The following is a 144,179-nucleotide window of genomic DNA, read 5'->3' as shown; positions in this document are numbered from 1 at the left end:
TATCAACATTTATCCACATCTATGAACATCTGTGAACATCTTTCAACATCTGTCCACAATCTATCCACATCTATGAACATCTATGAACATCTATCAATATCTATCCACACAGACTAATGGGGTTATACAGACAACTAGGCTGGGTAAGGTAGGGTAGGGAAAGATAGGGTGGGTAGAGTAGAGTATAGGGTAGGGTAGGGTTGGGTAGGGTCGGGGTAGGATTATGGGGGACAGTAGTGTATGGGGTAAGATAAGGTGTAGGGTAAGGTTTGGTAGGGTAGGATTATTGGGGACAGTAGTTTATGGGGTAAAATAGGGTATAGGGTAGGGTTGGGTAGGATAGTGGAGGCAGAGATTGCGTGTGCCTGGTATCCAAACATGCATGCTTTTAGATATGGTCACCGGTCAAATGTGTGTAGCAAGCTACCTAGTTTAAATATCAACAGTACTGCCACAGCAGCTGCAGCAAAACATTTGATTTACACTTGATACTACTTTATTTATATGGTCAATATTGGGTCTGGCTGCCTGCTAGCTTACGACTCTCTATGACTCTCCGACCAAACTCAATCCCTTTCTTCAGTCAGGAGATGCACTTGTGTCACGACAGCATCAACACAGGTAGTCTACACTCTAGCTAACCACCATACACTACAATATCCACACAAGCCACTAGCCAGCCAGCCATATACTGTATCATCAAATCAAATCAAAGTGTATTTGTCACGTGCGCTGAATACAACAGGTGTAGACCTTACAGTGAAATGCTTACTTACAGGCTCTAACTAATAGTGTAAAAAAGGTATTAGGTGAACAATAGGTGCGTAAAGAAATACAAGACAACAGTAAAAAGACAGTGAAAACCAGTAGCGAGGCTACATACAGACACCGGTTAGTCACGCTGATTGAGGTAGTATGTACATGTACAGTCGTGGCCAAAAGTTTTGGGAATGACACAAATATACATTTTCACAAAGTTTGCTGCTTCAGTGTCTTTAGATATTTTTGTCAGATGTTACTATGGAATACTGAAGTATAATTACAAGCATTTCATAAGTGTCAAAGGCTTTTATTGACAATTACATGAAGTTGATGCAAAGAGTCAATATTTGCAGTGTTGAACTTTCTTTTTCAAGACCTCTGCAATCCGCCCTGGCATGCTGTCAATTAACTTCTGCGCCACATCCTGACTGATGGCAGCCCATTCTTGCATAATCAATGCTTGGAGTTTGTCAGAATTTGTGGGGTTTTGTTTGTTCATCTGCCTTGAGGATTGACCACAAGTTCTCAATGGGATTAATTAAGATCTGGGGAGTTTCCTGGCCATGGACCCAAAATATCGATGTTTTGTTCCCCGAGTCACTTAGTTATCACTTTTGTCTCATGGCAAGGTGCTCCATCATACATGAAAAGGCATTGCTCGTCACCAAACTGTTCCTGGATGGTTGGGAGAAGATGCTCTCGGAGGATGTGTTGGTACCATTCTTTATTCATGGCTGTGTTCTTAGGCAAAATTGTGAGTGAGCCCAATCCCTTGGCTAAGAATCTACCCCACACATGAATGGTCTGAGGATGCTTTACTGTTGGCATGACACAGGACTGATGGTAGCACTCACCTTGTCTTCTCCGGACAAGCTTTTTTCCGGATGCCCCAAACAATCAGAAAGGAGATTCATCAGATAAAATTACTTTACCCCAGTCCTCAGCAGTCCAATCCCTGTACCTTTTGCAGAATATCAGTCTGTCCCTGATGTTTTTCCTGGAGAGAAGTGGCTTCTTTGCTGCCCTTCTCGACACCAGGCCATCCTCCAAAAGTCTTTGCCTCACTGTGCATGCAGATGCACTCACACCTGCCTACTGCCATTCCTGAGCAAGCTCTGTACTGGTGGTGCCCCGATCCCTCAGCTGAATCAACTTTAGGAGATGGTCCTGGCGCTTGCTGGATTTTCTTGGGTACCCTGAATCCTTCTTCACAACAATTGAACCGCTCTCCTTGAAGTTCTTGATGATCTGATAAATGGTTGATTTAGGTGCAATCTTACTGGCAGCAATATCCTTGCCTGTGAAGCCCTTTTTGTGCAAAGCAATGATGACGGCACGTGTTTCCTTGCAGTTAACCATGATTGACAGAGGAAGAACAATGATTCCAAGCACCACCTTCCTTTTGAAGCTTCCAGTCTGTTATTCGAACACAATCAGCCTGACAGAGGGATCTCCAGCCTTGTCCTCGTCAACACTCACACCTGTGTTAACGAGAGAATCACTGACATGATGTCAGCTGGTCCTTTAGTGGCAGGGCTGAAATGCAGTGGAAGTGTTTTTGGGGGATTCAGTTCATTTGCATGGCAAAGAGGGACTTTGCAATTAATTGCAATTCATCTGATCACTCTTCATAACATTCTGGAGTATTTGCAAATTGCCGTCATACAAACTGAGGCAGCAGACTTTGTGAAAATTAATATTTGTATCATTCTCAAAACTTTTGGCCACAACTGTAGATGTGGTTAAAGTGACTATGCATATATGATGAACAGAGAGTAGCAGTAGCGTAAAGAGGGGTTGGTGGGTGGTGGGACACAATGCAGATAGCCCGGTTAGCCAATGTGCGGGAACACTGGTTGGTCGGGCCAATTGAGGTAGTATGTACATATGTACATGAATGTAGAGTTGAAGTGTATGCATATATGTTAAACAGAGTGTAGCAGCAGCGTAAAAGAGGGGTTGGGGGGTCACACAATGCAAATTGTCCGGGTAGCCATTTGGTTACCTGTTCAGGAGTCTTATGGCTTGGGGGTAAAAACTGTTGAGAAGGAGGGGACTGAGCACACACCCCTGGGGGGCTCCAGTGTTGAGGATCAGCGTGGCAGATGTGTTGCTACCTACCCTTACCACCTGGGGGTGGCCTGTCATGAAGTACAGGATCCAGTTGCAGAGGGAGGTGTTTAGTCCCAGGATCCTTAGCTTAGTGATGAGCTTTGAGGGTACTATGGTGTTGAACACTGAGCTGTAGTCAATGAATAGCATTCTCACGTAAGTGTTCCTTTTGTCCAGGTGGGAAGGCGCAGTGTGGAGTGCAATAGAGATTGCATCATCTGTGGATCTGTTTGGGCGGTATGCAAATTGGAGTGGGTCTAGGGTTTCTGGGATAATGGGTTAGAAGATTATGAATAATAACTTATGAAGTTGTTTTTTTTTTAGCATTGAAGATAAATCACAATCAGTCAAAAAAAAATAAAGTTAGCTATCCAGCTATCTAGTCATCAACATAAAAAATAAAAACAAATATCGCTACAGAGTGTGTTATGAATTTCAAGATATGAATAATGAACTTTTTTTTTTCAGATCAAGTGTGCCTGCAGGTGCCCTTTCATTTTGAGCATTTCCCCCTGATAGGTCTGATACAAATTTTAAGGCCAACCCGAACCATACAGGGCTTGATTGGATATTTTCTGTTCGCACAACCTGGACTCAGAGCATTTCGTTTTATTCTGTATGTAAATCCGAGACGCTCCATTTAGTGTTATATGTTACGTTTTGTATGATATGCATTAATTTGTGGATCTTCATCATCTTCGTATTATAAGTTATGATTTACAATTAGTATATGTTTATGAATTGCAATTATTACAATGTGTTACGAATTGACAAAACATGCAATATGTTTTATGATTTTGATAAACATATTATATATTACGAATTCCAATTTGTTGTTGGAAAGGTGGCTAACGTTAGCTAGCTGGTTAAACATTAGCTAGGCTAGGGGCTAGGGTTAGGGCTTAGGGTTAAGGTTCAGAGTTAGGTTAAAGGGTTAAGGTTAGGGTTAGGATTGGGTTAGGGGAAGGGGAAGGGATAGCTAAAAGGATTTAGGTTATTATTGGGTTAGGGGAAGGGATAGCTAACCCTTCCCCTAACCCAATCCTAACCTTAATCCTTTTAGCTAACCCTTCCCCTAACCCAATCCTAACCTTAATCCTTTTAGCTATCCCTTCCCCTAACCCAATCCTAACCTTAATCCTTTTAGCTATCCCTTCCCCTAACCCAATCCTAACCTTAATCCTTTTAGCTATCCCTTCCCCTTCCCCTAACCCAATCCTAACCTTAATCCTTTTAGCTATCCCTTCCCCTAACCCAATCCTAACCTTAATCCTTTTAGCTATCCCTTCCCCTAACCCAATCCTAACCTTAATCCTTTTAGCTAAAATGATTAAGGTTAGGATTGGGTTAGGGGAAGGGGAAGGGATAGCTAAAATGATTACGGTTAGGATTGGGTTAGGGGAAGGGATAGCTAACATGCCAAATATTTGGAACATAGTATGTCTAGTCTATGAGAGCAGGCTGGTTCACGTTGTCCTTTACGCCATTATTTGTCATTCTTGTTCTCAGTCTTTTTAGTTAGTAAGACAATTTGTTTTCAGCACTTTAGTTTCCATGACTGATCCAAACTTGCTGTCGCATTGGCTCTCTCTTGTCCCTCTGCAGCAGACATATGGTGAGAAGTATGTTTGAATCGCAAAAAAAAATGTATTTCCGAATCGCAATACATATAGAATCGTGAGAATCTCAGTACATATCATATTGGCACCTAAGTATTGTGATAATATCGCATTGTGAGGTCCCTGGCAATTCCCAGCCCTAGCTAACTGCTAATCATACAAACACAGTCTGGAACATGCTAAACCCCATTAGCTAGTGTTTTGCCTGATGTTCCCCAAGGCTAATAAGCTCAAGTTGAGTTTCGAAAGCATGAGCTAATTTAGGACACGTCTGAAGAGACTATGTGACTGGCTACAGCTCTTGGTCACTGGAGGGCCCTTCGCAGCTGCCACTGTGTGTGCATGTAAGCGTGAAATGCATATTTGCTGCAGGAGGACTCTAGAATACTAATCATAAATTCAGCCCGTCAGAAGAAAGGAGGGTAACTCCTCTGTGCCTCAACGGGAAAGTACAGCCTGTGTTCAGAAGGAAACAATCTGAAGACAGAGAACATGAAATGTTACTCTGATACTGATAAATGGGTTATGTAACTGTGATATAGTGATCGAAGAAAGGGAATCCTTATGCATGTGCATGTATTTCACACACACACACACACACACACACACACACACACACACACACACACACACACATACACACACACACACACACACACACTGGCAGGTAGACTAGCGGTTACCGAAAGGTTTCTAATTCGAATCCCCAAGCCGACAAGGTGAAACATCTGTCGATGTGTCCTTGTGCAAGGCTCTTAACCCTAATTACTCCAGGTCGCCGTTGATAATGGCAGACCCACTCTCTAAGGCTGTCTCAGGGAAAGTTGGGATATGTAACAACAACAAAAACATTTCCAGTTCAAACATGAATAAAAACAACACTTGCACATGTGTGAAATGGGACCAATGTTATCACCCATCAAATTATTATGATTTGCATACACACATTCACTTTGATTGAGCCATGGTATACAATTAGCTCCAAAGGTATTGGGACAGTGACACATTTTTTGTTGTTTTGGCTGAGTACTCAAGCACTTTGGATTTGAAATCACATAATAACTAAAGCAGACTTTAATTTGAGGGTATTTTCATCCATCAAACCCGTGTGCATTCATGCCACATCGTGTCAATCATTCTAATTTACCCTGATTGGCTCATGAAAGGCCTAATCAGGAAAATATGTTTGAATGTGCGAGCAGCATCAGTGTGTCTGTAGTGATTCCTGAATAAGTTTCAAATGATGGTCTTATCCTCTATGGGTTCGGTGCGTTCGTATAATGCATGTAGCTCAGTCGGTCGGTGCCGTTCAATTCATGTGGTGTTGAAAGCTAATGAGGAAGAGAGCGCGCGGTGCCCCCACCGTGGAAGGAGCAAGATATTCCCTCACCCCCTTCACGGGTGTCGCTTGCTGTCATTTACCACCGGGCACCGGCTTTTCCGGCATGTAGGAAACTGTTGCGCTAATAAAAGCAAACCGCGGGACTATAGAGGAGGAAAAGTGGGGGGGAAGGGGAAAAGACGACAGGGGGGTGTATAGGCTACGAAACAGGCGGTCTCTCCTCTCTAGCCTACAAAAGCAAATTGACCATAAATCTAATTCTCTGTTGCGAGGGCGGGTGGAGAGAGAGAGACAGAGAGCGAGAGAGAGAGAGAGAGAGAGAGAGAGAGAGAGAGAGAGAGAGAGAGAGAGAGAGAGAGAGAAAGAGAGACATAGAGCGAGAGAGAGAGAGTATACGGGAAGGAAAAAGCAAATAGCAAAGCGATGCCAATTAGACCGGCAAAACCGTCCCGGAGCAGTGGAGAGCATAGCCACTGCACTACTTCTGCGTCGTTGGTTTCATAAAGTCACAATTTCGAAGATATTATTTTCTCTGTTGGCTTCAATGCTGGTGGCACGAATGGAATTTTCTTATTAACGTCACTGACGGCCACAGCAGTTGGACTGCATTTTAAATCTGTGTGCTGTCTCGCTCTCAGCGAATTGAACGGACGTTCCCTGTACCTGCTGCGAAGGAATAGGGGGATTTCAGCACCCTGGACAACGACTAGCAGTTTACGTAAACCGGTTCGCTAAACTCACCAAATACTGGTAAATATTCAAATGTTGTTTTTTGCGTAATGTTTTAGCACAGTTATAAGGGGAAAAGTACATTGTGAAATGTGAATGAGACCTGTCAAAACATTGGCATAACTTGAATAAATTCGAGAAGGGTGAGATATCCTTCACAAAGGCGATAATTGGGTTTAGGGGGAGTTAGGTCAGTTTGTCATATCTCCAGAAGGATGCCGAAGCTGTGTGCTCTGTTTGAATATGGACGCTGCAGCAGCCCGCTTTCCTCGCAAGGTTATTAGGCTTGGGGCAATTCCACGGTACCACAATGACGCCAGTCTCTGTTTTATTTTCACTTTAAAAGTATGCCAGACAAAAACCGTTGATTGCAAAGTTAAACAAACCATACAACTCTATGCACAATGGCTACTTTGAACAATTTCCAATGAACATTTTCTAGAAGAACAGTGCAGATGTAAAGATAGGTAACAGAATTACAGTAAACCCTTCCTTCGTTTTTTATGTGAACAGTTTTCCAAAAGCTGTTAAGTAAATACTCGGGAATTAAGAGTCAAAGACCTGTGCAGAAATAATGGGGTGTCAGCTATGACAGGACACCTTGAGTTTGAAAAACATCTCTTTTGGTTATTGAACTACAGTAAGTGAAGTGGATTAACACCCAGTAACATGATGATGCTAACAGAATGATCAAATCAAATTGTATTTGTCACATACACATGGTTAGCAGATGTTAATGCGAGTGTAGCGAAATGTTTGTGCTTCTAGTTGCAACAATGCAGTAATAACAAACGAGTAATCTAGCTAACAATTTCACAACTACCTTATACACACAAGTGTAAAGGGATGAAGAATATGTACATAAAGATATATGAATGGGTGATGGTACAGAACGGCATAGGCAAGATGCAGTAGATGGTATCGAGTACAGTATATACATATGAGATGAGTAATGTAGGGTATGTAAACATTATATTAAGTGGCATTGTTTAAAGTGGCTAGTGGTACATGTATTACATAAAGATGCAGTAGATGATATAGAGTACAGTATATACATATGAGATGAGTAGGGTATGTAAACATTATATTAAGTGGCATTGTTTAAAGTGGCTAGTGATACATTTTTACATAAATCTTTCCATTATTAAAGTGGCTGGAGTTGAGTCAGTATGTTGGCAGCAGCCACTCAATGTTAGTGGTGGCTGTTTAACAGTCTGATGGCCTTGAGATAGAAGCTGTTTTTCAGTCTCTTGGTCCCTGCTTTGATGCACCTGTACTAACCTCGCCTTCTGGATGATAGCGGGGTGAACAGGCAGTGGCTCGGGTGGTTGTTGTCCTTGATGATCTTTATGGCCTTCCTGTGACATTGGGTGGTGTAGGTGTCCTGGAGGGCAGGTAGTTTGCCCCCAGTGATGCGTTGTGCAGACCTCACTACCCTCTGGAGAGCCTTACGGTTATTTTCCTGACACCACACTCCGAGGTCCCTCACCTCCTCCCTGTAGGCCGTCTCGTCGTTGTTGGTAATCAAGCCTACCACTGTAGTGTCGTCTGCAAACTGGATGATTAAGTTGGAGGCGTGCAAGGCCACGCAGTCGTGGGTGAACAGGGAGTACAGGAGAGGGCTCAGAACGCACCCTTGTGGGGCTCCAGTGTTGAGTATCAGCGGGGTGGAGATGTTGTTACATACCCTCACCACCTGGGGGGCGACCCAGGGTCTCGAAATTGATGACGAGTTTGGAGGGTACTATGGTATTAAATGCTGAGCTGTAGTTGATGAACAGCATTCTCACGTAGGTATTCCTCTTGTCCAGATGGGTTAGGGCAGTGTGCAGTGTGGTTTCGATTGCGTCGTCCGTGTACCTATTCGGGTGGTAAGAAAATTGGAGTGGGTCTAGGGTGTCAGGTAGGGTGGAGGTGATATGGTCCTTGACTAGTCTCTCAAAGCACTTCATGATGACGGAAGTGAGTGCTACGGGGCGGTAGTCGATTAGCTCAGTTACCTTAGCTTTCTTGGGAACAGGAACAATGGTGGCCCTCTTGAAGCATGTGGGAACAGTAGACTGGGATAAGGATTGATTGAATATATCCGTAAACACACCAGCCAGCTGGTCTGCGCATGCTCTGAGGACGCGGCTGGGGATGCCATCTGGGCCTGCAGCCTTGCGAGGGTTAACACGTTTAAGCGTTTTACTCACGTCGGCTGCAGTCCACAGGTTTTGGTAGCGGGCCGTGTCAGTGGCACTGTATTGTCCTCAAAGCGAGGAAAAAAGTGATTTAGTCTGTCTGGGAACAAGACATCCTGGTCCGCGACGGAGCTGGTTTTCTTTTTGTAATCCGTGATTGACTGTAGACCCTGCCACATACCTCTTGTGTCTGAGCTGTTGAATTGCAACTCTACTTTGTCTCTATACTGACGCTTAGCTTCTTTGATTGCCTTGCGGAGAGAATAGCTACACTGTTTGTATTCAGTCATGTTTCCGGTCACCTTGCCCTGGTTAAAAGCAGTGTTTCGCGCTTTCAGATTTGTGCGAATGCTGCCATCAATCCACGGTTTCTGGTTTGGGAATGTTTTAATAGTTGCTGTAGGTACGACATCGCCGATGCACTTTCTAATGAACTCGCTCACCGAATCAGCGTATTCGTCAATGTTGTTGTTTGACGCAATGCGGAACATATCCCAATCCACGTGATCGAAGCAATCTTGAAGCGTGGAATCAGATTGGTCGGACCAGCGTTGAACAGACCTGAGCGCGGGAGCGTCCTGTTTTTGTCTCTGTCTATAGGCTGGGAGCAACAAAATGGAGTTGTGGTCAGCTTTTCCAAAAGGAGGGCAGGGGAGGGCCTTATATGCATCGCGGAAGTTTGAATAACAATGATCCAGGGTTTTACCAGCCCTGGTAGCACAATCGATATGCTGATAGAATTTAGGGAGTCTTGTTTTCAGATTAGCCTTGTTAAAATCCCCAGCTACAATGAATGCAGCCTCAGGATATGTCGTTTCCAGTTTACATAGAGTCAGATAAAGTTCGTTCAGGGCTATCAATGTTTCTGCTTGGTGGAGAATATATGTGGCTGTGATTATAATCGAAGAGAAATCCCTTGGTAGATAATGCAGTCGACATTTGATTGTGAGGAATTCAAGTTAGGTGAGGAAGTTAGGTGAACAGAAGGACTTGAGTTCCTGTATGTTGTTATGATCACACCACGTCTCGTTAATCATAAGGCATACCCCACCGCCCCTCTTCTTACCAGAAAGATGCTTGTTTCTGTCGGCGCGATGCGTGAAGAAACCTGCTGGCTGTACCTACTCCGTTAGGGTGTCTCGAGTGAGCCATGTTTCCGTGAAGCAAAGAACGTTAGCCTCTTATGTCTCTCTGGAATGCTACCCTTGCTCGGATTTCATCAACCTTGTTGTCAAGAGACTGGACATTGGCAAATAGTATGCTCGGGAGCGGTACGCGATGTGCCCGTCTCCGGAGCCTGACCAGAAGAACGCTTCGTCTGCCCCTTTTACAGCGACGTTGTTTTGGTTCCCCGGCTGGGATCCGATCCATTGTCCTGGGTTGAGGGCAGAACACAGGATCCGCTTCGGGAAAGTAGTATTCCTGGTCGTAATGATGGTGAGTTGACGTTGCTCTAATATCCAGTAGTGCCTCCCGACTGTATGTAATAAAACCTAAGATTACCTGGGGAACCATTGTGAGAAATAACATGTAAAAAAAAAAATACTGCATAGTTTCCTAGGAACGCGAAGCGAGGCGGTCATCTCTGTCTGCGCAGGAATGATGCTAACATAATGATGCTAACATAATGACCCTGATCTGTAATATACAGAAATGCATAATTATGCGTGGCATTCTCTTCATGGTGATGTATCCTGAATAGGTACACAAAGGTAGAAAAATGTAATGTCCTCCTTTGCATGTTTGGGTGTTATTCTACACACTGGCCATGTCTGAAAACCCTTACTGGCGTACTAAATAGTATGTGATTTTCAAAGAAAAAAAAGTACTCCGAATGCACAATTTATCTGATTATCAGCTGTTGTCAGACACGTGAGTCGGAAAAGACGAGTAAAATCTAGTGCTGTTGATCAAACACCAAAGTTAGTATTCAATTGAAGCGTTACCTATACCAGCGTATGTAATACACTAGTATGGATGTTCGGAAACGCCCACTGGTTATTATTCTAATGAGCTATGCTCTCAAACAAGACCAAATTGTGTTGGTCTGGACAGTACCAAATCTGTACCAATCATAGACATCTATGTTTCACAAGTTTGGATATCACAGCACAGCACAGTAGAGCACAATATATTACAGCCAGTAGGGCACAGCAGAATCGAGTAGAATAGAGTTCAGTACATTACAGTAGAATAGAGTTCAGTACATTACAGTACAGTAGAGTAGAATAGAGTTCAGTACATTACAGTACAGTACAGTAGAGTAGAATAGAGTTCAGTACATTACAGTAGAATAGATTTCAGTATATTACAGTAGAGTAGAATAGAGTTCAGTACATTACAGTAGAGTAGAATAGAGTTCAGTACATTACAGTAGAATAGAGTTCAGTATATTACATTACAGTAGAGTAGAGTTCAGTATATTACATTACAGTAGAATAGAGTTCAGTACATTACAGTAGAATAGAGTTCAGTACATTACAGTAGAATAGAGTTCAGTACATTACAGTACAGTACAGTAGAGTAGAATAGAGTTCAGTACATTACAGTAGAATAGAGTTCAGTATATTACAGTAGAGTAGAATAGAGTTCAGTACATTACAGTAGAGTAGAATAGAGTTCAGTACATTACAGTAGAATAGAGTTCAGTATATTACATTACAGTAGAGTAGAGTTCAGTACATTACAGTAGAATAGAGTTCAGTACATTACAGTAGAATAGAGTTCAGTACATTACAGTACAGTACAGTAGAGTAGAATAGAGTTCAGTACATTACAGTAGAATAGAGTTCAGTATATTACAGTAGAGTAGAATAGAGTTCAGTACATTACAGTAGAGTAGAATAAAGTTCAGTACATTACATTACAGTAGAGTAGAATAGAGTTCAGTACATTACAGTACAGTAGAGTAGAATAGAGTTCAGTACGCTACAGTACAGTAGAGTAGAATAGAGTTCAGTACATTACAGTAGAATAGAGTTCAGTATATTACAGTAAAATAGAGTTCAGTACATTACAGTAGAGTAAAATAGAGTTCAGTACATTACAGTAGAGTAGAATAGAGTTCAGTATATTACAGTAGAATAGAGTTCAGTACATTACAGTAGAGTAAAATAGAGTTCAGTACATTACATTACATTAGAATAGAGTTCAGTACATTACAGTAGAATAGAGTTCAGTACATTACAGTAAAATAGAGTTCAGCACATTACAGTATCGAATAGTACAGTACAGTACAGTAGAGTAGAATAGAGTTCAGTGAATTACAGTACAGTAAAGTTCAGTAGAGTAGAGTTCAGTAGAGTAGAGTTCAATACAGTATAGTACAGAAGAGTAAAGTTCAGTACAGTAAATTATACTACTGTATTGTACTCTACTGTACTTTACTATGGTGTCCAAACCTGTGAAACAGACATCTATGATTGGTTCAGATTTGGACTGACTAAATTTCTTTTCTAAACTACTTTTCAATGTCCATGTACCTCCGGTGTTGGGTGAGAGGTCTGTTTACAGTAAATGGAAAGAGAAGGAGCTCATGGGTAGGTGTCAGTAAGAGGTGACATTAACTGCTGAGAGAGAAGAGAGACAGGGAGAGAGAGAGGGATGGGTTGTCCAGACTGTTTTCACTCTTGCTTTAACCACCAGACAACAGAAAGAGAAAAAAATCTGTCCTAAACTGAACATAACAGTATACCAGTGAAAGGTAGGACAGTAGCCGATGACCCAACTGTGGTTTCTGACTATTATGAGTTACCATTGTAGCCAATTCAGTTCGAGTCATTCTGTTACAGATATTTTGGTAATTCTGTTGGCGATTTAGTAACGAAATTGTTTTAAGTATAAAAACACTAAGCTAATTGGTTGGTCTACCCTTACTTGTTACTTCTGTGAACTTTCATTATCCTTGCTCGTCCTGAGGGAGAGAAATTAGAAAATAACTGAAAGATACAGTATGTGAGTTTTTTGGTAACAGAATGACAAGACACTAGACAATATTTCTTAAACTTACAGAAGGTAAAACTAAATATGTGTGTTGATAGTAGTTGGCAGGGGTGTTTACGTCAACATTATAGTGTTTTGATGGATTTTTAATACCTTTCCAAAAATGTCCGATATAAGTTTTCTAAGGCCAGCTTTCCATCTGTTCAATCACAAATCAAAACCTTTGAATTTATGGGATTAAATATATTTGTTTATGTATATATACCTTTATTTCTCAAAAATATAGACTCTTCGATTTTTCCATGGAAATGCCCCAAGGCTACATGACATGAGACATCCATCCAGGTAAGCAGGAAGTCAGGAGACTACTTCAAAACAAGCCACTAGGGGCAATGGTGAGCACTATTACCATAGACATTCCAATAATAAACAACATTCATCAATCTGACTCCATTATTATGTGAATAAATGCAACAGGCCATGTGCGTCTCTAGAGGAATCTAGTCAAGGTAGCAAATCTTTGCATCACGTCTCAGTATGACTATAATGAACGTGTCCAGCTTGCACCAATATGCAATTATTAAGAGGCTAGATACAAATAGCTTATCCTGGCGACCAATGTTGTAGCATTCATTTATTGGGTCAAGTAGACCAATGCTGTAGCATTCATTTATTGGGTCAAGTAGACCAATGTTGTAGCATTCATTTATTGGGTCAAGTAGACCAATGTTGTAGCATTCATTTATTGGGTCAAGTAGACCAATGTTGTAGCATTCATTTATTGGGTCAAGTAGACCAATGTTGTAGCATTCATTTATTGGGTCAAGTAGACCAATGTTGTAGCATTCATTTATTGGGTCAAGTAGACCAATGTTGTAGCATTCATTTATTGGGTCAAGTAGACCAATGTTGTAGCATTCATTTATTGGGTCAAGTAGACCAATGTTGCAGCATTCATTTATTGGGTCAAGTAGACCAATGTTGTAGCATTCATTTATTGGGTCAAGTAGACCAATGTTGTAGCATTCATTTATTGGGTCAAGTAGACCAATGTTGTAGCATTTATTTATTGGGTCAAGTAGACCAATGTTGTAGCATTCATTTATTGGGTCAAGTAGACCAATGTTGTAGCATTCATTTATTGGGTCAAGTAGACCAATGTTGTAGCATTCATTTATTGGGTCAAGTAGACCAATGTTGTAGCATTCATTTATTGGGTCAAGTAGACCAATGTTGTAGCATTCATTTATTGGGTCAAGTAGACCATGTTGTAGCATTCATTTATTGGGTCAAGTAGACCAATGTTGTAGCATTCATTTATTGGGTCAAGTAGACCAATGTTGTAGCATTCATTTATTGGGTCAAGTAGACCAATGTTGTAGCATTCATTTATTGGGTCAAGTAGACCAATGTTGTAGCATTCATTTATTGGGTCAAGTAGACCATGTTGTAGCATTCATTTATTGGGTCAAGTAGACCAATGTTGTAGCATTCATTTATTGGGTCAAGTAGACCAATGTTGTAGCATTCATTTATTGGGTCAAGTAGACCAATGTTGTAGCATTCATTTATTGGGTCAAGTAGACCAATGTTGTAGCATTCATTTATTGGGTCAAGTAGACAAATGTTGTAGCATTCATTTATTGGGTCAAGTAGACCAATGTTGTAGCATTCATTTATTGGGTCAAGTAGACCAATGTTGTAGCATTCATTTATTGGGTCAAGTAGACCTATGTTGTAGCATTCATTTATTGGGTCAAGTAGACCAATGTTGTAGCATTCATTTATTGGGTCAAGTAGACCAATGTTGTAGCATTCATTTATTGGGTCAAGTAGACAAATGTTGTAGCATTCATTTATTGGGTCAAGTAGACCAATGTTGTAGCATTCATTTATTGGGTCAAGTAGACCAATGTTGTAGCATTCATTTATTGGTTCAAGTAGACCAATGTTGTAGCATTCATTTATTGGGTCAAGTAGACCGGGGATGTCAAGATGGAACCCAAGCATGTACTATGTGTAATATAGTATTGTAGTGTATTAATACTGTAATATAGTATTAGTGTTAGAATATTTACCAATAGACGTTCTAAATTCTGAACGTATGTTCAATCGAAGAATTATCTGTAAAATGAGGTATGCATTTACTCAATTCAACCCATAGGATTTATTAGTCATGAAATAATGAAAAGTCAAACAATTAGAGTGTACAGAGTGAATGAGTAGGAACTAAATGAGATGTGGTTACACCTGTCTTCAGTTCAGAATGAACTCTATGAGATCTAAAAACGCTGTGTCTGATGGAGCTTGGTAGCAAGTTCTCTAGTTCTCTAGTTCTCTAGTATGAGTAAATTCACTGCCCTTTTAACCAAATTCAAGCGTAAATTCAGCCCCAACACGAATTCACAAGTCTTTCCACTTTGCTAGTGAAATGAAAAGGCAGAAACAACAGATTCTAATCTAATCAACTCAGTTTGAAAGTTATGACCGGACGACAGGAATGTGCCTGATAACCAGTCAACCCAAAATGCAACTTCAACCCAGTCACTTTAAAAAAAACATCAACCAGAAAGCATACAATGCAATAAGACATATCAACATTCACAGATCTTTATAAACTCTTGAAAAAAAATCTAAAACTACAGTTTCATTCACAAAATAACATGAATTTAGTCTAGTCACGTTTCGTCAGTCTTCACACCTCCAATGGTGTCTATGCTCCCAGGGTTCTATGGGAATGTCCCGTCCTGGAAAAGCAACATATAAGATGTGTTTGACCCTTGTAACAGCCCACAGATGGTCAGCCATTCAAACAATGTCATAAATCGTGATTAAGACATCACGCTGTACTGCCAGCCAGTCACCAGTCGAGAGTATCATCTTCTCTAATGTTTCCACTACACCATTGAGAGCATGTTGACTGGTCTGCATCACAGTTTGGTATGACAACTGCTTGGCATCCGACAGCAAGGTCCTACAGAGGATAGTGTGTATGGCCCTGTACATCACTGGGGCTGAGATCCCTGCCATCCAGGAACTCTGTACCAGGTGGTGTGAAAGAAAGGCCCGGGAATATTGTTAAAGACTCCAGCAACCCAAGTCATAGACTGTTTTCTCTGCTACCACACAGCAACCGGGACCGATGCATCAAGTCTGGAACCAACAGGACTCTTCTACCCCCAAGCCATAAGACTGCCATAAAAAGTTAACCAAATTGTTACCCAATCTATCTGCATTGACCAATTTTGCACTAACTCTTTTGAATCATCACATATTCCTACTACTACTGTTTATTATTTATCCTGTTCCTCTGTCCCCCCTTCCTCTGTCCTCCCTTCCTCTGTCCTCCCTTCCTCTGTCCTCCCTTCCTCTGTCCTCCCTTCCTCTGTCCTCCCTTCCTCTGTCCTCCCTTCCTTTGTCCCCCCTTCCTCTGTCCTCCCTTCCTTTGTCCCCCCTTCCTCTGTCCTCCCTTCCTTTGTCCCCCCTTCCTCTGTCCCCCCTTCCTCTGTCCTCCCTTCCTCTGTCCTCCCTTCCTCTGTCCTCCCTTCCTCTGTCCTCCCTTCCTTTGTCCCCCCTTCCTCTGTCCTCCCTTCCTCTGTCCTCCCTTCCTCTGTCCTCCCTTCCTCTAAGGATATTTTTCCCATTCTGGAGCGAGTGCATATATTAAGTGACAATTTGATTAATTTTGGAGTATAGGCTAGACCGATTATGTGCCAAAGATATCTTCAATCTGTTTTTTTTTTGTTATGTTTTTCTGCTGTGTGCAATATGCGGTAGGCTATGTATTGTATAATTGAACAATCCTTATTTCATTTCAGGGTTGTTTGTTTTGGGCTTGGGCTCATAGATAGGCCTATGTGTAGGCATCAGCTTTATGTGTATGGGTGTTTTAAATGAATCATCACCTTAGAAAGCGCTGTCCATTTCATTGTGTTAGGCTGTGAAACAACATCCACAACAACCATGTTTTCCACTTAGTTTCAACTTGTTGAACTTATTTTTTCAAATTGATCAATCACAGTGAGGTGAATTTTAAAAACTCGACACTGTTTTGGTAATAAGTGTTTGATGTGATTTGCATTTGCATGGATGCCAGAGTGGCAATACAAACCTGAGGGACAATAGAGCCCTGAGTACCAGGCCATTATGACCTGATGGTCATTAGTGAGGGTACTACCATGCCTGTCCATAGTGTGTAAAAGGAGAACCCCCCCTCTCTTCTAAGTATGCACCTATTCAGATGAGAGGAACTGTTTCAGATGCAGTTTCTGATAGGCCTTTTGCTGTTTGAAATTTTCCATAATAGTGAATATTAAAATAAATCTCCTTCCTAATGAAGCCATAACAATAAAGACATTGTCCTTCACACTGTGTGAGTAAAAATAGTGTTAGTTGTTAAGTAGGGGTCCCAGACAGACATGAGGAGGACCAACTTACAGAAATAACATAATTCCAGAAGACTACACTCTGGCGTCCTTGACGCCTGAAGAAAGGCACAGCACCGAAGTAGGAGTTGTGGGTTATGAAGCCTGTGGTGCTATTTTCTGTAAAGGCTTAGTTCTCTTTAGTCAGGGGCGCAACTTCGGTTTTATAAGTGGAGGGGACATCATTTTCTTTTAAATACACTCCAAACAGCCTACTCGACAGCTCGGAGGCATCCGCATGGTCCTAAAGCACACCATTGCCTCTTTTTGTGTCACAATCCAATGATAAAATTGTGGGGGACAAAAATACAATTTCAGAATGTGTGGGGGGGTGGGGGGGGCATGTTGAAAGTTGCGCCCCTGTCTTTACTATGTGAACCAACAACAAGTCAATATGTCATGTTGAATTGATTGGAGATTTCTTTGGGCCTGCGTTTTTGAATGTGAATAGCCTCCTCACAGACACAGCCACCTCTTATTTATTCTAAACTGTTTTTTTTTTGTCAACTAGTAAATGTGCAGCATACCCAGAGGGCACAGTAGACTTGCTAGGTGTGTTTATGTGTGTGTGTGTGTGTGTGTGTGTGTGTGTGTGTGTGTGTGTGTGTGTGTGTGTGTGTGTGTGTGTGTCTCCTTGCATTCTTTCAGTAGTGCAGTGAGGAGAGGAGCGGTGCTGTCTCAAGTGACACAGCCTGTTATACACATCTCATCTCCTTGTGGGTCCTCATCTCCTTGTGGGTCCTCATCTCCTTGTGGGTACTCATCTCCTTGTGGGTCCTCATCTCCTTGTGGGTCCTCATCTCCTTGTGGGTACTCATCTCCTTGTGGGTACTCATCTCCTTGTGGGTACTCATCTCCTTGTGGGTCCTCATCTCCTTGTGGGTACTCATCTCCTTGTGGGTACTCATCTCCTTGTGGGTACTCATCTCCTTGTGGGTCCTCATCTCCTTGTGGGTACTCATCTCCTTGTGGGTACTCGTCTCCTTGTGGGTCCTCGTCTCCTTGTGGGTCCTCGTCTCCTTGTGGGTACTCGTCTCCTTGTGGGTCCTCGTCTCCTTGTGGGTACTCGTCTCCTTGTGGGTACTCGTCTCCTTGTGGGTCCTCGTCTCCTTGTGGGTCCTCGTCTCCTTGTGGGTCCTCGTCTCCTTGTGGGTACTCGTCTCCTTGTGGGTCCTCGTCTCCTTGTGGGTCCTCGTCTCCTTGTGGGTCCTCGTCTCCTTGTGGGTCCTCGTCTCCTTGTGGGTACTCATCTCCTTGTGGGTACTCATCTCCTTGTGGGTCCTCGTCTCCTTGTGGGTACTCATCTCCTTGTGGGTCCTCATCTCCTTGTGGGTACTCATCTCCTTGTGGGTACTCATCTCCTTGTGGGTATTCATCTCCTTGTAGGTCCTCATCTCCTTGTGGGTCCTCATCTCCTTGTGGGTCCTCATCTCCTTGTGGGTACTCATCTCCTTGTGGCTCCTCATCTCCTTGTGGGTCCTCATCTCCTTGTGGGTACTCATCTCCTTGTGGGTACTCATCTCCTTGTGGCTCCTCATCTCATTGTGGGTCCTCATCTCCTTGTGGGTACTCATCTCCTTGTGGGTACTCATCTCCTTGTGGGTACTCATCTCCTTGTGGGTACCAGTGGGGACATTTTTCCGCTCCCCACAAGGAAGAATGCTATTTTAGGCTGAGGGATTAGGTTTAAGGTTATGGTTACAATTAAATCTAATCTAATTTTATTAGTCACATGCAACAAATACAGCAGGTGCAGACCTTACAGTGAAATGCTTACTTACGAGCCCCTAACCAACAGGTGTAGACCTTACAGTGAAATGCTTACTTACGAGCCCCTAACCAACAGGTGTAGACCTTACAGTGAAATGCTTACTTACGAGCCCCTAACCAACAGGTGTAGACCTTACAGTGAAATGCTTACTTACGAGCCCCTAACCAACAGGTGTAGACCTTACAGTGAAATGCTTACTTACGAGCCCCTAACCAACAGGTGTAGACCTTACAGTGAAATGCTTACTTACGAGCCCCTAACCAACAGGTGTAGACCTTACAGTGAAATGCTTACTTACGAGCCCCTAACCAACAATGCAGTTGAAAAAAATACAGATAAGAATAAGAGATAAAAGTAACAAGTAATTAAAGAGCAGCAGTGAAATTACAATCGTAAGACTGTATACAGGGGAGTACCGATACAGAGTCAATGTGCGGGAGCACCAGTTATTTGAGGTAGTATTAAAGTGATTATGCATAGATGACAACAGAGAGTAGCAGTGGTGTAAAGGGTGGGTGAGGGGAGGCACTGCAAATAGTCTGGGTAGCCGTTTGACTAGATGTTCAGGAGTCTTATGGCTTGGGGAAGAGGCTGTTTAGAAGCATCTTGGACCTAGACTTGGCACTCCAGTACCGCTTGCCGTGCGGTAGTAGAGAGAACAGTCTATGACTATGGTGGCTGGAGTCTGACAATTTTTAGGGCCTTCCTCTGACACCGCCTGGTATAGAGGTCCTGGATGGCAGGAAGCTTGGCCCCAGTGATGTACTGGGCCGTTCGCACTACCCTCTGTAGAGCCTTGCGGTTGGAGGACGAGCAGTTGCCATACCAGGCAGTGATACAACCAGTCAGGATGCTCTCAACGGTGCAACTCCAGAACCTTTTCTACTCCAGAACCCATGCCAAATCTATTCAGTCTCCTGAGGGGAATAGGTTTTGTCGGGCCCTCTTCATGACTGTCTTGATGTGTTGTTACCTACAACTACCACCAGGGGGCGGCCCGTCAGGAAGTCCAAGATCCAGTTGCAGAGGGAGGTGTTTAGTCCCAGGATCCTTAGCTTAGTGATGGGCTTTGAGGGCACTATGGTGTTGAACGCTGAGCCATAGTCAATGAATAGCGTTCTCATATGGGTGTTCCTTTTGTCCAGGTGGGAAAGGGCAGTGTGTGGATCTGTTTGGGCAGTATGGAAATTGGAGTGGGTCTAGGGTTTCTGGGATTATGGTGATGATGTGAGCCATGACCAGTCTTTCAAGGTACTTCATGGCTACAGACGTGAGTGCTACGGGTCGGTAGTCATTTAGGCAGGTTACCTTAGTGTTCTTGGGCACAGGGACTATGGTGGTCTGCTTTAAACATGTTGGTATTACAGACTCGGACAGGGCAGTGAAGACACTTGCCAGTTGGTCAGTGCATGCTCACAGTACACATCCTGGTAATCCGTCTGGCCCTGCGGCCTTGTGAATGTTGACCTGTTTAAAGGTCTTACTCACATCGGCTGCGGAGAGCGTGATCACACAGTCTTCCAGGAACAGCTGGTGCTCTCATACATGTTTCAGTGTTATTTGCCTCAAAGCGAGCATAGACGTATTTTAGCTCATCTGGTAGGCTCGTGTCACTGGGCAGCTCTTGGCTGTGCTTCCCCTTGTAGTCTGTAATGGTTTGCAAGCCCTGCGACATCCGACGAGCATCAGAGCCAGTGTAGTACGATTCGATCTTAGTCCTGTATTGACGCTTTGCCTGTTTGATGGTTCATCGGAGGGCATAACGGGATTTCTTATAAGTTTCCGGGTTAGAGTCCCGCTCCTTGAAAGCGGCAGCTATAGCCTTTAGCTCAGTGCGAATGTTGCCTGTTATCCATGGCTTCTGGTTGGGGTATGTACGTACAGTCACTGTGGGGATGATGTCATCGATGCACTTATTGATAAAGCCAGTGACGGATGTGGTGTCCTCCTCAATGCCGTCCGAGGAATCCTGGAACATATTCCATTCTGTGATAACAAAACAGTCCTGTAGCTTAGCATCTGCTTCATCTGACCACTTTTTAAAATGAATCTAGTCACTGGTACTTCCTGATTTAATTTTAGCTTGCAATCAGGAATCAGGAGGATATAAATATGGTCAGATTTGCCAAATGGAAGGCGATATAGAGCTTTGTATGCATCTCTGTGTGTGGAGTAAAGGTGGTCCAGAGTTATGTTTCCTCTGGTTGCACATTTAACATGCTGATAGAAATTTGGTAAAATATATTACATTTTCCCTGCATTAAAGTCCCCGGCTGCTAGGAGCGCCGCCTCTGGGTGAGCATTTTCTTGTTTGCTTATGGCAGAATACAGCTCATTCAATGTTGTCTTAGTGCCAGTCTCTGACTGTGGTGGTATGTAACAGCTACAAAGAATACAGATGAAAACTCTCGGTAGGTAGTGTGGTCTACAGCTTATCATGAGAAACTCTACCTCAGGCGAGCAATAGCTCAAGACTTCCTTAGATATCATGCACCAGCTGCTGTTTACAAAAATACATAGATTGCCGCCCCTTGTCTTACCAGGCGCCACTGTTCTATCCTGCCGGTACATCGTATAACCAGCCAGCTGTATGTTGTTGTCATCGATCAGCCACAACTCCGTGAAGCATAAGATGTTACAGTTTTTAATGTCCTGCTGGAAGTTTAATCTTTGGATTGTATCGTCCAAAGATTGCACGTTTGCTAGCAGAATGGAGAGAAGTGGTGATTTATTCGGTCGCCTGCAAATTCTCATAAGGCAGCCGGACCTTCGGCCCCTCTTTCTCTGCCTCCTCTTCACTCAGATCACGGGGATCGGGGCCTGTTCCCGGGGAAGCAGCGTGTCCTTTGTACTGGGCTCGTCAGAATTGTGAAAGGAAAAAGATGATTCTGCTAGTCCGTGGTGAGTAATCACAGTCCTGATGTCTAGAAGTCATTTTGGTAGATGGTAGCGGCAACATTATGTACAAAATAAGTTTAAAAAATAAGTTGCAAATAAAAAAATATAATTGACTGGGGGCACGTCTGTCATCTTAATGTTAGGGGTTAAGGGGTTAAGGTTAGAGTTAAGATTAGGGTTAGGCTATGGGAAAATAGAATGTTGAATGGAATACATTTTTTGGGCACCCACAAGGATGTGTGTGTGTGTGTGTGTGTGTGTGTGTGTGTGTGTGTGTGTGTGTGTGTGTGTGTGTGTGTGTGTGTGTGTGTGTGTGTGTGTGTGTGTGTGTGTGTGTGTGTGTGTGTGTCTCCTTGCATTCTTTCAGTAGTGCAGAGAGGAGAGGAGTGGTGCTGTCTCAGGTGACACAGCCTGTTATACACATCTCATCTCACAAACAGGAACCCAATATGACTGGCTGATAGCTTGATAAGTGTGTTCACTGGGGTTTCTCCATAATCTAGATTGCAGGCCAGTGCATTTTCATGAGCGTGCATGCTGACTGTACTGTGCCCCGAATCACATTTATGAGTCTCTTTAAATTCAAGGCCAGCTACAGTAGACTGATGTCATTAAATCTAACACTGCTATAAATACATAGCAGGTCATTCTGAACATGCAGAAAGCCGACTGATGTAGACAGACACACACACACATCACACAAACACAACCACACACAGAGTCACACACAGGCATGCATGCACACACAAACACCCACACACACAGAATTTATACACACACACACACATTCACTTTATGCACACATAAACACACACACACACACACACACACACACACACACACACACACACACACACACACACACACACACACACACACACACAAACACACACACACACACACACACACACACACACACACACACACACACACACACACACACACACACACACAAACCCCTCAAACCTCCCCCTTTCCTCACCTGTCGTCAATTGTTGGAATTTTGAATGATCAGCCCAAGCCAATTTCAGTGGCGCTAGATGTGTCTATCTGAGAGAGTGTTAGCCTGCAATGAGCCTCACCAATAAGGGATGTGTTCAGAATACAGAATGTGCTAACTCACTCCGCTGGGCACTTTGAATGTCAGCCTTTTCCCCAGTACAGAAAGAGAGCTGCATGGGTGGATGTATTCTGGAGCACTGTGCTGGGCTGTTGTTTACATTCTAATCCTGGGCTATGCTGTGAGGGCTATGCTGTGAGGGCTATGCTGTGCTGTGTTGGACTTAGCTGTGCTGGCCTGGGCTATGCTATGCTGGGCTGGGCTGGGCTGGGCTATGCTGGGCTGGGCTGTGCTTTGCTTGGCTATGTTAGGCTGGGCTGGGCTATGCTGTGGTGGGCTATGCTGTGCTGGGCTATGTTAGGCTGGGTTATGCTGTGCTGGGCTATGCTGGACTGGGCTATGCTGTGCTGGGCTATACTGGGCTGGACTATGCTGGGCTATGCTGTGCTGGCCTGGGCTATGCTGTGGTTGGCTGAGCTATCCTGGGCTGGGCTATGCTGTGCTGGGCTATGCTGTGCTGGGCTATGCTGTGCTGGGCTATACTGTGCTGGGCTATGCTGCACGACGCAATGTGGAGTGCCTGGATACAGCCCTTAGCTGTGGTATATTGGCCATATATCACAAACCCCCGAGGTGCCTTATTGCTATCATAAACTGGTTCCCAATGTAATTAGAGCAGTAAAAATACATGTTTTGTCATTCTGATATACCACGGCTATCAGCCAATCAGCTTTCAGGGCTCGTACCATCCAGTCTAAAATCTCACTGTCATAATGGGATCTGCTCCAATCAATAGCCAAACGGCAGCAGGAAACAATAGGCCTAGCTATTGTGATGTACAAAACATGGAGCTCAAGGCTATTCCAGTTCAACATTGGGACTCTAATAAAAAGTTGTATTTAATTATAAATCAACATCACAATAATGAGCCATGTAATTATACATTGATGTGTCATTGTGTTTATTATGACATTGAAAAATAAATCAAACATTTTGCTCCCAAATCCCCCCATTCTTCACACACATACTCACGAGTGCATAAACACACACACGCACATGCACAAACACACATTTCCATGCACACGCAGAAACACACATCATGCACACACACACACACACACGCACATACTTTTGCACAAACACACACACACACTCACACACTGGAAACAGAGGTTGGCTGCTGCACGGGCAGGGGAGGAGAGGCGATGTCGGGAAAAATAGTAGAGACCTTGCAGCCCTCCAGGCATGCAGTTATCAGAGATACAGGGCTGATGGGAAATCAATCAGTTCAAGTGGTGTGCCCTGCCCTGTCCTGGAGGAGAGGAGAGGAGAGGAGAGGAGAGGAGAGGAGAGGAGAGGAGAGGAGAGGAGAGGAGAGGAGAGGAGAGGAGAGGAGAGGAGAGGAGAGGAGAGGAGAGGAGAGGAGAGGAGAGGAGAGGAGAGGAGAGGAGAGGAGAGGAGAGGAGAGGAGAGGAGAGGAGAGGAGAGGAGAGGAGTCACTCAACCAACCACTGCTTTGTGCCTGATCAATGACAACTGTATGACTGTTCTATATATGCTACAGTAGATGACTAATCTATGCAGTGCCACCTCTGCCTATATGCAGACTACGTGCTGGGAGGATAGAGGAATGGAGGACAGATGAAAGAGGACAGAAGAGAGGACAGAGGAATGGAGGACAGAGGAAAAAGGACAGAGGAAAGAGGACAGAGGGAGGGAGGACAGAGGAAAGAGGACAGAGGAAAAAGGACAGAGGGAGGGAGGACAGAGGAAAGAGGACAGAGGAAAGAGGACAGAGGAAGAGAGGACAGAGGAAAGAGGACAGAGGAAGAGAGGACAGAGGAAGAGAGGACAGAGGAAAGAGGACAGAGGAAAGAGGACAGAGGAAAGAGGACAGAGGAAGAGAGGACAGAGGAGGAAGGACAAAGGAAGGGAGGACAGAAGAAGGGAGGACAGAGGAGCTGAGGACAGAGGAACGAGGACAGAGGGAGTTCAGAGGAAGGAATATAGAGGAAGGTAGGACAAAGGAAATAGGACAGAAGGAGGAGGACAGAGGCTGTATGGAAAGCTGATTTGGACAAGCCTGGGGACGGTGCAGGGACAGTGAGTCAGAGGCAATGGTGGCTGTAGTACAAGTGGCCATAAACATTAATAAGGCATGTAATCCCAGAGAGATTGTTTATTTTACAATCCATTAAATATAAACTCATTTTCACCAGGCCATAGATGGCTATCCTCTTAGTGGGAGTGACCGTATGCATAGGTGTGTATGTGTGTGTGTGTGTGTGTTTGTGTGTGTGTGTGTGTGTGTGTGTGTGTGTGTGTGTGTGTGTGTGTGTGTGTGTGTGTGTGTGTGTGTGTGTGTGTGTGTGTGTGTGTGTGTGTGTGTGAGAGAGAGAGAGAGAGAGAGAGAGAGAGAGAGAGAGAGAGAGAGCAGGGCAGATTAGAGCGGGTGAACAGGGACTGTGCTCAGGGCTCAGGGGATGAATAGGAGGCTAGGACGTCTGGTGCCTCTGGCAGTACGCCGTTTAAAACGGAAGATGAATGGAGGTCATCTCAGAGCGTGACCATGTGTAAATCAGGCATTAGGCACGCCCAGTTTAACGGCTTTGTGAACATCAAGAGTTCCGTGTACACACGTGTATTTATGTGTACTGTACAGATGGAGTCTAGCTTGTGTTCTGGTGCAGCTGTGCAGAGCGACAGAGGCGACCCTAACGAAGCTGATCGTGAAAAGCTCCATTCGCTGCACTGTGAAATGAAAAAGAGAATGTTAAGGTTGGTGTGGTTGTTACTCTTGTTTTTTGAACATGACAGATTGTGTTGTGGTTTGCTGTTGTGTAACAGTAGGAGATTGGCATGTAGAAACACTGTAGGCTCTAAGCCTGGATGTGTAGTAGGGGACATTGATTAACATTTGACTGCATTCTATTTTTATGAGTTCTTCTTTTTTATTTCATTACATCAGTTTATTTTAATAAATACTTTCTCAACACTTATTTTTCTTAAAACTGCATTGTTGACTAAGGGTTGGTAAGTAAGCATTTCACTGTATGGTCTACTACACCTGTTGTATTCGGCACATGTGACAAATAAAATGTGATTTGATTTGAACTACAGAGAAGCGTTATCCCAACTCTGCTTGAACGTGTCTATTGATCATCGCTGACTGAAACCGGTCCATGTTCCGAGCATGTTGTGGGAATCACATTGGAACATGCCTTGTAACTATGTCCCTCCACAAAATGAAATGATGCTCTCTCATTACTTTACAGCCTATTAAACCGGATTCTCTGGTGGGAATGTCTGTTTTTTTGCTGGCAGGACAGCATCTTCCGATGTGCGACCAGACTAGCACGTCGACCAGACTAGCACGTCGACCAGACTAGCACGTCGACCAGACTAGCACGTCGACCAGACTAGCACGTCGACCAGACTAGCACGTCGACCAGACTAGCACGTCGACCAGACTAGCACGTCGACCAGACTAGCACGTCGACCAGACTAGCACGTCGACCAGACTAGCACGTCGGCCAGACTAGCACGTCGGCCAGACTAGCACGTCGGCCAGACTAGCACGTCGACCAGACTAGCACGTCGGCCAGACTAGCACGTCGACCAGACTAGCACGTCGACCAGACTAGCACGTCCACCAGACTAGCACGTCCACCAGACTAGCACGTCCACCAGACTAGCACGTCGACCAGACTAGCACGTCGACCAGACTAGCACGTCGACCAGACTAGCACGTCGACCAGACCAGCACGTCGACCAGACTAGCACGTCGACCAGACTAGCACGTCGACCAGACTAGCACGTCGACCAGACCAGCACGTCGACCAGACTAGCACGTCGACCAGACTAGCACGTCGACCAGACTAGCACGTGTGATGGGTCCTCACTCAAAAAGATGTTGCAGAACGCTTACTTTATTTCTGTATTTATTTTTTGTTTTCACTGCATCAGAGAGAATGTACACAGACGTCCAGGCTGGAACGCCCCCTGATTCAGCCAGTGTTCGCTGTGCTGATGCAATTACATTGTTGTGGTTTTCCTCTGGGTGTAATTTATTCAGGTCCAGTGGGTCAGCAACCAGGCTGGTGTCCCTAAGGTCCTCTGGAGTCTCTCCTGAACATAAGGACCTGGTTGATTCAATTATAACACACACATGGGCATACGTGCTCACAGACACATGTACATGGGCGCACACGTACACACACGTACACACACGTACACACACGTACACACACGTACACACACACGTACACACACGTACACACACGTACACACACGTACACACACGTACACACACACGTACACACACGTACACTCACGTACACACACGTACACTCACGTACACTCACGTACACACACGTACACTCAAACGTACACACACGTACACTCACGTACACACACGTACACACACGTACACTCACGTACACACACGTACACACACGTACACTCACGTACACTCACGTACACACACGTACACACACGTACACACACGTACACTCACGTACACACACGTACACACACGTACACACATGTACACTCACGTACACTCACGTACACACACGTACACTCAAACGTACACACACATACACTCACGTACACACACGTACACACACGTACACTCACGTACACACACGTACACACACGTACACTCACGTACCCACACGTACACTCACGTACCCACACGTACACACACGTACACACACGTACACTCACGTACACTCACGTACACACACGTACACTCAAACGTACACACACGTACACTCACGTACACACACGTACACACACGTACACTCACGTACACTCACGTACACACACGTACACTCAAACGTACACACACGTACACTCACGTACACACACGTACACACACGTACACTCACGTACACACACGTACACACACGTACACTCACGTACACTCACGTACACACACGTACACACACGTACACACACGTACACTCACGTACACACACGTACACACACGTACACTCACGTACCCACACGTACACTCACGTACCCACACGTACACACACGTACACACACGTACACACACGTACACACACGTACTCACACGTACACACACGTACACACACGTACACTCACGTACACTCACGTACCCACACGTACACACACGTACACTCACTTACACACACGTACACACACGTACACACACACGTACACTCACACGTACACTCACACGTACACTCACACGTACACTCACGTACACTCACGTACACACACGTACACTCACGTACACACACGTACACACACGTACACACACACGTACACTCACACGTACACTCACGTACACTCACGTACACTCACGTACACACACGTACACACACGTACACTCACGTACACTCACGTACACACACGTACACACACGTACACTCACGTACACACACGTACACACACGTACACTCACGTACACACACGTACACACACGTACACTCACGTACACACACGTACACTCACGTACACTCACGTACACTCACGTACACACACGTACACACACGTACACTCACGTACACACACGTACACACACGTACACTCACGTACACACACGTACACACACGTACACTCACGTACACACACGTACACACACGTACACACGCGTACACTCACAAGCACACAAACACAGAAAGAGAGAGACACAAAGGCACAAGCAAATGCGCACAATCATACACACACACACACACAAATACAAACAGAAGCACACACACACACACACCCAAACACACACACACCGTGACAAGTCAAGAGGCCACGCCACATAACACACTTCACCCCCCCCCACCCCCCCCCCCCCCCACCCCCCCCACCCCAGATTGTCACCTGCTACAAGCCCTCACAGCTCAGGGAATTAACCCTGGTGTCTGGGACTCTGTGAGCTGCTTGTCGGACATTATTTCCTGTGTGGTGGTGCGGCTGGCACCATGGATCTGTACAGCAGCAGTAGCAGGCCTGGGTGAGTCAATCTTTCTTCGTACCAAGCTGTGGTTGTCATAGACAGGGGGCTGCCTTAAAATGAACACTATAGAAATGACTAAATTTGTGTCAGTAAACAATGTTAGGGACCGGTTAACAATACCTTAGGGATCGCAAACCACAGGTTGAGCAACACTGTCTAAGGCTAGCTGGTGTATAGGGCTAAGCAGTTTGTCTGGCTGGTCTGAACTGGTTTGGCTTGTTTACAGGCTAGGGGAAATCAGTGTACTTGACTGTGGTTTATTAGCTTCAGCAGCTGGCTGCTGTGGCTGTGGCTGTGTCACTGTCTCTGGGCTTGGGGCTGTGGCTGTGGCTGTGGCTGTGTCATTGTATCTGGGCTCGGGGCTGTGGCTGTGTCATTTCCTCTCTCCCACAGCTGCACTTACACCATGCCCAAACCAGATGCATGTTTGTCCGCGTGCGCCATTGTGCGCAAATTGATTTTGACCCACCACACCAAACGCGATCACGACACGCATGTTGAAATATCAAAACAAACTCCGAACCAATTCTATTAATTTGGGGACAGGTCGAAAAGCATTCAACATTTATGGCAATTTAGCTACATTGCAGTTGCTAGTTAATTTGTCCTATTTAGCTAGCTTGCTGTTGCTAGCTAATATATCCTGTGATATATACACTGAGTTGTTATTTTACCTGAAATGCACAAGGTCCTCTACTCCGACAATTAATCCACAGATAAAACTGTCAACCGAATCGTTTCCAGTCATCTGGATTGGCATCTAACTTTCATAATAAGGTGTATTACCACAACCGACCTCAGTTTATCTTTCAATCACCCACGTGAGTATAACCAAAGAGGAGATGGGACATGGTATAGGCTTATAAAAGCCAATGAGGAGATGGGAGACTTCTAGGAGACAGGAGACTTCTAGGAGATGGGAGACTTCTAGGTGATGGGAGACTTCTAGGAGACGGGAGACTTCTAGGAGATGGGAGACTTCTAGGAGATGGGAGAACTCTCGGAGATGGGAGAACTCTAGGAGATGGGAGACTTCTAGGAGATGGGAGACTTCTAGGAGACGGGAGACTTCTAGGAGATGGGAGACTTCTAGGAGATGGGAGACTTCTAGGAGATGGGAGAACTCTCGGAGATGGGAGACTTCTAGGAGATGGGAGACTTCTAGGAGACGGGAGACTTCTAGGAGATGGGAGACTTCTAGGAGATGGGAGACTTCTAGGAGATGGGAGAACTCTAGGAGATGGGAGACTTCTAGGACATGGGAGACTTCTAGGAGATGGGAGACTTCTAGGAGATGGGAGACTTCTAGGAGATGGGAGAACTCTAGGAGATGGGAGACTTCTAGGAGATGGGAGAACTCTAGGAGATGGGAGAGCTCTAGGAGATGGGAGACTTCTAGGAGATGGGAGACTTCTAGGAGATGAGAGAACTCTAGGTGATGAGATAGGCAGGACTTGCAATGCGTTCTGTGCCACAAAATAGAATCAACTTCTATTTTAGAGCCTGGCAACGCAGACACTCATTGGCGAGCAGTGTGGTTGAAATTATTGAATAACATGTATGTGTACATTTATTTTGCAACACTCGCGTACGCGACACAAATTAGCTAGCAACAACACGACTGGTGTGGTCAGCATGTTCGTCTCAATGCACTACTGAAAGAATGCAAGGAAACACACACACACAAACAAATACACACACACACAAACAAATACACACAAACACACACACACAAACAAATACACACAAACAGACAAACACACAAACACAAATACACACAAACAGACAAACACACAAACACAAATACACAAATACACACACACACAAATACACACACACACACACACACAAACAAATACACATACACATACACATTCACATACACACATTCACACACACAAGTACAGGCTGCCGCCACTGTAGTGCTGTATGCTCACATGTTCCCGCCTGGTTTTGAGTGTGCACTCTCAGGGAGATAGGGAGGTTGTGCGTGTGTGTGTGTGTGTGTGTGTGTGTGTGTGTGTGTGTGTGTGTGTGTGTGTGTGTGTGTGTGTGTGTGTGTGTGTGTGTGTGTGTGTGTGTGTGTGTGTGTGTGTGTGTGTCGGTATCTGTGTGTGTCTTTCCCAGTTCAGTGATTAGCGTGTTCTCTCTAGTTGTTCCATTGTCTTTGTCTTTCTCCAACACAGCCAAATATTAACAGGCATTCTGAGAGCAGCTGAAGGAGAAGATAGAAAACAGGTACATAAACAGAGATGAAACACTCCACGCCTCGCCAACCACTAAGCCTTCATTTGGCCATTGAGCGCTATCATCATTACAATTACACATTTCCCATTTCCACAGGTGTAAGCTTATTCACTAATACCATAGCTACAAACAACCCGACTCACTCTGGCCTTGAAAGACATCAAAACATCTAAATATCTAACAAACGTATACCAGCATGTTCCAATGAGGAATAAAACCCATGTAGCTGTTTATAAAACAGGTTTTGGTGCCAAATAGGTTCTGTTAGTTGTTTTGTGTGGATAGTTGGATCTTGGACACATCCACATCCACAGCTCTCTGGCCAACTGCAGGAGCTTCCCAGTGTTAGTGCCCACAGTTTCATGTGAGAGCCAGACAGAGGGAGAGAGATGGCTACAGCATCCCTGGTTGAAAGCCTCCATCATCAGGCAGACAGAGGGAGAGAGATGGCTACAGCATCCCTGGTTGAAAGCCTCCATCATCAGGCAGACAGAGGGAGAGATATGGCTGCAGCATCCCTGGTTGAAAGCCTCCATCATCAGGCAGACAGAGGGAGAGAGATGGCTACAGCATCCCTGGTTGAAAGCCTCCATCATCAGGCAGACAGAGGGAGAGATATGGCTGCAGCATCCCTGGTTGAAAGCCCCCATCATCAGGCAGACAGAGGGAGAGAGATGGCTACAGCATCCCTGGTTGAAAGCCTCCATCATCAGGCAGACAGAGGGAGAGAGATGGCTACAGCATCCCTGGTTGAAAGCCTCCATCATCAGGCAGACAGAGGGAGAGAGATGGCTACAGCATCCCTGGTTGAAAGCCCCCATCATCAGGCAGACAGAGGGAGAGAGATGGCTACAGCATCCCTGGTTGAAAGCCTCCATCATCAGGCAGACAGAGGGAGAGAGATGGCTACAGCATCCCTGGTTGAAAGCCTCCATCATCAGGCAGACAGAGGGAGAGAGATGGCTACAGCATCCCTGGTTGAAAGCCTCCATCATCAGGCAGACAGAGGGAGAGAGATGGCTACAGCATCCCTGGTTGAAAGCCCCCATCATCAGGCAGACAGAGGGAGAGAGATGGCTACAGCATCCCTGGTTGAAAGCCCCCATCATCAGGCAGACAGAGGGAGAGAGATGGCTACAGCATCCCTGGTTGAAAGCCCCCATCATCAGGCAGACAGAGGGAGAGAGATGGCTACAGCATCCCTGGTTGAAAGCCCCCATCATCAGGCAGACAGAGGGAGAGAGATGGCTACAGCATCCCTGGTTGAAAGCCTCCATCATCAGGCAGACAGAGAGAGAGAGATGGCTACAGCATCCCTGGTTGAAAGCCTCCATCATCAGGCAGACAGAGGGAGAGAGATGGCTACAGCATCCCTGGTTGAAAGCCTCCATCATCAGGCAGACAGACAGAGGGATAGAGATGGCTACAGCATCCCTGGTTGAAAGCCTCCATCATCAGGCAGACAGAGGGAGAGATATGGCTAGAGCATCCCTGGTTGAAAGCCTCCATCATCAGGCAGACAGAGGGAGAGAGATGGCTACAGCATCCCTGGTTGAAAGCCCCCATCATCAGGCAGACAGAGGGAGAGAGATGGCTACAGCATCCCTGGTTGAAAGCCTCCATCATCAGGCAGACAGAGGGAGAGAGATGGCTACAGCATCCCTGGTTGGAGGCCTCCATCATCAGGCAAACCCATCCATTTCCAGCCCTCCAGCCACAGTGCATGTTGGGTAAAAGAGAGATGGCTGTATATGAAAAATTGGTAGCTCTCTTTTTTCTGCTCTAAAATGTTTTACTTGTGAGTTCACCATGATAATTGATGAGTTCACCATGATAATTGATGAGTTCACCATGAGAATTGATGAGTTCACCATGATAATTGATGAGTTAACCATGAGAATTGATGAGTTCACCATGATAATTGATGAGTTCACCATGATAATTGAGAAGTATGATTCTAGTGGTTTCATCCTGCAGCATACAGTGTCTCTCCAAGATGGAGTAGCAGTCAGGTGTCTTTTGTCTTTGTCTTGTTGTGTCCCGTGTATATATCTTTATATATAGCTGGCTAGCTTCTGTTAGGGGTTCCGGTTCTAAAGTAAAGAAAATAGCAGTTCCATACCACATTGGGCGAGGCAGGTTGCAGGAGAGTATGTTGAAGTTGGGGTTTAGAAAAATATAAAAAATATATGCGAAGAAAAAAATAGATAAAAAGATATATATAAAGATATATATACACGGGACACGGCGTGGCTGAGGGGGAGGCTTAGGACCTTGAGCGTGGCTGAGGTGCACCCATGACCAGCTCTGAAACCAGATTGCATAGCAGAGAAGGTATGGTGAGATTCAAAATGGTCGGTAATCTGTTTGTTGACTTGGCTTTCGAAGACCTTAGAAAGGCATGGTAGGATAGGTATAGGTCTGTAGCAGTTTGGGTCAAGAGTGTCCCCCCCTTTGAAGAGGGGGATGACCACAGCTGCTTTCCAATCTTTGGGAATCTCAGACAACACGAAAGAGAGGTTGAACAGGCTAGTAATAGAGGTGGCAACAAGTTTCTCAAATGACTGCCTTGCCTGGTTCACCAACTACTTCTCAGACAGAGTTCAGTGTGTCAAATCGGAGGGCCTGTTGTCCAGACCTCTGACAGTCTCTTTGGGGGTGCCACAGGGTTCAGTTCTCGGGCCGACTCTTTTCTCTGTATTTATAAATGATGTTGCTCTTGCTGCTAGTGATCTGATCCACCTCTACGCAGATGACACCATTCTGTACACTCCTGGCCCTTCTTTGGACACCTCCAGACGAGCTTCAATGCCATACAACTCTCCTTCTGTGGCCTCCAACTGCTCTTAAATGCAAGTAAAACTAAATGCATGCTCTTCAACCGATCGCTGCCCGCACCTGCCTGCCCATCCAGCATCACTACTCTGGATGGTTCTGACTTAGAATATGTGGACAACTACAAATACATAGGTGTCTGGTTAGACTGTAAACTCTCCTTCCAGACTCACATTAAGCATCTCCAATCCAAAATGAAATCTAGAATCGGCTTCCTATTTCACAACAAAGCCTCCTTCACTCATGCTGCCCAACATAACCTCATAAAATTAACTATCCTGCTGATCCTTGACTTCGACAATGTAATTGACAAAATAGCCTCCAACACTCTACTCAGGAAATTGGATGCAGTCTATCACAGTGCCATCCGTTTTGTCACCAAAGTGCCATATACTACCCACTACTGCGACCTGTACGCTCTCGTTGGCTGGCCCTCGCTTCATATTCGGTGCCAAACCCACTGGCTCCAGGTCATCTATAAGTATTTTACTAGGTAAACCCCCGCCTTATCTCAGCTCACTGGTCACCATAGCAGCACCCACCCATAGCACGCACTCCAGCAGGTATATTTCACTGGTCACCCCCAAAGCCAATTCCTCCTTTGGCCGCCTTTCCTTCCAGTTCTCTGCTGCCAATGACTGGAACGAATTGCAAAAATCACTGAAGCTGGAGACTCATATCTCCCTCACTAACTTTCAGCACCAGCTGTCAGAGCATCTCACAGATCACTGCAAAGGTACATAACTCATCTGTAAATAGCCCATCCAACTACCTCATCCCCATACTGTTATTTTTTATTTTTTTGCTCCTTTGCACCCCAGCATCTCTATTTTCACTTTCATCTTCTGCACATCTATCACTCCGGTGTTTAATTGCTAAATTGTAATTATTTCGCCAAAATGGCCTTTTTCTGCCTTTACCTCCCTTATCTCACCTCATTTGCTCACATCGTACATTTCTACTGTACTATTGACTGTATGTTTGTTTTACTCCATGTGTAACTCTGGGTTGTTGTTTGTGTCACACTGCTTTGCTTTATCTTGGCCAGGTCGCAGTTGTAAATGAGAACTTGTTCTCCACTACCCTACCTGGTTAAATAAAGGTGAAATAAAATACAATAAAAAAAGTATAACCAACCTGGTAAAGCTTATATTCAGACCTAGCAGATATTCTGTTGGGTACAGAATCACTGTAACAGGCTGACTGATGTTGTTGGATTTGAAGACTGGAGACATATTTTCTTATCGATACATCAAAGTGTAAGGTGTGTGTAAGGTATGGGAGCTGTGGAGCCAGCATATATAATCTATTGATCAAAACAGGAGTGGAAATATGTTGCTGCAATATTGATATATTATATATTATTATATATATTGCCGGGTAGACCTACAAACCATCCCCAAACGCATCTCATCATATATATTTCATATGTAACGATGCAAGTGAGCAGAGCGAACTATAGGACTGCCAAGAGAAGTCCAAAACTAACCACTAACAGACAGATAAGCTTTCATCCTAATAAACATATTTAGAGTGTTAGTCTGGTGTCTGAAATGGGTTTATATCTTCTAAATATGTTCAGCATTTGATTCTGTTTGTCTGGAGTGCCAGATTTCTTCTGGAATGGTTCCATTGCTTCCAGATCACCAGACAAGCTCAATCAATCCCAGCTAAATTATCTGAAAGAAAACAAACAGTAACAAAGGTCTGTCTGGTGGTGGTATTCTGTCAGAAGCCTCAGTGTTAAAGTTGCAATATGTAGAAATAGCTCCACAATTTCCCAGTTTTCTAAAATGTTTGCCTGATTTCAATTTATGTGACATTGCAAGCAATGTAGAAAATCATTATACCATCTAAACTCCTGTGAAATATATTTTCAATAATCAAAAATATAGTATTTTCAGCTGTTTGAATCTGTACAAAACAGAAACTAAAAACAAGCCAAAACTAAACCTACGGATGAGACACATGGAAATAGTATAGCACATCGACTGATCTACTGCTTATCAAAGCTGTTTTCGATGAGATTGACAGATCGTTAACTAGCATTTCTATCTGAAATCTGTCTGCTGGTTCACAAAATGACTTAATGGAGCTTTGAAGAGATGTATCATGATGAGCCGGATAAATGCGGTGTCAATTAGCCTGGGGATGAGGTGAATCATAAGGTGACTCTGTATAGCTGGTTCCCTGCTTCATTAGATTAGCATGATGTCCACCTCTCACTTCATAGCACCAAGTGTCCCAAATGGAACCCTATTCCCTATCTAGTGCACTACTTTTGACCAAGCCCAAGGCACCAATGTCTGACTGTGTGTATGATAGGTGGAGAGAGCCGAATGGAGCAGTCAAAAGTAGTGCACTATATAGGGAAAAGGCTGGGATTTGGGACGCAGATTGTGTCTGCAGCTTACCTGATCAATGTTCCAATGTCCTCTTCACCATTCCACATTATTAATGACGTTCCTGCGTGTTCTCATCATGGATTTAATACAAAGGTCACAGTGGTTCCATTCATTTTGCAACACGTTATGAAAAGGTCTCGTTGTTCATTAATTTAATGATGCAGGGTTTCTATTTCTGTAAAGATAACTGTCTCTCTCTCTGGGTGACAAAGCTGCTGTATGCAGGCTGACGTGTCAGACTATGTGCTCTGTGTGACCCCCCCCCCCCCCCCCCCCACTCACATACACACACAACTATACCCCTGCCTGGCACCTTCTTTCCAAATTCATCAAACTCACTTTCTCCAGCTTTGTTCCAGAACACATTACCACTATGAACATACAGGAAAACTATGTGTCACTATGAACATACAGGAAAACTATGTGTCACTATAAACATACAGGAAAACCAGCAGCGTCAGCAGTCAGGACTCCAGTGGTCACAATTAGGGAACCCTTGGGCAGTTGTGCATCATTTATTATAACTTCTACTACACACTGGTGCTAATTTGTAACCTCCCAACCGTTTAAATGCCTCGAACACGTGTCCACAGCGGGCCTGGCATCAGTATTAATAATCAATTATTATAAATTATTATTATGAAGCAGGTTGTGTCTACACAATTTTCTCCTCGTGAACATGAAAGTTCATCCTATCCTAACGTGGAACTACTGTACTTGGCCAGTGAGAGACTAAAATGCAGAATTCAAGAGGCATATCTAAAGTCCTATTTGAACAACGTTTTGATAGGTCACTAGTTCGTATCAGGAAGGACTGTGGAAAAGAGGGTTTTTGTACAGCAGCGGATAGACCTAGTAATTTAACAGTAGATGTTTGATATGAATTGGACGTTGGACGGTAGGATGTAGCGTGTAACGGCCATCGGTAGGATGTAGCGTGTAACAGCCATCGGTAGGATGTAGCGTGTAACAGCCATCGGTAGGATGTAGCGTGTAACAGCCATCGGTAGGATGTAGCGTGTAACAGCCATCGGTAGGATGTAGCGTGTAACAGCCATCGGTAGGATGCAGTGTGTAACAGCCATATAAGAATATTCCAAAAGGGCTCAGAGTGGATTGCCAGAGCTGGACCTCCACCGGAGTGGTAGTGTTAAATCTGAAAATAGTTTGAATTGCAGGAGCAATCCACAGACAGACACTGAAGGCGGCAGCATGTATTGCCTTGAGATAAGCTTCCTCCCACAGTTGAACTTAAAGCTACACCCTTGGTAGGAGCCACACGGAGAAGTACTGAGGTCAGCCCTCTCAGTCAGACCCAGTCTCATAATGCTGGGCTGGATGCTTAAGTCAAAAAGAGAGAGAGATAAAAAGTGGGGAGAAAGAGGAAGAGAGGAGAGAGAGACAGAAAAAGACAGACAGTGACAGAGAAAGAGCGATCGAGAGAGAGAGAGGGGGGGGGGGGGGGGGAGGAGACAGAGACAAAAAGATACAAATGGCTGAGATTAAGGTGAATCCCACCTTCTCACCCAGCACGTCTTCCTGTCCAGACCCAAGCAGGCCCAACCCCTCCCCTCCTCTCTCCTCCTCTCCCCTGCCTCACCTCTTCTCCCCTCCCTGGCTCCCCTCCTCTCTCCCTCCCACCCCTCCCCTCCTCTCCTCTCTCCCCTCCTCTCCCCTCCGGTGCCACCTCTCTCCCCTCCCTGCCCTCCTCTCTCCTCCCCTCTAACATCTATCTCTTCCTCTCCTCACCTCCTTTCTCCCCTCCTCTCTTTCCTCTTCTCTCTCCTATCTCTACTCATCTATCCTCCTCTATATCTCATCCTCTCCCCTTTTCTCCTCCTCTCCCCTCCTCTTTCTCCTCCTCTTCTCTCCTCTTCTTACCTCCTTTCACACCTCCTCTCTCTCTGCATCACTCTACCTCACTCCTCCTCACTCATCCTCTCTCCCCTCCTCTCTCTTCCTCTCCCCTCCTTTCTCTCCTCTCCCCTCCTCTCGCTCTCTGCTTCTCTCCTCTTCTCTCCTCTTCTCTCTTCTCTCATCCTCTCTCTCATCTCTCTCCTCACTCTCTGCCAATCTACTCTCTCCTCCCCTTCCTCTCTCCCTTCCCCTCTCTCCTCCTCTCTCTTCCTCTCCCCTCCTTTCTCTCCTCTCCCCTCTCTCTCCCTCTCCCCTCCTTTCTCTCCTCTCTCATCCTTTCTCCCGTCCTCTCTCTCCCCCTCTCTCTCCTCCTCTCTCTCCTCGTCGCTCTCCTATTTTCTCTCTCCTCTCTCCTCTCTCCCCCTCTCTCTCCTCCTCTCTCTCCTCGTCGCTCTCCTATTTTCTCTCTCCTCTCTCCTCTCTCCCCCTCTCTCTCCTCCTCTCTCTCCTCGTCGCTCTCCTATTTTCTTTCTTCTCTCTCCTCCTTTCCCCTCCCTGCCTTTACTCCCTCTGTGATCTTTACTAAAAAGCCAGGAGGGAATTAGATAGAGACTGTGTGTGTCTGTGTCTGTGTGTGTGTTGATTAATAAAGATATTATATGTGTATTCCTGAATATGTGTGTGAATGCTAGTGCGTGTTTAAATGCCTGCTTTTGTGTCCGTGTGTGTGAACGTATGTTACACATTGTCCGTGTGTGTGTGACTGATAGTGTGTGTGTGACTGATAGTGTGTGTGTGTGTGTGTGTGTGTGTGTGTGTGTGTGTGTGTGTGTGTGTGTGTGTGTGTGTGTGTGTGTGTGTGTGTGTGTGTGTATGTGTTGTTCATCTCACCGCTCACGGCTGTGGTTAATTATTAATTATTCACCGGGGCTGTGCTGCAGAGAAGAACTGAGAGGCCAAGGGATAAAGCCACTGGAGGAGGAAGATGAAATTATTAAATCCTAATGATGGAATGCTGGCTGCATGGTAATATCTTCAGTTGATTCTGAAGAGGTGCACAGAAATTGTGGGCAGTACACAGGAGATAGACTGAAGTTCCCTAGCCCCATCTTTCTATCTCTATATTTCTCTCTCGTTACCTCATTGGCTGTCTCTCTCTCTCTCTCTCTCTCTCTCTCTCTCTCTCTCTCTCTCTCTCTCGCTCTCTCTCTCAAGCCATCTCAGTATTTAGCTCTCTCTCTCTCTCTCCACCTCTCTCTCTCTCTCAAGCCATCTCAGTATTCATCTCTCTCTCTCTCTCTCAAGCCGTCTCAGTATTTAGCTCTCTCTCTCTCAATTCAATTCAATTCAAGGGCTTTATTGGCATGGTTAACATTGCCAAAGCAAGTGAGGTAGACAACATACAAAGTGAATATATAAAGTGAAAAACAACAAATATTTACAGTAAACATTACACATATTATATATACATATACAGTGTTTTAACAATGTACAAATGGTTAAAGGACACAAGATAAAATAAATAAGCATAAATATGGGTTGTATTTACAATGGTGTTTGTTCTTCACTGGTTGCCCTTTTCTCATGGCAACAGGTCACAAATCTTGCTGCTGTGATGGCACACTGTGGAATTTCACCCAGTAGATATGGGAGTTTTTCAAAATTGGATTTGTTTTCGAATTCTTTGTGGATCTGTGTAATCTGAGGGAAATATGTCTCTCTAATATGGTCATACATTGGGCAGGAGTTTAGGAAGTGCAGCTCAGTTTCCACCTCATTTTGTGGGCAGTGAGCACATAGCCTGTCTTCTCTTGAGAGCCATGTCTGCCTACGGCAGCCTTTCTCAATAGCAAGGCTATGCTCACTGAGTCTGTACATAGTCAAAGCTTTCCTTAATTTTGGGTCAGTCACAGTGGTCAGGTATTCTGCCGCTGTGTACTCTCTGTGTAGGGCCAAATAGCATTCTAGTTTGCTCAGTTTTTTTGTTAATTCTTTCCAATGTGTCAAGTAATTATCTTTTTGTTTTCTCATGATTTGGTTGGGTCTAATTGTGCTGTTGTCCTGGGGCTCTGTAGGGTGTGTTTGTGTTTGTGAACAGAGCCCCAGGACCAGCTTGCTTAGGGGACTCTTCTCCAGGTTCATCTCTCTGTAGGTGATGGCTTTGTTATGGAAGGTTTGTGAATCGCTTCCTTTTAGGTGGTTATAGAATTTAACGGCTCTTTTCTGGATTTTGATAATTAGTGGGTATCGGCCTAATTCTACGTTGTGTTCTACGTTGTACACGGAGGATATTTTTGCTGAATTCTGCGTGCAGAGTCTCAATTTGGTGTTTGTCCCATTTTGTGAAGTCTTGGTTGGTGAGCGGACCCCAGACCTCACAACCATAAAGGGCAATGGGCTCTATGACTGATTCAAGTATTTTTTGCCAAATCCTAATTGGTATGTTGAAATTTATGTTCCTTTTGATGGCATAGAATGCCCTTGTCTTGTCTCTCAGATCGTTCACAGCTTTGTGGAAGTTACCTGTGGCGCTGATGTTTTGGCCAAGGTATGTATAGTTTTTTGTGTGCTCTAGGGCAACAGTGTCTAGATGGAATTTGTATTCGTGGTCCTGGTGACTGGATCTTTTTTGGAACACCATTATTTTTGTCTTACTGAGATTTACTGTCAGGGCCCAGGTCTGACAGAATCTGTGCATAAGATCTAGGTGCTGCTATAGGCCCTCCTTGGTTGGTGACAGAAGCACCAGATCATCAGCAAACAGCAGACATTTGACTTCGGATTCTAGCAGGGGGAGGCCGGGTGCTGCATACCTTTCTAGTGCCCGCGCCAATTCGTTGATACATATGTTGAAGAGGGTGGGGCTTAAGCTGCATCCCTGTCTAACCCCACGACCCTGTGTGAAGAAATGTGTGTTTTTTTGCCAATTTTAACCGCACACTTGTTGTTTGTGTACATGGATTTTATAATGTCGTATGTTTTACCCCCAACACCACTTTCCATCAGTTTGTATAGCAGACCCTCATGCCAAATTGAGTCGAAGGCTTTTTTGAAATCAACAAAGCATGAGAAGACTTTGCCTTTGTTTTGGTTTGTTTGGTTGTCAATTAGGGTGTGCAGGGTGAATACATGGTCTGTTGTACAGTAATTTGGTAAAAAGCCAATTTGACATTTGCTCAGTACATTGTTTTCATTGAGGAAATGTACGAGTCTGCTGTTAATAATAATGCAGAGGATTTTCCCAAGGTTACTGTTGACACATATTCCACGGTAGTCATTGGGGTCAAATTTGTCTCCACTTTTGTGGATTGGGGTGATCAGTCCTTGGTTCCAAATATTGGGGAAGTATGATGTTAAAGAGTTTTAGTATAGCCAATTGGAATTTGTTGTCTGTATATTTGATCATTTCATTGAGGATACCATCAACACCACAGGCCTTTTTGGGTTGGAGGGTTTTTATTTTGTCCTGTAACTCATTCAATGTAATTGGAGAATCCAGTGGGTTCTGGTAGTCTTTAATAGTTGATTCTAAGATCTGTATTTGATCATGTATATGTTTTTGCTCTTTATTCTTTGTTATAGAGCCAAAAAGATTGGAGAAGTGGTTTACCCATACATCTCCATTTTGGATAGATAATTCTTCGTGTTGTTGTTTGTTTAGTGTTTTCCAATTTTCCCAGAAGTGGTTAGAGTCTATGGATTCTTCAATTGCATTGAGCTGATTTCTGACATGCTGTTCCTTTTTCCGTAGTGTATTTCTGTATTGTTTTAGTGATTCACCATAGTGAAGGCGTAGACTCAGGTTTTCCGGGTCTCTATGTTTTTGGTTGGACAGGTTTCTCAATTTCTTTCTTAGATTTTTGCATTCTTCATCAAACCATTTGTCATTACTGTTCATTTACTTCAGTTTTCTGTTTGAGATTTTTAGATTTGATAGGGAAGCTGAGAGGTCAAATATACTGTTAAGATTTTCTAATGCCAAGTTTACACCTTCACTATTACAGTGGAACGTTTTACCCAGGAAATTGTCTAAAAGGGATTGAATTTGTTGCCTAATTGTTTTTTGGTAGGTTTCCAAACTGCAATCCTTCCATCTATAGCATTTCTTAATGTTACTCAGTTCCTTTGGCTTTGATGCCTCATGATTGAGTATTGCTCTGTTTAAGTAGACTGTGATTTTGCTGTGGTCTGATAGGGGTGTCAGTGGGCTGACTGTGAACGCTCTGAGAGACTCTGGGTTGAGGTCAGTGATAAAGTAGTCTACAGTACTACTGCCAAGAGATGAGCTATGGGTGTACCTACCATAGGAGTCCCCTCGAAGCCTACTGTTGACTATGTACATACCCAGCGTGCGACAGAGCTGCAGGAGTTGTGACCCATTTTTGTTGGTTATGTTGTCATAGTTGTGCCTAGGGGGGCATATGTGGGAGGGAATACTGTCACCTCCAGGCAGGTGTTTGTCCCCCTGTGTGCTGAGGGTGTCAGGTTCTTGTCCGGTTCTGGCATTTAGGTCGCCACAGACTAGTACATGTCCCTGGGCCTGGAAATGATTGATTTCCCCCTCCAGGATGGAGAAGCTGTCTTCATTAAAATATGGGGATTCTAGTGGGGGGATATAGGTAGCACACAGGAGGACATTTTTCTCTGTTAGGATAATTTCCTTTTGAATTTCTAGCCAAATGTAGAATGTTCCTGTTTTGATTAATTTAATGGAGTGAGTTAGGTCTGCTCTATACCAAATTAGCATACCCCCTGAGTCCCTTCCCTGTTTCACACCTGGTAGTTTGGTGGATGGGACTACCAGCTCTCTGTAACCTAGAGGGCAACCAGTGGGTCCGTCTCCTCTATACCAGGTTTCTTGCAGGATGACAATGTCTGTATTACCGATTTCTTTGGTGAAGTCCGGGTTTCTGCTCTTTAGGCCAAAGGCAGATGACCTCAGGCCTTGGATATTCCAGGATAATATAGTGAAGGCTTTTTGTTCCATAGAGTGTCCAATGTTGTTGGTCGTGGTTTGGCCTCAGGCCAGTAAGTGTGAGCAGAGCCTGCTGAGCATCTGGTACATGCCATTGGCTTGGGCGAGTGTGAGAGTGGGGGTTGGGACTGTTTGCCCGCTCACTACCTGGGCGTATGTGTGGCTTCCATGTTGAGGCCCTCTTTGCGGGGGTGGGGTGCATGGGGTGGGCAGGAGTGGCATAGGTCTGATCTGAGGGGGCCTAAATGGAGTGTGGGCATGGTTGACGTGGGGGGGTGTTGATTGGTTGGGGTGGGGGTGTGGATGTGTCTGGGTGTACTGTGGTCTGGATGTAATTCCTCTTGGCGTGGGTCCTCTATGTGTAGGTCCAGGGGGGGGTCCTGCAGATCTGGGAGGGTGTCTCGCTGGTCTGGGTGGGGTGTCTATTGATCTGTTGCTCCTGTGTGAAGTGTTGGGGATACGTCTGAGAGAGAGCGAGGGAGAAAGATAAAGCTAGAGGGCCTCAACAACAGAGAGAGTCTCTCTCTCTCTCTCTCTCTCTCTCAAGCCATCTCAGTATTTAGTTCTCTGTCAATTCAATTCAATTCAATTCAAGGGCTTTATTGGCATGGGAAACATGTGTTAACATTGCCAAAGCAAGTGAGGTAGACAACATACAAAGTGAATATATAAAGTGAAAAACAACAAAAATGAACAGTAAACATTACACATACAGAAGTTTCTCTCTCTCTCAAGCCATCTCAGTATTTAGCTCTCTCTCTCTCTCTCTCTTTCTTGCTGGCTGTCTCTCTGTGACAATGTTTCTCTCTCTCTCTCTCTCTCTCTCTCTCTCTCTCTCTCTCTCTCTCTCTCTCACTCTCAAGCCATCTCAGTATTTAGCTCTCTCTCTCTCTCGCTCTCTCTCTCTCTCTCTCTCTCTCTCTCTCTCTCTCTCTCTCTCTCTCTTTCTTTCTTGCTGGCTGTCTCTCTGTGACAATGTTTCTCTCTTTCTCTCTGTATGTCTCTCTCTGTCTCTCTCTCCATCTCTCCTCCCTACCTAGCTTTATCTTTCTTCCTCTCTCTCTCTCTCTCTCTCTCTCTCTCTCTCTCTCTCTCTCTCTCTCTCTCTTTCAAGCCATCTCAGTATTTAGCTCTCTCTCTCTCTCTCTCTCTCTCTCTCTCTCTCTCTCTCTCTCTCTCTCTCTCTCTCTCTCTCTCTCTTTCTTTCTTGCTGGCTGTCTCTCTGTGACAATGTTTCTCTCTTTCTCTCTGTATGTCTCTCTCTGTCTCTCTCTCCATCTCTACCTAGCTTTATCTTTCTCCCTCGCTCTCTCTCTCCACCCTCATTCCCACTCACCTTCATCGCTATCACATTCCTCACCTTCCGTCCTCCCACCTTCCTTCCTATCTCAATCTCCAGCCCACTCTCCCTCTCTCCAGCCCACTATCTCTCTCTCCAGCCCACTCTCCCTCTCTCCAGCCCACTATCTCTCTCTCCAGCCCACTCTCCCTCTCTCCAGCCCACTATCCCTCTCTCCAGCCCACTCTCCCTCTCTCCAGCCCACTATTTCTCTCTCTAGCCCACACTCTCTCTAGCCCACTCTCCCTCTCCAGCCCACTCTCTCTCTCTCCAGCCCACTATCTCTCTCCAGCCCACACTCTCTCTAGCCCACTCTCCCTTTCCAGCCCACACTCTCTCTCTCTCCAGCCCACTATTTCTCTCTCCAGCCCACACTCCCTCTCCAGTCCACTATCTCTCTCTCCAGCCCACTCTCCCTCTCCAGCCCACTCTCCAGCCCACTCTCTCCCTCTCCATCTCCTCCTCTTCCTCTCACTCTCCACCGCTTCATCTCCCCTCTCTTCCTCTCCCTGTCCCTCCATCTCCCCTCTCTTCCTCTCCCTGTCCCTCCATCTCCACTCTCTTCCTCTCCCTGTCCCTCCATCTCCCCTCTCTTCCTCTCCCTGTCCCTCCATCTCTCCTCTCTTCATGTCCCTCCATCTCCCCTCTCTTCCTCTCCCTGTCCCTCCATCTCCCCTCTTTTCATGTCCCTCCATCTCCCCTCTCTTCCTCTCCCTGTCCCTCCATCTCCCCTCTCTTCATGTCCCTCCATCTCCCCTCTCTTCTTCTTCATGTCCCTCCATCTCCCCTCTCTTCCTCTCCCTGTCCCTCCATCTCCCCTCTCTTCCTGTCCCTGTCCCTCCATATCCCCTCTCTTCCTCTCCCTGTCCCTCCATCTCCTGTCTCTTCCTCTCCCTGTCCCTCCATCTCCCCTCTCTTCCTCTCCCAATTACTCCATTTCCCCTCATTCCCTGTCCCTCCATCTCCCCTCTCTTCATGTCCCTCCATCTCCCCTCTCTTCATGTCCCTCCATCTCCCCTCTCTCCCTGTCCCTCCATCTCCCCTCTCTCCCTGTCCCTCCATCTCCCCTCTCTTCATGTCCCTCCATCTCCCCTCTCTCCCTGTCCCTCCATCTCCCCTCTCTCCCTGTCCCTCCATCTCCCCTCTCTTCCTCTCCCTGTCCCTCCATCTCCCCTCTCTTCCTCTCCCTGTCCCTCCATCTCCCCTCTCTTCCTCTCCCTGCTGCATGCTGATTGTGGGTGATAAGGCCATTAATTAGGTGCTGTGATTGGGGCTCTGGAGTCGTTAGCTAGTGGTAGGGCCAGAAGGAGAGGGAACGGGGGAGAGGAGACAGAGACACTGCCAGAGCATCGCTCTCAGCAATTAGAGACATATCTGTTATCAGCCTCTGTGTCCCAGGCAGGGAGAGGGAGGGAGGAAGGGTGGGAGGGAGAGAAATAGAGAGAGCGAAAGAGAGAGACAGAGCGAGATAGAGGAGAGAGAGCGAGCGAGTGAGCGTGAGAGAGAGAGAGTGAGAGAGAGAGTGAGAGAGGTTTTTTATTTGATTTTTTTATAATCTTTATTGGGTCTGGGAGCCCACAACACAATAAATACTCATACAAAACCATGGTTACACATCAATTAAAAACACAACTCCAATTCCTCCTCCACAGCAACTAAACACAACAACCTCTGAAAACCCCATATACTCATAAACAGATCAATATTGTTGACAAGTTTATAATAGGCAAACTCAACCCTTAGTCTCGCTGCCAACATTCCCTCCAGCATTCCCACCACATCCACAGACCCCTGTCCCCGAATACTGTTCTTTCGGGTCTTCCATATCGCTAATTTTGCTGCCACTAACACAAATTAAGCAACACAACTACACCATTTTGACTATACCTGTACCTTGGCCCAAATATATACAGTTGGGAAGAGAAAACCTCTCCCAATGCTGAGAACCAATTAGTGATCAGGTCAATCATCCCGACCAACCTGGGACACAGTAAAAACAGATGTGCCAGAGATTCAGACTCAGCACAGAATGGACACCCCTCCCCAACAGTAGGATCCAGGTGTACCAGATGCATGTTGGTGGCTATAGCTCCATGTATTATCCTCCATTGGAGGTCAGCTGTCCTCTTATCAATAGGCAGTTTGTATAATGATCGCCAACAGTCTTTTGGGGAGGCACCTGGACCAAGCACACCCGCCCACCTCGTCGATTTGACCCCTTCCAGGGAAGAGGCATGGGACACCTTTACACATATTCTGTACATGGCCTTCTTTCCCACCTCCTTGAACTCCCCCAGCTCCGGGGTATGGAAGGAAAGCAGCATCCCCACGTCCTCCTCAAATGCCCCCATCGCAGCACTAACAATCAGTGCAGGGAAAACATAATCCAGACCCTCCTTCCACTGATCAGATTTGGAAGTGTCAGTCACATAATGCAGATGAAGCACTGGCAAGGAGTCACAGACCTCAGCAACGACCTTGCTCAGTAGGCGAGATGATCGGATCCCCGCTCTTTCCCCCAGCTCCTCTTTCCCCCAATGATCTGCTCCTGCTCCGCATCAGATGACCCAGCTTGGTACACCCCACGCCTGGCAGACATGAACGCAGGCTGGCTGAACCCAGAACACGGGACTGGATGGCAAATAAAAAAAGAGGCTCTTCAAAAAGCCACATCCCTGGTGGCGTGCAGGCCTTACGGGACTTGACAAGAACCCTCCAAGCCTGCATAACAGATTCATAAAATGGAGTCAGGCCAGGCAACTCACCCCCCTCCAGCTTTAAGAGGAAAAGGTGCTTATCTAAGCTCAAACAGCCCGCTCTTCTCATCAGTGTTTAGGCTGTGTCGACCCAGCTAGAACCGTCACTGTACAACAGTCTCTGGGCTGCTTGAAGCCGGAAAGCCATGATCCTAGAGGAAATGTCCACCAGGCCTTGCCCACCCTCGTGCAGTGGCAGGTACAGGGCTGAAGCTTTAATCCAGTGTTGTCCAGACCAGAAGAAATTGACAAGAGTCCTCTGAAGCTCTTGTATCAGACCCTTTGGTGGCTGCAAAATCATTAGTCTGTGCCACAGGGTAGCGGCAGCAAGATTCTTAGCTACCAGTACCCTTCCCCTATAAGACAGCTGGGGCAGCACCCATTTCCATCTTGACAGTCTGGCTCACACCTTCTCCAATACGCCCTCCCAGTTATTTTTCTGAAAGACATCAGAGCCTAGAAAAAAAACAGTCTTCATCCCATCTCTGCCCCACTGAAGCCCCCCTGGTAACCGTGGAGTGGTCCCCATCTGAAGCTGACCTGCCCACAGAGCTTCATTCTTTCCCCAATTGACTCTAGCTGAGGAGGCCCCCTCATACACCTTTAAAGCATTTGAAAGAACCTTAACATCCTCACCCACTGTAATAAAAACTAGCACGTCATCTGCATACACAGACAGTGCTATCGTGGGACCCTTCATTACACCTGGCACAGAGAAACCAGTAAGCTTCACCCTTAAAAAACAAAGCATTGGTTCAATCGCCAGACTATATAACTGCCCTGCCTGATGCCCCTTTGGACAGGGATGGGGCAACTCAAACCACCACCCACCTTCACCATACACGAGGCCCCAGTATACAGTAAATTCATCCAAGACAAAAAAGCATCCCCAAACGGAAAGGCTTTCATCGTTTTAAACAAGTACTGGCTGTCCACATGATCAAAAGCCTTCTTCTTATCCAAAGAAAGTAAACCCACATTTACATCAGACAGTTTACAAATGTCTAAAACAAGTTACCAACGATACAGCGATCAGGTACACAGTAGGACTGGTCCTTGTGGACCAACAATTCCAGATACTCTTTCAACCTGTTTGAGAGACATTTAGAAACAATTTTGTATTCTGCGCACAGCAAAGCAACAGGTCTCCAATTTTGTATGAGAGCCAAATCCCCCTTTTTTGGCAACAGTGAAAGCACCGCACGTTGACAGGATACAGGGAGAGAACCCTCATGACAAGATTCACACACCACTTCATAAAAATCCTCTCCAATAGACCCCCAAAAGCGCTTATATAACTAAGATGGTAAACCATCGATGCCAGGGGCTCGGCCTGTTGAGAGCTGCATAACTGCTGTGGACAGCTCTTGCAGTGTAATGTCAGAGTCCAATGCGACTCTCTGCTCAGGTCCCAATTGAGGAAGACCATGTAACAACTGTTCAGTACACAGAGAGTCACAATCCTCCCCTGTTACTGTAATTTAATTATACCAATATGTTTTCATTCATTGAATTCCCTTAATCTATTTTATGAGAATTTGTAAGATTCTTTTTTGCATAAAATAGACGGAGACCAGTCTTTTCAATAATAGGTAACAGAATTTATTCTCGGAGCGCGCTCCCACGTTACCACGAGCAACAGTTTATATACAATAACATGACGTCATTTCATTGCTTCTAGAATGAATCCTCTCCTCCCGACCTAGAATCAAGTGAGGTTAAAAGTTCATTCTAACTTACTAACACACTCACAGGTCACACAACATAATTGAATTAACTTTTGACCCCTCAACATTATCGATCACCACTTAGCTGACAGTTCTAATTAACAGAAAAGACAGTGAGTGCATTCCTAGGTTATCTAAAACACCCCAGAGCTAAGTTTCGTCGGTTCAACCATAGGTGAACTACCTTATCTGTTTACTTAATCCACAACCCATTTCTTTCTTCCTAGTTGGAATGGTGTTCATTAACTTTAATTACTCCTTGTCTGTGTCACACAATCCCTTCTTATGAACTCATATTGTTAATCAGATATAATTAAACAGAATATAAGTTTACTTAGTTACAGTTCTATTTAAAATGAGAATATTGTTTATTCATTTATTCATAATATTTCTAACATCCGCCTTATAGAGGGCCGAGTAGAAATCCACGGCATGTTGACGCATTTCACTGTCATCCGTTGGTCACCTTCCCATCAGGGAGACGAAGGCAGACCATCTGTTTACGTTGCAATGGCGACTGTCCTATGTTGTTTTTTTTAAGCGCTAGGAGCATCCATATCCTTGAGGGAAGCGAAACGAGACCTAATCAAGGCACCCTTCACTCTTTCATGCAGAAACGACCTCAGTTCATGTCTCTTGTCCTGTAAGTTCATGACTAGTTCAGGGTCGTTCTGAGTGAGCAGCTTCAATTCAATAGACTTGATGTCCTGTTCAAGGGCCTTGATAGTCTTGATAGTCTAACTTCAATTTTGAGACAGAGCAGTATACTGTTGACAAAATACTCGTATTTGGGCCTTCCCAACCTCCCACTATTGTCTCAAGGACTCAAAATTCCCTTTTATAACCCTCAATTTTTCCCAAAACAACAAAAACCTTTCACAAAACATGACATCATGTAACAATGCTCAACCATCCGATCAACTAGACACTCTTCTTTAAGAAATACCACCACCGCTTTATTCATCCGGGATGCATAAGCAACATTCTCGTATCCTACCTTCTCTCCTATGGCGACCAGAAACTCCTCCACCGTGACAGTAGCTTCAGTAACACACCTAAAGCCGTGCCGAAGTGACAGGGACGGCATCCCCATTCGGGCTGCCATCCCCGCCAAAATCAGGGTAATTTGAATACGAAAAACAAAATACTTAATTCTACCACAACAAAAATAATAACCTTAATCATGCACAGAAGAAAACCAAAAAATGCCACCAAGAAATAGAAAACCGAAAGAAAGTTCTGAATATCTAACTCTACACAACACACGCACTCCTTCGCTCATACAATTCCCAGCATGCACAGAGAGAGAGAGAGAGAGAGAGAGAGAGAGAGAGAGAGAGAGAGATCGAGGGAAATAGAGAGAACGATGTACTACAGATTGCTGCTTGTCAATGTCATTCATTGTCCGTTCTGTTTTCCCTTGATGGATGGCACACACACGCACATGCAAGCACACACATGCAAGCACACACACCCAAACACGCACACACAAACACACATACACAATAGCACACACACGCACGTACACATGCAGACACAGGGAGAGACACTCAAGCAGATACCCAATGTGCATTCACACACACAGATACAATAGCATACAGCCAAACACACACACACAGATACACACACACACAAGCACACGTTTCAACTCCATGCAAAATTTTACTTGACTGTAACCTCTTATTGCTAGGGGGATCTACTGGACTGTAACCTCTTACTGCTAGGGGGATCTACTGGACTGTAATCTCTTACTGCTAGGGGGGGATCTACTTGACTATAACCTCTTACTGCTAGAGGCTCTACTGGACTGTAATCTCTTACTGCTAGGGGGGGGATCTACTTGACTATAACCTCTTACTGCTAGAGGCTCTACTGGACTGTAACCTCTTACTGCTAGGGGGGGGGATCTACTTGACTATAACCTCTTACTGCTAGAGGCTCGACTGGACTGTAACCTCTTACTGCTAGGGGCTCTACTGGACTGTAATCTCTTACTGCTAGGGGGCTCTACTGGACTGTAACCTGTCACTTCTAGGGGGCTCTACTTGACTGTAATCTCTTACTTCTAGGGGGCTCTACTTGACTGTAATCTCTTACTGCTAGGGGGATCTACTGGACTGTAACCTCTTACTGCTAGGGGCTCTACTGGACTGTAACCTCTCACTTCTATGGGGCTCTACTTAACTGTAATATCTTACTGCTAGAGGGCTCAACTGGACTCTAACCTATAACTGCTAGAGGGCTCTACTGGACTCTAACCTATAACTGCTAGAGGGCTCTACTGGACTCTAACCTATAACTGCTAGAGGGCTCTACTGGACTCTAACCTATAACTGCTAGGTCTGAATAAATGAACAGTACAGTGTGAAAGAAAGTTGTTTTCCAGACCGTGAGGTTTTACTGCCTGACTAACACGCCACGTCATTTCCCTGACTAACATGCCACGTCATTTCCCTGACTAACACGCCACATAATTTCCCTGACTAACATGCCACATCATTTCCCTGACTAACATGCCACGTCATTTCCCTGACTAACATGCCACGTCATTTCCCTGACTAACACGCCACATCATTTCCCTGACTAACATGCCACGTCATTTCCCTGACTAACATGCCACGTAATTTCCCTGACTAACATGCCACATCATTTCCCTGACTAACATGCCACGTCATTTCCCTGACTAACATGCCACGTCATTTCCCTGACTAACATGCCACGTCATTTCCCTGACTAACATGCCACGTCATTTCCCTGACTAACATGCCACGTCATTTCCCTGACTAACATGCCACGTCATTTCCCTGACTAACATGCCACGTCATTTCCCTGACTAACATGCCACGTCATTTCCCTGACTAACATGCCACGTCATTTCCCTGACTAACATGCCACGCCATTTCCCTGACTAACATGCAACGTCATTTCCCTGACTAACATGTCACGTCATTTCCCTGACTAACATGCCACGTCATTTCCCTGACTAACATGCCACGTCATTTCCCTGACTAACATGCCACGTCATTTCCCTGACTAACATGCCACGTCATTTCCCTGACTAACATGCCACGCCATTTCCCTGACTAACATGCCACGTCATTTCCCTGACTAACATGTCACGTCATTTCCCTGACTAACATGCCACGTCATTTCCCTGACTAACATGCCACGTCATTTCCCTGACTAACATGCCACGTCATTTCCCTGACTAACATGCCACGCCATTTCCCTGACTAACATGCCACGCCATTTCCCTGACTAACATGCCACGTCATTTCCCTGACTAACATGCCACGTCATTTCCCTGACTAACATGCCACGCCATTTCCCTGACTAACATGCCACGCCATTTCCCTGACTAACATGCCACGCCATTTCCCTGACTAACATGCCACGCCATTTCCCTGACTAACATGCCACGCCATTTCCCTGACTAACATGTCACGTCATTTCCCTGCAAGGTTCTATGGCTTTAATGTTGCTGGGTGACACATGCAGCTCTCACTGCTCTCATTGGCCTGTGTCCCAAATAGCACCATTTTTCCTATGTAATGCACAACTTTTGACCTTGGATCATTAGGGCTCTGATCAATAGTAGCGCACAATGTAGGGACACGAGTGCCGTTTAAGATGCAACCACTTCCTGGCTCAGAAGGAAGTAATGGTGCATTATGACACACGAGGTGTCAGTATATCATAGAGCTGCACTGGACTAGAATTTGTTATCCAATTTAGCCAATTTATAGGCCCAGACATCAACCACTCTAGCACCTAATTCCTGAGATGAGGGATCAGTCATTTGAATAATCTATAACAGAGAGTGGATGGCAGAGAGATTATTTATTTTTATTTAACAGACAAACGCAGCGCAAGTAGCTGCTGTTCCCAACCACCATCTCCGCACCACACATAAGGCCTCCAAACTCCTGCCTGACCTCATAGTGCACAGAGTCTAGTGAGATGTAACTCCATAGTTAAGTCCTCCAGTTTGTTATTGAGGGTGAATATGAGCCTTTCCAATTGATGTCTCAAAGTTTTTTTTGCAGAAATTAGACCTAGATTACAAAACTTTCTCTGATATTGATCACCAATATTTACATTTCCTAACAGACATAATCATGGAGATGGATGGATATCAATTCCTAGACATAATGAAATGATGGCACATACATTATCCCAGAATGGTGTCAGTTTATTACAGGAACACAGCATATGTAATGAGGTCCTCACAACCGCAGACCACGTGTAACCACGCCAGCCCAGGACCTCCAGATCTGGCTTCTTCACCTGCTGGATCATCTGAGACTGGCTGATTGGCTGGGCCTGGGTCGCTAGTGGGTGGGCCTATGGCCACTCATGGCTGCACCCCTGCCCAGTCAGGTGAAATCCACAGGGACCTCATGCATTTATTTCAATTGACTGACTTGTTTATATCAACTGCAACTCAGTCAAATCGTTGGGATTGTTACGTGTTGCGTTTATATTTTTGGTCAGTACAGGAGCAGGTATGAACATCCATTATGTGGTCCTGCAGTTCTCTGAGTCTGATGCAGTTATTTGCAATGACCATATTTACAATGTGAGTCTCCTGCTCTGGGGTGAACAGTCAACCTCTTCCACCAGATACTGGTTTTCTTGCAGGTCTGTAAAAACATTTGAATGGTTTTAGTGAAGATCCTTCTCATTATGAAAGTACAGTACATATTACTGTACCAGTAAGACTACAGCCCTTACAGTTACTTACCGGTTCTCATTTAGAAATGTCCTAATGATACCTGCAACAGTATAGCGGCTCAGATTTGGTTGAACCCGTTGTCCAGCCTCCCTCATGCTCATCCCATGGTTGACAACATGGTCAACCATAGTCACTCTGTTATTGTGTTCCTCTTCCTCGTCATCTTCCCCGTCCTCTCCTTCTCCCCCATCCTACTTCACCTCTTCCTTCTCATCGTCCTCCTCTAGTTCTCACCCCTCTTACTCTCTGTCCAATATTGGCCTCCATTGTTGTCCAAACCAAATGTTTACCTGTGGCCTATTTATAGTGCTCAAGCTCTGATTTGTAAGTCAACTCATTATCTAAAATTGTTTTCACGTCTGTCAATGTGGAAAGGCAATTGGCAAAATAGTGCAGCAATGTAGAGACCAATGTTTACTGTTTTGCTAGAAGTGTGCTATTAAATTGTGTAAAGCAGTGAATTGTGTTTACTGTTTTGCTAGAAGTGTGCTATTAAATTGTGTAAAGCAGTGAATTGTGTTTACAGTTTTGCAAAAAGTATGTTATAAAATTACAACCTGAGTGTAAAGCAGAGAACGTGCATTCAGTCTGGCACACTTGGTAAATGCATTGGCTACAAGTGTTAATGGTTTCAGAGATGGTGCTTCAAGAATCACTGTTAGTGTTTAAGCATTCAGACAAAACTGTAAGATGAATCTGGAAGTCGCTCTGGATAAGAGCACAGAGTAAATAACTGAGATTTAAATGTAAAACGTAAGCGATTGAATATGATTTTTGTGTCGTACACATTTTAATATACCAGCCTTGGATAATCCAAATCTTTGTTGTAAATAGTTGAATGAGCCATCATAGTACACATGCTCAAACTTCATGATGCCACTTGGAACCAACACTTAAGGTGTTGTCATTAAACACTGAAGGTAAGGTGGGGATATTACAAATCGGGGTGCCTGGGGATATAGTTTTTTTTTCCACCACATGAATTGATGTACATTTTCCCAAACACAAATGAAATTGCATTGTCTGCTTTTTTCTTCAACACCTTGGACCCGAAGTAGAGAATATATTTACGCTAATATGATATTACATGTATGTCTTCGATACTCCTCCATGGATACTCGCACAAGGATAGTCTGCTGTCCATTGTTTAAGTGAACGCAGTTGTGCAGCCCAGTAATACATCTTCATATGAGGTAGTCCAAGATCTCAAGCTTTATAGGGGAAGTGTAAAACTGTCAGCTTTATAGGGAAGTGTAAAACAGTCAGCTTTATAGGGAAGTGTAAAACAGTCAGCTTTATAGGGAAGTGTAAAACAGTCAGCTTTATAGGGAAGTGTAAAACAGTCAGCTTTATAGGGAAGTGTAAAACAGTCAGCTTTATAGGGGAAGTGTAAAACGGTCAGCTTTATAGGGGAGTGTAAAACTGTCCGCTTTATAGGGGAAGTGTAAAACTGTCAGCTTTATAGGGAAGTGTAAAATTGTCAGCTTTATAGGGAAGTGTAAAACAGTCAGCTTTATAGGGGAGTGTAAAACTGTCAGCTTTATAGGGGAAGTGTAAGACTGTCAGCTTTATAGGGAAGTGTAAAACTGTCAGCTTTATAGGGGAGTGTAAAACTGTCAGCTTTATAGGGGAAGTGTAAGACTGTCAGCTTTATAGGGAAGTGTAAAACTGTCAGCTTTATAGGGAAGTGTAAAACTGTCAGCTTTATAGGGGAAGTAAGACTGTCAGCTTTATAGGGGAAGTGTAAAACTGTCAGCTTTATAGGGGAAGTGTAAGACTGTCAGCTTTATAGGGAAGTGTAAAACTGTCAGCTTTATAGGGGAAGTAAGACTGTCAGCTTTATAGGGAAGTGTAAAACTGTCAGCTTTATAGGGGAAGTGTAAGACTGTCAGCTTTATAGGGAAGTGTAAAACTGTCAGCTTTATAGGGGAAGTAAGACTGTCAGCTTTATAGGGAAGTGTAAAACTGTCAGCTTTATAGGGAAGTGTAAAACAGTCAGCTTTATAGGGAAGTGTAAAACAGTCAGGAAAACTGTTGAGTGTGAAAACCCAGCAGCATTGCTGTTCTTGGCACAAACCGGTGTGCCTGGCATACCATACCCATTTCAAAGGCCCTTAAATATTTGTCCATGCCCATCCATTCACCCTCTGAAAGGTATACATGCTGTACATAAACCATGTCTCAATTGTCTCAAGGCTTAAAAATCCTTCTTTAACCTTTCTGCTCCCCTTCATCTACACTGATTGAAGTAGATTAAACAAGTGATATCGATAAGGGATCATAGCTTCACCTGATCAGTCTATGTCATGGAAATAGCAGGTGTTCTTAATGTTTTGAATACTCAGTGCATACACACTGTATACACACACACACACACACACATGAATGTCCACACACACAATATCACAAAATTCACAAAGTTCTGTAATAAGGGCCTTGGTCAGGGCGGTGACCAAGAACACGATGGTCACTCTGACAGAACTCAAGAGTTTCTCTGTGGAGATGGGAGAACCTTCCAGAAGGACAACCATCTGAAAGTTGTGATAAATAGTAATCCAAGTATATCTGGTATAGATTGATAGCTCCAAGTTAATGGGATTTACAGCTCTATGTTATTCCATTAGATTGACAGCTCCTTGTTATCCCATTAGATTGACAGCCCCAAGTTATCCCATTAGATTGACAGCCCCTTGTTATCCCATTAGATTGACAGCTCCTTGTTATCCCATTAGATTGACAGCTCCATGTTATGCCATTAGATTGACAGCTCCTTGTTATCCCATTAGATTGACAGCTCTATGTTATCCCATTAGATTGACAGCCCCAAGTTATCCCATTAGATTGTCAGGTCCTTGTTATCCCATTAGATTGTCAGGTCCTTGTTATCCCATTAGATTGTCAGGTCCTTGTTATCCCATTAGATTGTCAGGTCCTTGTTATCCCATTAGATTGACAGCTCCAAGTTATCCCATTAGATTGACAGCTCCAAGTTATCCCATTAGATTGACAGCTCCTTGTTATCCCATTAGATTGACAGCTCCATGTTATGCCATTAGATTGACAGCTCCAAGTTATCCCATTAGATTGACAGCTCCTTGTTATCCCATTAGATTGACAGCTCTATGTTATCCCATTAGATTGACAGCCCCAAGTTATCCCATTAGATTGACAGGTCCATGTTATCCCATTAGATTGACAGGTCCTTGTGATCCCATTAGATTGACAGCTCCAAGTTATCCCATTAGATTGTCAGGTCCTTGTTATCCCATTAGATTGACAGCTCCAAGTTATCCCATTAGATTGACAGGTCCAAGTTATCCCATTAGATTGTCAGGTCCTTGTTATCCCATTAGATTGTCAGGTCCTTGTTATCCCATTAGATTGTCAGGTCCTTGTTATCCCATTAGATTGACAGCTCCAAGTTATCCCATTAGATTGACAGCTCCAAGTTATCCCATTAGATTGACAGCTCCTTGTTATCCCATTAGATTGACAGCTCCATGTTATGCCATTAGATTGACAGCTCCAAGTTATCCCATTAGATTGACAGCTCCTTGTTATCCCATTAGATTGACAGCTCTATGTTATCCCATTAGATTGACAGCCCCAAGTTATCCCATTAGATTGACAGGTCCATGTTATCCCATTAGATTGACAGGTCCTTGTGATCCCATTAGATTGACAGCTCCAAGTTATCCCATTAGATTGTCAGGTCCTTGTTATCCCATTAGATTGACAGCTCCAAGTTATCCCATTAGATTGACAGGTCCATGTTATCCCATTAGATTGACAGGTCCTTGTTATCCCATTAGATTGACAGGTCCTTGTTATCCCATTAGATTGACAGGTCCTTGTGATCCCATTAGATTGAAAGGTCCTTGTGATCCCATTAGATTGACAGGTCCTTGTTATCCCATTAGATTGACAGCTCCAAGTTATCCCATTAGATTGACAGGTCCTTGTGATCCCATTAGATTGACAGCTCCAAGTTATCCCATTAGATTGTCAGGTCCTTGTTATCCCATTAGATTGACAGCTCCAAGTTATCCCATTAGATTGTCAGGTCCAAGTTATCCCATTAGATTGTCAGGTCCATGTTATCCCATTAGATTGACAGCTCCTTGTTATCCCATTAGATTGACAGCTCCATGTTATGCCATTAGATTGACAGCTCCAAGTTATCCCATTAGATTGACAGCTCCAAGTTATCCCATTAGATTGACAGCTCCTTGTTATCCCATTAGATTGACAGCTCTAAGTTATCCCATTAGATTGACAGCCCCAAGTTATCCCATTAGATTGACAGCTCCAAGTTATCCCATTAGATTGACAGCTCCAAGTTATCCCATTAGATTGACAGCTCCAAGTTATCCCATTAGATTGTCAGGTCCTTGTTATCCCATTAGATTGACAGCTCCAAGGTATCCCATTAGATTGTCAGGTCCTTGTTATCCCATTAGATTGACAGCTCCAAGTTATCCCATTAGATTGACAGCTCCAAGTTATCCCATTAGATTGACAGCTCCAAGTTATCCCATTAGATTGTCAGGACCTTGTTATCCCATTAGATTGTCAGGTCCTTGTTATCCCATTAGATTGACAGCTCCAAGTTATCCCATTAGATTGACAGCCCCTTGTTATCCCATTAGATTGACAGCTCCTTGTTATCCCATTAGATTGACAGCTCCATGTTATGCCATTAGATTGACAGCTCCTTGTTATCCCATTAGATTGACAGCTCTATGTTATCCCATTAGATTGACAGCCCCAAGTTATCCCATTAGATTGACAGCTCCAAGTTATCCCATTAGATTGTCAGGTCCTTGTTATCCCATTAGATTGTCAGGACCTTGTTATCCCATTAGATTGTCAGGTCCTTGTTATCCCATTAGATTGACAGCTCCAAGTTATCCCATTAGATTGACAGCTCCAAGTTATCCCATTAGATTGACAGCTCCAAGTTATCCCATTAGATTGACAGCTCCTTGTTATCCCATTAGATTGACAGCTCCATGTTATGCCATTAGATTGACAGCTCCAAGTTATCCCATTAGATTGACAGCTCCTTGTTATCCCATTAGATTGACAGCTCTATGTTATCCCATTAGATTGACAGCCCCAAGTTATCCCATTAGATTGACAGGTCCATGTTATCCCATTAGATTGACAGCTCCAAGTTATCCCATTAGATTGTCAGGTCCTTGTTATCCCATTAGATTGACAGCTCCAAGTTATCCCATTAGATTGACAGGTCCATGTTATCCCATTAGATTGACAGGTCCTTGTTATCCCATTAGATTGACAGGTCCTTGTTATCCCATTAGATTGTCAGGTCCTTGTTATCCCATTAGATTGACAGCTCCAAGTTATCCCATTAGATTGACAGGTCCTTGTGATCCCATTAGATTGACAGCCCCAAGTTATCCCATTAGATTGTCAGGTCCTTGTTATCCCATTAGATTGACAGCTCCAAGTTATCCCATTAGATTGACAGCTCCAAGTTATCCCATTAGATTGACAGCTCCTTGTTATCCCATTAGATTGACAGCTCCATGTTATGCCATTAGATTGACAGCTCCAAGTTATCCCATTAGATTGACAGCTCCTTGTTATCCCATTAGATTGACAGCTCTATGTTATCCCATTAGATTGACAGCCCCAAGTTATCCCATTAGATTGACAGGTCCATGTTATCCCATTAGATTGACAGGTCCTTGTGATCCCATTAGATTGACAGCTCCAAGTTATCCCATTAGATTGTCAGGTCCTTGTTATCCCATTAGATTGACAGCTCCAAGTTATCCCATTAGATTGACAGGTCCATGTTATCCCATTAGATTGACAGGTCCTTGTTATCCCATTAGATTGACAGGTCCTTGTTATCCCATTAGATTGACAGGTCCTTGTGATCCCATTAGATTGAAAGGTCCTTGTGATCCCATTAGATTGACAGGTCCTTGTTATCCCATTAGATTGACAGCTCCAAGTTATCCCATTAGATTGACAGGTCCTTGTGATCCCATTAGATTGACAGCTCCAAGTTATCCCATTAGATTGTCAGGTCCTTGTTATCCCATTAGATTGACAGCTCCAAGTTATCCCATTAGATTGTCAGGTCCAAGTTATCCCATTAGATTGTCAGGTCCATGTTATCCCATTAGATTGACAGCTCCTTGTTATCCCATTAGATTGTCAGGTCCTTGTTATCCCATTAGATTGACAGCTCCAAGTTATCCCATTAGATTGACAGCTCCAAGTTATCCCATTAGATTGACAGCTCCAAGTTATCCCATTAGATTGTCAGGACCTTGTTATCCCATTAGATTGTCAGGTCCTTGTTATCCCATTAGATTGACAGCTCCAAGTTATCCCATTAGATTGACAGCCCCTTGTTATCCCATTAGATTGACAGCTCCTTGTTATCCCATTAGATTGACAGCTCCATGTTATGCCATTAGATTGACAGCTCCTTGTTATCCCATTAGATTGACAGCTCTATGTTATCCCATTAGATTGACAGCCCCAAGTTATCCCATTAGATTGACAGCTCCAAGTTATCCCATTAGATTGTCAGGTCCTTGTTATCCCATTAGATTGTCAGGTCCTTGTTATCCCATTAGATTGACAGCTCCAAGTTATCCCATTAGATTGACAGCTCCAAGTTATCCCATTAGATTGACAGCTCCAAGTTATCCCATTAGATTGACAGCTCCTTGTTATCCCATTAGATTGACAGCTCCATGTTATGCCATTAGATTGACAGCTCCAAGTTATCCCATTAGATTGACAGCTCCTTGTTATCCCATTAGATTGACAGCTCTATGTTATCCCATTAGATTGACAGCCCCAAGTTATCCCATTAGATTGACAGGTCCATGTTATCCCATTAGATTGACAGGTCCTTGTGATCCCATTAGATTGACAGCTCCAAGTTATCCCATTAGATTGTCAGGTCCATGTTATCCCATTAGATTGACAGGTCCTTGTTATCCCATTAGATTGACAGGTCCTTGTTATCCCATTAGATTGACAGGTCCATGTTATCCCATTAGATTGACAGGTCCTTGTTATCCCATTAGATTGACAGGTCCTTGTTATCCCATTAGATTGACAGGTCCTTGTTATCCCATTAGATTGGCAGGTCCTTGTTATCCCATTAGATTGACAGGTCCTTGTTATCCCATTAGATTGACAGGTCCTTGTGATCCCATTAGAAATGGTAGACTCAGAACAGAGTCTAGGGGTAACACTCTCTCCTCTGTCTACATGCTTCTGCTCCTGTCATTAAAAACAATCTAAAATATGTCAAGAGTACGGAATTCCCTTAACTTCAAAAAAGCGCAAGTCGTCTGTCGTGATGATGCAACACAACGTGCATGGCGGAGTCGTGTCGAGCGTCTAGGTCTCACAGTAATTGGACATATCCAGCTGTTCCTACTTCCTCTAGTCGTGTTCTTCTTCTCTAGCTGTTTTTGTGTGGCTTTTGTTTTACCTTCAACTTCTCTGAGTTGGTTGTCTGCTGATTTGAGAGAACTTCTCTGAGTGGTTGTCTGCTGATTTGAGAGAACTTCTCTGAGTTGGTTGTCTGCTGATTTGAGAGAACTTCTCTGAGTTGGTTGTCTGCTGATTTGAGAGAACTTCTCTGAGTTGGTTGTCTGCTGATTTGAGAGAACTTATCTGAGTTGGTTGTCTACTGATTTGAGAGAACTTCTCCGAGTTGGTTGTCTACTGATTTGAGAGAACTTCTCCGAGTTGGTTGTCTACTGATTTGAGAGAACTTCTCTGAGTTGGTTGTCTACGGATTTGAGACAACTTCAATGTTGGTTGTCTACTGATTTGAGAGAGCAGTTGCAATCATGTCAGTGAGGAATAACATGAAACAGCAGGCCTTAGTATTTATATGCAAAGGCATGGGCTGGTAATAGAGTCAGAGTGAATGCAGAGAGATAGAGAAGAGAGAGATAGAGAAGAGAGAGAGAGCAAGAGAGAGAGAGAGGAGAGAGAGAGAGAGGAGAGAGAGTGAGATAGAGCAGAGAGGGAGAGAGATGTGAAGACAATTTATTTATGAATGGCCTTTTACATCAGCAGAGATGAACTGCTATCCACACTCCTCCTCAGCCGCCCACAACAGTCTGTCTGTCTGGGACAACTCATTGTGTGTGTGCGTGACATTGAGGGAGACTGAATTAGTTTGTGTGTATATGTCTCAGAGAGAGAAAGAGTGAGAAAGAAAGAAAGAGAGAGAGACAGAGAGAGAGAGAGAGAGAGAGGGAAATTGCTAAGGAGCAGGCAATAATTTATGAGTGCTGCACCCTATAATTAGCAAAAACTAAATTGCGTGTCAATGTGGAAGACAATTAAATAGAGGCCTGTTTCTGTCAAAGGCCATTACACAGCCCTGAAAATGAACTAGCATGCTGTAGTGTCTTTCTACTGCCTTTCCTTCTAGAAGTTATTAGCTGTCTTAAAAATATGCCGGCTAAAACTGACCATTTCAAGAGTGATTTAGTCCCGTTTTGGCAGGACTCAACAAGCCAACTCTCTTTTGATGAGCGCCCTAATTCTCAATTAACCTTTGGCTTTTAATCAGTTCATTAGACTGGCCCAATACCTAACCCCTATCATATTGGCCATTAGCTCAGGGGGCTAACCGAATCGTGAGGTGCACAAGAGACATGGGTTTGAACACTGGTTGATCACACCAAGCCTTTGATTAGCCTGTGTCTTTGTGTTTCGGTATAGATCAGTATAATGTACTGGAGAGGAGGAGAGGAGGAGGAGAGGAAGACACAAGGAGGAAAAGAGGAGAGTCTCTCTCTCTCCCCCTCTCTTGCTCGCCGGGGGAGCCGTCCTCATTCTGGAGAGGCTGTTAGCAGGTGGCTGATTGATCACTTTGGCTTTTAACTGACTATACACTGACTAGCCTATCAGGCACGGAGTACAGACATCAATCGACCAGCTGGCAAGCACTCCCATCTGGTGAGGTGGGGGGGATCCTTCCCCCAGGTAGGTGCCAGTGGAGGCTGGTAGGATGAGCTATAGGAGGATGGGCTCATTGTAATGAATGGGATGGGATAAATGAAATGGTACCAAACACATCAAACATATGGAAACCACACGTTTTTGGCTCCATTCCATGTATTCCATTCAAGCCATTACAATGAGCCCATCCTCCTATAGCTCATCCCACCAGCCTCCACTGGTGGATGCCCTCGAGACCTGACAGACAGCCTGGCTGCATCTCCCTGACTGTGGATGGTGAATGTCTGTCTGTGTGGGAATTGCTGTGCTTTTGGAGGTCCCTTTGATAACCATCTGTGTGTGTAGCAGAGTGGCAGGGGAGGTCTGTTCTTTTCAATGGAGAAAGCTGTCACTGGGCTGCCATTTTGTGCTTGCCGATGCCAAACACGGCTTCTGTTGTCTCGTTTGGCATGAATGGTAGATAATTGCCTCTTATGGGAATAAGATAGACTGATAGGGATGTATTTTGTTGAATAGTGCACGTAGCCTGTGTTTACACAAGTAGCCCAATTCTGATCTTTTTTCCACTAATTGGTCTTTTTACCAATCACATCAGATCTTTTCACATCAGATCCTCTTCAGACCAATTAGGGGGGAAAAAGATCCATATCGGGCTCCCTATGTAAACACAGCCATAGAACATCATGTTGGAAGTTGTGACTAGCTAGATTTGCCTTGGTCTTTAAATAGTACGTTTGGAGATGCAGTCCCGATGGGTAGTCTTGAATTGGATGACACAGAACCTGACTCACTGACTAGAGACAGCTCCCAAACTTTACTTCTTTCTCATTCCTCGCCTCAAACCGGTGGCTGTGGAAGTCAACAGCGGGCGGTGATGTCTCGTCGTCGTTCAAACATGAGTCTCTAATGTTGAGTGAAATATTGTTTTCCTTGTCATTATCATACAGAGTAGGTGTCGCCGTGGGGAGCGACAGAGCGACAGAGCGACGTTTGAGTGTCATTCAAATGGTGCGCCTCGTTTTGTCAAAACTCCTGTTATGGAGGGCTTTTTTTTTCGCAAGACGCCATCCAAAATGTTATTAAGAATCACACAAAGACCTGTCTGACACATCCACACGTCTGCCTCCTTTGTCGGTCTCCGCGGAAATCTCTGTGAATATTTCTATGAATTCTGTTTCCTTTTAGTAAGCTTCCCTGGGACTGTCATTGAGGCTGGTTCATTATACCGGTGCTTTAGATTCTTCCTGAGTGTCTGGCTAGCTTCAGGGGGTCTCCTTATCATCTTTCATTCACTCAATCAGTTTGAGAGTCTCTCTCTCTCTCTCTCTCTCTCTCTCTCTCTCTCTCCCCCCCCCCCCCCTCTCTCTCTCTCTCTCTCTCTCTCTCTCTCTCTCTCTCTCTCTCTCTCTCTCTCTCTCTCTCTCTCTCTCTCTTTCTCTCTCTCTCTCTCTCTCTCTCTCTCTCTCTCTCTCTCTCTCTCTCTCCCCCCCCCCCCTCTCTCTCTCTCTCTCTCTCTCTCTCTCTCTCTCTCTCTCTCTCTCTCTCTCTCTCTCTCTCTCTCTCTCTCCCTCTCTCTCCCTCTCTCTCCCTCTCCCTCTCTCCCTCTCTCCCTCCCACTTTCCCTCCACTGTACATGGAAGTGACTCCTCTCCCTTTCCCCGTCCACTAGTCATCGGTCACTAGACATGCTCTGAAACTTTGGTGACTAGTAGCGCTGGGAATTGCAAAATACCTCACGATACAATATTATCATGGAACTTAGGTGCCGATACAATATGTATTGCAATTCGATCCTGTAATTTTATTGCGATTTGATGTTCCAAACATATTGCTCACAGTATGTCTACTGCAGAGAGACAAGAGATGGCATGAGAACATGAGTTTTGTTCCGTCAGGGGAAAAAAGAAGATGGAAAACAAGCTAAGCACTCTTAGAAAAAGGGGTTGTATGTCCCCATAGGAGAACCCTTTTTGGTTCCAGGTAGAAGTATTTAGGTTCCATGTAGAAAGGTATAGAAAGGGTTCTATACCTGGAACCAAAAGGGGTTCTACAAAGAGTTCCCCGAAGAACTCTTTTAGGTTCTAGATAGCACCTTTTGCTGTAGGTTGAAAAATACAAGAGTTTTGGCTCAGGTACAGCCGACTAGCGGTAGCTAAAACTACCTACAGTAGCAATAAAAAAGTACTAATAAAATTGATACTTGGAGTCAAATATAGATATAATATTGTCCAAAAATAACATTGGGATATGTAACTATTGATTTTTCCCCCCCATCTATGAGCAGAATTACTGTTTAACCTCATTATCGTAGCCACGAAATCACTAGTTTGAAAGGGACTGCTTACTGGAAGCTGTGCAGCAGCCATTCTCCCTACAATTTCCCCCATGTTGGCCAGCCCCCTAACAAAACTCACAAGTTTCAAAGGACATTTTTAAAGAGATAATGATTACAGCATTTCAATTGATAATCCTCATTTCTGCTTTATTTGATAGTGTGCTAGGTCTCGGGGTTGTGTCTGTCTTTTGAGAGTCGTTTTCGTCGATACCGCAAGGCAGCGATGATACCCAGAATTCCATGTAACGTGACTCGAATTAAGTTAGATGCCACTCCCCCGGGGGGTGAGAGCAAAAATGGCAACAGTCTGAAAGAGAGTTAGAGAGAGAGAGAAGGGTAAGAGAGAGACAAAAAAAAGAGAGAGAGAGAGAGAAGGGTAAGCAAGAGAGAGAGAAGGATAAGAGAGAGAGAGAAGGGTAAGAGAGAGAGAGACAGAGAGAGAGAAGAAAGAGAGAGAGAGAGAAGCGTAAGAGAGAGAGATAGGCACAGCGAAATAGGAAGTTAGGGAGATATATTGACACAAAGATTAAGTGGATCTCCCCTGCATAACCAGTGGATAAAAATCCCTATTGGCCCGAGGTAATCAGAGCACCAAATCATCATTAGAGAAATATGCCATGTTTTGCACAGGAAAAATCAATATGATTCTAACTCTCACTGAGGGAGAATTCCACTTAAAAGGTAGGCGGTTTTAGTACATGGCATGAAGGATAGATGGGGACTGTTACAGGAATATCTACAATATAGGTCTAACCAATTCCCGAGTGGAGCAGAGATCTAAGGCACTGCATCTCAGTGCTAGAGGTGTCACTACAAACCCTGGTTCAATTCCAGGCTGTATCACAACTGGCTGTCATTGGAAGTCCCGTAGCGCGGTGCACAATTGGCCCAGCGTCATCTGGGTTTTGTCGGGGTTGGCTGTCACTGTAAATAAGAAATAAGAATTTGTTCTTAACTGATTTGCCTAGTTAAATAAAGGTCAAATAAAGACATTAAAATCCTAAATGTATGTATACACCTCTCCTTCGTCACGTGAGAGGGGCAAGTTCCCTCTTGTCTTTACAGGTGGAATATCAATGCTGACGTTCTGCTCTCCCTTGAAGGACTTTAAGACAGTGTCTTTCCTTGTGTGAGGAGCGTGGCCCCAATGCGTAGTATTCGTTCCTCCCCTGCATTATACTATCAGGAGGATTGTGATGTCAGAGGGCTGATGATGACTCACATTGGCATGGTTCTCTTTGAGTTCCTAGCTTTGTGAATAAAAAAATGCACCGCGATTGATGTTTCTCTCATTTATAGCCCTTTGAAGGTTGGAAAGGGAGAAAAAGACATGTCTGTCAAGCTGAAAAGCACCCTGTCTTTTACGTTTGAGACTTAGTGAGAGAGTGAGAGATTGCTGAGGGCCTTTAGACATGATGTAACCTAGGAGAGTGTAAGGGAAGGGTCTTTTTGGTGCATCCAACCAGTGTCATGTTCAATATATTTGATTTGGATCATCTTAATCGTTAAAAACGCGTAAGTGCTTGAATACGCCTCAAGAATCCTGATCACAGGAGAGTGCATTGAAACCTTCAACTTCTTAGAATATACAATATGACAGAGTGCTGCAGAGAGTGAGCATCGACCGTGATCGACTGTAATGAACTGTAAAATAAGACACAGCTACAGACACAGCTACAGACACAGCTACAGACACAGCTACAGACACTACAAGCCTCTTTACTCAAAGGTTGTCCTACTCAGTATTCTGCCCCACCGCAACCTCACAAGCAATTATAGCCAAATTATACGGCGATACCACGCTAATAATGTAAGGCAACCGAGAGAAGAATGGGCTTTTAAGATGTGCCGTAATATCTGAACAGGGTGTTGTTTTCATGCGGAACACCCAAGCCTCTCATTAAATTGCATAAAGTGACTTCTGAATATTTTTTTTCACAAAACGACTGAACAAAAATAAGGCAGAAATAATGATAACAAAAGAGCAGGCAACTTCCACTCTTAACCTCCAGCTATTAAATGACTATACATTTGGAATTATTATGCATTGGGAGCAAGCCCCATGAGGGAAACCAAGTCCTTCGAATTGCATACGTTAAATCAATAGATTGATTAAATCAATTAAAAACATACAGTAATCTATTAGGGGTAATCACATGCAGGTTGACATTTAGTCATGAGTCTAGACCTAGAGGCAGAACTGAGTGATAAAATTAATGAGAAAAAAAAAAGTGCTTAATTTAAGGTTAGCGTTAGGCATTAGCGTTAGGCATTAGCGTTAGGCATTAGAGTTAGGCATTAGCGTTAGGCATTAGCGTTAGGCATTAGCGTTAGCAGTGTGGTTAAGGTTATGTTTAAAATCAGATGACTTTAGGGCTGTGCCAGCTTGTGACCACTCTGCAGAGCTGCCTCCAGAACAAGACTCATAAGGAAAAACGCTAACGTGCTAATCACAGTCAGCAGATTGTTCTCTCTGATGTAATATAGCCACGCTACACTGAGCTTGCCCGATGCCATGGAACCAATGGAAGAGTCATAACCCACAGGGCACAGACATCAATTCACGTCTATTCAACCTGATTTTCATTGAAATGACGAGGAAACAATGTTGATCTGGCACTATAGACATGCTCAATCAAATGCTCAAATATGATTTGGACCCAGGGCTGATATACAGGCATGCTATGATTGGCCCCAGCGGGTGGCATAACATACCTAGCTACTCAGAATGTTGGACTGGGATGCTTTACTGTGCAATTAAAACACCATGCACTGCATGTGATCAGTGTAAGCAGCATGTGTTTCGGGTTCCGGCATGGGATTGGGAAGTGATGGACGTGGATGTGAAAAAGACATGGCCCAACGATAACCATCCTGTCAGCCTCCTCCTCCCCATTCAATGGGACGTTAACAGGGTAGAGAGAGAGAGAGTGCTGTGTGTAGAGTTCCTCTGTCTTCTACGGGGAGGGTCTGAAGCAATCTGCCACCTATCAGCAAAACTGGCAGAGCGTTGCGTCCTGCTCAGCCCCAAACACAAAAGGACGTCAGAATCAGAAAGCACCTGCTGGGAAGGAGAGCGATGGCGGAGAGCCAGACCGACATATGGATCTCCTTCTGGAGACTAATGAAGACAGTCAGACGTAAATATCTGACAAAACGAGCTCCGCAGTCACAGCAGATCCAAGCTGTCCCCCACTGCAGTGGATTTGACATTGAAGTAAAGTAGTAAACCATTAAATCAAACACAGAAGAGAACACGCTGTATTTAATCCACCTCAAGTGTTTTGAGTGGGAGGAGGAAGCTGGTTTAGGGGTGTAGTCAAGCCGCGTACTGTGGTAAAGTTACATTTAATATATAATGTGTCTTCCCAAAGGCGTAAACATCTCAACTCCGAGAAAAGAGTAAACCGTTTTGGAAGACATGGAGGTAAAGAGGCAGATGGCCAATTCTTTATATGAGGGATGGAGTTTCCAAGGCGCTGTTGCCACAAACATACGTCTATCTCAAGGCAACAGCTCACCAAACAAACTTTCCAAAAGAACATTGACTTCTGTGGAAACTACTCCTAGTTAGTTTTTAATTACTTCCATGCCCTTGGGCACAAAGCTAACATATCTGTCAAACAACCAACAGTCATTTGAAAAGTAGGAACTGAGAGAGCACACTAATCCAACATAAAAGCAGAAACCTGAAATAAAAATGTCAGAACACCTCAAATAGGCTAGCTGTAAATCCTTTTCTAAATCCCCTGAAGTTCTGTGTTTTCTTAAACGTAGATAGCTACTTATTAGAGGTCTGAGTGACCTTTTCGTGCCATCTTTTCCCTTATCCCCTTGTACACCTGTCCTCTCTTTCCTTCTCCAGGCCGTGGTGGTACACCTGTCCTCTCTTTCCTTCTCCAGGCTGTGGTGTTACACCTGTCCTCTCTTTCCTTCTCCAGGCCGTGGTGTTTCACCTGTCCTCTCTTTCCTTCTCCAGGCCGTGGTGGTACACCTGTCCTCTCTTCCCTTCTCCAGGCCGTGGTGTCACACCTGTCCTCTCTTTCCTTCTCCAGGACGTGGTGTTACACCTGTCCTCTCTTCCCTTCTCCAGGCCGTGGTGTTACACCTCCCTCTCTTTCCTTCTCCAGGCCGTGGTGTTACACCTGTCCTCTCTTTCCTTCTCCAGGCCGTGGTGTTATTCCTGTCCTCTCTTTCCTTCTCCAGGCCGTTGTGTTACACCTCCCTCTCTTTCCTTCTCCAGGCCGTGGTGTTACACCTGTCCTCTCTTCCCTCCTCAGGCCGTGGTGTTACACCTGTCCTCTCTTCCCTTCTCCAGGCCGTGGTGGTACACCTGTCCTCTCTTCCCTTCTCCAGGCCGTGATGTTACACCTGTCCTCTCTTTCCTTCTCCAGGCCGTGGTGTTTTCAACTGTCCTCTCTTTCCTTCTCCAGGCCGTGGTGTTACACCTGTCCGCTCTTTCCTTCTCCAGGCCGTGGTGTTACACCTGTCCTCTCTTTCCTTCTCCAGGCCGTGGTGTTTCACCTGTCCTCTCTTTCCTTCTCCAGGCCGTGGTGTCACACCTGTCCTCTCTTTCCTTCTCCAGGCCGTGGTGTTACACCTGTCCTCTCTTCCCTTCTCCAGGCCGTGGTGTTTCACCTGTCCTCTCTTTCCTTCTCCAGGCCGTGGTGTTTCACCTGTCCTCTCTTTCCTTCTCCAGGCCGTGGTGTTTCACCTGTCCTCTCTTTCCTTCTCCAGGCTGTGGGGTTTTATAGCAGTTGGCAAAGCAACAAATTGGTGCATTACTGCCACTGCCTTCCCCGATCTTTGTCCTTGGTGTGATTCATGGCTGGGCCTGACGGAGAGTCTGGATAGAACCCTGGACGTCTAGAACAACAAGACAGCAAGACTGCCATAGAAATATAATAGGTAGAGTAGATATTATGGTCCATAGTGTTGTTATTGCATGTAGAACGTGTCATTCTGAGATGTTAAGTGATAAGCAGAGAGATAATTGATTGCATATCAATTCCTAAAGTGACAAGGGTTAATTAATCACACACTGTAAACAGTACATCCAATATGACTGCCAATCCACTTAATGGATCATTGTCCTGGAATGGCCATTATACTTAGTCTAACTCTATGCTAAACCCCAACGTGGATCTACAGAGGATGAGCTACACATTACGGATGTGCTAATAGAATTGATATGCAAAGCGCTGCAACGCACTTCACTCCAGGTTTCCGCTTACTAAGGCCATTTCACAGGAAACCTGACAGAACGGATTAACAATCATCCATTACTGGCAAAATGAATCACATCTTTCAGTCTTCACTTCACCACGTGCTACGTAGCATTGAACCATTGATGACATCTCACGATTCCCCATTTTACGGCTAAAGTTTTAATTCCCAAAGAGGTCCAAGTTGTCCAATTTACTGGGCTCATGTTATCACGGGTGTAAGGCCACTAATCCATTCATTAGCGAAACCATCTCTGACGACATTTATAATTCATGTCATTTAAATTATGATGTGATGTATATGTGGGTACATTCCTCTTTATACCATGCTAATGATCCACAGCCTTCAGCTAATCAGTCAATTAATCACCATCTCATGAATTTAATCTCTCACTTAGGCCCTGTTCTACATAATAGGTTTTAACCATTCAAATATTCAACGGGATTATGAAAGAGGCTCATGGTGCCACCTCTAAAAACTCACCGGGGCGGCAGGGTAGCCTAGTGGTTAGAGCATTGGACTAGTAACTGGAAGGTTGCGAGTTCAAACCCCCGAGCTGACAAGGTACAAATCTGTCGTTCTGCCCCTGAACAGGCAGTTAACCCACTGTTCCTAGGCCGTCATTGAAAATAAGAATTTGTTCTTAACTGACTTGCCTAGTTAAAGAAAGGTAAACAAAAAAAATAGATGGTTTTTGCTATTAATTCTGTTGTCCAAAATTTATCGTGTTCCATTCCTTCTCTACCACGTTCCGTTCCTTCTCTTACCACGTTCCGTTCCTTCTCTTACCACGTTCCGTTCCTTCTCTACCACGTTCCGTTCCTTCTCTACCATGTTCCATTCCTTCTCTACCACGTTCAATTCCTTCTCTACCACGTTCCATTCCTTCTCTACCACGTTCCATTCCTTCTCTACCACGTTCCGTTCCTTCTCTTACCACGTTCCGTTCCTTCTCTTACCACGTTCCGTTCCTTCTCTACCACGTTCCATTCCTTCTCTACCACGTTCCATTCCTTCTCTTACCACGTTCCATTCCTTCTCTTACCACGTTCCATTCCTTCTCTACCACGTTCCGTTCCTTCTCTACCACGTTCCATTCCTTCTCTACCACGTTCCGTTCCTTCTCTACCACGTTCCATTCCTTCTCTACCACGTTCTGTTCCTTCTCTTACCACGTTCCGTTCCTTCTCTACCACGTTCCATTCCTTCTCTACCACGTTCCGTTCCTTCTCTACCACGTTCCGTTCCTTCTCTACCACGTTCCATTCCTTCTCTACCACGTTCCATTCCTTCTCTACCACGTTCCGTTCCTTCTCTTACCACGTTCCGTTCCTTCTCTACCACGTTCCATTCCTTCTCTACCACGTTCCATTCCTTCTCTACCACGTTCCGTTCCTTCTCTACCACGTTCCGTTCCTTCTCTTACCACGTTCCATTCCTTCTCTACCACGTTCCATTCCTTCTCTACCACGTTCCGTTCCTTCTCTACCACGTTCCATTCCTTCTCTACCACGTTCCATTCCTTCTCTACCACGTTCCATTCCTTCTCTTACCACGTTCCATTCCTTCTCTACCACGTTCCATTCCTTCTCTACCACGTTCCATTCCTTCTCTACCACGTTCCATTCCTTAAGAGAAGGAATGGAATGTGTTAGGAGAAGGAATGGAATGGAGAACGGGTTCAGAATATTAGGGATCAATGAAAGAAAGCCATCTAAATATAAACATATTCTGTTTCAGCACGATTTGATAGGTAAATATACTCTGATCTTGTAGATTGTTTAGGGTTAGGAAAGTATTTGAGTCATAAAAAAACTGACCTTGTTCATGGTTTCCTCATGCATGAAGGTGGTGGAATTATGAAGTCAAGGTCATAATATGGAGTTTCTGTCGACACACCTCCTTCATTTCTTTGATCTACACCCTGAACAAATAGCAGGTGAATAACATGATATTATCATGCATAATTCAAAGTCAGAATACGTGTAGAGAGAAAAGTGCAGAAATGTTTACTTACGTTCCATTTAGGAGCTCTTAACTTGGGTCGGAATCAGGCCCTTGTGAATAGTACTGTCAGAGCCAGCTTTCCAAAGAGCAAATCCACAAGGTAAATGGTCCTACCAGAACCTCTAGTTGAGTCTTCGGGTCCAATGAAAATGGAAACAAGATTCATTGACATGTCTCGTTTACTTTTTCCCTTTATGCTTTCATGGCAACATGATACAGAGTCAACTCCATAAAGCACAAATCTGTCTGACGCAATGTGTCCCTCATGATTTACAGATCAATGTTGATTAATGCTGCTCATTTGCACCAAATCCCTTCAGCATTAACACGAGGCTATTGAAAAGGGACATGGCAATGTGGTCTTGTGTTCCCTCTTCAACAGAAGTGAAACAGTCTGTATAACTATGTGTATGTTCAGTGCACCTCTGAGTCTCAGTGGCCTTGGCATACATCTCATACATACATCTCATACATACATCTCAACATACATCTCATACATACAGCTCATACATACAGCTCATACATACAGCTCATACATACATCTCAACATACGTCTCATACATACATCTCATACATACATCATACATACAGCTCATACATACATCTCATACATACATCATACATACGTCTCATACATACATCTCATACATCTATCTCATACATACATCTCATACATACATCTCAACATACGTCTCATACATACATCTCATACATACATCTCATACATACATCTCATACATACATCTCATACATACATCTCAACATACATCTCATACATACATCTCATACATACATCTCATACATACATCTCAACATACATCTCATACATACATCTCATACATACATCTCATACATACATCTCATACATACATCTCATACATACAGCTCATACATACAGCTCAACATACAGTGCATTCGGAAAGTTTTCAGACCCCTTCACTTTTTCAACATTTGTTATGTTGCAACCTTATTCTAGGTTTTTTTTCCTGATCAATCTACATACATCCAATACTGCATAATGACAAAGCAAAAACAGGTTTTTAGATAGTTTTTTTACATCAGTATTCAGAACCTTTACTCAGTACTTTGTTGAATCAAATCAAATCAAATGTCACATGCTCCAAATACAGCAGGTACCTTACAGTGAAATGCTTATGTACAGGCCCTTAACCAACAATGCTTTAAAAAGTTAATAAAAAATAAGTGTTAAGTGAAAAATAGATAAGTAATAAATAGAAATAAAAGTGACAAATAATTCAACAGCATCAGTAAAATAATAATAATGAGACTATATACAGGGGGTACCGGTACAGAGTCAATGTGGAGGCTATATACAGGGGGTACCGGTACAGAGTCAATGTGGCGGCTATATACAGGGGGTACCATTACAGAGTCAATGTGGAGGCTATATACAGGGGGTAGCAGTACAGAGTCAATGTGGAGGCTATATACAGAGGGTACCGGTACAGAGTCAATGTGGAGGCTATATACAGGGGGTACCGGTACAGAGTCAATGTGGAGGCTATATACAGGGGGTACCGGTACAGAGTCAATGTGGAGGCTATATACAGGGGGTACCGGTACAGAGTCAATGTGGAGGCTATATACAGGGGGTACCGGTACAGAATCAATGTGGAGGCTATATACAGGGGGTACCGGTACAGAATCAATGTGCGGGGGCACCGGTTAGTTGAGGTAATTCAGGTAATATGTACATTTAGGTAGAGTTAAAGTGACTATGCATAGATAATAACCAGAGAGTAGCAGCAGCGTAAAAGAGGGGTCTGGGTAGCCCTTTGATTAGCTGTTTAGGAGTCTTATGGCTTGGGGGTAGAACCTGTTAAGAAGCCTTTTGGACCTAGACTTGGAGCTCCGGTACCGCTTGCCGTGAGAACAGTCTATGACTAGGGTGGCTGGAGTCTTTGAACATTTTTAGAGCCTTCCTCTGACACTGCCTGATATAGAGGTCCTGGATGGCAGGAAGCTTGGCTCCAGTGATGTACTGGGCCGTACGCACTACCCTCTGTATATTGAAGCAACATCTCATTACATCAGTAGTCAGTAAGTTAAAGCTTGGTCGCAAATGGGTCTCCAAATGGACAATGACCCCAAGCATACTTCCAAGGTTGTGGCAAAATGGCTTAAGGACAACAAAGTCAAGGAGTGACCATCACAAAGCCCTGACCTCACGGAGAACGAGAGCCACGGAGAACGAGAGCCCACAGTCCTTGGGAGCGGGCCTCGCCGGTGACATTGTGTTATCCTCAAAGCGGGTGAAGAAGGTGTTTAGCTTCTCTGGGAGCAGGACGTCGGTGTCTGTAATGTGGCTGCTTTTCCCTTTGTAATCCCTGATTGTCTGTAGACCCTGCCACATACTGAGCCGTTGAATTGTGACTCCACTTTGTCTCTGTACTAATGTTTTGCTTGTTTGATTGCCTTGCGGAGGGCAACATATATGTATCTCTGAGACCAAAAGAGTATGCAGTATGCTCTCTCGTGATTAGTGGTACAGTTGGGCTATGTGTGGTTGTTGATGGATAAAAACATATTTACAGTACATAGTACATATAGTCACTATATTCATTTTCTTGATAGTTTTAAAACCAAATGATTTAGGATGGTCACTAGCGGGCTGAGACTTCAATGTTAAACAGCTTTGTGCAAGAGCAGTCAGGTACATTTGAAATGCTCCATGGTACATGAAATTCAAATGCTACATAACCTGATATGTTGATTGACAACATAAATTGATATGCTGACATTTCAATGTTAAACAATGTATTTCTTTAGTATTTAATGCATATTTTAAGTTCTGCATGCTGCATAACGACAGGTAGCCTAATGGGGTGGCAGGTAGCCTAGTGGGGGGCAGGTAGCCTAGTGGGGCGGCAGGTAGCCTAGTGGGGCGGCAGGTAGCCTAGAGGGGCGGCAGGTAGCCTAGAGGGGCGGCAGGTAGCCTAATGGGGCGGCAGGTAGCCTAGAGGGGCGGCAGGTAGCCTAGAGGGGCGGCAGGTAGCCTAGAGGGGCGGCAGGTAGCCTAATGGGGCGGCAGGTAGCCTAGAGGGGCGGCAGGTAGCCTAGAGGGGCGGCAGGTAGCCTAATGGGGCGGCAGGTAGCCTAGAGGGGCGGCAGGTAGCCTAGAGGGGCGGCAGGTAGCCTAATGGGGCGGCAGGTAGCCTAGAGGGGCGGCAGGTAGCCTAATGGGGCGGCAGGTAGCCTAGAGGGGCGGCAGGTAGCCTAATGGGGCGGCAGGTAGCCTAGAGGGGCGGCAGGTAGCCTAGTGGGGCGGCAGGTAGCCTAGAGGGGCGGCAGATAGCCTAATGGGGAAGCAGGTAGCCTAGAGGGGCGGCAGGTAGCCTAGTGGGGCGGCAGGTAGCCTAATGGGGCGGCAGGTAGCCTAATGGGGCGGCAGGTAGCCTAGTGGGGCGGCAGGTAGCCTAATGGGGAAGCAGGTAGCCTAGTGGGGCGGCAGGTAGCCTAGAGGGGCGGCAGGTAGCCTAGAGGGGCGGCAGGTAGCCTAATGGGGCGGCAGGTAGCCTAGTGGGGCGGCAGGTAGCCTAGAGGGGCGGCAGGTAGCCTAATGGGGAAGCAGGTAGCCTAGTGGGGCGGCAGGTAGCCTAGAGGGGCGGCAGGTAGCCTAGTGGGGCGGCAGGTAGCCTAATGGGCGGCAGGTAGCCTAGTGGGGCGGCAGGTAGCCTAGTGGGGCGGCAGGTAGCCTAGTGGGGCGGCAGGTAGCCTAGAGGGGCGGCAGGTAGCCTAGAGGGGCGGCAGGTAGCCTAGAGGGGCGGCAGGTAGCCTAGTGGGGCGGCAGGTAGCCTAATGGGGTGGCAGGTAGCCTAGAGGGGCGGCAGGTAGCCTAGTGGGGCGGCAGGTAGCCTAGTGGGGCGGCAGGTAGCCATATGGGGCGGCAGGTAGCCTAGAGGGGCGGCAGGTAGCCTAGAGGGGCGGCAGGTAGCCTAGTGGGGCGGCAGGTAGCCTAGTGGGGCGGCAGGTAGCCTAGTGGGGCGGCAGGTAGCCTAGTGGGGCGGCAGGTAGCCTAGAGGGGCGGCAGGTAGCCTAGTGGGGCGGCAGGTAGCCTAGTGGGGCGGCAGGTAGCCTAGAGGGGCGGCAGGTAGCCTAGTGGGGCGGCAAGTAGCCTAGTGGGGCGGCAGGTAGCCCCGAGGGGCGGCAGGTAGCCTAGTGGGGCGGCAGGTAGCCTAGAGGGGCGGCAGGTAGCCTAATGGGGCGGCAGGTAGCCTAGAGGGGCGGCAGGTAGCCTAGTGGGGCGGCAGGTAGCCTAGTGTGGCGGCAGGTAGCCTAATGGGGCGGCAGGTAGCCTAGAGGGGCGGCAGGTAGCCTAATGGGGCGGCAGGTAGCCTAGTGGGGCGGCAGGTAGCCTAATGGGGCGGCAGGTAGCCTAGAGGGGCGGCAGGTAGCCTAGTGGGGCGGCAGGTAGCCTAGTGGGGTGGCAGGTAGCCTAATGGGGAAGCAGGTAGCCTAATGGGGTGGCAGGTAGCCTAATGGGGAAGCAGGTAGCCTAGTGGGTGGCAGGTAGCCTAATGGGGAAGCAGGTAGCCTAATGGGGTGGCAGGTAGCCTAATGGGGAAGCAGGTAGCCTAGTGGGGTGGCAGGTAGCCTAATGGGGAAGCAGGTAGCCTAGTGGGTGGCAGGTAGCCTAGTGGGGTGGCAGGTAGCCTAATGGGGAAGCAGGTAGCCTAGTGAGGCGGCAGGTAGCCTAGTGGGGCGGCAGGTAGCCTAATGGGGCGGCAGGTAGCCTAGAGGGGCGGCAGGTAGCCTAATGGGGCGGCAGGTAGCCTAGAGGGGCGGCAGGTAGCCTAATGGGGCGGCAGGTAGCCTAGAGGGGCGGCAGGTAGCCTAGAGGGGCGGCAGGTAGCCTAGAGGGGCGGCAGGTAGCCTAGAGGGGCGGCAGGTAGCCTAGAGGGGCGGCAGGTAGCCTAGTGGGGCGGCAGGTAGCCTAGTGGGGCGGCAGGTAGCCTAATGGGGCGGCAGGTAGCCTAGAGGGGCGGCAGGTAGCCTAGAGGGGCGGCAGGTAGCCTAGAGGGGCGGCAGGTAGCCTAGTGGGGCGGCAGGTAGCCTAGTGGGGCGGCAGGTAGCCTAGTGGGGCGGCAGGTAGCCTAGAGGGGCGGCAGGTAGCCTAATGGGGCGGCAGGTAGCCTAGAGGGGCGGCAGGTAGCCTAGTGGGGCGGCAGGTAGCCTAGAGGGGCGGCAGGTAGCCTAATGGGGCGGCAGGTAGCCTAGAGGGGCGGCAGGTAGCCTAGTGGGGCGGCAGGTAGCCTAGAGGGGCGGCAGGTAGCCTAATGGGGCGGCCAGGTAGCCTAGAGGGGCGGCAGGTAGCCTAGTGGGGCGGCAGGTAGCCTAGTGGGGAGGCAGGTAGCCTAGAGGGGCGGCAGGTAGCCTAATGGGGCGGCAGGGTAGCCTAGTGGGGCGGCAGGTAAGCCTAGTGGGGCGGGCAGGTAGCCTAGAGGGGCCGGCAGGTAGCCTAGTGGGGCGGCAGGTAGCCTAGAGGGGCCGGCAGGTAGCCTAGTGGGGCGGCAGGTAGCCTAGTGGGGCGGCAGGTAGCCCCGAGGGGCGGCAGGTAGCCTAGTGGGGCGGCAGGTAGCCTAGAGGGGCGGCAGGTAGCCTAATGGGGCGGCAGGTAGCCTAGAGGGCGGCAGGTAGCCTAGTGGGGCGGCAGGTAGCCTAGTGGGGCGGCAGGTAGCCTAATGGGGCGGGCAGGTAGCCTAGAGGGGCGGCAGGTAGCCTAATGGGGCGGCAGGTAGCCTAGTGGGGCGGCAGGTAGCCTAATGGGGCGGCAGGTAGCCTAGAGGGGCGGCAGGTAGCCTAGTGGGGCGGCAGGTAGCCTAGTGGGGTGGCAGGTAGCCTAATGGGGAAGCAGGTAGCCTAATGGGGTGGCAGGTAGCCTAATGGGGAAGCAGGTAGCCTAGTGGGTGGCAGGGTAGCCTAATGGGGAAGCAGGTAGCCTAATGGGGTGGCAGGTAGCCTAATGGGGAAGCAGGTAGCCTAGTGGGGTGGCAGGTAGCCTAGTGGGGTGGCAGGTAGCCTAATGGGAAGCAGGTAGCCTAGTGGGTGGCAGGTAGCCTAGTGGGGTGGCAGGTAGCCTAATGGGGAAGCAGGTAGCCTAGTGAGGCGGCAGGTAGCCTAGTGGGGTGGCAGGTAGCCTAATGGGGAAGCAGGTAGCCTAATGGGGAGGCAGGTAGCCTAGTGGGGTGTCATGTAGCCTAGTGGGGCGGCAGGTAGCCTAGTGGAGTGGCAGGTAGCCTAGTGGGGCGGCAGGTAGCCTAATGGGGAAGCAGGTAGCCTAGTGGGGTGGAAGGTAGCCTAGTGGGGCGGCAGGTAGCGTAATGGGGAAGTAGGTAGCCTAGTGGGGTGGCAGGTAGCCTAGTGGGGTGGCAGGTAGCCTAGTGGGGTGGCAGGTAGCCTAGTGGGGTGGCAGGTAGCCTAGTGGGGTGGCAGGTAGCCTAGTGGGGGTGGCAGGTATCCTAATGGGGAAGCAGGTATCCTAATGGGGAAGCAGGTAGCCTAGTGGGGCGGCAGGTAGCCTAGAGGGGCGGCAGGTAGCCTAGAGGGGCGGCAGGTAGCCTAGAGGGGCGGCAGGTAGCCTAGTGGGGCGGCAGGTAGCCTAGTGGGGCGGCAGGTAGCCTAATGGGGCGGCAGGTAGCCTAGAGGGGCGGCAGGTAGCCTAATGGGGCGGCAGGTAGCCTAGTGGGGCGGCAGGTAGCCTAATGGGGCGGCAGGTAGCCTAGAGGGGCGGCAGGTAGCCTAGTGGGGCGGCAGGTAGCCTAGTGGGGTGGCAGGTAGCCTAATGGGGAAGCAGGTAGCCTAATGGGGGTGGCAGGTAGCCTAATGGGGAAGCAGGTAGCCTAGTGGGTGGCAGGTAGCCTAATGGGGAAGCAGGTAGCCTAATGGGGTGGCAGGTAGCCTAATGGGGAAGCAGGTAGCCTAGTGGGGTGGCAGGTAGCCTAGTGTGGTGGCAGGTAGCCTAATGGGGAAGCAGGTAGCCTAGTGGGTGGCAGGTAGCCTAGTGGGGTGGCAGGTAGCCTAATGGGGAAGCAGGTAGCCTAGTGAGGCGGCAGGTAGCCTAGTGGGGTGGCAGGTAGCCTAATGGGGAAGCAGGTAGCCTAATGGGGAGGCAGGTAGCCTAGTGGGGTGTCATGTAGCCTAGTGGGGCGGCAGGTAGCCTAGTGGAGTGGCAGATAGCCTAGTGGGGCGGCAGGTAGCCTAATGGGGAAGCAGGTAGCCTAGTGGGGTGGAAGGTAGCCTAGTGGGGCGGCAGGTAGCGTAATGGGGAAGTAGGTAGCCTAGTGGGGTGGCAGGTAGCCTAGTGGGGTGGCAGGTAGCCTAGTGGGGTGGCAGGTAGCCTAGTGGGGTGGCAGGTATCCTAATGGGGAAGCAGGTAGCCTAGTGGGGTGGAAGGTAGCCTAGTGGGGTGGCAGGTAGCCTAGTGGGGCGGCAGGTAGCCTAATGGGGATGCAGGTAGCCTAGTGGGGCGGCAGGTAGCCTAGTGGGGTGGCAGGTAGCCTAGTGGGGCGGCAGGTAGCCTAGTGGGGTGGAAGGTAGCCTAGTGGGACGGCAGGTTAGCCTAGTGGGGTGGAAGGTAGCCTAGTGGGGTGGCAGGTAGCCTAGTGGGGCGGCAGGTAGCCTAATGGGGATGCAGGTAGCCTAGTGGGGAGGCAGGTAGCCTAGTGGGGTGGAAGGTAGCCTAGTGGGGCGGAAGGTAGCCTAGTGGGGTGGAAGGTAGCCTAGTGGGACGGCAGGTAGCCTAGTGGGGTGGAAGGTAGCCTAGTGGGGAGGCAGGTAGCCTAGTGGGATGGCAGGTAGCCTAGTGGGGCGGCAGGTAGCCTAGTGGTTAGAGCGGCGGTTAACCCCACTAGGTGACAGATAGGCCAACCTACTATGACAGGATGTACGGCAGAAAGTTAGCCCTCGTGGCTGTCGAATGTCAGAACTTGACATTGTGATGACTGATGCTCAAATTACAATTGAAGGCGACATTTCTGCTGATTTAACTCCTTTCACTTCCCCCTCTGTTTTGCTCCTTGTCCATATTAATATGTACACGAAGGTGTGTTATTTATGGATGACCGAGCGAGGGACGTGTGGCTGGCGCCTGCGGGCACCGTTTCACACCCAGCATCCATTATATTTAACAAAGTGCAGTAAATGTCGAAGCAGAAGCTTGAGGAGTGCGCCCGTGAACTCACCTGTCATAGCGCTCAACATGCACGTCAACATGAATACTCAGCAGGTCAAACCTCACGCACCTTGAAACACCATTCAAGAGTCAGAGAGGAAACCTGACACCTAATCGATGGTGTCTACTGTAAGAGAACTGACGTTCTCTGTAGGACGGGTAGATGCTCCATCTTTATTGACTGACGTTGAGACTTCCGTTTTTATTGAGAATAGATGTTTTCTCCCACCTGTGGAGACATTATTGGACATACAGTAGATAGACTGTCTGATATAGGAGTGAATGTACTGTAGGAGTAAATGAGGAAAACGTCCAAACAGTTGAAGTTATTCTAGTACGAGCCACTATCTTAAACTGGCATGCTAGGTTAACATGGACCAAGTCTTCTGCTACTCCTCATTACACAGTGAGATAGGATGACAGACGGTTTAAAACGGTCCTGAGTGGTGCAACATATTCCTCCTTCCCTAAAGTGTAAGAGACAAGACTACAGCTTAACCACACTGACACATTGCCTGGCTCCTGGCACGAGGACTGCCTGCTGCCTTTGGCAATGAGCACAGAGTTATATAGTCCAGTTATGCTGACAGTTCTCTTTTTGTATCCCTCCCTCCCTCTCTCCCTCCCTTCCCCTCTCTTGTTTTCTCCCCCAGGCCGTGACGAAGCCGGCACGTGGCAGAGGGGAGAGAGGATGCTGGGTCTCTGGTCCAGTGTTTGAACCTCCATCTTGGGAAGCCGGCGTTGGATGCAGGGCCCCACGGGGCACTGATCCCTCTTCCGTGTCTCTGTGATTTATGGCTACTGGGGATCTGGCCATTGCAGACTCCTCTCTCACTTTCACATTCACAAATACACACACACTGCACCACTGGACAAAGCCACACACACTGCACACCCGTGCCCAGTGCTGCCCCATAGAGTGACTCCTACACACACTGAACAAAATAATCTCTCTCAGCCTCCACACTCACTGAGGGACGGAGCCACACTCACTGAGGGACTGAGCTACACTCACTGAGGGACTGAGCTACACTCACTGAGGGACTGAGCCACACTCACTGAGGGACTGAGCCACACTCACTGAGGGACTGAGCTACACTCACTGAGGGACTGAGCTACACTCACTGAGGGACTGAGCTACACTCACTGAGGGACTGAGCTACACTCACTGAGGGACTGAGCTACACTCACTGAGGGACTGAGCCACACACACTGAGGGACTGAGCTACACTCACTGAGGGACGGAGCCACACACACTGAGGGACTGAGCTACACTCACTGAGGGACTGAGCTACACTCACTGAGGGACTGAGCCACACTCACTGAGGGACTGAGCCACACTCACTGAGGGACTGAGCCACACACACTGAGGGACTGAGCTACACTCACTGAGGGACGGAGCCACACTCACTGAGGGACTGAGCTACACTCACTGAGGGACTGAGCCACACACACTGAGGGACTGAGCTACACTCACTGAGGGACTGAGCTACACTCACTGAGGGACTGAGCTACACTCACTGAGGGACTGAGCTACACTCACTGAGGGACTGAGCTACACTCACTGAGGGACTGAGCTACACTCACTGAGGGACTGAGCCACACTCACTGAGGGACTGAGCTACACTCACTGAGGGACTGAGCTACACACACCGAGGGACTGAGCTACACTCACTGAGGGACTGAGCTACACTCACTGAGGGACTGAGCCACACTCACTGAGGGACTGAGCCACACTCACTGAGGGACTGAGCCACACACACTGAGGGACTGAGCTACACTCACTGAGGGACGGAGCCACACTCACTGAGGGACTGAGCTACACTCACTGAGGGACTGAGCCACACACACTGAGGGACTGAGCTACACTCACTGAGGGACTGAGCTACACTCACTGAGGGACTGAGCTACACTCACTGAGGGACTGAGCTACACTCACTGAGGGACTGAGCTACACTCACTGAGGGACTGAGCCACACTCACTGAGGGACTGAGCTACACTCACTGAGGGACTGAGCCACACACACTGAGGGACTGAGCCACACACACTGAGGGACTGAGCCACACACACTGAGGGACTGAGCCACACACACTGAGAGACTGAGCCACACACACTGAGGGACTGAGCCACACACACTGCCCCATATAACCTCCCATTGCACCACTGTGTCCTATACACACCCCTCTGTGTATCCTCCACTCCCCCTGAGTGTGTAGATTAGCATCCCAGTATGAGTCATGGATCGTCAGCCTAAGAGGCGCCTGCTTTACTAGCAGAGGTGGATCAATGGGACTGCACTGAGTGATGAGATGATATTCCTGAATTCGCATGGCTTGAGAAAAATCACCTGACAGCAGCCGTGCAAAGACTGACCTCCCCCTAACTTCACTGTTTTTAATCACTGGACTGACTCTCACAGAACTGACTCTCACAGAACTGACTCTTCCTGGACTGTCTCTCACTGGACTGAATCTCACAGAACTGACTCTCACAGAACTGACTCTCACAGAACTGACTCTTTCTGGACTGACTCTCACAGAACTGACTCTTCCTGGACTGACTCTCCCTGGACTGTCTCTCCCTGGACTGTCTCTCCCTGGACTGACTCACACAGAACTGACTCTTCCTGGACTGACTCTCACAGAACTGTCTCTCCCTGGACTGTCTCTCCCTGGACTGACTCACACAGAACTGACTCTTCCTGGACTGACTCTCACAGAACTGACTCTCCATGGACTCTCTCTCCCTGGACTGACTCTTCCTGGACTGACACTCACTGGACTGACTCTCAAAGGACTGACTATGACTCACTGGCATCCCCCAGGGATAACCGTTATCCCCCTTTGACATTTACGACATGGCCATGTCCCTTTTTCTGAACCCGTTCTTTTTCTAAACTCGGAAGCCGTGGACTGGAGGTGAGAGCCAGTGGGCGGTCAGCTCCTCACCATGGTGTTGCCGCCCCCTGACAAACGCCACGTGTGCCTGACCACCATCGTCATCATGACCAGTATGGCCTTCATGGATGCCTACCTGGTGGAGCAGAACCAGGGGCCCAGGAAGATTGGCGTGTGCATCATTGTGCTGGTCGGGGACATCTGCTTCCTCATCGTGCTGCGCTACGTGGCCGTGTGGGTGGGCGCCGAGGTGCGCACGGCCCGCCGTGGCTACGCAATGATTCTCTGGTTCCTCTACATCTTTGTACTGGAGATCAAGCTCTACTTCATCTTCCAGAACTGCAAGGCCGATAGGAAGTCCCTGGAGACGGTGGCCCGGAAAGCCTTGACTCTGCTACTGTCTGTGTGTGTCCCGGGGCTTTACTTGGTTCTAGTGGCTCTGGACAGCATGGAGTATGTGAGGACCTTCAGGAAGAAGGAGGACATGCGGGGGAGGATCTTCTGGGTGGCTCTAGATCTTCTGGATCTTCTGGACATCCAGGCCAACCTGTGGGAGCCTCAGCGGACCGGCCTGCCCATCTGGGCCGAGGGGCTGATGTTCTTCTACTGCTACGTCCTCCTCCTCACCCTGCCCTGCGTCTCCCTCAGCGAGATCTCCACGCAAGGAGAACACGTGTCGCTCCAGAAGATGATGCTTTACCCTGTCCTCAGCCTGATTACCATCAACGTGGTCACCATCCTGATCCGCGGGGTCAACATGGTGCTGTTCCAGGACAGTAGAGTCTCCACCATCTTCGTCGGCAAGAACGTGGTGGCGATCGCCACGAAGGCGTCCACCTTCCTGGAGTACCGGCGTCAAGTGAAGGAGTTCCCTCAACCACAGAATGCCATGGCGTTGGAGCTGCAGCAGAACTCTGTGGGCCACGGACATACACCCCACATGTCGCACTCGCAGCCTCTAGCCAACTCCACAAATCTTCCCCACGAACCCTCGCCAGCGCGACACATGGAAACATGACCGCCAGCACTAGACTGTCTGGACACCAGCGGAGCATTGCCACCGCTGCCGTCAGTGACTAACTACAGTGACTAACTACAGTGACTAACTACAGTGACTAACCATAGTGACTCGTTCTGTCTATCCAGTCTCTGAGAGTTTGGTATTAAGAGAAATGTGGGTTTCATGACAGGATGGTATTCTCCTGCCTATCAAGCCCACTTGAACAACAGAGGATATAATAACTAGAGGGATATTTTCAGCCTCTGTCTGCCTGTCTGTCTATTGGAGAAGGATACAAATTCACCTTCTTGATTCTGACAAGAGCGAACTGATTTGTTGGTTTTATTTGTTTTTAAATGAACTATTTTATTCTGCAGCTGAGTAATGTATGTTGTGTAACAGTACATTTTACAATTTGTTCCTCTCTGAATATCTGTGATTTTCTAAAACCCCTTTCGACTGTCCATTGTGTGGCTTTTTTCTTTGTAGTCCTTAAAAACTAAGTTGAAGTGGAGAAAGAGAGGATGGAGAGGAAGGGAAGGAGAAAGGGTCAATAAGATGGCAGTAGAAGATTGAAATTCAGCCTCTACTTTAATCCTGCTGAGAAAGGAGCTAACTGAAGTCTGCTGCCTCGGCCTGTGTGAAGCTTTACGACCAACTGGTCTGCTGCCTCGGTCAATGTGACTTTTTACGACCAAATGGTCTGCTGCCTCGATCAGTGTGACGTTTTACGACCAAATGGTCTGCTGCCTCGGTCAGTGTGACGTTTTACGACCAAATGGTCTGCTGCCTCGGTCAGTGTGACGTTTTACGACCAAATGGTCTGCTGCCTCGGTCAGTGTGACGTTTTACGACCAAATGGTCTGCTGCCTCGGGTCAGTGTGATGCTTTACGACCAAATGGTCTGCTGCCTCGGTCAGTGTGACGTTTTACGACCAAATGGTCTGCTGCCTCGGTCAGTGTGACGTTTTACGACCAAATGGTCTGCTGCCTCGGTCAGTGTGACGTTTTACGACCAAATGGTCTGCTGCCTCGGGTCAGTGTGATGCTTTACGACCAAATGGTCTGCTGCCTCGGGTCAGTGTGATGCTTTACGACCAAATGGTCTGCTGCCTCGGGTCAGTGTGACGCTTTATGACCAAATGTATGCTAAAAGCACCAGAGCTCAGCACTATACACTCTATTTGAGGCAGCCAACCGTGTGTGTGATTCTGCGTGTGTGTGTGCTTGTGTGTGCTTGTGTGTGTGTGTGTGTGTGTGTACACACGTGTGAGGGGGCAGAGGGGTGCTCGTGTGAAACTGTATTTCAAGTTCAAGTCTTGTCACATGCACAAGTACAGTGAAATGCTTCACTTCCAAATGTACCCAGCAGCGCTGTAATCAATATCAAAATATTATAACTAATAATACATTTTTTAAAACTAATTATAATAGTAATTATTATTATTATAAATAAAACATGGGAAATAAGAAAGGAAGCAGGGTTAGTGCCAATACCAAATGTACAATGTGCAGGATACTGAAGTATTTGAGGTAGATATGTACATGTAGGTGGGGTTTAGGAAAAAGTGACTGGTAGCAGGATCCGTAATAATGATAATAGTAATCAGTGGGTGTGAAGGAAACCTTCCTGTACTTTCCTCCACAAGTAAAGCCTTGAAGTCAAAGAATGCAGAGTGCAGACAGCCTCATTGACAAACGTTTGAATATAAATGTACAATCCAACCTGAAAACTGAAAACTATTTCTACTTAATTGATGAAGTGAGTATTAAAGTATTATTATCGTTATTATTACATGTACATTATTTATTAAATGTGTATGTTTTAATAAAAGTATTCAAAGAATGTGAGCCCTTCTCTTACTCTTACCTCCACAATCTCTGATTGGGAGGCTACATGACAGAAACGTGTCTTGGTGTAGGACTCAGCATTATAGGGAAGAGGAATGGAACGTTAAAAAAACCCAAGTTCAAAGGTTGACAGAATATTTATCCATTCTGAGCAGATTGTACTTCTGTCTACAACAAAATGGCGTCACTCTCATTTCTCTTTTTCTCAAGAAAATGGATTTTTAAAAAATTTGCAGACCAACTCACTTGAATACACTTTTTCCTAAGACGTCTTTTTTATTTTCTCTTGTCTGAACTCTTCCATGGTGGTTGGTGGGCTATTTTCTGTTGCCATGGAAACATTGTTTCATTGGCCAACCCTGGCATTATGGAGAGAGAAGAAAAGTTCAGCCACGTGAACAAGGTACCATTGTGTACCCAGAATGACCCATGCAAAGATCAACCACAGGTACCAGCATTCTGATGATTCTCCAGTGTGTTTCAGTGGCACCATCAACATCAACTGACTGGTCTGAAAGTGACAGTAACCTTTAACCTACCATAATAAAACACACAGAGAGAGAAATAGAGACAGATGAGAAAAGAGAATGTGAGAGAGCAAGAGAGAGAGCGAGAGAGTGAGCGAGAGAGAGAAGAGAAGAGGGATATATATATATATATATAGAGAGAGAGAGAGAGAGAAAGATGAGAAGAGAAGAGAAGAGAGAGCAATAACGAGAGAGAGAGAAAGATGAGAAGAGGGAGAGAGAGCAATGATGAGAGAGAGAGAAAGAGAGAGAGAGATGGGGGAGAGAGAGAGAGAGAGAGAGAGAGAGAGAGAGAGAGAGAGAGATGGGGGGAAGAGAGAGAGAGAAATGGGGGTAGAGAGAGAGAGACATGGGGGGGAGATATATATATATATATATATATATATATATATATATAGAGAGAGAGAGAGAGAGAGAGAGAGAGAGAGAGAGAGAGAGAGAGAGAGAGAGAGAGAGAGAGATATAGAGAGAGAGAGAGAGAGAAAGATGAGAAGAGGGAGAGAGAGCAATGATGAGAGAAAGAGAGAGAGAGAGAGAGAGAGAGAGAGAGAGAGAGAGAGATGGGGGGGGAGAGAGAGAGAGATGGGGGGGGAGAGAGAGAGAGAGAGAGAGAGAGAGGTGAGAGTTATGAGAAACATCAGCGCCACAGGTAACTTCCACAAAGGTGTGAATGATCTGAGAGACAAGGCAAAAAGGGCATTCTATCAAAAGGAACATAAAATTCAACATACCAATTAGGATCTGGCTAAAAATACTTGAATCAGTCATAGAGCCCATTGCCCTTTATGGTTGTGAGGTCTGGGGTCCGCTCACCAACCAAGACTTCACAAAATGGGACAAACACCAAATTGAGACTCTGCATGCAGAATTCTGCAAAAATGTCCTCTGTGTACAATGTAGAACACCAAATAATGCATGCAGAGCAGAATTAGGCCGATACCCACTAATTATCAAAATCCAGAAAAGAGCCGTTAAATTCTATAACCACCTAAAAGGAAGCGATTCCCAAAACGTCCACAACAAAGCCATCACCTACAGAGAGATGAACCTGGAGAAGAGTCCCCTAAGCAAGCTGGTCCTGGGGCTCTGTTCACAAACACAAACACACCCTACAGAGCGCCAGGACAGCAGCACAATTAGACCCAACCAAATCATGAGAAAACAAAAAGATAATTACTTGACACATTGGAAAGAATTAACAAAAAAACTGAGCAAACTAGAATGCTATTTGGCCCTACACAGAGAGTACACAGCGGCAGAATACCTGACCACTGTGACTGACCCAAAATGAAGGAAAGCTTTGACTATGTACAGACTCAGTGAGCATAGCTTTGCTCTTGAGAAAGGCCGCCGTAGGCAGACATGGCTCTCAAGAGAAGACAGGCTATGTGCTCACTGCCCACAAAATGAGGTGGAAACTGAGCTGCACTTCCTAAGCTCCTGCCCAATGTATGACCATATTAGAGAGACATATTTCCCTCAGATTACACAGATCCACAAAGAATTTGAAAACAAATCCAATTTTGAAAAACTCCCATATCTACTGGGTGAAATTCCACAGTGTGCCATCACAGCAGCAAGATTTGTGACCTGTTGCCACGAGAAAAGGGCAACCAGTGAAGAACACACACCATTGTAAATACAACCCATATTTATGCTTATTTATTTTATCTTGTGTCCTTTACCATTTGTACATTGTTAAAACACTGTATATATATATATAATATGACATTTGTAATGTCTTTATTGTTTTGAAACTTCTGTATGTGTAATGTTTACTGTTAATATATTATTATATACAGTGCCTTGCGAAAGTATTCGGCCCCCTTGAACTTTGCGACCTTTTGCCACATTTCAGGCTTCAAACATAAAGATTTAAAACTGTATTTTTTTGTGAAGAATCAACAACAAGTGGGACACAATCATGAAGTGGAACGACATTTATTGGATATTTCAAACTTTTTCAACAAATCAAAAACTGAAAAATTGGGCGTGCAAAATTATTCAGCCCCTTTACTTTCAGTGCAGCAAACTCTCTCCAGAAGTTCAGTGAGGATCTCTGAATGATCCAATGTTGAACCTAAATGACTAATGATGATAAATACAATCGACCTGTGTGTAATCAAGTCTCCGTATAAATGCACCTGCACTGTGATAGTCTCAGAGGTCCGTTAAAAGCGCAGGCACTGTATATATACTGTTATATATTATCTACCTCACTTGCTTTGGCAATGTTAACACGTTTCCCATGCCAATAAAGACATTGAATTGAATTGAATTGAATTGAGAGAGAGAGAGATGACAGAGAGAGAGAGAGAGAGAGAGAGAGAGAGAGAGAGAGAGAGATGACAGAGAGAGAGAGAGAGATGACAGAGAGAGAGAGATGACAGAGAGAGAGAGAGAGAGAGAGATGACAGAGAGAGCGAGATAGAGATATGACAGAGAGAGAGAGAGATGACAGAGAGAGAGAGACAGAGAGAGATATGACAGAGAGAGAGATGACAGAGAGAGAGATGAGAGAGAGAGAGAGAGAGAGAGAGAGAGAGAGAGAGAGAGAGAGATGACAGAGAGAGAGAGATGACAGAGAGAGAGAGAGAGAGAGAGAGATGACAGAGAGAGAGAGAGAGAGAGAGAGAGAGAGAGAGAGAGAGAGAGAGAGATGACAGAGATGACAGAGAGAGAGAGAGAGAGAGTAAGAGAGAGAGAGAGGGATAGATATGACAGAGAGAGAGAGAGGGGGGAGAGATATGACACAGAGAGAGAGAGGGAGGGAGAGATATGACACAGAGAGAGAGAGGGAGGGAGAGATATGACACAGAGAGAGAGAGGGAGGGAGAGATATGACACAGAGAGAGAGAGGGAGGGAGAGATATGACACAGAGAGAGAGAGGAGGGAGAGATATGACACAGAGAGAGAGAGGGAGGGAGAGCTATGACACAGAGAGAGAGAGGGAGAGATATGACAGAGAGAGAGAGGGAGAGATATGACCGAGAGAGAGAGGAGAGATATGACCGAGAGAGAGAGGGAGAGATATGACAGAGAGAGAGAGAGAGGGATATGACAGAGAGAGAGAGAGAGGGAGAGATATGACAGAGAGAGAGAGAGGGAGAGATATGACAGAGAGAGAGAGAGAGAGAGAGAGATATGACAGAGAGAGAGAGAGAGAGAGAGAGAGATATGACAGAGAGAGAGAGAGAGAGAGAGAGAGAGAGAGAGAGAGAGGGAGAGATATGACAGAGAGAGAGAGAGAACCAGATAACAGCAATTGGAAGAATGCCAATTCTCTTTTTAGCAGTGGCCTTTCAAAATGTAGACTTTAGCTTTAGGATTAGAGAGGAAACATGCCAGACTACCATTGTCAAGATCACTGGCCTTACTAGATGGCATAAATATGGGTTTGTTACATCTAAGCCTTGCTCTCGGTAGGTCTCTATCTCACGACCCAGCTGTCCCGATAAGACACCACACGGTGTTAGATGAACACTTTTGTTTGAATAAATCTTGCCAGCCCAGTGGATAAAGGAGAGAGGAAGTAAATGGCAAACTTGGGAAAGGGAATATATTACCTGTAGCCGCCTCAGCAGGAGCTCACCTTAGCGAGACCCCTTCGCAGCGCCAGACACATTCATAAATCAACCAGAGCTTGTGCATCAGGAAGTTAATTGTGCTCCCTCCATACGTAATAGGGTCGTGAAAGCGCTTTCCTCTCTCCATCTACCTGTGATTTATTTAGCATCTCTAACTTTTGTGAAATATTCAATTTCGACAACATTAATTCAGCACGGCATGCATGGAGGCGAGGGCGCCTCAGGAGAGTGAGCAAGTGCGGGTGTTGACACCTTCTCTGATCTCCATCCGGCTGCTCCATCCTCTGCTCTACTCTGAGCACAATACCACTTCCCAACGTGAGCATCGTCCTACTCTACTACGCTCCAAACCTTTAAATCACTTAGTTAGCCACGCTAGCTGCCCTGAGCACAATACCACTTCCCAACGTGAGCAAGAGTCCCATCTATATGAACAGCGCTGCCTTTGGTGGGTACATATCATTCACACCTTCGCCACTAGAGGCCTCATCAACACCGAGAGAGAGAGAGAGATGATCATCCCAAATGGCACCCTATTCCCGTCTTCGTGCATTACATATGACCAGGGCCCGTAGGGCTTGAACACGACTTCGTTATTATCCCAAAATGACTTTACAAATACAAAAGACACACTTCCTGTGCACCGTTTTACTACAGATCTCTACAGAGGTCTTTTGTGGTGTAACAACATTTTAGTTCAGGAAGTGTCGTAGCCTCGTTCAGGTAAATGTGCAACACAAAACGCCTCAGTGGGAATCTGTGTTAAAATGGTGTATCTTTTTTATTTATAAAACTATTTTGGGTGGTGTGAAAGCAGAGTTTATTAACAGGATTATTAACAGTTAGACAGAGCGTTGGGACTGTTGCAGGCCTACACGTTGGCTGCACTGTGACCAGTAGTCGACTATGGACGGCCCATTGGATTCTCAACACTAGACACTACCCAGTAACAGGTCTCTGCATTACAATATGGAGCTAATATAACAGTGTTAACAGGTCTCTCTCTAAAGCAGTAAAACACTTTGTCTAAATTATGGATCATATCATGACAGTGCCAAAATATCCATTGAGACCTATGCCATCCATTTAGGCCACTCGCTCCCAAATTCAGTTTTTGCTTTACCCTCTCTCTCTCTCTAAGACAGAGTCGAAGACACAATGCTCTGAGCACACAATTCATTAATCTATATTTCAGCAGCAAATGTATGTCTTGGACCCTGACCAACACTTATGCGTCTGTGTGCTTGGTCATTACTCATGACTGAGGTGTGTGGCCCTATTAAACCGAACAAACCCGAAGCGTGCTACCAGCATCCTGCCCGGACATCCCATCTAACCGCTGGGATTCATGGTTTAAAATGAGTTTCTTTCTTGTTTCCCAACTCCATACCCAGTGACTAGGTGGAGTGCTGTGGTCCTATAGCAGTGAGACTCATCAATCCTCACCTCTACAGCTCATTGTAAAGATTTCCTGACCAAATAACTGTCTAGATATGGGTTGTGTTCATTAGTCACCAAAAGGAAGAAAATGGACTGAAACAGGGAGGGACTACAAGGACTAGCCAACAAGAAAGGCTGATTTGTTTTATAATGGTCAGTCAGGACTAAACCCAGTACAAAAACATGGGAGGGAACGAACGTCATATAAAACATACATATAATCACAAATGAATCAGATGTCATGCAGTATCAAACTAGAATCCTCCTAACTCAACTCCAAAAGACGTACTCTCTGAAACACAGATGGAAATGCAAAATAACGTCTCCGTCCTTTAACGTTGAACAATAACGTCTCCGTCCTTTAACGTTGAGCAATAACGTCTCCGTTCTTTAACGTTGAACAATAACGTCTCCGTTCTTTAACGTTGAGCAATAACGTCTCCGTTCTTTAACGTTGAGCAATAACGTCTCCGTCCTTTAACTTTGAGCAATAACATCTCCGTTCTTTAACGTTGAGCAATAACGTCTCCGTCCTTTAACGTTGAACAATAACGTCTCCGTCCTTTAACGTTGAGCAATAACGTCTTTGTCCTTTAATGTTGAGCAATAACGTCTCCGTCCTTTAACGTTGAACAATAACGTCTCCGTTCTTTAACGTTGAGCAATAACGTCTCCGTCCTTTAACGTTGAACAATAACGTCTCCGTCCTTTAACTTTGAGCAATAACGTCTCCGTTCTTTAACGTTGAGCAATAACGTCTCCGTTCTTTAACGTTGAGCAATAACGTTGAGCAATAACGTCTCCGTTCTTTAACGTTGAACAATAACGTCTCCGTTCTTTAACGTTGAACAATAACGTCTCTGTCCTTTAAAGGACAGAGTGATTAACTAATATAGTCTGTGTAATAATCCAGGAAGGAAATAGTCCATAGAGACAATGACACTATAAATATGCCAGTTTATGTCAAATTGACATCAAAAGTTTCAAACCTTTGCATTTTAGCTAGCCCTAACCCTTTCCCTAACCTTAACCTAACTATCCTAACCTGCTACAAAAAGTCCATTTTTACATAAATTGTATTCTATCTAGTCAAAACCGCTAGGGAGTGACCGGGGTGGAGACTATGCACATCACAATGAACCATGGAACATGTTTTTTGTTGCAAAACTTAAAACGTTTTCTGTTTCCATGCCCTAATTTAAAAGGACCCTGGAGAGTCACAATGCAGTCTCTGAAAGTCTATTAATTCAGTGACATGGTCATTTCTCCCTGCATGTCGTATCTAAATGCTAAAATAGGAAATAAACACAAATAAGAATTCATATGATGGTTCGTGTCTCTGGAAATCTATCTTTAATAAATCTGCTTATCAGAATGGGTGACAATCACTGACCTCCAATTTTTTTGCAATTGCTTTTTAATGTAATCTAAATGCAAGGTTCACAGAGAGTTTTAGAAGACACATTAAATGAAACAGTATTCAGACCTTGTCTGGCTACCCAGACACATCACTCCGGACAAACGCCATGCCTACTCTAACGTTTCTTCTCCACGATGAATCTGGAGTCGGGTTCCCCTGACGCTGCATTGCATCAACCAATGGTTGCTCAGATGTTGCATTGCATCAACCAATGGTTGCTGCCACGACATCAACTGTGCAGTCAGGCACAAGATTGCTATAACATACTGTATGTTGTTAGCTGCTATGTAAAATACATATTCAGGCTTGTAAGATCTGTCATGTGTCAGAAACGTCTGAGCAGGGGAACACGATCTGAATCTGATCACCTCCCACCTGCATCTCGAATGTGAACACATTCAAGCCATTCTGATTGGTCACAGAAACCTTTGGGTGTGGCCAGAGCCAGGACACATGTGGGTAAAGCGGCGTTTCGGAAATAGTAATTAGCTTTGATGCTCTCGATTGGTTGGAGACAATCCATTCGCTAATGACTTGTTTTGTACAACGCTCCTCACATTGATGTCAGCAGAAAGGACTTCTAGGATGGCAGTCTGACTGAATGGATCAGCAGAAAGGACTTCTAGGACGGCAGTCTGACTGAATGGATCAGCAGAAAGGACTTCTAGGATGGCAGTCTGACTGAATGGATCAGCAGAAAGGACTTCTAGGATGGCAGTCTGACTGAATGGATCAGCAGAAATCCTGTCTCAGCCTCCAGTATTTATGCTGCAGTAGTTTATGTGTCGGGGGGCTGGGGTCAGTTTGTTATATCTGGAGTACTTCTCCTGTCCTATTCGGTGTCCTGTGTGAATCTAAGTGTGCGTTCTCTAATTCTCTCCTTCTCTCTTTCTTTCTCTCTCTCGGAGGACCTGAGCCCTAGGACCATGCCCCAGGACTACCTGACATGATGACTCCTTGCTGTCCCCAGTCCACCTGGCCATGCTGCTGTTCCAGTTTCAACTGACCTGAGCCCTAGGACCATGCCCCAGGACTACCTGACATGATGACTCCTTGCTGTCCCCAGTCCACCTGGCCATGCTGCTGCTCCAGTTTCAACTTCCACCTGACTGTGCTGCTGCTCCAGTTTCAACTGTTCTGCCTTATTATTATTCGACCATGCTGGTCATTTATGAACATTTGAACATCTTGGCCATGTTCTGTTATAATGTCCACCCGGCACAGCCAGAAGAGGACTGGCCACCCCACATAGCCTGGTTCCTCTCTAGGTTTCTTCCTAGGTATTGGCCTTTCTAGGGAGTTTTTCCTAGCCACCGTGCTTCTACACCTGCATTGCTTGCTGTTTGGGGTTTTAGGCTGGGTTTCTGTACAGCACTTTGAGATATCAGCTGATGTACGAAGGGCTATATAAATACATTTGATTTGATTTGATTTGAAAGGACTTCTAGGATGGCAGTCTGACTGAATGGATCAGCAGAAAGGACTTCTAGGATGGCAGTCTGACTGAATGGATCAGCAGAAAGGACTTCTAGGATGGCAGTCTGACTGAATGGATCAGCAGAAAGGACTTCTAGGATGGCAGTCTGACTGAATGGATCAGCAGAAAGGACTTCTAGGATGGCAGTCTGACTGAATGGATCAGGAGAAAGAACTTCTAGGTTGGCAGTCTGACTGAATGGATCAGCAGAAAGGACTTCTAGGACGGCAGTCTGACTGAATGGATCAGCAGAAAGGACTTCTAGGACGGCAGTCTGACTATATATGTACCAATGGATAGAGCAGGGGAATTAAATTCGGTACGAGTCATCAGGCAAATTCAGACCCAGAGACACTTAGGAGTTTTTCGAGGTAGTCGAGGGACATTTCCATTTGAGTTCTTTAGCAGACACTCTTATCCAGAGAGACTTAAAGGAGCAATTAGGGTTAAGTGCCTTGCTCAAGGGCTCATCAACATTTCTTACTTACTCAGCTCAGGGATTCGAACCAGTGACCTTTCAGGTACTCGCCCAACACTAGCCAGAAAGACTACTTTTCAGAATACTCAGTAAGATATTGGAGGAACACTTTACTTGAATGTCAGAAAATAATTGTTTTTAATCGTTTTTTGGTTTGGCATTTACAATCTGTTCCGTACGAATCTGTATAGAGCTTCAGATTTATAGAAAAACAGAAATATATTTAACACAAGGTGTCCTTTAAAAAAGAAACATCAGGATTGAGGAAAGATTCAAAAGATATGCTTTGAGAATAAAAACGTTTTTTTTTCTAAATATATTTATGTATATTTAATTTTGTTAAACAGATACCTGGAGGTTATGTGACACCTTCCCTTTATCTTGGTGACATAATTTTACAAGGTAAAACCAAGGAATTAGGTAATGTTGACATGAACTTTTTGTACATAGTTTCTCTGAGGCACTCAAAGTACACTACAACAGGCAACAGCAGCCCAGTATGCCCATCATCCATCACTTTGAGCAGAGCAATTTGCAGAAACAGCAGGACCATGTCAAAAATAACAGAGAACAAACAAAAACAAAATGTCCCCAAAATACAACCACAGAGCTGGCTGGAAGAACAACATTTTTCTCCAGAAGCGCAGTTGGATTGCTAGATCTATATAGGCCAAACTTCTAAACAGTCTAGGCCATTCTCTCAGGATTTAGACAGGAGACAAATAGGAGAGAGCGAGAGCAGAGAGAGATATTCATGAGATAAAGCAGTCCAAACGGAACGCTTGTTAGGGGCCATTGAGAAGAAGAGGATCTTCAGAGCACAAGATCACGGTAGAGAGAAGAGGGGACCAGAAGAGAGAGAGAGAGAGTGAGAAAAGCTTGTTAACAGTAGAGGCTGTCTCGTTAGAGGAAGACACATCACTGGCTACATTGGGCCATACATGCTGTCAGATCCCTGACGTGATGTGCGTGGATGGAACAAGAGATTGTCACCCATCTTGGAGAAAAAGATTAGATTTAACAAAGTTAATATTGAAATGGAAAGGCAGTAGGAATGGAAACTGAGCTATGCTTTGGCATTAGAGTTTCACTTAAAGGGATAGTCCAACCATATTACAAAATGACATACTAGTTTCCTTACCCTTGTCCTTTTGTAATTCAGGATAACTATCCCTTTAAGTGAAACAAATAGTCTGCCAAAACTAAAGAAGTTTCCATTAGGTTAGTGTAAATCAATTGAAGTACACTGCTCAAAAAAATAAAGGGAACACTTAAACAACACAATGTAACTCCAAGTCAATCACACTTCTGTGAAATCAAACTGTCCACTTAGGAAGCAACACTGATTGACAATACATTTCACATGCTGTTGTGCAAATGGAACAGACAACAGGTGGAAATCATAGGCAATTAGGAAGACACCCCCAATAAAGGAGTGGTTCTGCAGGTGATAACCACAGACCACTTCTCAGTTCCTATGCTTCCTGGCTGATGTTTTGGCCACTTTTGAATGCTGGCGGTGCATTCACTCTAGTGGTAGCATGAGACAGAGTCTACAACCCACACAAGTGGCTCAGGTAGTGCAGCTCATCCAGGATGGGACATCAATGCGAGCTGTGGCAAGAAGGTTTGCTGTGTAGTGTCCAGAGCATAGAGGCACTCCAGGAGACAGGCCAGTACATCAGGAGACGTGGAGGAGGCCGTAGGAGGGCAACAACACAGCAGCAGGACCGCTACCTCCGCCTTTGTGCAAGGAGGAGCAGGAGGAGCACTGCCAGGACGTGCAGGACGTTTGGCATTTGCCAGAGAACACCAAGATTGGCAAATTTGCCACTGGCGCCCTGTGCTCTTCACAGATGAAAGCAGGTTCACACTGAGCACATGTGACAGACGTGACAGTCTGGAGACGTTGTGGAGAACGTTCTGCTGCCTGCAACATCCTCCAGCGTGACCTGTTTTGCGGTGGGTCAGTCATGGTGTGGGGTGGCATTTCTTTGGGGGGGGTGCACAGCCCTCCATGTGCTCGCCAGAGGTAGCCCGACTGCCATTAGGTACCGAGATGAGATCCTCAGACCCCTTGTGAGACCATATGCTGGTGCGGTTGGCCCTGGGTTCCTCCTAATGCAAGACAATGCTAGACCTCATGTGGCTGGAGTGTGTCAGCAGTTCCTGCAAGAGGAAGGCATTGATGCTATGGACTGGCCCGCCCTTTCCCCAGACCTGAATCCAATTGAGCACATCTGGGACATCATGTCTCGCTCCATCCACCAACGCCACGTTGCACCACAGACTGTCCAGGTCTGGGAGGAGATCCCTCAGGAGACTGTCCGCCTCCTCATCAGGAGCATGCCCAGGCGTTGTAGGGAGGTCATACAGGCACGCGGAGGCCACACACACTATTGAGCCTCATTTAGACTTTTAAGGACATTACATCAAAGTTGGATCAGCTTGTAGTGTGGTTTTCCACTTTAATTTTGAGTGTGACTCCAAATCCAGACCTCCATGGGTTGATCAATTTGATTTCCATTGATAATTTGTGTGATTTTGTTGTCAGCACATTCAACTATGTGAAGAAAAAAGTATTTAATAAGAATATTTCATTCATTCAGATCTAGGATGTGTTATTTTAGTGTTCCCTTTATTTTTTTGAGCAGTGTAGTTAAGTTATGGGAAAATGGAAGGCAGTGATGGTCAGGAAGCTTTTACATGATGCTCACGCTTCATTTCTGGACAGGACTGTCTTCAGTTAGACACCAGCAGACCACTAGGTCTGAAATTACTATGCCTTGAGTGCTTCCTTCTGGGCAGGACTGTAAACCTCTTCGCTGGGTGAACCCAAGTACTGTAGCAGTTCACATGAAAGTTCTGAAACAGTTTGACTGCTGATATGTATTCAGTGAAAACTAAGTATACTGCGATCAAATACTAGTTTCTACAAATGCCTGCTAGAGCTGCCCTGGTCAACTAATTTCTGTTATTGTGAAGTGGAAACAGCTCAGCTACGAAGTGGTAGGCCATACAAGCTCACAGAACGGGACCGCCTGTCCTCGGTTGCAACACTCACTTCCAAACAGCTTTGGGAAATGGGTTTCTACAAGCCTAAAATCACAAATGTGAGTTTGGCGGATGCCAGGAGAATGCTACCTGTCCAAATGCATAGTGCCAACTGTAAAGTTTGGAGGAGGAATAATGGTCTGGAGCTGTTTTTCATGGTTCGAGCTAGACCCCATAGTTCCAGTGAAGGGAAATCTTAAAGCTACAGCATACAATGACATTGTAGACGATTTTGTGCTTCAAACTTTGTGGCAACAGTTTGGGGAAGGCCCTTTCCTGTTTCCGCATGACAATAACCCTGTGCACAAAGTGAGGTCCATACAGACATGGTTTGTCGAGATCTGTGTGGAAGAACTTGACTGGCCTGCACAGAGCCCTGACTTCAACCCCATCAAACACCTTTGGAACGCAGACTGCGAGCCAGGCCTAATCACCAAACATCAGTGCCCGACCTCACTAATGCTCGTGGCTGAATGGAAGCAAGTCCCTGCATCAATGTTCCAACAGCTAGTGGAAATGAGTAGAGGCTGTTATAGCAGGAAAGGGGGGTGGCAACTCCATATTAATGCCCATGTATGTAGACACACACTACAGCTGAGAAATTCAAGTCAAAGCACAGTTATCAAAATCCATACGAAATTGCTACATTTAATAAGTGACTTTTTAAAAATCTGGCATTCAAGGACAGACAAATGTTCAGGAATTCTTTTTGCAATTTAATTTTTTCACATTATTGCTTTACAGTAAAATGCATTGGTTGGATATGTCCAGTATAGCGAGACAATACATTCATATAAGTTATACAGATGTTTTCGATAAATGTTTCATATGAACTAACTTTACATTAAATATATTATCATTATGTTTTATGTCTCATTTTTATTGGTTGACAAATGACTCCCACATCACATTGAGCTCACAGTGCATCAGGTCGTTTCATTCATTCAATAGAATTACATACGGCTCCACTCCGGTGTTGAGAAGTCATAGTTATTGAACATGTGTGTGTGTGTGTGGGCAACATTTTCATAGTGCAAACAAATTGTTGCTGAGTGCAAAAAAAAAAAATTCGGTAACCCTCTATAATCTGTTAGTTTGACAATTAACTTTTCTTCAACAAGGTGTGCTATAAAGAGATGATTTAACTATAGTTTAGGACACAGAGCAATACAGTCTTAACACACATTGAGGAAAAGTTCAATTAAATCACACTACTAGATTATAAATTAGGTTCATGGTCATTTTTGCCATAGGGGGGGGGGGGGGGGGGGGGGGTGTATATTTGTGCACTTTTATTTTGTACAACATGGTTTCCATACAATCTGTATTTTCGATGCAGAACTATGACATTTATGTCATCTGAATTCTACTTCTTTTAAACAGTGAAAGTTGTGGCAGATTGCCCAGAGAATTATTCCACGGTGACGTGTGTGGGTGTTAGATGAGTTAGGATAGTAAGAGCAGTGTGACCTGCTGTGGTGAGGTGTATTCATTAGGTGCAGACCGTTACAAATCATTTTGACTGTTGCAAAAACATTTCTTTAACAGAAACCGTTTACTCTAGGAACCAAACAGGGAGGGACCTACCTGAATTTGTCCAATAGAAACTCTCGTTTTCGTTGCAAAACATTATCCGTTTAAAGTAAACAATTTCAGTTTCAAAATATTTTTCAGCAGTCTAACTAATGAATACACCCGTTGTCACCTCTCAGGACCTGGCACCGAGGACCCAATTTAAAGCAACCCCTAGACCCTATACACTAGTGGAGATCTGAGAGGATTTGACTGGTATTCGCACAATATGGTGAAACTACTGAGCAATGTGGAGCGATTACTGACAGCTGTTAAACACTCAACTCTCCACAAGTACCTAGGGCGTAGGGTCTAGGGGTCCGTTGGGGATTGGACCAAGGACATGACCACACAGGTGTTGTACACCGCTCAAAACCAAGACAAAGGGAAATGTACAAAGGAAATCAGGTATACTCTTGACCCAGAAAGCATCATATGTTCAAAAATATCTATGTATGTACAGTTAATAAGAACCAGTGAAAAGATTGAGAATGCAGTGATCGTTGCAAAGAAGACAACAATGAGAATCAGAATGGCACTAGCAGAGAACACTATGGGGAAAAGACCCACTGGGGTATATACAGAGCAGTGGGGGTAACTGCTATAAACTGATGGTCCAGAAGGGTGGGGGGGGTCAGAGAGAGCATCGGGGTGTGATGAGGAGAAGGGAGGATAAAGAAGGGGGGGGGGGGGGGGGGCAGTAGAGTCTTGAACACAGCGAGTCTACCCCCCCCCCAGGGTATCAGTTTAGGGGTCCTGCTACTAAAATGTCTGCTCCTCAGGTCCTGCATACAGAGTGGAGATCTCATCTCACAAAGTTCATTCATGGAGAAGGAAAACTTCCAGAAAGTTCAGAGGATTCTGGACTAAACTATCTAAACAGCCTGGGGGGGGGGGGGGGGGGTGTTTCCCAGCAGGAGTCCTTCCCCTCCGCTCCTCAGGTAGAGTTGGTGATTGAGTAATGCCCTTGTACCAGAGGGTCGGACTCCCCCGCACACACAGAATCTCCAGTTCCAGAACCTTTCCTCCATGTCCTCTGGTTCGGTCCTTTAGCTGGTCATTCAGACCAGTGAGCTCATATTAACCACTAACATTATGGCAACATCAATGTAGTTCCTCCAGAGTCCAACACACATTCCGTTGAGATTGCATATACAAGTACCTGCTGCCAACACAAAGGGAAAGTCCTCATCTTTAACACTCCCCTATCAATGCAAGTCTCTCCAGCTTATTGGAGACTAAGTTCCTGCAGGTGGTTTTGCATGATGTCAAATGTCTTAGATTGCAGTAGCATGTAGCTGCCGTTTATTTATAAAGTGGTTGCCGGGTGGGTGGGGGTGGGGGTCGTGCCATGGAGGAGCCTGCATTTATTGTCCCAACATGCATTGCACTGCAGACAGAAATGGTTATGTGCTCACGATGTTAGAGGTTCAAGTCTATAGGGGATTAGGGAAGGGGGAGGCGGTGAGACCAAGCTGGGCGCGAGCCTGCAAGTCAGCACACACCCTCGTCATTCTCTCACACAAACACACAGTACAGTACATACACAAACCCCCCCCACACACAGGAAGCACTATTTGATTCAGAAAGTAGGAGGACAGCTTTGCTTGTTTTAAAGTGCAATATCTACATGTAATTCAGAGAGAGAACACCTATGTCGCCCCCTACTGGATCTGCGGAGGCTCCAGATATTCCCTGATAACCAAACGGCTGTGGTTGCTTGAGACCCCTGCCATGCAGATAGATCATAGTGAGGGGACATTGCCCCCTGGTGGTCAAAAGGGGTCGAGCAGACAGAAGAACAGACCGAATCCCATCTAACACGATACATATACATGCTACTGTCCAAAGACGTCCGAATATGGACACCGTCCAAAAGTTCTCTCCCAACTCTGGAGCAGGTGTTTCTCTTCATTGTTGTGCAGTCTGAGGGGGTGTGTGTGACATCTCAGAACAAGAAAAAAACAAAAAAAACAGCTGAAATTTCAGCACCACGGATTTTGGAGTTGCCGCCATGAGCCAGACGCCTCCCTTCGAGGGGGAGCCAAATGTCCTGACAATAAAAGTATTTTCTCTGTGTGCTAATTCATTACTGTGAAACAGGCAATGTCCTTTGTGATTGCAACAAGCTCTCAAAAGTATTTTGTCGTCATTTTTAACTCTATAAAACAAAAAATACGATACAAAAACAAGAAAGAAAAATGTTCACAAGTTTCCCCTTGTGCTGCAAATATACATGGACCTCTTCTGGTAGTCAGAGACACAAAGCTTCCTGACTAAATGTCTTTAAGAGTTGATGAAGAGAAAAGTTACAGTAGATAGGAGTGAAAGAGGAGTGTCTGCTGCAGAGGGGTGGGACGAAGCAATCTGGAAAAAGTCAAAGTTCGGACTATGTCAGAGGGGTCCAGGTCTGAAAGAGGAGGAGGAGAGTTCCCCCTCCAAAGGTTGAGGGTACAAGCAGGATTCAGGGGAGAGGTAGAGTTTTAGGGCGAGGTTGTGTATTATCCGTAGGGTCTTTGGGTGGATCGGTGGGGTGGGGATGAGAAGAGGAGAAGTTTGGATGGGGGAAGAGTAGGAGAAGGGGTGAGGGTCCATGTTGAGGGTTAGGACTAACCCTAACTTGGACAGAGGTATGTTTGGGTTGTTTGTAAGAGGCAGACTACTGTAGGGTTGATTCTAGGGCCTGTGGGGGAAGGCTAAGGAAAGCCAGTCAGACTACAGATCGTGTGGATGGGGGAATGGAAAATGGAATAGTCTGAAAATGGGTCCAGTTCGTTTAATGAGTCTGTCCACTCCTCAGAACAAAGCCTCATGGGAAAGTGAGTCCAAGCACAGGGAAATAAAAGATTTAAAGACCAGGATCAGATCAAGAAGTCAACAGGTCAGTTATGAAAATGAAAGGTGACCTGTCAGACAGGAGATAACCAGGTTTAGTAACGTGGTGGAGGATGGGGAAAGTTGATTGTGATTGGTTGCCGTTAGGGGTTGAGGGAGTGGAGCTTCCTAGTTGAGATGGGCGTGGTCAGCTACTCCTCCATGCACATGGGCAGGTTGACGAAGGTGAACACGTTGTACTCGATCATGATGGAGAAACACAGGAAGACAGCGTAGAGGACCAGCGTGTAGATGCCCAGCTTCAGATCCAGCTTCCAGTGGTTCACATGGATCCCCCCCACCTGCAGAGGGGAACACACACACATGATATATAGTCCCTCTGCAGAGGGGAACACACACACACATCATATACAGTCCCTCTGCAGAGGGGAACACACACACACATCATATACAGTCCCTCTGCAGAGGGGAACACAGTACATCCTATATATAGTCCCTCTGCAGAGGGGAACACAGTACATCCTATATATAGTCCCTCTGCAGAGGGGAACACAGTACATCCTATATATAGTCCCTCTGCAGAGGGGAACACAGTACATCCTATATATAGTCCCTCTACAGAGGGGAACACAGTACATCCTATATATAGTCCCTCTGCAGAGGGGAACACAGTACATCCTATATATAGTCCCTCTGCAGAGGGGAACACAGTACATCCTATATATAGTCCCTATGCAGAGGGGAACACAGTACATCCTATATAGTCACTCTGCAGAGGGGAACACAGTACATCCTATATATAGTCCCTCTGCAGAGGGGAACACAGTACATCCTATATATAGTCCCTCTGCAGAGGGGAACACACACAGATCATATATAGTCCCTCTGCAGAGGGGAACACAGTACATCATATATAGTCCCTCTGCAGAGGGGAACACAGTACATCCTATATATAGTCCCTCTGCAGGACAGAGGGACTATATATGGACATATGCACAATGACATACGCACAATGTCAAATCACATTTGTGCATATTAACATTTATAAATGATACCCCCAAATTTCATGTGTAAGCAATTACATTTTCCCATTAGTTGTGATTTAAGATACAGTACCGGTTGTGATTTAAGATACAGTACCTGTGTTAACTACACATGGTCCCTTTAAAACTACTACAGTGCAACAGCACGTTGTGTACATTATCAGCAAATTCATCTAATGACCCTTTCCATGACCCTTTCCATTAGCGCAATTCAGCTTATTGCACTTTTTTCGCACACAATCTCTGGCCACAGCCTAATAAATACACTGGCTGATTGGTCAGCGGCAGTCATAGATATTACACTACTGACCAGTCATACTGTGTGTAGAGACTACAACACATGTATAAAATATTCCATATAGCAGACATTTTTATCCAAGTGACTTAGTCATTCGTGCATACACATGTTTTACGTATGGGTGGTCCCATCGAACCCACTCCCCTGGCATTTCAAGCATCCTGCTCTACAAAAGAGGGTATCTGCTCACCGTCAAAGCCACAGATCCCAGTAGCAACACCACAGAGTAGACCAGTCCTCGACTGTTGATCATGACCTAGAGGGGGAAGGTATAGTGCACGTTAGTTAGACGGGGAATATTTCAATCATGTTTTCTAACTGAAAGTTTAGAATTAGAACAATATTCAACATTCTAAAAGTTGTTCCCAACTCCGTAAACACAGCCACAGTCAACCTCCGTAAAGACACGGCTCCAGGCCACAGTCAACCCCCGTAAACACAGTCAACCCCCGTCAACCCCCGTAAACACAGTCAACCCCCGTAAACACAGTCAACCCCCGTAAACACAGTCAACCCCCGTAAACACAGTCAACCCCCGTAAACACAGTCAACCCCCGTAAACACAGTCAACCCCCGTAAACACAGTCAACCCCCGTAAACACACGGCTCCAGGTCATAGTCAACCCCCGTAAACACACGGCTCCAGGTCATAGTCAACCCCCGTAAACACACGGCTCCAGGTCATAGTCAACCCCCGTAAACACACGGCTCCAGGTCATAGTCAACCCCCGTAAACACACGGCTCCAGGTCATAGTCAACCCCCGTAAACACACGGCTCCAGGTCATAGTCAACCCCCGTAAACACACGGCTCCAGGTCATAGTCAACCCCCGTAAACACACGGCTCCAGGTCATAGTCAACCCCCGTAAACACACGGTATTAGTTAACTCAAGGGGCGTATGTCTACAGTCTTAAGTGGCTTCCTCCAGCCATGATGAGCAGAGAACGTCTTATACTATTGAGATGCACTCCTAGTAGACAGGTGGGAGAGAGCTGGAGCGACAATAAGGTCAAGGACTCACACAGTACTGAAACACAGTACTGAAACACAGCACTGAAACACAGTACTGAAACACAGTACTGAAACACAGTACTGAAACACAGTACTGAAACACAGTACTGAAACACAGTCCTTAAAAAGGTGTTCAACATGAGTGATGAACACTTGAATTAATTTGAGTGTATTCACTTCCAGAAAGATGACTACTATACTACAAATATTTAGTGTATATTGAGCTAAAGTTGTACATCTCTCAGCAGTGGGCTCTGTTCCCTATGCTCCAGGGTGAAGGTATCAGCTTCCACACCCCCCATCCTAACTAAAAAGCTAAACTGATCCAAGATCAGTGTCCGGGGGCAACCTCACCCTACTCCGTTCCCTATAGCTGTTCTTACCTCGGAGCCGTAGCTGACCGCCATGGTCTGTAGTGCCCAAGGAACGCCCAGCCCAACCAGGATATCAAACACATTACTGCCGATTGTGTTAGACACTGCCATGTCACCCAATCCTAAACACAAATAGCTGTCGTTCAAATAGAAGCATTTCACATAAGAACAACCTCCAGAATTAACGTGGAAAAGGAGTATGGCTAAAGACAGTCCGAAGACTCCCCCCCACCCCACCCAATGACTAGATGTCCTATCAAACAGTTCAGGGAAATGACAGAAACTAGAGCTGTACCTTGCCGAGCAACAATGAGACTGGCGATGCAGTCTGGAACGCTGGTGCCAGCTGCCAGGAAGGTGATGCCCATAATGACATCTGGGATGCCAAGGGTGTAGCCGATGATGGTGACCTGTGACCCACCCCCACACACATTACGGCTGATAATTGACCAGAACGACAGACAAACAACCCCCCGCCCCACACACACACTCTACCCTGAGACTCACCATCCAGACCATGAAGTAGGAGAAGACAGCGATCCAGACGGTAGAAAGGAAGAAGGAGACCATGAAGAACTTCTCCCAGCGAGGCTTCGCACAGTTGGGGATGGTGAAGAACAGGAGGAGCAGCAGGGGCCACGAGATCAGCCACTTGCACTTGCTGCCGATGCCATCTGCAGAACAGCCGTGGAAGATAAAAATATATCAAATGTATGTATTTATAAAGCCCTTTTTACATTTACTTCTTTTACATCAAAGTGCTTTACAGTAAACCAAGGGGCTAAGAGTCTGGAAAAGCATGCAGAAGCACAGTGGTTACAAACTCCCTAGATGAACCTACTACTCTACAACATTCTAGAACAGTGTTCTGGTCCTGGAGATCCACAGAGGTCTGAAGGTATTTGTTCCAGCCCACACAACTTACAGAACTAATTTAACTCATCAGCTACTTTAATCATTAAGCACTTGACAGCTGAAACAAGTATGTTTCATACACACACACTTGGCAGTGTTTGTCATGCACATAAGTGTCAGAGATCATTAGAGTTTGCCATGCACATAAGTGTCAGAGATCATTAGAGTTTGTCATGCACATAACAGTGTCAGAGATCATTAGAGTTTGTCATGCACATAACAATGTCAGAGATCATTAGAGTTTGTCATGATATGATAAAGTCACTGAATAATTTGGGTAATGGCACCACGTCTACTGAAGTGGAAGCAAATGGCACCAATCTTGTCGACAAAACATTTCCTATCGACAGTCATGTTAGACTCTGTCTGGATAAACATCACGCTGACACACACACCAGGGATATGAAAGGGGGAGATGGTTTCATTCTCCTGCTCCTCCTCTGCTGGTTTGTCTTCAGGCACGTTGCCATTCTCAATGTCCACCTTCCCCTCCAGAACCTGGGTCTCCACCCCATTGGCACCCTGGACTAGCTTCTGACGCTGTGAGGAAGAGGCAAAACAGGGTGGAGACCAAAACAGTTCATTACGGTACACATCCGAAAACATCCAGGGGTGAATTCATTACTCGCAGGCCGTAGAAAAACTTTTGGCCTGTTGCAAAACATTTTCCAACTGAAACACTTTACAGTTTAGTCTAGCAACCAAATGGAAACAGAACGAAACAGGGAGGGACCTACCTGAATTAATCCAATAGAATTTTTTGTTGCGAAACTTATTCCGTTTGGAGTTAACAGTTTGCGTTGCAAAGCGCAAAACGTTTTACAACACACCAAACATTTTGCTACGGACTAGTGAACACACCCCAAGCAGACCCCCGCTGTTTCAGTTAGATTCTTTCTGTTTGGTGTCTAATGAACACTATAAAATCTATATCTGAGACAACTGCATTTTTTAACATGGAAACAATCTGCTCCCTCATCTCGTTCCTGTAGTTGCATCCCTATCTATCCATACCTCAGTGATGATGAGGCGACTGGCCATGCGCAGCCGGGTCTTTGGTCCAAAATGGCTGGTGACCATGACGCGGAGGCCGGCCTCTGGGAAGCGTAACTTGGGAGGGCTGGCGTGCATAATCTCATCGACCATGACCACAGAGCCACGACTGTAAGCCTTACTGGGCTTAACTGGAGATGGACAGACACATTAGTCCTTCACACTGACATGCACACAGACGCTAACCCACAAACATGCTAGCAAAAAAACACTGAAGTAATTATCCAGTGAAAATCGCACTTAAAAAAAAACTCATACCCACAAGTTGTTGTTGTCTCATCCTGTACTCGTGGCCAAAACATAAATTGGAGAACAAAACACTTCATAACTCTACCTCAAACTTGTATCTCAAACAGACAGTTGTTTGCCATTTCCTCATGGGATAAGGTCACTTCACGTAGTCATGTTTGGCCTAAGGAGCTCTATTTTGGTGGACTCTTGTAGAAAAGACATGACTTTACATGTTCAGTCATTTGAACATGTATGTATTCAGTGTTAGTTGTTTGAATGTCATCTAAATCTAGGCCAATATGAGCAGGACTATTTTCTAGGAGAACATTTAACTGGTCTTCTCATGAGATTAAAGTCTTTACAGTTTTACTGCAAAATATGTATTGCCACAATGTTTGTTCTAATAAAATACATAATTTGAAGAACAGAAAAATGAAGTAAATTGCCCACATCTTGAACAAAAAAAAGGAATATCAGTGAAGTATATGTCAGATTTGACATCGCCGAAATGAATGAATGATCATTAGTTGGGGCCCTATACAATATACAGTGAGCTCCAAAAGTATTGGGACAGTGACAGAGGTTCAGCAGCAGGCTGGCAGCTTTAAGGGTGTTTTAATCCATAAACCGGGTGCACCGTTCAGAAATTGCAGCAAAAGTATTGGGACAAATTCACATGTATATTAATGTAGTCAAAAGTTTAGTATTTTGTCCCATATTCATAGCAGGCAACGATTAGGTCAAGCCTTTGACTCTACAAACTTGTTGAACTTGTGGCTATTTGTTTTGGTTGTGTATCAGATAATTATTTGCCAATAAAAAAAATGTATTATAAATAAAACTAGTCAACACTTGCTATTCAGTTGTCAATCAACGCACAGTAAATAGCCCATGAGCCACGACTCCGCGTGGTGGCTACGTGAAAGAAAATAAATGTGCATTAAAACAATAATTAGGCTAAGTTGATTAACTCATCGTTACCACTTACATTACATAGGATGCGGAAATTCACGATCATCATGCCCTCTCCCTCCTCTGTGTAAAGAAATTTCACTGCAATCAACCACAGTGCACACAAATTGTACCGGGAGTCAAGACAGATCAGACTGCGTTTCCCTGTCATCGCTTGCTTAGTGACTGACATGCACCTAATTCTATCAAAAGATCGCTAGAAGATGCATGTCAGTCATTCTAGAGGCAGAGGGGCTTGATGGACTAGCGAATTTAAACCTTTAAATGAAAAACAGAGTCTAGATATTATGAATTGGAAAAAGTAGCCGGGTGAAAATGATTAGTGGACGGCGGTGCTAATGGAAGACACCAACACAGAAAACATGCTTTTTAACTTGTGCTTTTGGAAGGAAAATTTTTTTCACTCACACTGTAACTAAATAGAGGTCATATCTAATAGAAATCTGGAAACACAGGACAATTATTTTAAGGTGTAAAAACACCTTCCCGCGAAACGTTTCCACTTGTGTTTTAAACATACTCCTAGTATAATGCCTGGATGCAGGGTTTAAGGGTTCTATATTCAATTAGCAAGAGTATTGATTATATAGAAATTGATATGCATACATTAAGTAAACAAAGCTGACAAACATTCCCTATATTTGGATATTTAGTACCATCAGTCAGTGGGCTGAAACATCAAGAGACAAGCAGAGCAACACGCTGCAGAGAAACAGTGCATTCTAGCACGCAGAAACAGTTACTACACACACTAAGCAACAGCAGGTTTTAGTAAGGCTAAACAGACAGGCGCTTTGACAGTGGAAAGAAAGAGGAAGATATGGGTCGCATCTACACAAGTTACAAGCCGCTTATGACATTAATACCAAAGATAAGGTGTCTAGGCTGAGAGAGAGAGGCAGTGAGTGAAGGAGAGAGCACTGTGGTTGAGCAGAAGGGTACCTCATATCCAGTGTTAGTCAGCGTAGTAGAATGGAGACTGTTGAGCTGCAACACCTTCACCACACTGACAGAGGAAGTCCTACCCAAATCCCAGAAGTCCAACTTCCCTTCCACAACCCAACCAAGACCAACGCAATTGAACCAAACAGCCATTCCCTCAAAAAAACAGCCATTCCCTCAAAAAAACAGCCATTCCCTCAAAAAAACAGCCATTCCCTCAAAAAAACAGCCATTCCCTCAAAAAAACAGCCATTCCCTCAAAAAAACAGCCATTCCCTCAAAAAAACAGCCATTCCCTCAACAACAAAAAAAGCCATTAGTCAATTTTGGGAATTTCAAAAGAAGACTAGTTGAGAATATGTCTTCGAGAAGCCTTGGTGTGTACTACAGCCTGTCTGGTCAGCCTTACCTGCTGCTGTGCTGAGTATAGGTAATGAGGGGTCATCAGCCCCATAACAAGCTGTATTACCATCCTCCATCTCGCTGCTGGCCGCAGCGTTACCGTTGGCCTGGTTCTTGTCTTTACCCCCTTTCCCCGTGAACAACTTCTGCAAGCTCTGGTTAAACCTGGGAGTAGAGTGGAGAGGGACACTGGTCAATGTCTCCCTTGTTCATCAACAGCCAATAACTCAATTGTATGCAGTGCTGTGTGAACTCTAGGGACCAGTTTCCTGGTCACAGATTAATCAATTGACTTAATTCTCCATTGAAAAAAAAAAAACATTTTAGGCCTAGGATTAATAGGTGTAATCTGGATCCTGTAAACTGGCCCTCTGTATACAGTAAACTGCATCAACATGGTTACAGCTGGTCATATTTACAAAAACTGTGGCAAACTCAGTTCTGCAACTTCTGGGTAATGTGAACCATGTTATATATTTGACATCCTATGTATGCACACTTCTAATGATACATCAACCCCTATGGACGGAAAAGTCTGAAATAGTCTGTGAGTAGGCTATTTTCCCCGAGTGGCTTTCATAATGGGTCATAGAAGGGCAGTCAGAAGTCCTTTCCTCCAAACTAGACAGGAGACAAGTGATATCCAGTTAAGTCTGGTGCTCTTTAGCCACTGCAGAGGGAGGATTAAAGTGTTATGGCTGGGCTGGGAGTGAGCAGGCTGGGGCTGAGAGACAGATTACTGGCAGCAGAAAGTGTCCTGGATGAACCAAGGCAGAAACAGGCAGGAAAATAAACTCCCATCCCCCCCAAAAAATCGAATTCAATATCTTTGCATTCAGTCTCTGTACATTTCTTAGAAATATATACACAACATCTTAAAAGAAAATGTAAACCTCTTGCTTTGGGCTGGATGTGTCAATGTATAGTTTGTATTCTTTATGGATCCCCACTAGTTCCTGCCAAAGCAGCAGCTACTCTTCCTGGGGTTTATTATGGATCCCCACTAGTTCCTGCCAAAGCAGAAGCTACTCTTCCTGGGGTTTATTATGGATCCCCACTAGTTCCTGCCAAAGCAGAAGCTACTCTTCCTGGGGTCCAGCGAAATTAAGGCAGTTTATACCATTTTAAAACATTCACAGATTTCACAACACACTGTGTGCCCTCAGGCTCCTACTCCACCACTACCACATATCTACAGTACTAAATCCATGTGTATGTATAGTGCGTATGCAAATGTTTGTGTTGCTTCACATGTTCAATCTATCAAAACAAACACGGTCTTACCTCAATTAGCCACCAAATCCCTAGGGTGTTTTCTGGTAGCTGTGCTTCACCATTTTCCCTACATTTTCCCCCCCACGTGGGCCAGCCCCCTAGCAATTCAAGTTCTAGCCAGTAAGCTTCACCCCCCTCGCCATTTGAGTGACAGCTAGCAAGATGAACACAGCAGAGAGCGAGCGAGAGCGAGAGAGAGCGGACGCTGTGCACATACAATAAAAGGCCCAAAGTATGTGGACATCCCTTCAAAGGAGTGAATTTGGCAATGTCAGCCACACCTGTTGCTGACAGGTGTATAACATCGAGCACACAGCCATGCAATCTCCATAGACAAACATTGGCAGTAGAATGGTCCATACTGAAAAGCTCATTGACTTAACGTGGCACCGTTATAGGATGCCATCTTTCCAACAAGTCAAAATGCTGCCCTGCTAGAGCTGCCCCAGTTAACTGTAAGTGCTGTTGTGAAGTGGAAATGTCTAAGAGGAACAACGGCTCAGCCACGAAGTGGTAGGTCACACAAGCTCACAGAACAGGACTGGTACTGTATATGAAGTAGTACACCATTTTCATTTTTCACCACTTTTGGCTCGCTAGCTCTACTTATAGAACTACTGGCTAAAAAGTACAGGAGAATCTCTTCAAGATATCCGCCCTCAGTTTCATTGGCCGCCCTGAGTTGTGTGACGTCAGACTTAGTAGTGCAGCACTTACTTCATGATGAGGATGTATCCACAGTACATGAGCACCAACACCAGGCTCTCCCACCTGAGACGGACAGAGGAGCACAGACCAATGAAATCACATCACAGTAACCCGATAAAATCACATATCGCCCAATAAGGAGCAGAGTTCAGGTACATAACCAATGAAATAAAGGTCATATTTAAAAAAGGGCAGATCACTTACCACACCACCTTCTCATCGTAAATGAACTGGGGAAAAAGAGCACGGGAAGAATTCAAAACAATGCCAGTTAGGAAGTATTCAATAAATATATTGTTTATGGTGGAATACAGTACATGTTAAGAGCAATTTAATGTCAGACTTACTGCAATAAGAGCTAGGATAGACAAGATGTAGTAGAATGAATCTCGGAAAACAGACCACCAACCCAACATTACGACCTAGAAAGAGAAAGAGTCAGGAAAGAGATCCCGTTCTGGTATTCAGTAACTAAAGTGTCTCAGACTAGACGTTCTGATCTAGGATCCCCTTTTCTACGTATAGCGCATTCGGAACGTATTCAGAAACCCTGACTTTTTCCACATTATAATATTGATTCAATAGTTTTCACACACACAATAACCCCATAACGGCGTAGCAAAAACAGGTTTACACATTTTTGCTACTTTATAAAAAAAAACATTAAAAACCTGAAATATCACATTTACATAAGTATTCAAACCCTTTACTCAGTACATTGTTGAAGCACCTTTGGCAGTGATTACAGCCTAGAGTCTTCTTGGGTATGATGCTACAAGCTTGGCACACCTGTACTGCGGGAATTTCTCCCATTCTTCTCTGCAGATCCTCTCAAGCTCTGTCATGTTGGATGGAGAGTGTTGCAGTTGTTCAAATCAGGTTCAAGTCCAGGCTCTGGGACACTCAAGGATGTTCAGAGACTTGCCCCGAAGCCACTTCTGTCATCTTGGCTGTGTGCTTAGGGTTGTTGTCCTGTTGGAAGGTAAACTGCTGCCACTACCTACGCTTCCCAGCACGATGCTGCCACTACCTACGCTTCCCAGCACGATGGTGCCACTACCTACGCTTCCCAGCACGATGCTGCCACTACCTACGCTTCCCAGCACGATGCTGCCACTACCTACGCTTCCCAGCACGATGCTGCCACTACCTACGCTTCCCAGCACGATGCTGCCACTACCTACGCTTCCCAGCACGATGGTGCCACTACCTACGCTTCCCAGTAGGGATGGTGCCACTACCTACGCTTCCCAGTAGGGATGGTGCCACTACCTACGCTTCCCAGTAGGGATGGTGCCATGTTTTCTCCAGATGTGATGTTTGGCATTCAGGCCAGAATAAAATATTGGTTTCATCAGACCAGAGTATCTTGTTTCTCATGGTCTGAGAGTCCATTAGGGGGCTTTTGGCAAACTCCAAGCGGGCTGTCATGTGCCTTTTACTGACGAGCTGCTTCCGTCTGGCCACTCTACCATAAAGGCTAGATTTGTGGAGTGCTGCAGAGATGGTTGTCCTGGAAGGATCTCCCATCTCCACAGAGGAACTCTGAAGCGCTGTCAGAGTGACCATCGTGTTCTCGGTCACCTCCCTGACCAAGGCCCTTCTCCCCTGTTTGCTCTGTATGGCCGGGTAGTCAGCTCTAGGAAGTCTTGGTGAATCTAAACTTCTTCCATTTAGAATGATGGAGGCCACTGTGTTCTCGGGGTCCTTCAATGCTGCAGAAATGTTTTGGTACCCTTCCCCAGATCTGTGCCTCGAAACAATCCTGTCTTGGAACTATACAGACAATTCCTTCGACCTCATGGCTTTGTTTTTGCTCTGACATGCACGGTCAACTGTGGGGCCTTAAATAGACAGGTGTGTGCTTTTCCAAATCATGTCAATCACATGAATTTGCCACAGGTGGACTCCAAATAACTTGTAGAAACATAAAGGATGATCAAAGGTAACAGGACCGGAGGTCAATTTAGGGTCTCAAAGCAAAGGGTCTGAATACGTACAGTTGAAGCCGGAAGTTTACAGACACTTAGATTGGAGTCACAAATTTCTTGTTAACAAACTATAGTTTTGGCAAGGACATCTACTTTGTGCATGACATGTAATCTTTCCAACACTTGTTTACAGACAAATTATTTCACTGTATCACAATTCCAGTGGGTCAGAAGTTAACGTTGACTGTGCCTTTAAACAGCTTGGAAAATTCCAGGAAATTATGTAATGGCTTTAGAAGCTTCTGATAGGCTAATTGACATCAGTTGAGTCAATTGGAGGTGTACCCGTGGATGTATTTCAAGGCCTACCTTCAAATCAGTGCCTTTTTGCTTGAAATTCATTTTTTTTCTGTTTTTTTTATCAGCCAAGACCTCCACAAGTCTGGTTCATCCTTGGGAGCAATTTCCAAACGCTTGAAGGTACCACATTCGTCTGTACAAACAATAGTATGCAAGTATAAACACCATGGGACCACGCAGCTGTCATACCGCTCAGGAAGGAGACACATTCTGTCTCCTAGAGATGAACGTACTTTGGTGCGAAAAGTGCAAATCAATCCCAGAACAGCAGCAAAGGACCTTGTGAAGATGCTGGAGGAAACAGGTACAAGTATCTATATCCACAGTAAAACGAGTCCTATATCGACATAACCTGAAAGGCCGCTCAGCAAGGAAGAAGCCACTGCTCCAAAACCCCCATAAAAAGCCAGACTACAGTTTAGAGGTCGACCGATTAAATCGGAATGGCCAATTAAATTAGGGCCGATTTCAAGTTTTCATAACAATCGGAAATTGGTATTTTTGTACACCGATTTGGCAAAAAAAATATGCCTTTATTTAACTAGGCAAGTCAGTTAAGAACACATTCTAATTTTCAATGACCGCCTACCGGGGAACAGTGGGTCAACTGCCTCGTTCGGGGGCAGAATGACAGATTTTTACCTCAGCTCGGGTGATTCAATCTTGCAAACTTACATTTAACTAGTCCAACGCTCTAACCACCTGCCTCTCATTGCACTCCACGAGGAGACAGCCTGTTACGCGAATGCAGTAAGAAGCCAAGGCAAGTTGCTAGCTAGCATTAAAGTTCTTATAAAAAAATAAAATCAATCATAATCACTAGTTAACTACACATGGTTGATGATATTACTAGTTTATCTAGCGTGTCCTGCGTTGCATATAACCGATGCGGTGCGTATCGTTGCTCCAATGTGTACCTAACCATAAACATCAATGCCTTTCTTAAAGTCAACAGAAGAAGAATACATATTTAAACCTGCATATTTAGCTAAAAGAAATCCAGGTCAGCAGGCAATATTAACCAGGTGAAATTGTGTCACTTCTCTTGCGTTCATTGCACGCAGAATCAGTGTATATGCAACAGTTTGGGCCGCCTAATTTGCCAGAATTTTACATAATTATGACATAACATTGAAGGTTGTGCAATGTAATAGGAATATTTAGACTTAGGGATGCCACCCATTAGATAAAATACAGAACTGTTCCGCATTACATTGAATGAATAAATGTCTTGTTTGAGATTATAGTTTCCGGAGTCGACCATATTAATGACCTAAGGCTCGTATTTCTGTGTGTTATCATGTTATAACTAAGTCTATGATTTGATAGAGCAGTCTAACTGAGCGACGGTAGGCACCAGCAGGCTAGTAAGCATTCATTCAAACAGCACTTTCATGCGTTTGCCAGCAGCTCTTCGTTGTGCTTCAAGCATTGTGCTGTTTATGACTTCAAGCGCATCAACTCCCGAGATGAGGCTGGTGTAACCGATATGAAATGTCTAGCTAGTTAACGGGTTGCGCGCTAATAGCGTTTCAAACGTCACTCGCTCCGAGACTTGGAGTGGTTGTTCCCCTTGCTCTGCATGGGCCGCGGCTTTTGTGGAGCGATGGGTAACGCTGCTTCGAGCGTGGCTGTTGTCGTTGTGTTCCTGGTTCGAGCCCAGGTAGGAGAGAGGAGAGGGACGGAAGCTATACTGTTACACTGGCAATACTAAAGTGCCTATAAGAACATCCAATAGTCAAAGGATAATGAAATACAAATGGTACAGAGAGATAGTCCTATAATAACTTCAACCTAAAACTTCTTATCTTGGAATATTGAAGACTCATGTTAAAAGGAACCACCAGCTTTCATATGTTCTCATGTTCTGAGCAAGGAACTTAAACGTTAGCTTTCTTACATGGCACATATTGCACTTTTACTTTCTTCTCCAACACTTTGCTTTTGCATTATTTAAACCAAATTCAACATGTTTCATTATTTATTGGAGACTAAATTGATTTTATTGATGTATTATATTAAGTTAAAATAAGTGTTCGTTCAGTATTGTTGTAATTGTCATTATTACAAATAAAAAAAGTATTTAAAAAATATATATAAAAAAAATATTTTTATTTTGTTATTAAAGCGGCATCTGCTTTTTTGGTCCTCCAATAATCGGTATAGGCGTTAAAATCATAGTCGGTCGACCTCTACTACAGTTTGCAACTGCACATGGGGACAAAGAGCATACTTTTTGGAGAAATGTCCTCTGGTCTGATGAAACAAAAATCTAACTGTTTGGCCATAATGACCATCGTTATGTTTGAAGGAAAAGGGGGAGGCTTGCAAGCCGAAGAATACAATCCCAACTGTGAAGCAAGGGGGTGGCAGCATCATGTTGTGGGGGTTGTTTGCTGCAGGAGAGACTGGGGCACTTCAAAAAATAGATGGCATCATGAGGCAGGAAAATTGTGGATATATTGAAGCAACATCTCAAGACATCAGTCAGGAAGTTAAAGCTTGATCGCAAATGGGTCTCCCAAATGGACAATGACCCCAAGCATACTTCCAAAGGTGTGGCAAAATGGCTTAAGGACAACAAAGTCAAGGTATTAGAGTGGCCATCACAAAGCCCTGACCTCAATCCTATAGAAAATGTGTGGTCAGAACTGAAAAAGCGTGTGTGAGCAAGGAGGCCTTCAAACCTGACAGTTACACCAGCTCTGTCAGGAGGAATGGAAGGCTACTCAAAACATTTACTCCAAGTTTAAATTGTTTAAGGCAATGCTACCAAATACTAATTGAGTGCATGTAAACTTGACCCACTGGGAATGTGATGAAAGAAATAAAAGGTGAACTAAATCATTCTCTACTATTATTCTGACATTTTTACATTCTTAAAATAAAGTGATGATCCTAACTAATCACAGGGAATTTTTACTACGATTAAATGTCAGGAATTGTGAAAAACTGAGTTTAAATGTATTTGGCTAAGGTGTATGTAAACTTCCGACTTCAACTGTAGATAAGGTATGTTTATTTTTAATACATTTGCAAAAATGTCAAGAAATCTGTTTTCACTTTGTCATTATGGAGTATTGTGTGCAGATTGCTGATGATTTTGTTTTAATGGTCTGAATACTTTCTGAAGGCTCTGTAATCCTATTCATTATCATCTAAAAGAGGCTAAACTGATCCTAGATCAGCACTCCTGCTCTTTCTGAACACGGGCCCAGAAATATGCTTTCCAAGACAAACATCAACAGTCATCTGGACATGGTTCCCCTTAGGGGAACTCAATCTTCCCATTTACTTCTCAGCCCATAAGTGATCCAAACGCAAATGCTGCTCTAAACGAGACCTGCACGCACACATGCATACGTGGAAAGAAACACACACACACCTGTCCGGCGAAGATTCCGCACACACCGATGATGCACAGGATATTAAAGACGGCTGATCCAACGATTGTCCCAACCCCCACGTCACCGTGGGTGATGAAGACACCTGCACAGAGGGAGGGAGCCATCCACAATCAGCCCTGACAACAGCCATCTGGGAGAGTGTGTGTGTGTTTTTTATATTTGGATATATTGGTGTGTGTGTGTGCGCGTGTTAAATCTGGTGAACAGACACACGTAGTGTCTGTCAGAAGACTGTGGGATTGGATGATTAAGTCACTTTTTTCCGGTACGCAGATTTATTTTAGACACTGATCATTTGGACAAATCACAGTTTCCCAGGAGTTGACATCTTTCACATTTCAGAATGGGGAGGGGACATTTGGTTCATGCTTCGGGGGGGGGGGGGGGGACTTCTCTAGTATGGTTAGTATTTTATCCCATACATCTCTCCACAAAACATAATCCAGCATCTGACGCAAATACACAAGATTTTACTTCTGGGTATCAGAGATGTGTTGGTGTGTGTGTGTCATATCTTACCAATGACAGAGGCAAACAGCTCTGGAGCAGAACTCCCAGCTGCCATAAAAGTGGCTCCGGCAACATCCTCACTTAGGTCTAGTTTCTGACGGACAGAAAGAGACGAGAGAGGAGACCAGAGAGGAGACCAGAGAGGAGACCAGAGAGGAGACCAGAGAGGAGACCAGAGAGGAGACCAGAGAGGAGACCAGAGAGGAGACCAGAGAGGAGACCAGAGTGCTTACTCAAGGTGAGCTTCCAAAAAGCTTTGCATTTAAAATGTGGCACTTCAGGCATCTTCACACGCAAATCAATCATAGAATAGAGAAGTACTTCATTAGGAATATTTGATTCAGTTCTCAAAGAATATTGATTAGTGAAAGTATTACTCGAGAAGTAATCCTCGCTACTATGTTAACAGAAAACTTACCTGTGTTAAGAACATAAGGCCTAATATCTCTGACCACTTTCACCAGATTGTGTTCCTAACAAGGGTGGGGGGAAACTGTCCCTCACCTCACAGATCTTCTCCAGCGATGTCACAAAGTAGTCGTCACAGATTATAGCCAGGGCCAGGAACATATAGAGGGCCTGTGGAGAGACGGGAGAGAAGTCATGGTGTGTGTGCGAGCATACGCGTCAAACACTTAACTCAACAGAAATTGGCTTAACTGATAGGAAACTTGGCAGATCAAGGAAGGAAGGACCTAGAGAGCACTATCGACCAATCCCAAAATGGAGCCCTAACACATAGCTGCTAGGTATGACGTAGATCTGAGAGGATTAGAAACATCTAGGATTACATACCCATGGTAATAAATGTGGGGAACATTCTACCTAACATATCTGAAGATGGAACTACTACTACCACCTAGTAGAATGATAGCCATCTGATCTGAGATTGATACAATCACGTTGAAAATTGTTTGTATATTGCTTAGACATTAACTGCAGTGCATACTGCATAATATCCGCCTAGCCTGGTCCCAGATCTATTCGTGCTGTATAGCCAACTATTGTGATCATTTTCATGCCAAATAACCATAGCAGTTGGCAAGACAGCACAAAGATGTGAGCAGGCAATTGTTCCTTAGCATTGTGGGAGTGAGAAAAAAAACTATTCTATTTCAGTACAGTTGACGTGATAGATATATAAATTATAGATCAAGACTGACACTGGGTCCAGAGGGTGCTGTGCTCCAGCCCAGCCACAGGGGGCACTGTAAGACCAGCGAATAATTAGCTCCAATTTACCATTAGTCCTCTCCTCTCACCCTCATAGCATTACATGAAATGAATCAAGATTATTCTTAACTTGACACATATTACATGTGATATGTATTTTACTTATACAGCTAAGTCGATTAAGAACACATTCATATTTACAATGAAGACCTGTAAAATTGAGGAAAGGTTCCTAGACCAGGGCAGAACCCAGCGGGACAGAACAACCTAGACCAGGGCTGAACCCAGCGGGACAGAACAACCTAGACCAGGGCTGAACCCAGCGGGACAGAACAACCTAGACCAGGGCTGAACCCAGCGGGACAGAACCCCTAGACCAGGGCTGAACCCAGCGGGACAGAACCCAGCAGGACAAGGTTTGCTGTTAGTGAGGCAACAGAAGGGGGCAGGAGCCCCTGCTTTGGGTCAAATTAGTGTGAGATCAAGCTGGTGTGATGGAGAATGGAGACAAGCTATGCCAGTCCATTCAACCCTTAATAGGGTGTCCAATTAACACATATTTTGACCAATGGGTAAAAAAATAAATTTTAAAAAATTGGGGTGACTAAATCAGTGGAGGCCAGACCAAAAAAAAGCAGTCAAATATCAGAAAAATAGCATCGCTTCCAGAGCATATAAAACAATACAGCTAAGATAGACATGACATGATTTTAGTGTACGCTTTTACATATTAATGCAAAATTCCGGTTATTTTTCAAAGATGTCTCTCAAAAACAAAGACAGTATCACTGTGAAATGTCAGAGCACTGAGCGTACCACAAGCTTTGTATTTACAAAGCCTTTTACATTTCAGTTAGTGTCATGTTAATTTGGCTTTTTGCGACCACCACACGTAAAAACCTCAAGTCGCTGCGAGAAAGCGCACCGCTCGGTCAACAGAGCTCAGTGCGTATTATGGGATGTATTAGGTTACGAAATCGAACTTAGACATAATGTTAATAATAAGAGACCCCCTGAACGATTCACAACATGAACAATCATATGTCTTGGTAAAATGAATTTTAGAACATTAGTCAAATGTCATCACCAAAGTGCATTTTTCACCCACTCTGGGCAGTGAGTTGACGCCCTACCCCCAGACACCTCTTGATAATACTGGGGGGGGGGTACCAGACGTTTCTTACCCACTGAAACCGAGATCACTTGACCCCTTCAATATTTTACATTTTCAGGATAACAAAATACAAGATATAAAACATAATTAAATGTGAAGATTTTGAATTAAGCCATCAGTACCCCAGCAAATATTTGTGGTGAAAACTCCAGCCATCATTCTAAGACCAAGGTCTAGGTGGAGGAATTCCCATATGACTTACACCTGTCATACCGGGGGCAATCAAGAAGTCTACCAACTAGGGCTAGGGACAAGAGGTTGATTTTGGACTGGACCAGTGATGAAAGCATCATAATTAGTAATAGATGCATTCAAAGAGCTGCCTTACCGCCACTATGTGCAGCAGGACGGCCCCACTCTTGCGCTCGTTGTTGGTGAAAAGGTCTTCAGGGAACTCCTTGATCGCTGAGGAGAGAAAACATCACCGCATGTCAGTAATGTGCCTGATGTGCCAGATGTCCAAACTCCAAGGACGAGGTCACCTTGTGACGTGGTGGCAACACTGACCAAGAGGTTTGTAAAGACTTTGAAAATGTTCCAGTCAACTCCGAAACACATTACTTCATTTCTGTGGTGACGTGATTGACAGAAGTTTGTAAAGACACAATGCGTGTACAAATACAAGTCAACTACGAAACACGACTTCATTTCTGTTTGCATTGTGTCACCAATGGACCCATCCTCATCACCTAAAATAATGACAATAAGGTAATTCTCACAGGGCATGAACTGGTTTGTGTGTTCAGTAGGGAGAAACAGTTTAGAACCATATATACTACCTGAACTTGTCCAATATGAAACCCTTGTTTTCCATTGCAAACATTTCAAAGAGCTTTCTTTACAATGTGCCCTACTGAACACGGACCTGATAGAGTGCAAGGAAGCTAGGTGGCGACACAGACAAGGCTCATTCACCACCTCTAAACCTGGCCAGAGGCCCATGAAAAAAAAACAGAAGCCCTTTAAACCTGGCCAGAACACAGGTTGACCCCTGACTCTACTGATCCCTGTACTGCCCAAAAACGTGGTCACTCTGCTGAGCATCTGGCCACAGCAGTGAGCAACAGACTGGCCCTCCATGGGACACAGCTAGTGTCTGGACTAGGAATGATGTTGTATCCACCAGAAGTCAGATATACTCCCACCTGCATGTACCTTCTCTTCCCATTACTTCCATCCTGTAGAACAATGTCACAGGCAATCAGGATACCAGACCATGACGTTATATGATCCTAGATTGTCCAAAAGCCCCCATAGGCTACGTGTAGATCAGCTCTCCTGCGTTTGCACATGCCTTGATACAAGTCATGCAAACAATCATGCATTACGGTTCAAAAACCAGCAGAAGTGCTAAGCACAGTTTCATACTAAGTACACACCAATAACCTACATTTGATATTCTGCGGCATATAGACTCATGAAATGGCAATGATCACCTGAGACCCTATACCAGTGCACCTGTCACACGCCTAGTGCAATACACCGTCTATATACATTAGATGGCGCTCATGACTGATTCACTAACCCAAGTTCTAAATCCTCCTTGGCAACATTGCTTTGGCCCAACTCTTCCAAGGGATAGCATATGATATTCCAGTGGCCTATGACATCCCTTCCCCAGTAGACATGCAGGTAGGGACGAGGAAAGAAGAGCGTTTAAATGTCAGATCGGGGATTCCCGTTGGTCGCTGTCCATGGTGCTTAATCTCCGCTAGCAGCATGAATTGTTTATATTAGTGCAGTGTCGGTACTTTGCCACGTGACAAAGTCCCCACAGAGAAATGTCTGAGTCCTCCCAAGGTCGGTTGCTGCATGTCACAGATAGTCAACAAAGGCAATATGTGAAATTCAGTGCGGAAAAATATTACACCATTGACTAGATTTTGCCTATTGTATTTATGAAGGCAGTCATTGTGGCGAAAGCTTGGTGTAGACTACTGTTCTGGAGATCACAGGTGCAATAAATTAAAACGACAGCTGCGCACGAGGCGGCTTTGTACTCGAGTGGCATTATGTAACACAACAATAACATTAATAGCCCAATTCGGGAAATACTATAGGCATCATTAACTTGACTCATTTGGCAATGACGACTACAAAGCTTAGAGGAATCAAATAGAGCTGCCATCCAAGTAAATAACATACGTTTCCCCTAGAGTGGCTTTAACCCGCTCTCTGTACAGTCCACGTTTGCCCGTTACGTCTTCCAATACCGACTGGGGTGTTCTGAGAGTCAATCAATAATTGAATGGCTCTACCAGCCATCACCATCTCTCCCTCTTTGCAGTTAATGGCACAATCCCTTGGTGCCACGATGCAATCAGATCTGGCTGTGCGCGTGGTATAAATAGACGATAGCAAAAAAGTACTTAGAGGACGCGACCGGGAGCTAGCGCACAGTTGGGCGGACGGAGGGGGTCGCCTCTCGCTCACCGCGTTGTAAACAGTGAACCGGACACCGTTTGCGCAGGGTTTGCCCGTGTCCTTCCCTGCGGAGGTCAATCCGGACAGGAACATGCTTCAACAGCTCTTTGCCACACGGGGATAGGAGGGGAGTTCGCTAGGCTACTGCTACCGCAGACAGAAAGGGGAGCAGCCCTTAGGCGTGAGCGTGCTGCTTGATTAAATGACGCGTCTCAAACCTGGCCCAAGAATAGCATCATATAGACTAGCTAGATTAACACCCTCACATAGGCCAAGGTTATCTATATGCTCGCGTTCTGCCAAATGTCTCGCTATTAATTGGAAGAACGTCATCATGCATCGATATAGTTTCTCCGACAGTGTAGATGTTTAAACATTGGCAATCTGCGGTTTCTACATCCATTTTTAGACGTTTAAAATTAATATATACGCTTTGATTGTTGAATAATAAAACTTCTTACTTTTGTTTACAAACGTAATTGTAAACAAACACTATAGCATTAAATCATGGTTAAAACTATCATTTTGATTTAATGGATGGCCAGTCCTTGCCTCCATAGCTCTGTCCATGAGTTTGAGAGGAGTTACATTAATCCAGCCCCGTCACTCAGCTGTTCACCAAATCAGTGGTGGGTTTGCAGATTTATTTTTCGAAATGCAGATTCACCCTTTAAAGAAAAGGCGGCACACAAGTGGGATCCAGAGGTGACGGCAGTTGCACTGACAACCCGCTGCTGTGTTCCGCTGGTTGTTGCAGCTGGTCAGTGTGAAACAGTGTGTGGAACCCTTTTGGGGGATATCTCGTTGGAGTAGGCTATGTATCATTCCGTTTCAACCCGAGTCAACTTTGAAATAATTTTCTTGGTGGATACATTATTTTTTAAATTTGTTTTAAATCAACATTCCTGAACATGGTAAGCACAAATGGAAACGCAGGCTCTCACCACCCTTCCTACCCATGCATAAGAGAGGTATATCTGTGTACCAGCTAAGTGTGTAAAATGGACACGGCACCACGTTGATATGAATGTCAAGTGGCACACCATACATTAATGCACTGCCACAATGCAACTTCAAAATCACATGCAGTGATACACCTTGGCCCCGGTATAGACACTCAAGTTGTACAACCGATGCATGACACAATGGTTGTGATCCAACGGAGAGTTTTCCAAAGTCGGGATTAATTATTGTTTAGAAAAACTCTCCTTTCTGTTATGAATCACATCTCTTGTGCCTAATGTGTTGCACATCGGTGTACAGGAGCCTAATCCACAAAGTCATACTAAAAGCATGCCAATGTGAATCAATTTCAACTAGAATACCTTTAGTTATGACAAAACAACGTACAAAGTAGTAGGCTAAGATAAAGTCTGAGTGACATATTGCACACATGCAAGGTTAAAATAGTTTGGTGCCCTTAAATAATATGTTAACTAATTAGATTCTGTGCCAACGACAGTAGCAGTGAATGATGTCACCGCAGGTTTACGTCACGAGCTGAGCCATCTGACTCAGCCAAAATAATGTTAAAAATGATTTTATTTCCACCGATGACCTTTTTAAAAATGGCCAAGTAGTATTTTAGTCAGTCTACAATATGTACATTCTATCGATATTGTTTTCCACAACGGCAGTTAGTGTAAACCGGCACTAATGTGTGGCATTAACAAGCTACATTTTGTTCCATGTAAATACATTGTGCGCTCAATGGACCTTGTGAAAAAGGACAACAGCAGAATAACCTCCTTTGTCACATTGTTGTAGAATTTGTTTGGTATTGTTTCTTTGGGAAGTCTGCCTTCCCAGTTAGAGAGAAACGTCTATTAATAAATCACTGGCTTTTCTGTTTGGACACCTGACGAGTGGCGGCTGCTTATGCAAGAAAATGCTGGCAACACTTTTGTTTATCCGTCTCCTCCACACCCACACACCACCGCCCCAGGAGTAATCTAAGTCCAGAGCTCTGTTGGAGGGTTTACCAGCACAAGCCTTTGCCCTGCTAGTGCGAACCACTGGTTGGTCAATGAGATTCTTATCCAATCATCTCCTGCCACATACCAGATCCTATAGGCCACAACTGTCTGGACATTAGGCCTGTGACCATGAGTAGCTCTAGTGCTCTCCTCACCACATCTCTCTCACACACACTAAATACATTTGTTAAGCTTGGACTTAACATACACATCTCCATATGTATTGGTACATAAACATGACTGAATAGGCTGTGTGTGTGTAGTACATGGATATGGTCTGCCATCTCTGCCAAATTTAATGCATACATTTCATGTTCTTATCCGGGTGCACCTAGGACTGTGGGGGTCACAAAATTGCATCAGCTGGTGATTGTCATGTAAATGACGGTCGGTCTCACGGTAATTGACAGTTAATTAACAAACTAATTTAGCATCTTCTGGCTTCCACACAGCCACTGAGTCAGACCTTTGGAACATCTACATTTTAAAAAGTCTAATAAATCCATGTAATAGTCTACACCGTCATAATAAATCCATTATTTTAGACAGGTCTAAAGCAACATGATATGAAGAAAATGTAGTCCATTTCAGAAGAACAGAATAACATGCTCTGAGTTGTCCTTATGTTCGGTCCTGATCTGGCTATGCCAAATGGATGTGGGATACACTAGTTCATTCAGCAGACAAGATTTGCTTAAAATTCCGTGGCATTATTTTATAGTATTAAGAATACAATTGAACAGAGCTGAATTGAATAGAAAGGATATTTTCTCTAAAGGATTTGCGGGAGCGCGCATATGCGGCTATTCTGTGTTGAGGACTTAACATAGAAATAGGTACTCCTAGATGCTTAAATGAGTTAATGGAACTTCAGTTGTTCTACAAACGTTGGGCTATATGTGATTTTTAATACATTGTAAGTCAGCATGACGCGACTCTAATGATGATTTTTTAAATGTTTAAGTATTTCATGTCACAATTTGACAAGCAATGCCTTGAATTTCCCGGCGGTATCCCCTTTGTGTGGCCGTAATGCACCCTAAAAAAAAACATGACTTTTGCGACCAGTGGCCATCGTGCCCTTGACCCGGAGTGCTGCGTTGTGCCCTTCTCCCCGAGTACTGCGCGCTCGGAAGCACCTCACATGGCTCTCCATCACGTGATTGGGTCTCTCACGGGCTACAAGCGAATACCGATACATCGGGGATACAACTGCGTGCATTATTATCCAATTCCGAGGTGCATAATTGAAGGTCCCCCATAGAACAAAAGTTTACCTATTTTTTGTGTGAGAAATAAATATTCCAAACATAGTCTGGGACAGTTGTGGGATACATAGATCCCAAATGAGTTAATAGGCTATTTATTCACATAAGCACAGCAATGAGCACATGGCAGAACGCTATAAGCAAATATTCCATTACCGGGAAAACACCATTATCAAAAGTGACCGTATGCAAATATGCATGTAATGCTTTTACTACAAAAGGTGCATTTTTAATGGCGAAAATTCTTCCCCAAAATTGAAACATGTTGCTTATGTTGGGCTGTACACTCTTTGTAAAGTACATAGATGAATGTGCTTAATTTTAAGAAGTTATTTGGCCACTTTCGTTGTGATACAAACCTTATCAAAACATATAGGCCTACATGAGTTGTGCGACTAAGACTTTAAAAAGTCAGTGAAAATATATAATTCACAAGTGATTGGCTGATATTGTCACACAGACTTTTGATTTAACCCACCTGTTGTGTTCGTTGCATGTTGATTAATTCTGTGTACCTGGTCCAAAATGACAGCCCCGTTTTAGCTGAATACATATATTATCACCTGATGTTGTGTTAAGATCTTTTTATCAATTTAAGTTCTTGTGAACATTACAGGTTTGAACTTATATTTGCTATTTATGGCCCATAGGCCTCAACTTGTTTTTGAGTTTAAAAAAGCATTACTGTATGGATTATTTTGACAATAACAAATAGTCAGATGAAACATAGTGCTATTTATCACAGACTACTGTGTGTCAAAGTTTAACAAGGACTCTCCCCTCACCAGTGTCATGATCAAAGATATGATCAAGAGCCTCACATACAGTATATCGTTTGGTCATTCTGCCGCCACAGAATGGATTGTGAGCAAGACCTCTAAAAAGCTTTATATACCAGAGCCGGGAGAAAAGTTCTATATATTATTGAAACAATGTTGCGATTGTTTGTGAGAATGCCAACAGGTGTGGTTCCCGGGGGAAAGACTATTGGGGAAAGGTTCCCGTTGGGGTTGCCATGGAAGCCAAGAATAGGGAGTGAGGTGTGTGTGTGCTCAAACACACATGCATGTGGGGGTCTGGGAGAGGAAGTGTGTCCATCTGATGGGCATGTGCCTGAACTCAATTTTCTACACTAATTGTAGTCTCACCCATTCATTTCTAATGACCCGTCCTTTTTGACTGGTCATTTTTGACCGGGAACACCACAGGTGTACAAAAGTTAAATAAAACACCCAAAACGTAATGAAAATCATCCAAATGTATTTTGTGTGTTCAGATGCCCTGTGTGGACAAAGTCATGGAACCTTATATGACAATCAGATTAAAGGAACTACATTTTTCAGAGAGAAAACTTCTAAAAAAAAAAATATATATATATATATATATATATATTTTTTTTAAATCGGTCCAATTTGACCAGAACACAGGAGGGTTAATCTTGTCTTTACATATAAATTCAGCATAAAAAGAAAAACGTCCTCAGTCAACTGCGTTTATTTTCAGCAAATTTAACGTGTAAATATTTGTATGAACATAAGATTCAGAAACTGAACATGTTCTACAGACATGTGACTAACAGAAATGCAATCATGTGTCCCTGAACAAAGGGGGGAGGGGGTCAAAATCAAAAGTAACTCAGTATCTGGCCACATATCAGCTGCATTAAGTACTGCAGTGCATCTCCTCCTCATGAGCTGCACCAGACTTGCCAGTTCTTGCTGTGAGATGTTACCCCACTCTTCCACCAAGGCACCTGCAAGTTCCTGGACATTTCTGGTGGGAATGGCCCTAGCCCTCACCCTCCGATCCAACAGGTCCCCGACGTGCTCAATTGGATTGAGATCTGGGCTCGTCGCTGGTCGTGGCAGAACAATGACATTCCTGTCTTGCAGGAAATCACACATAGAACGAGCAGTATGGCTGCTGGCATTGTCATGCTGGAGGGTCAGGATGAGCCTGCAGGAAGGGCACCTGTACGCTCTCGTTGGCTGGCCCTCGCTTCATACTCGTCGCCAAACCCACTGGCTCCATGTCATCTACAAGACCCTGCTAGGCAAAGTCCCCCCTTATCTCAGCTCGCTGGTCACCATAGCATCTCCCACCTGTGGCACACGCTCCAGCAGGTATATCTCTCTAGTCACCCCCAGAACCAATTCTTTGGCCGCCTTCCAGTTCTCTGCTGCCAATGACTGGAACGAACTACAAAAATCTCTGAAACTGGAAACACTTATCTCCCTCCCTAGCTTTAAGCACCAACTGTCAGAGCAGCTCACAGATTACTGCACCTGTACATAGCCCACCTATAATTTAGCCCAAACAACTACCTCTTTCCCAACTGTATTTAATTTTTATTTATTTATTTATTTTGCTCCTTTGCACCCCATTATTTTTTATTTCTATTTTGCACATTCTTCCATTGCAAAACGACCATTCCAATGTTTTACTTGCTATATTGTATTTACTTTGCCACCATGGCCTTTTTTGCCTTTACCTCCCTTCCCACCTCATTTGCTCACATTGTATATAGACTTGTTTATACTGTATTATTGACTGTATGTCTGTTTTACTCCATGTGTAACTCTGTGTCGTTGTATCTGTCGAACTGCTTTGCTTTCTTGGCCAGGTCGCAATTGTAAATGAGAACTTGTTCTCAACTTGCCTACCTGGTTAAATAAAAAGGTAAATAAATAAATAAATAAATAAATAAAATAAACATGAGGGAAGAGGATGTCTTCCCTGTAACGCACAGCGTTGAGATTGCCTGCAATGACAACAAGCTCAGTCCGATGATGCTGTGACACACCGCCTCAAACCATGACGGAACCTCCACCTCCAAAATCAACCCCGCTCCAGAGTACAGGCCTCGGGGTTAAGCTCGTTCCGTCAATGATAAACGCGAATCCGACCATCACCCCTGGTGAGACAAAACTGCAACTTGTCAGTGAAGAGCACTTTTTGCCAGTCCTGTCTGGTCCAGTGACAGTGGGTTTGTGCTCAAAGGCGATGTTGCCGGTGAGGTCTGGTGAGGACCTGCCTTACAACAGGCCTACATGCCCGCAGGCCAGCCTTTCTCAGCCTATTGCAGACAGTCTGAGCACTGATGGAGGGATTGTGTGTTCCTGGTGTAGCTCGGGCAGATGTTGCCATCCTGTACCTGTCTCGCAGGTGTGATGTTCGGATCTACCGATCCTGTGCAGGTTTTGTTACACGTGGTCTGCCACTGCGAGGACAATCAGCTGTCAATCCTGTAGCGCTGTCTTAGGCGTCTCACAGTACAGACATTGTAATTTATTGCCCTGGCCACATCTGCAGTCCTCATGCCTCCTTGCAGCATGCCTAAAGCACGTTCACGGAGATGAGCAGGGACCCTGGGCATCTTTCTTTTAGTGTTTTTCAGTCAGTAGAAAGGCCTCTTTAGTGTCCTAAGTTTTTATAACTGTGACCTTAATTACCTACCCTCTGTAAGCCGTTAGTGTCTTAACGACCGCTCCACAGGTGCATGTTCATTATGGTTCATTGAACAAGCATGAGAAACAGTGTTTAAACCCTTTACAATGAAGATCTGTGAAGTTATTTAGATTTTTATGAATTATCCTTGAAAGACAGGGTCCTGAAAAAGGGATGTTTCTTTTTTTGCTGAGTTTATTAAATAAGATGTGAAATTAGTTTGGATTTAGAATGGACCATTATCATGCACCTGTATCGAAAAAGGGGCAGGCGAAAAAAATACATGTAATCTAGGCACTTAAAGAGCGAATGGAGGCCGCTTTTCCCCGTGGTTTATCTTCATGCCAGCCAGGTAGGCTATACTCCTGTTGTAAAGGCTATACTCCTGTTGTAAAGGCTATACTCCTGTTGTAAAGGCTATACTCCTGTTGTAAAGGCTATACTCCTGTTGTAAAGGCTATACTCCTGTTGTAAAGGCTATACTCCTGTTGTAAAGGCTATACTCCTGTTGTAAAGGCTATACTCCTGTTGTAAAGGCTATACTCCTGTTGTAAAGGCTATACTCCTGTTGTAAAGGGAAGCAATGTGCTAAATATTAGGAAAGTTGAGAAATAAATAGTAAGCCTATAGAAAGCTGATGGGATCCTCATTTTTTTAAATAGAGGCCATCACTCTGTTCTCCTACAATTGCATAGCCTACAGAAATGTTGCGCAACATGAGCTCATGGGCTTTCTTTAAGTGTTTGATTAAATGTTCAAGTACATTTGCATTGATGTCAGAGTGATTAGAGGGACAATAGAGTGTTGAGTGCCAGGCAGTTAGCAAGTTTGGTAGGCTACTAATGACCATCAGCAACATCAGAGCTTGAAGAAGCCTAATTACTGTGACTAAACGTTCACATGGAATTTGACTGACTTCATGACCACCGGTGTGGCATTAATACGGTCACAGCAGAAGCCCTAGGTGCACCTTTCAAAAAGTCCATTCACTTATCAGCCATAATCAAACAGAACACATTAACTAGGCTGTAATTTAATGCATTTAGTCTGTAATCTGACTGATAGATGTATGCTGAGGCCTTACATAACAGGGCTTAGTATAGGGGTTTGTCTATCTGTTGTCCTGGACCCATATCAGGACAGACCGACCACTCATCACACTAGCCAGTTCTGATACCATTCTGCCAAGGACTAAACCAGATCAATAAGGTTCCCCACAAGAAATGCAGTTACTAAAATTCATACCATGGCATGTGCAGAATATTACATTCTGATTGGTCAAGAGGGTGTTGATTATTTTCTGAAATACGTACTGCAAAACATAATATTCAACTGGAAAATGTAAATGATGAAAGTTGCAAGTAACGAATCTTAATTCATTATTTGTAGATAATTACTCATTTGCATGACCAGATTGTCATTCGTTATGCCTGCCAATGATGTCTTAGGTACACAAGAATTATGTGACATCATCAATGGAGGCCCACATCATACCGTCTACTCTGGGGAGCTGGTCAGGGTCAGGCTGAACATCTGAGCATGTTGCCGTGGCACCTAGAAACCATGTCAACACTGCAAATCCCACTGTTGGCATGTGGCGGTTGACGTACCAGTCCAAGCTGTGCCTCCCCGTCACATGGCTGGGTAAACCCACTCCACAACAGCCGCGCGCACACACACACACCCTTGATGTGCACAGAGACACACAGAAATGTCATTGACACACACATAAACCTTCTGCTCCAGTAGATTGACGACACACGAGTCCCTTCAGACATCATATGTCAGTGTAGTACACAGGGGGCAGCAGAGTGACGGGGCAGCAGAGTGACGGGGCAGCAGAGTGACGGGGCAGCAGAGTGACGGGGCAGCAGAGTGACGGGGCAGCAGAGTGACGGGGCAGCAGAGTGACGGGGCAGCAGAGTGACGGGGCAGGCTAGTTGTAGAGGTGGGAGGGGAAGCAGACTTGTTGGACCAGTAGATTGCTGCTTCAATAACCTAAAGGGGGTAACCGCTGTGGAATGTATATATTCAGCTGTGTAATGGGGTGATAGGTAAAACAAGTCCCCCTAAAGCATCACTCCATGGACATGCAACAAACGCTTATAGCAGTGGGTCCTATTCAGAATGTACTTAGTGGCCAAATCAATGCATGGCTGAATTATAAAATTGCTGCATTGCTCTAAACAGCTAATTGATGTAAATACCATACACTCATGAATAATATACAAAAGGTGTTGAGTCAAACCTCTCAATGGTGAGTGAGAAGGGGACTTGAATACAAATACATGAATAAATGGGAGTCTGATGTGGGCGTGTTGGACAAGATAGATATGAACATATAGACATGAACGAGAGAAGCTGCTGCATGCAGCACAGGACAGTCACTCCCCCATTCTACTGGGTCCTGGGCAGCACAGGACAGTCACTCCCCCATTCTACTGGGTCCTGGGCAGCACAGGACAGTCACTCACCCATTCTACTGGGTCCAGGGCAGCACAGGACAGTCACTCACCCATTCTACTGGGTCCTGGGCAGCACAGGACAGTCACTCACCCATTCTACTGGGTCCAGGGCAGCACAGGACAGTCACTCACCCATTCTACTGGGTCCAGGGCAGCACAGGACAGTCACTCACCCATTCTACTGGGTCCTGGGCAGCACAGGACAGTCACTCACCCATTCTACTGGGTCCTGGGCAGCACAGGACAGTCACTCCCCCATTCTACTGGGTCCTGGGCAGCACAGGACAGTCACTCCCCCATTCTACTGGGTCCTGGGCAGCACAGGACAGTCACTCCCCCATTCTACTGGGTCCTGGGCAGCACAGGACAGTCACTCCCCCATTCTACTGGGTCCTGGGCAGCACAGGACAGTCACTCCCCCATTCTACTGGGTCCTGGGCAGCACAGGACAGTCACTCCCCCATTCTACTGGGTCCTGGGCAGCACAGGACAGTCACTCCCCCATTCTACTGGGTCCTGGGCAGCACAGGACAGTCACTCCCCCATTCTACTGGGTCCTGGGCAGCACAGGACAGTCACTCCCCCATTCTACTGGGTCCAGGGCAGCACAGGACAGTCACTCACCCATTCTACTGGGTCCAGGGCAGCACAGGACAGTCACTCACCCATTCTACTGGGTCCAGGGCAGCACAGGACAGTCACTCACCCATTCTACTGGGTCCTGGGCAGCACAGGACAGTCACTCACCCATTCTACTGGGTTCTGTTCATTTAGTGCCTGCAACGTTTTAAAAACATATTGCAATGGAAAACAGAAATGCCCGTTTCTTGTTGGACCCATTTCAGTCCACTTTCATCCGTTTGGTGTTCCCATTCATGAACAGGGCCCTGTATAGCTCTTCCTGTTGGCATGCGGGCAAGAAAGCGGAAGGAAGGTCATGTTCCAATATGCGGAAGCTGCAGCAGCATAATCCCCTACTTGTGTAATTCCCCTTTTAAAATGCTTCCTTCTGGTGTTTCCCCAGTTGATTAACCTGCTTGACTCGCCACCGAAAGAAGGCAAGCAGGGAGAGCAGGGCGGGCTGCAGAGCAGGGCGGGCTGGAGAGCAGGGCGGGCTGGAGAGCAGGGCGGGCTGGAGAGCAGGGCGGGCTGGAGAGCAGGGCGGGCTGGAGAGCAGGGCGGGCTGCAGAGCAGGGCGGGCTGCAGAGCAGGGCGGGCTGCAGAGCAGGGCGGGCTGCAACAACCGGCAGGCAACCGTTTCTAACGGGTCAGCCGCTCGCTACATCAATTTTCCCAACACTACAGCCTTTAATGTACCGCACTTTCTCCAACCCTCTCTCCCTCACAGACACACACACTGCAGTTAAGGCTGCCAGTGTCATGATGTTTCAGCTGTGGGTAGTGTGACTCACCTTCCCATATCACCCCTGCCAAATCATGCAACATGTGTACACACACACACACTAATCTGCAGGAGAGAGGTGGAGGTATCTAAAAACCAATGTAATCAAAATCCCCCCAGGGATTATTACATACTACAAACAAGGCTATACTAAAACCTTTGGTTTATGGTTCAGTTTCACTTAGCTTTTTAGCGTTCTGTTCTAATACACCATAAGCATATTAATTATGCTACTGGAATAAGTCAATGTATTCCTCCTATGATTTAACCTTGCAATCGAGTAAGTGCCTGTAACAAAGTACAATTCAAAAGCAAGTTGTTCACTCGCCAATTTGGTTCACTTCCCCCTGTAGGGGCTAATAAAACACTCAAGTTTTGCAATAAAACAGAACTGCTTTCACTCAGAATTATTATATGCTGTCAAATTAGGCAGAGATACAGTTCCAGCTGAACTAGTTACAACTACAGCAGAACTACAGTTCCCGCAGAACTACAGTTCCCGCAGAACTACAGTTCCCGCAGAACTACAGTTCCCATTCATCATTGGGCCAGTCAAAGGGGAATTGAGATCTCTAAACACACATTAATTATATAAAAGGGGGTAATGATGACTCAAGAAAATAAAAGAATACAGAAGCATTCCAGTTGATATGATACTGTGAATGAAGTCAAACAAACATTCATTTAATGCCTGTGTTTCATAGTCTAGTGTACCAGCAACATAATTCTTAGCTTTTTTAATAACGTCTATTTCTAAGAACGTAATATTGCTAAACGCCCAATAAACCTCATTTACGATAATGGTCTTCATCAAGCGTCCTCCGCCTCTGATCAACATAAGCACCTCTGGTGAATCCAGGAAAGGACTTTCTCTTTCTTTATCATAATCTCCATGCTCAGTAGGAGAAGACCAAAGCAAGTGGAAGACAATAACAGCATAAGAAAAGGCCTTGGATAATAATCATTCTCAACCACTCAGTTTACCCTGGTGCCATCCCCAACCCAACTCTCCCTGCTCTGTCCCAGGGGGCCGAGGGGGAGATGCCAGGATGCTACATGGTCGTCCCGGTCACACTTGGAGAGCACATTTCTGGAAACACAACCAGACTATCAAATGAGACTGTCTAATAACCAGACTGTCTAATAACCAGACTGTCAAATAACCAGACTGTCAAATGAGACTGTCAAATAACCAGACTGTCTAATAACCAGACTGTCTAATGAGCATATTTTCATATTAGAAAGACATACGGTCGGCCAGGAGAATGTACAACAAAAGAGGAGAGGAGGAATGAATGGGGCATTCTGTCTGGAGTGGGCAAGAGGTCTTGGATGAGAATAAAAAGGTAATCCCCCTCGGGATTAGAAGTACTACGATTTCCAGATCATAATCTTGTCAACTGGCACTCGTCTCAAAAGGACCCTACTGCGTTTAAATAAAGTTAACAAAAATTCTATGCACTTGACAATGTAAATCCAATATACTTTGAGAATAAAACAAATTAACTCTACAAAATAAATTTGTAGAGTAAAAGTGTTAACTCATTAGGTTTATGGAGGCTTTGCTTGAACAATTCAACACAAACCAAACTTCCTCTTATAATAACAGGATGCTTCAACCTTCAGCACTTCCAGTGAGGCCCTCAAATGGTTGTGCTCTTTGTGGACAGTAATGAGAAACTGTCAATCTCCATTAGGTCAAACATGGGTCAAACATTTCACAAAGGAGCTATATACACACACACACACACACACACACTGCTCAAAAAAATAAAGGGAACACTTAAACACAATGTAACTCCAAGTCAATCACACTTCTGTGAAATCAAACTGTCCACTTAGGAAGAAACACTGAAGCAACACCATTTGCCATTTGCACCTGTTGTGCAAATGGAATAGACAACAGGTGGAAATTATAGGCATTTAGCAAGACACCCCCAATAAAGGAGTGGTTCTGCAGGTGGTGACCACAGACCACTTCTCAGTTCCTATGCTTCCTGGCTGATGTTTTGGTCACTTTTGAATGCTGGCGGTGCCTTCACTCTAGTGGTAGCATGAGACGGAGTCTACAACCCACACAAGTGGCTCAGGTAGTGCAGCTCATCCAGGATGGCACATCAATGCGAGCTGTGGCAAGAAGGTTTGCTGTGTGTCAGCGTAGTGTGCAGAGAATGGAGGCGCTACCAGGAGACAGGCCAGTACATCAGGAGACATGGAGGCCGTAGGAGTGCAACAACCCAGCAGCAGGACCGCTACCTCCACCTTTGTGCAAGGAGGAGCAGGAGGCGCACTGCCAGAGCCCTGCAAAATGACCTCCAGCAGGCCACAAATGTGCATGTGTCTGCTCAAACGGTCAGAAACAGACTCCATGAGGGTGGTATGACAGCCCGACGTCCACAGGTGGGTGTTGAGCTTACAGCCCAACACCGTGCAGGACGTTTGGCATTTGCCAGAGAACACCAAGATTGGCAAATTCGCCACTGGCGCCCTGTGCTGTTCACAGATTAAAGCAGGTTACCACTGAGCACGTGACAGATGTGAGAGTCTAGAGACGTCGTGGAGAACGTTCTGCTGCCTGCAACATCCTCCAGCATGACCGGTTTGGCGGTGGGTCAGTCATGGTGTGGGGTGGCATTTCTTTGGGGGGCCGCACAGCCCTCCATGTGCTCGCCAGAGGTAGCCTGACTGCCATTAGGTACGGAGATGAGATACTAAGACCCCTTGTGAGACCATATGCTGGTGCGATTGGCCCTGGGTTCCTCCTAATGCAAGACAATAATAGACCTCATGTGGCTGGAGTGTGTCAGCAGTTCCTGCAAGAGGACTGGCCCGCCCGTTCCCCAGACCTGAATCCAATTGAGCACATCATGTCTCGCTCCATCCACCAACAGTTGCACCACAGACTGTCCAGGAGTTGGCGGATGCTTTAGTCCAGTCCTGGGAGGAGATCCCTCAGGAGACCATCCGCCACCTCATCAGGAGCATGCCCAGGCGTTGTAGGGAGGTCATACAGGCATGTGGAGGCCACACACACTACTGAGCCTCATTTTGACTTGTTTTAAGGACATTACATCAAAGTTGGATCAGCCTGTAGTGTGGTTTTCAACTTTAATTATGAGTGTGACTCCAATTCCAGACCTCCATGGGTTGATACATTTGATTTCCATTGATAATTTGTGAGATTTTGTTGTCAGCACATTCAACTATGTAAAGAAAATGTATTTATTAAGAATATTTCATTCATTCAGATCAAGGATGTGTTATTTTAGTGTTCCCTTTAGTGTTTTTTAGCAGTGTATATAGCCAGTCATTACCTTCCAAAGTGTCTGTTACCTTGTGTCACCCTCCGTGTGTTTAAGGGACAACTCACTATAACGGCATATAACATGTTTAGATGTTTTAATGATCGGAATCACAACAATATCACAGTAGAACAGAAGCTTGAGTCTGCCCATACATAAACGACATTTAAATGAGATGTCTAGTTGTCGTGACCAGTGTACTGTTAAATCAATGAGAATTCATGCACACCTGAGCATTCATCACAATTTAAGCCAAATGTGGAACACCCTTTCAGCAATGTCAGTGGTTTCTTCAGTGTACTGCACAAAAATCTCATTCTTAGGAGGACCAAGGCTGCTCTAACATATTCAACACCTGAACTTAGAATTGGTATTTTAGTGTGTATTGCAATGCAAATTATTTAAATGGCCTTGGAGCAAAACTACACAACGCAGAATGCAGGTCAATGGACCAGAAGAAAATCTCTGCATTGACCAATAAACCCTGTAACCCTGATCAGTGTTTTAAATAGAACACTGATCAGTTACCCAGCCTAAACCCCAAAGAGTATCTAAAGTACTGCGAATATAAAATACATTTCATTGATTAGTGTGAAAATAGTTATCGTCTCAAATAAAACTGAAGGACCTTGGCGTTACTCTGGACCCGGTTCTCTCTTTTAACAAAAATATCAAGAATATTTCAAGGACAGATTTTTTCCATCTTCGTAACGTTGCAAAATTAAGAAACTTTCTGTCCAAAAATTATGCAGAAAAGTGAATCCATGCTTTTGTCACTTCTAGATTAGACTACTGCAATGCTCTACTCTCCAGGTACCCGGATAAAACACTAAATAAACTTCAGTTAGTGCTAAACAAGGCTGCTAGAATCTTAACTAGAACCCAAAAATGTGATCATATTACTCCAGTGCAGCCTCCCTACACTGGCTTCCTATTATGGAAAGGGCTGATTTCAAGGTTTTACTGCTAACCTACAAAGCATTACATGGGCTTGCTCCTACCTATCTTTCCGATTTGGTCCTGCTGTACATACCAACACGTACGCTACGGTCACAAGACACAGGCCTCCTTATTCTCCCTAGAACTTCTAAGCAAACAGCTTGAGGCAGGGCATTCTCCTATTGAGCTCAATTTTTATGTAATGTCTGCCTATATCCTTGTGAGAGATGCAGAATCGGTCTCGACCTTTAAGTCTTTATCGAAGACTCATCTCTTCAGTAGGCAGCAGGTCCTATGATTGAGTGTAGTCTGGCCCAGGGGTGTGAAGGTGAACGGAAAGGTAATGGAGCAACTAACTACCCTTGCTGGCCGGTTCCCCTCTCTCCACTGGGATTCTCTGCCTCTAACCCTATTACGGAGGCTGCCGTTCCATGCCGTCCCTAGGAGGGGTGCGTCAGTTGAGTGGGTTGAGTCACTGACGTCGTCTTCCTGTCCAGGTTGGCGCCCCCCCTCGGGTTTGTGCCGTGGGGGAGATCTTTGTGGGCTATACTCGGCCTTGTCTCAGGGTAGTAGGTTGGTGGTTGAAGATATCCCTCTAGTGGTGTGGGGGCTGTTCTTTGGCAAAGTGGGTGGGGTTATATCCTGCCTGTATCGTCGGACAGGGCCACAGTGTCTCCCGACACTTTTTCTCTTTCTCGGAGGACCTGAGCCCTAGGACCATGCCTCAGACTACCTGGCCTGATGACTCCTTGCTGTCCCCAGACCACCTGGTCATGCTGCTGCTCCAGTTTCAACTGTTCTGCCTATGGCTATGGAACCCTGACCTGTTCTCTGGACGTGCTACCTTGACTGCTACCCGGACTTGTTGTTTTGGACTCGCTCTCTACCGCACCTGCTGTCTCTGACTGATCGGCTATGAAAAGCCAACTGACATTTACTCCTGAGGTGCTGTCCTGTTGCACCCTCTACAACCACTGTGACTATTATTATCTGACCCTGCTGGTCATCTATGAACATCTTGGGCATGTTCTGTTATAATCTCTACCCGGCACAGCCAGAAGATGACTGGCAACCCAATAGAGCCTGGTTCTTCTCTAGGTTTCTTCCTAGGTTCTGGTCTTTCTAGGTAGTTTTTCCTAGCTACTGTGCTTCTACATTTGCATTGCTTGCTGTTTGGGGTTTTAGGCTGGGTTTCTGTACAGCATTTTGTGACATTGGACGATGTAAAAAGGTATTTCTAAATAAATGTGATTTTCAAATAATAAATACAAAACTAGGGCCAATGTCACCCAATAGAAGACTAACTCATTAAGAACAATGACGACAGTAGTTCTCCAGTGATGGAGCATACCTGGCTCTGTGCAGTTCTTCGACTCGGTCTCGTTGTCGTTGTTGGGTTCATGTCCCATGAGCCTCCTTCCCCAATGTTCGTGCTTCTCGTGTCCATTCTCCAGGATCATTCCATGGCCTGGAAGAACAAAATATATTATAAAAGGGAGGGTATCCTTGCTCATCAAAAACCATGTTACAAAGAAGCTGAGTAAACATTGAACCGAACATAACCAATGTATCTGTGAAAAAGATGCTCAAAATTCACTGAAGCATTCACAAATCATGTCAACCATCTTAAATGTATATCTTTAAGATGCTTAACTGATAGATTTGAAACAAAATGTATATGCATTTCTACCACACTTGATAATGAATCACATTGTTGGATGGAGTGGATTTAGTTCATTTCCTTCCATTCAGGTTTGAATGTGTCAAAGGGTTTTAAATGGGATGAATACGAAATGAGAACTGTTTCATTCCTGATTGCTGGATGAAAATCACCCGGCCCACTTCCGACGCTTGTGGCTTTTGTTCAGTCATTTCTCAAAGGTTTTCCAGAGCTTTTGAATGACATTTTAAATGAGCAAATAACCCAGATTTGCAGGCATTCAGTGTTTGACCCCAGTTAGATTATAGGCTCACTGATTTCAACCACCAACACAAAATTATTACAGTCCTAACCAAATGACTAAGTAACCTTTCCCTTTGGGTAATGACTTTTGGTCAAGTCTTTGGTTGGTCTGTTCTGTTCTTTCAGACTTAAGCTTTGAGGTAAGACAATTAAGACGCGTTACAACGTCTGAATTCCATCGGAGATAAAAGCCTCAGGATGAATCCATGGAAATTGCAAGGCAAAATAAATTTGCCGTCTTGAGGTAGAATACAAAAACGTTAACCAAGCAGAGGAGCATCTACATTTGACTGCATAATGCTGCGAGAGAGAGGGAAAGAAATAGAGGGCGAAATCATCCTGCAACTTGGTCCAATCAGCTGGCAAGGGAGACAGACCAAGGATGCCTATCAATCTCTGCCATGAGTGGCTCCCCTCCGCCTCCCTGCCCTGATGTCCCAGCCACCTCTCCATTCCATTGCATCAACATCACACACACACCCGTCAGACCAGGGCCCTGGCTCTGTAACCACAGTCAGCCGTACTCTACCTTGTCCATCATGGAGACATACACCTCCTCCAATCAGACTGGAGGTGAGAGATGATGGAGACTCCCTCCTTGACAGAACAGAGAAGCATAACCCTTAAGTAGTCCATCACTCAATTCCCATCTATCTGGTCCATTCAGCTTGGCACTACATTAGTCCCACACATAACCAACCCTGGAGTACTCCCATCCGAGTCAGAGAGGGGACAGAGAGATAGTATGTCATGATGAATGACTGGTTATTATTCTGATGGTGGTTCAAGAATGAGAGCAACATGGAGTGCATTCAGGGGGGGGGGGGGGGGGGGTCAGTACAGGGGGGGGGGGGGGGTGAGGGGTTATATTGCTCTGATCAAACACCTGCCTCACCTCACAAAAGGTGACGAACAAGCATGTACCATGTCCCAACATGGTTGGCGTTCACACAGCATGCCCCCTCATCAAATAACCTCTTAATGGCCGACAACCACGGCACACGTCAGCAACCTTGAATAAATGCTAAATAAAGCCAAGCCATTACTTTGGTCCCCAGAGAGCCTTTTGGAGATGAGCTCATCTGCGTGATATCATTCCAGAATAATCTTTTAGGCCTTTTGTTGTTTGTAATGTAATTAATAAAAACTCCAATATATCCGTGAGCGCTGACATAAGCCTACACCACATTGTGTGCTGATTTATTTGTTTCTGAGTTCAAGGATCAGAGTGATTGACATCAGATGGACATGTTCTGCTACTGGGTAGGAGGTGGAGGGTTAAAAGATTTGAGAACAAATCAGAGATTGTGCCCACCTACATGCCTACAGCAGGCAGAGAGGATGGCCTTCTATGCTGTCTCCCCTGTGTACGTTAATATTACTCTGAATGCAAATATGTCAGGTGAATAGATTCATTTTGAAATTGGAGGATTATGTGGTGTGTGTGTGCGCTCCAAACTTATTGTGTCCATCCTAAACATGGCTGCCTAATCACTTTAGGCTGATTTTGACAGCCATTGATAATGGATCTCGGGTGAAATCTCCATTCGTGTCAGAACAAGATGAAGACAGTCTGAGTGACAGAGCACTTATCAGTCATACATATGATGTACTGTTCAAAAGCCAACTTACAGGGATACTTGTCTGTGAGATAAAACACACATCTAATTTCATTCATGTTTTGTTGTCACATACAGTGCATAGATGCAGTGACATGTGTTGTTTTACAGGGTCAATAGTACTACAGGGCCCCTGGAGCAAATCAGGGTTAAGTGCCTTGCTCAAATGCACATCTACCGATGTTTCACCTTGACAGCTCAGGTATACCTACATCATCCTAATTTGTGAGGAAATCTGATTCTGTGAGCCTGTACATTTTCACACACACCTGAGGTGAGTCCTGCATGGGGGTACATGTCCTTTGGTTGTTGGGCATGTCACACACACACACACACACAAATCATGCATGGTAAGCCATCTGAAACTTAGAAGTTTACACAGAGCACACCTCTGAGCAGCTGCGAATAATGTATTAGCCATCGAGAGAGAGAGACACACACAGAGAACTCCTCATGTTTAACCAATGTCCCAAACGAGTGTAATCTTCTACGGCCTCTGCGTAATCGTATCTCTCCAACTCCTTGCGGAACCAGGGAGCAAGATGCTGGAGAGTGATTAAGGTGATCCAGTGTGCAATGGTGTGTGAAGCCCCGGGCGAGACGCGATGATGCCAGCATTACCACAAGCCTACACTCACTCGCTCCCTTTCTCTCAACCGCTGGGTGACTGATGATGCGCCTGGCACAGTCACATTTTGCCATAAGTTGTCAACGCTCAAACCAAAATGTCGACCAACACATAAGCAACTTTCAAATATTTGTGGGGTTCCATGATTCATCCGAGGTGATGTAGGCTGCTACATGCTTGTCAATGTGTTAGCCACCGTGGCAGCTTCTCTTAGAAACGTGTCGTTGCCTCTGCGCACACTGCGGCATATGGACAGACCGACGCATACTCGAAAACGAGGAAGAAAAATATCAGTGTGGTTCCCGCACAATTAACAGGTACATGTGAATTATTTAATGACAGCGTGCGGAATGCCGAGACAAACATAAGCTAGGCTACAGCCACTGCGTCGACAATGCAACTAGATGCAGTTTCTCTCGACACTGGTATAAAGCAAACGTTACGCATTTTGCACTGAATAATTAAGAGTAATAACCCTGCACTATCGGTGGTTCCATCTTATCTCTCCATCGGTTTGATGCAGATAAATATATATGGAAATGCGGGGGGGGGCGCACCATAAATTATTTGGACTGAATGTTCCGCTTGCATGTCCTTGAAAATGTATTTTTATGACCGTGGCGAAATACAATTCTCGGTAGACTATATAGTTAATGGCTAGCTGGTTATAGGGTGCACCATTACACTGCAGAATTCTCAGCTGTTCCGCTTCGTCCTCCCTGCCCCGCGTTTATCAGCAGTTTCCACGGCTCACACTCACCTGTCTTTGTCAGAAGTGCTGACATGCTCCACGCCATGAAGAGGACACTGCAGAGAAAACACACTTGCACGAAAAGCATCTCTCTCCTCTTGCGAACTTTGAAAATCTTTGCGATTATGGTCTTTTTCGAGACGCTCTTGTTCTCGTCCTGGTCCATGGCTGCAGCTCGGCCAAACCGTGACTTTTCGTCCTTGCCTCAAGACGGAAGGAATTGCCCGTTTTCGCAGCTTCACATAGAATAGGCTCGGGACGCGGTCCTCATTTGAAGTGCCCGGAGCGCAGATGGGAAGTGGTGGAGCGGACGGTTTGCACGTGCCGCCGAGACAAGGCTGTTCAGCTGTTTGATTGCTAGAACAGCGCGTGAAAATTCCGTGCCTGCACAACAGGTAATGAATGACACAGGGCGGGCAATTCCGATGGTCTCCAATCAACTCAGCATTCCCTCGCAAATCCCAGATTCTGCCCTTTAAATTTTAGCAAATAAGCTTCCATTTCATTTGAAACGAATTATATCACTGGTTGCCTTCAAATTAGCACAAAATCGACTACTGAATATCAATTGAAATCATCCTCTTCAATGAAATGATTAAACTGGATGTGGCTGCAGAACTAGGTTACACGCACCAACTGTGTTCTGCCGCCGCATATTAATTGCAACCAATCTGATTTCATCAAGGTTCGCCTAATTGTTAAATTCGTGAAGCAAAGTCATGTCACCTCGGTATGGCACCTCCCCTTAACTTCCTAGTGCAGAAGAATAGACCCGCAGATGATGAAACAATCATTAACTCCGTCGTTCCAGGTGTAGTCTTCTTGTACAGTTTTTGGTTGTTATGATAACACTTTGCCGGATTCTGCCAACTGCAACTTTTCCGAGGGTGACATGCGCAGACACGTGATAGTGTGCAACAATAGATACTTCTCTCGTAGAGAGCTCGGTTACAACTGAACTGAAAACAACTGGACCATCATGCCAGCCGGGTATCGATCACTCTGAACGACAACGCCTCTTATTTGACCACACATTATTCGCAGGTTGCCGCTGAGGCTAAATATATTTGGATCAGTGCGGATGAGGTGAGGCAAGCCATATCATGCTACGGAAGAGATACCCAGACCCTTAGAGTGCTGCAGTATTGGAGAAACGCAATCTAATATCTGTCTGCATCCTTCCTGAGCATACACCCTTTAAACTGACTGACCCTGCGTACTGGGATATTCACCGTTTGATATACCTGTATGAAATTGAGGTGAAAGATCCCATAGCTCCGAGGTACCAATATACCTGGTTGTGCCCTCACCTTGAATTATATTCTCACAATCCCCAAATTTGGTCTAGACTTTGGGGCTTATACATGGCTCTATCCTGCTGAGCAAGAATGCATGCAAATCAGAATGCACAATTGAGTGCCTGGAGGAAAACGTTAACACTGACATTTCAATAGGCTTAATAATAGTGTCAAGTAGCCTATTTCATACAGTGTTGTGTATATAGTTCTATGCCAGTGAAGTATGACGAATATAAAGTATGGTTAGCTGCTTTAGCTATGTGCCATTGTGATGATTGAGGTAAGGACAAGTCATTATCGTGTATCTATCGATGGACGTGTTATCACCTTATGCTCA

At 45.2% G+C, this 144,179-nt stretch overlaps 2 protein-coding genes across 2 annotated transcripts; one reads left to right on the top strand and one right to left on the bottom strand.

Annotated features, from left to right (window-relative positions):
• The first annotated feature begins 81,097 nt into the window (after nt 1-81,097).
• On the top strand, nt 81,098-86,177 carry LOC109866364 (transmembrane protein 121-like). Its single transcript, XM_031800924.1, has one exon. It carries the CDS (start codon nt 83,390-83,392, stop codon nt 84,353-84,355), a length of 966 nt encoding a protein of 321 aa, XP_031656784.1. The 5' UTR covers nt 81,098-83,389; the 3' UTR covers nt 84,356-86,177.
• Nucleotides 86,178-98,875: 12,698 nt separating this feature from the next.
• LOC109866361 (sodium/potassium/calcium exchanger 4-like) lies at nt 98,876-143,461 on the bottom strand. Its single transcript, XM_020455005.2, has 17 exons — nt 142,554-143,461; nt 138,935-139,051; nt 120,689-120,765; nt 118,518-118,592; nt 118,023-118,107; nt 117,482-117,585; nt 112,153-112,227; nt 112,010-112,035; nt 111,815-111,868; nt 109,890-109,987; nt 107,237-107,406; nt 106,618-106,762; nt 105,815-105,981; nt 105,603-105,717; nt 105,317-105,429; nt 104,111-104,176; nt 98,876-102,920 (listed from the first exon to the last, which is right to left on the bottom strand). Exons 1-17 carry the CDS (start codon nt 142,708-142,710, stop codon nt 102,771-102,773), a joined length of 1,794 nt encoding a protein of 597 aa, XP_020310594.1. The 5' UTR covers nt 142,711-143,461; the 3' UTR covers nt 98,876-102,770.
• Nucleotides 143,462-144,179: the final 718 nt, after the last annotated feature.

This window comes from Oncorhynchus kisutch, linkage group LG21 (genome assembly GCF_002021735.2).
Source record: "Oncorhynchus kisutch isolate 150728-3 linkage group LG21, Okis_V2, whole genome shotgun sequence".
Lineage (NCBI taxonomy): Eukaryota > Metazoa > Chordata > Actinopteri > Salmoniformes > Salmonidae > Oncorhynchus > Oncorhynchus kisutch.
Note: the sequence above shows the minus strand (reverse complement) of the source record. Positions and strands in the feature narration are given on the sequence as shown.

Coding starts and splice junctions, on each gene's coding strand:
- LOC109866364 (XM_031800924.1), top strand. CDS start 83,390: ATGGTGTTGCCGCCCCCTGACAAACGCCACGTGTGCCTGACCACCATC.
- LOC109866361 (XM_020455005.2), bottom strand. CDS start 142,710: ATGGACCAGGACGAGAACAAGAGCGTCTCGAAAAAGACCATAATCGCA. Junction 120,766..138,934: donor GAAGAACTGCACAGAGCCAG/GTATGCTCCATC, acceptor TTCTCTCCTCAG/CGATCAAGGAGTTCCCTGAA. Junction 105,430..105,602: donor TCTCATTGTTGCTCGGCAAG/GTACAGCTCTAG, acceptor ATTTGTGTTTAG/GATTGGGTGACATGGCAGTG.